The 122503-nt window shown below is 40.3% G+C and overlaps 2 protein-coding genes across 2 annotated transcripts; one reads left to right on the top strand and one right to left on the bottom strand.

Moving 5' to 3' along the window:
* Positions 1 to 26770: 26770 nt before the first annotated feature.
* On the top strand, positions 26771 to 76514 carry LOC306968189 (ly6/PLAUR domain-containing protein 1-like). Its single transcript, XM_079563512.1, has 3 exons — positions 26771 to 26909; positions 32458 to 32586; positions 76229 to 76514. The coding sequence occupies exons 1-3, from the start codon at positions 26861 to 26863 to the stop codon at positions 76468 to 76470; spliced, it is 420 nt and encodes a 139-aa protein (XP_079419638.1). The 5' UTR covers positions 26771 to 26860; the 3' UTR covers positions 76471 to 76514.
* Positions 76515 to 85877: 9363 nt separating this feature from the next.
* Positions 85878 to 114476, bottom strand: gpr39 (G protein-coupled receptor 39; the record flags this gene model as incomplete). Its single annotated transcript, XM_079562687.1, has 2 exons — positions 85878 to 86380; positions 113678 to 114476. 2 exons carry the CDS (start codon positions 114474 to 114476, stop codon positions 85878 to 85880), a joined length of 1302 nt encoding a protein of 433 aa, XP_079418813.1.
* Between the last annotated feature and the right edge of the window lie 8027 nt (positions 114477 to 122503).

The raw sequence follows: 122503 nt of genomic DNA, 5'->3' as shown, positions 1-122503 counted from the left end.
CTCTTCAACTCTCGCCTCCTCTCTCCTCTCTGGACGGACGCGAACGTTATGGGAAGAGGCAAATGCCTAACTATATTTGTTTCAAATCAGTTTTCAAGGACAAGATTGTTGACACGTTTTGAAACACCGCGTGTGGCCGATTTAAACTGCCTGGTTCTCGGATTGAAGACTTTAACAGGATGTTTCTCAGTCGTCCTTGGACCGATTTACCAAACTGTTTCGATCTTTCCATGGGAAGCCGCTCTGCTTTGTCAAACATGCTCCAGAGAGCGAGAGAGAAGTGTCGGGTTTACAGCTGTTTGCTACGCAACACCACGCCCCCAAAGCAATAATATGTCTGTAATGTCCGGATCTTGACTTTTTACAAGATTTGATCGTCATTTATTTAACTTCTGTTCATCACAGAGCTACCAAAATCACACATAAGGTGTATTAGAGTGTCTAGTTTTGTAATAAAAAATGAGTTTTTCTGTTTTTGGCACTCAATGTGTTAACATGCTGTTAACTTTGAAATTTCTATAGATTTCTCAAGTTTACTTATTATAAACATATTGTGTGATTAACCTGATACGTTTAGCAACACAGTTACTGCAAGAGAAGTACATTCTATCTATAAACAATAAAGGACAACTTCAGACAACATTCCTAAATTGTAGTTGTTAAAATGGGAAGAATTGATTGGACTCATGAATTCGGCTCATACCCATTAGCCTCTAAGCAAAACAGCAGCCGGACTCATTCCACTCTATAGTTTTCAGATTATTTCGCGAATCCCGCAGCGTCTTAGGTTTGCATTTTCACCGGTGCCATAAAGTTGTGGTTGTAGCAGGCCTCCATCAAGTCGCCATGTTCTCAAATGCAAGAAACCCATAACGATGAATCAATATTGTGTGGCCACTTCCTCCTATCTAACCGATGTCTCTGCACTAGTTTGTGTAATTAATGCTATATTTTGAATAGAAAATGAAAAGGTCTAAAGTCAACGGCCCGACCCTCACCTCGATGATATCTTTGTACAGCACTTACTACTGATTGCCATTCAAGATCTCTATACCTGACTGAGTAATGTGAATTTTTAAATTGTGCACTATTTTTTTTTTTTTTTTTTTAAATGACTTTTCACAACATGTGTTTAATAACCTGCATGCATCCATCTTCCACTGTGCAGCGATCAGCCGCGATAATGTGACCACGTGAGGATGATTTTCTCCTCATCATGGCACCTGTTGCTGGGTGATGTGATAGATGGTGTGATTAGGAGCGGGAGAAATTGGCGAAGATTTGAGCGAGTTTGACTAATTGCAAAGGCGAGGCGATAAAGGTCAGGGCAGCTCCGAAGTTGTAGCTCTTTTGGGGGGTTTCTGTAATCGGTATCTACGTTTAGACAGGGTTTAGATCTAGTTTGGGCCAAGTTTAATAAATCTCTTGTAGGATGATGTCAGTCTGGTTAGGTCTGGGATAGCTTTTTTAATTAACTTTTGCTGTGTGATGTTACCAGTGGGCAAATATCACACTTCTTTTTGGATCTTGGGTGCTAACTTTGCGTTGCCACACCCTCGTGCGGGGCCCTGAATTACAATTCATTAAAGGGATATTTCAGGATTTTTTTTGCCTCATTTCCTAGTTATCCAGAGTGTTGTTGATTTCTGGAGATATAGATATATTTTTTAAATTCTTGCAGTCCTTATATTTGAATAGTTTAGTGGTGCTAGGCTAGTGCTAGGCTAGTGCATGTCTATGGTAACTTGTAGCCTCCATTAAAAACCTCTTCAAAATCGTGGCGTCGTCCTCCAAACCAGTGTTAATTTTGACAACATATTTTATTTTAGTTTTAGTGTTTGTCTTTTGACTAAAATGTAATTTAATTTTAGTCGAGATTTAGTCAAAAAAATCTTTTCAATTTCAGTCTAGTCGACTAAAATTGTATGTCAATTTAGTCGACTAAATTTAAGACTAATTTAGTCGACTTTGCATTTATAATATTCATTATAATCATATTTAATCGTGGTCCTCGACTTCATGGAGCTGCTCCACATGAACAAAGCTCAGAGCTGATCCTTTGGCAGTGAATTTAAATGATATGAAGCTCTTTCAGACGGTCAATAGAAGTTTGGATGATTTTAGTCTCTCCTTTTCATTTTCATTTAGTCTTATTTTAGTCGACTAAAATATCTGGACATTTTAGTCTTGTTTTAGTCTCATGAGAAACTTTTAATTTAGTTTTAGTCCAATTTTAGTCTTCAGAAATATCACTTTGACTAAAATTAAGACTAAATATTTTAGTCGACGAAATTAACACTGCTCCAAACGTTGCCATATCTGATTTGTAAAAAGCTCCTTTGTGAATTCCACGTGTTGTAATCCCGGCCGCTGGAAAACAAACTACTGTAGATCCGGTAACCAAGCAGATCACTCCGCCGCTGCGTAGCTTTCAACCCGGAAGCTGGTGCTGCTCAAACATAAGTTATTTTAAATGCAAAATGGTTATATTCAGTCAACACAGACATGTATATGGTTAGTCTGGTGTTGTAAGTGATTTCCTCAAGTGCACTGTGCTTGGGTCAGACTGTTTTTAATGCAGGCTACTAGTTACCATAGACATGCGCTAGCCTAGCACTAGCCTAGCACCACGAAACTCTTCAAATATAAGGACTGCATGAATTAAAAAAAAAAAAACATCTCCATAACACATCAACAACACTCTGGATAACTAGGAAATGAGGCCCTATGTCAAAAAAAATATCCCTTTATGGTCCAATTTCATGAAGAAAGACCAGGTGACTCTCTAGTATGGAATCCTATGGGGAATTTGCAGCTCCCAAAAAGCTTCCTGGCTCCAAAGAATGTTATTGTTTCTTAAGATAGAGTTTCCTACTGTGACACCACTGAGGAGAGTATTATATTTTCAACCACGCTGTTTTTTTGTGCTGTGGCCCGTGATGGACAAGTCCTTGCGAACTGTGGAGGCTTTTAGTAGCTAATGGCTATTCCCGGTCCATCTTTGTTCTATATCTCAGGGCGTTACCAGTCTGCAGTTGTGAGTAGCCTCTCTCTGTCTGAGATGCTTTAGTTCTGGTTTTATCCTGATTACATGCAGCTTTCGTGGGCTGCTCCTGGCTGCAGTGGTCAGCATCTCTGCCAGAGCCGCATTAGACCTGGTTCTGTCCCGGTTTATCCCTGCTTCGATTCCCATTGTTCGCACTGATTTAATCCTGGTTTAGTGCAAAAATGGAACAGTGTAGAATCAGCGACAGTAAATACAGGCTTAACAACTCGCTCAAACTCTACTAAAAGTTATGCCGGGCCTAAATCACAAGTGGTCATAATGTTCCGCCTGATTGCTGTACTCTATCCATACAAATAATGTTGAATACTTCCCATATACTCCAATGAATGAGTTTGATAAAGAAGGGGTTTGCGATTTCTTTCTAGATGCATGTTTTAGAGAAGCCTCCTTGTATCCAGCTCTTCATTGGCGCGTCCACAGTAATGACATCAAGACAAGAGGAGAGTTTTGCATGTGTTTTAGTGATCTGCACCTATAGTAGGCACATGTAGGTGGTTCTGTCGTGCTATAGCTCAGGGATATTTAACGTTACATTGTCTGATAGAAGCTGTGGATCTCACTACTTTCTATGACCATTATCTTTGTAACAGTGGAGGCTTTTAGGGCTGTCCCGATGGCATCCGCAGCGCCAGTGCTGACCTTTGTCTGACGATACTGCTGTACAAACACTTACCGTACCGTATATTTTCTGAATATTACCCTAAAAACAAAATAGTGCTGGGTACCATCAAATAAGAATAGTACTGAAAACTGTCGCAGAAATATATGTATCAATCCATAGATATTATGTTTTGATGCCTGGTTGTAAAAGCTCAAATAAAATGATGAAAACTATAGGTTTTGCTCAACAATAGTTATTACATTATCTTACATTATTCTGTTGTACTGCTTTAGTGATGTTGAATAACGCAGCAGAAGGTCGATGCAGAAAAAAGTAGTGTTTAGGTATCGATACGCCTCTCAGAAATCGCCCATATATGGTCATGTTTGAAGCAGTTCAGGAGGAAAACAAAGAGAAGAAAAATCTAAACTTCCTACACTGCAAAAAGTAAATATCAAGCATTGGCTTAAATGACTTGAATTGAGGAAATGTTTCTTGTTTTGAGTCATTTAGACACTTTTCCTGATTGGACCCAGTTTGCTTTGCTTGTTTGAGGACATTTCAGACCAGTTCAAAGGTAAATCTCACTTGAAATAAGAAAGCAAAATTGCCAATGAGATAAGACCAATTTTCTTACCCCATTGGCAAAGAAAATGACCGGAAATAAGGACGAAATGTATCGAAACGAGTCAGAAACATCTCAGAACAAGTGAAATAATCGAGGACAAATGCCCAAGAACTTCTTAACTAGTCAAAACAACTAAAATTTGGATTATTATGCTCAAATTGAGATGTTTATACTGATCTAGTTAACTACTTTTTGCAGTGTATAACCTACTCTAAAACTACTTTAACAAATGCTGAATTATGAATAAAGTTTTCAGATAAAGATACAAATGGAGAGGAGCAAAACAGTTCAACAGCCTATAAGTACATAAATATACGTTTAGATTACTACTGTAGTGGGATTTTCATGCACAGTATGAAAACTATATTTTTGGAAACCTTATGGTATAAGCAATGAGAAAAACTAGGTTTCCATTTGACCTCGTCATTTTGTAAAATTGTGCAATTACAAGATAGCCAAGAAAAGATACAAGAAAAGATAGCCTTTATTGATCTCAGAATGGAGAAATTAACATTCAGCTTTTAGAAAAACTCAGGGTGTGCACTTCTATAGGCAGAAAATGTGAGAAAAAAAAAACATTAAATAGTAAAATAGTGGTATCTTATGCACACTATTATGTATACCATTTTTCCATTAGAGTAAATGGGGAGTTCTGGTTATCGCTACGGCAACACAGTGAAAAATAGAGAAGAGAAGAAGAATTTCATTTACTTTTTTGATCGGAACTACCAAATAGATTTAATTTTTTTTGTATAGTTCTGATACTCTCCACAAAAATCCGGCAAAATTACATAGTGAGCCGGAAGCAACGGAGAATACGTTAGCATCATGCTACATGCTAGCGCTAGCTACGACTGCTGTTTTTTCGCTTCTAGTGAACAATCTGCTATAAAAAATTTAAAGAAAAATCCATGTGGACCTGATTTAAACTTGACTTTATTTCTGTGTGATAAATCAGTTCATATTCCGCCAGAAAATGGCTAAAAACAGTTAAAAAAAAAAGAAGGTGTTCCCCAAAACATACTTCCTTCTCTCTGGACGAGGCCACACCCCCTTGTATGGTGCAATACCAACTGTATCTATGGTATAATGTTAAGTATTTGCGCTGAAAAATACATCGAAGTACCCAGCCTTATTGTGACAGAAACATAAACGCACTACTTTAATCTTAATTTAAGGGACAATATGTTGTGACATTAAGTTCATAGAGATAAACATGAACTGCACCAGATTTCCACCCACAGTCCATGACTTAAAAGCAAAGTGAAAGTTAGTGTTCCCATTTTTGAATCATTTCCTAATCATTAAACAGACGTCTCGGTGAGTCTCAGTGTGATAACATTTTCCGACTCGAAAATGTATAATTAACCCGGCGCAACATGATTTATAGCCGTAAATGTATATAACTAATTCATGCGTGCGGCTCGTTCGTCTCACATGGTACTGGTAAGGACTGAAATTCTGTTTTCCGGGACAGCCCTAAACGCATCCAGCTCCAACGGTTTCTAAGTATTTCTTGTCTCTCTCGTCTCTTGTACATTTCTCTGTAAAATACTGCACTGTTTCTCTACGTGTATATCTTTTATTACTGATGTTTTGGTGTTTTTGATGCATCTCGTTGAGCGGTTTTAGCTGCGTTTGCGGTGTTTCCCTCCCTCCCTTTTATCAGCTTTTGGGCTTTCATGTTTTGTTTTGTTTTTTTTTTGCCAAACGTACTGTACATCGCCAAAATCTAAGCTTGTTAACGTATACAGGAAGTGAATGCAACGAGCTACATATCAGACATGCAACCCAGTCTCCCACTATTGAAAATGTGACTCTGTACTAAATCCATTTGCCTGTCTTTTCTATATTACTTTAGTCAAGACTAACTTTGAAAACAGCAAACAATGTAATTTTAAGGGGACGCCATGTGTGAATATTTTGGCCAAAACACACCTTTTGAATCTTGAAATTATCATCGATGTTATTCCTCGACAGAAAACAAAACCTTCTATTTCAACTATTTCAAAGTGAATCCCACGCGGGGCCCCCAGGGGGGTACGCGAGCACTCAGCAGGGTGTACTTAGCAATATTTCAGATCAAAAAAGAATGTGAAACTGAGCAGTATTTCAATATTATGTTCAAAGAAAACATCTTTTTAGGATAATTTGCAGTAAAAGGTAAATTAGGAGGAGGAGGAGTGTTTTTGCTTCATTTGTTAACCACCTGAACGGAGCACATTTTCTTCAGTTTGGCTCTACCCGAATCTAAAGGTGTCAAAATAGCGAAAAAACGAGGATGAACATGCGACAAAAGAGCGTCAGAAAAGCCATGATACAGTGACAAAAATGTGATGAAACGTGACAGAAGCTTGACAAAACTGTGACCAAAACGTGACAAAAATGAGATGGAAAAGTGAACAAAAAAAGGCAAAAAGAGCAACAGAAAAATGACAAAAAGACATGGAAAAGGGGACAAAAATGTGATGAAAAAGTGACGGAAAAAAGCCAAAAAGAACAACAGAGAAGTCTCAAAAGTGTGATGAAAAGTGTCAAAAATGCCCAAAAAGAGCAACAGGAAAATGAGATGGAAAAGGAGGCATAAATGTGATGGAAAAGCGACACAAACTTGACAAAAATCTGACAAAAATCTGACAAAAATCTGACAAAAAAGTGACAAAAATGCCCAAAAAAGAGCAACAGAAAAATTCCAAATAGAGATGGAAGAGTGACAGAAAAAAAGCCAAAAAGAGCAACAGAAAAGTCTCAAAAATGTGATGAAAAGTGGCACAAACTTGACAAAACTGTGACAAAAAAGTGATAAAATTGCCCAAAAAAGAGCAACAAATAGAGAAGGAAAAGGGGACAAAAACATGACAAAAAAGTGACAAAATTGCCCAAAAAAGAGCAACAAAAATGTGATGAAAACCCAACAAAAAAGGCAATGGGAATAAATGTAAAAAAAGGCCAGTGTAACACCTCATTTGAAAGACCTACAAAACTAAATGGATCTTTTTCCTCACATCATCAGATTTTTTTTCATCACTTTTTGTTGTCAAATTTTCGTGACTTTTTTGTCACGTTTTCGTCAAATTTTTTGATTTTTTTTGGTCAAATTCTTATCACTTTTTTGTTAATTTTTCGTCACTTTTTCGTCCATTTTTTCTCAATTTTTTGTCAATTTTCTCTCACTTTTTTGTCAAATTTTTGTCAATGTTTTTTCTCACTTTTTTCACATTTTCATCCTTGTTTTCGTCTCAGTTTTGTTGCTATATTCACACCTTTTTTCCAGAAGCTTTTGGATAGGGGCAAAGCTGGAGAAAATGTGCTCGGTTCAGGTGGGAGTTAAGGGGTTAAAGTAGCACTTTTGAGTCGACATTAAGGACTCAAAAGGTTGGGAACCACTGTACTAACTCACCAAACAAGAGAATCATTACAACGGGCACTTATCCATGGACTTTTGACTACGCAGTATTTCTAACAATGAACCTCATCAAAATGAATCTTGAACTGTGGGCACACTTCCACATTGAACATTGGGGAGATTGGGTTGCGGTGCCATCGTGCTATATATACTGTATATCTATAGCCATACTCTCTGTGGTAACGCCTCATACACTTTTGCCCATAAACCTGTGATACTTTTACACATGTACAACTGACAAGATATTTGGATTTGTGAACACCAGTTGTGGATAAAACCGGATCAAATGTAGGATTTTACAACAACTAAGTGGGTTTAAGTACAACAGCTTTATGGGCAACTTAAAGCCACACTGCGTGACATTACACACGATATAAAAGACAAGGGTTAATTTCACTCTCTGTGGTTTTATTGGAGAAACTTTAAATCTTTACCGTGAGCAGCTGGCCTCTCCTCAGACGTGATATCGCCGCTTTGATTCGACAACAGGTAGCCAAACTTGAGGTTTAAGTACAACAAGTCCTTTATTTTGACACCAAACCAGATATGTGAGCATTAGGAGCACGTTCTGTCTCTTCTTCTGCTTTTTTTGTCGCGCAGTGTGGCTTTAAAACTACTAACCACTGTCATGTTGCACAATATCATCCGTATGTAATGTTTATCTCTTTATACCTCTGTTGAAATCTCGCTTGTACAGCATCTTGAACACTATAGTAGCGACACACGGCTATATTCACTTTAGCAGCTCGAGCAAAGGTGGTGTTCAGGGATCTGATTGGCTGAAAATAATACGGGTAGGCGGAGCACCGGCTGGCGTCGTACACAGAGCACCTCTCACAAGAGTATTGTATTTTTCTAACGCTCACCCATGTCTTTGAAAGCAGCAGCACCACGTCGTGTACCGAAACACTTACTTATTGCACACATTCACGATAATAACAACTCCTCCTTTAACATGTTTCTGAAGCCAATTCTTTCAGTGATGTTCTTGTGTGAGAGTCACTTTACAGTAGCGGTTATTAGGCTGTATATGATTTGTTTTATGTAAAAGATGAATGGAAAATAAACTATTTCAGTACCTATACATGCCGTCTTGGTTTGGTTTCTGATGGGTCTGGGAAAGGAGATGGAGTTTGGGATCACGCTGTATGACGTATCTTAAGGGGAACTAGCAAACATTGTTCATAGACTAATATTCGCTCAAATTAAAGGGACTATAGGAGTTTAAAAATGTTAAAATTATGTATTTTCCTCCCCCTACATGATCCAGCAATGTCCTAATGTGTAGAATGAGCTCAGACCTGTTCACCACAACTGCCTCTAAAATCCTGCACTGTCACTCAAAAGGTGTTTAATATAGAAGGTGCAGTTACGCATAAGACCTGAGGTGGCAGTAGTGAGTGTAAAAATGACTTGCATCTAGCCCCTTTAAATAAGAAGTACAGAAAAGAGCTGTGGAAGAACTCCTCTAGCTGCCAGCCAGTGCAGGTCATTAATGGTAAAGACATCCAGCACATAGTAGAAGGCGGCCACTTAGGACGCCATCTGCTGGAGGGGTGGTGAATTGCGATTACATTTTTATCCTTTTGACGTCCATGTTTCCGCCATCTACAACATCGCCGACTTTTGGACATAACTTTGGAACAAAAAGTGCTGTCCTTTGTGATGAAAACTAGAGATTTCAATATTTCAAAAAAGTCCTCCCTGGTCCTTTCACGTCTCCGGAGAGCTGTGTAACATCCATCCATCCATCCATCCATCCATCCATCCATCCATCCATCCATCCATCCATCCATCCATCCATCCATCCATCTCAAATCACATTGCACCAGCCCCTTATGGCTCCTCCTGCAGGTTGTGGGTCCACACAAGGACGGCCTCACGGTGCTAACCGGGCCTGTTGGTCTCTCATGAGGGGCTTCTGAACCGCTCTTTGTCTGACCTGTCAACTAGGACCAGTTTTCCATGGAAGACCCGACCAGGGGCACGAAGCCCCCGACAACAGAGCTCCCAGGATCATTCAGGCACTCAAACCTCTTCACCACGTTCCAGGCCGTTCCAGGAGGAGCTGTGCAACATTGCAATGAAAATGTGTACATTTACATCAGAAGTGGAGACTCCTCTGATAAAACTGGTGCGCCCAATTCATGATTGCACATGTACCAATCATAAGAAAAACAAAATGGACAGATGACAGTTGAATAAAACTAGGCTTATCCAAAGTGTGTCTAAAAGGACTGGTATAGCAACAACTGACATCTGTGAAAAAACATGGACTGCCATTTGGTTCAAGAGATTTCAGAAAAGGCTTTGTCCTTGTCTGTATAAATGCTGCCAGTTCTATGATGACTACTAGTTTTAATGAATGATGTTTTTTTTTTTTTATGCCCAATCTTGCATAGAGCACCACATTGGCTTGGGCCAGCCCTGCCTGTAATTATCCCAGAACTCTTAACGGCTTTTCTTAATGGTTGACAACACAACATCCATCTAGTAGAAGCAGTTTGTATTGTTGTTCATGGACATAATAAATCAAAGTCTCTCTGATTCATTATATGCTTTGGCTTTATGATGTACAAGTGTGTTGTCCATAAGTGAGGGATTCTAACCACCAACCTGCCAACTCCACCTGAGCCACTGTTACTTCATGCAGTACAGTTGCATCTTGTGTAATAATGTTGTCACATGATTACCTCACGTAATGTCCCCCTGATTGTCTCTTTTACAAACCCGGACCCTGATGCCCTCACCCTCAGCCTGTTTTGTATAACATTTTGAGTGTCGACAACCTTTTTCAATTTAATCAAATGTCTGTCCTGTTTAAAATAATCCACAACATTGCTGCTCCCCCTTTGGGAAAATTTGTCACACTGAATTTTGAGAAAATCTCGAGCCCCGTGATCGACGTCAGAGGAGAGTGCAGTGTTCCAAGAAGCAGAACCACGTTTGGTCAACAATGTTTTTCTCACAAAGCAGCGAGCCTTTGGAACTAAGGGTGGTTATTATCAAAGCCAGGGGTCACCAACGTGGTGCCCGCGGGCGCCCAGGGGCCCTTTGGGGCATGTCCAGTAGCCCTTGGGACTTTTTCTAAAGTGTAAAAGACTTCATTTTCTTGAATCTAATTCTTAAAATTACAGTTATTTTGGTTCTTGTGACTCGGTATGAGTTTAAAATAAAGCTATTTTAATGTAAAATGGGGTCAATATCCTATCAGTGAACAGTGTACGTTTAAGTCTTTAGGATTTGTTTTTAACTGGTAGCCCTCGAACAACTTAATGCTCTTAAAGTAGCCCTCAGCTGAAATAAGGTTGGTGACCCCTGATCAAAGCAAACCAGTATGAATGACTGTCATATTAATGGTATAAACGGTGAGTGAGTGATACTGTCCTGAGGTGGGACTGTTTTTAAGATGTGAGTGAAATAATGATGCTTCTCCATGTGTTATTCTGCATATACATTTTATGAACTTTTGTAAGTATAACATCAACCTGCCCAGGGACTGCAGCTGGAAATTCGCATTTTTTGCTCAACTAATGTGTTTTGTGCATTGTCCCTGATCAAATAAATACATTCAAATTCCAAAAACCACCATATACGTAGAAGTGTATACAATAAAAAGCAGAGATGCACCGCTCCAGCTTTTTAGCTTCCGATACCGATACTGGGGGTTTGAGTATCTGCCGATATCCAATTTTACCCGATACCAAGAGACTTTCTTAAAGAGGGAGTATTATGCTTTTTTCAATCACATAGCACCAGTCTATATCACACTACAATGATGACCAAACCTTCTGTTGGTCTGTAAATGCAGTAAATTAGAATAACTGCCTTGTATAAAATTGCTCTCTCAAAATGGCTGTAGTGAATGTCTTGAAATAGGCCTCTGTCTCTTTAAGAACCTCTGACCCTTTCCGACACGCCCCCTCCACACGCTGTCTGTGGCATCAGTGGGGAGGGGGCTCTGCTGAGAAGCAGTGGTTGGTTACTCGGCTGGTGACGAAAGCTCGGAGGCGTCTCCAGGAGGTGGGGGCGTTCCTAGGAGGACTCAGGCAAACCTATCCCTAAAATGGCCGCCATCAGAGTTTTTACAGATTACTCAAAAATACGTGAATGTGCCAAGGCAACACTTCAGGCTTGTTTTTAATGAGGGAATGACATAATAACATGATGTAAAGCTTGAAAAAGTCGATTTTGCATAATACCCCCCCTTTAAAAGTGGCTTTCTCTGAGTGTAAAAGTGAATGGTCCTCTTATCTCCAGAGTGAGATCAGTAAAGTCCTAGATTTTGTGGACTCATGATGCTACAGATCAATTATCAATTATACTTATTAATAAACTAATGGAAAAACATTTCACAAGGATCACTGGGTTATTGACAGGACCCATGGAACAGGCCATTTTATATTAATGTAAACAACTCACATAAAGTGATCATTACAACTTGTGCATTACAAATATCTTCAGTCATTCTTTAAAGGGACTATACGGAGTTTAAAAATGTTAAAATGATGTATTTTCCTCCCCATACATGTTCCAGCCATGTCCTAATGTGTAGAATGAGCCCAGACCTGTTCACCACAACTGCCTCTAAAATCCTACCAATCAAAAAGGTGTTATATCGGGTCCGAAGTGCCGTCATGCATGAGCTCAATGTAGAGACTGCAGTTACGCCTACGACCTGAGGTGGCAGTAGTGAGTATAAAATGTCCAACATGCATCCAGCCCCTTTAACAGCATTTTCAAAAACTAAAATACAAACACAGTGTCCGATTTTATTTTCTTAGGCTACTTTAGGTATTTCTTTCATAGTTTCTGACCCAGCCTTGATTAGTTTTCGCTAGCATTAGCATCATTTTGCATGGCGATCAAAAAAACGCTTGCAGAGTTTAAAACCAGCTCAAGTTAAAACTGAATTCTCCAGGCTCTTAGCTTCAAAATGACATACAGCATGTCCATATTCACTGAGATACAGTCGGTGAAAGTTGTGTTTTTAAAGCGGTGAGAGACAAAACAGCTAGTTCAGTATTGGATATTTGTAGCCGATACCCGGTATTGTATTCTTTCTAGTATCAGCGTGGGATCTGTGCATACCTAATAAAAAGGTCCACCTGCTTCACCTCAGTATATCTGGACGTGCCACGGCTAATTCCAAAGATCAAAACCTAATGGGGGCTTGCACTGGCACTCATTGGGACGTGATCGAAGAAATGTGCGAGGACTTTAGATCAGAGAGAGTCCTTTATGTTTTAGTGATGTGGTTCTCAAACTTTTTACCAAGCACCACGTCAGAAAATACACTTGACCTTCCAACGAGTACAATCCAAAGCACCGCCAGGCCAAGATTAAGATCAAATCTGCACTAAAACAAGTCAACAAACTAAACTGTGTAACCCCCAAAAAACACACAATTCATAAATAAAATGATCTTTAAATAAATGAATAAGATTTTAAATTGCAGGTGGCCCGAGTTACCTCACATCCTCAGCCCTAGCACTTTTATTTAGCCCCATTCCTTCTTTCTACTCCATACCGTTTGGCAGTAACAGCGCACAGAATGAGTATTTGCTCCCGCTCAGTCTTGTTGTAGACCTGATGTCGACAGTTTGGACAGTTTCATTGCGAGGGCCTGCTCCTGGAGAAAGAGACGCCGGAGTAAAAAATGTTTTCCACCGCGCAGACATCCATCATCACAACTTTATACACCTGCAATAGCCAGAAATAGGGGCAGAACTTTACAATATTACGTGCAATCGAATCAAGTCCATTTTGTGAAGGAATCCCACACAGACGGCGCATGAATCTTCAATTCAACATGTCCTTGTCTAGTAAGGAAGATATTAGCAAAAACTAACAAACAGATTGACTTTTGATTTTTTGATTGTTGCATTTCATCTCTATCATCAGCGGGACGGCCTGGAGGTGAAGAACGACCGTCTCAGTCTGTTTATGACCTCCTTTGTCTTTGGGATTTGAAACACAGCTTCTGATGGAAAGGCACCGCCCCCTCCAGTGGACTACAAGGAGCTGTTATGCATAGAGCATTTAGTTGTAGAGTTGTGTGCTAACTAGGGATGCACCGATACCGAGTACCAGTATCGGGTATCGGGCTGATACCACATGCTTGTACTCATACTCATACTCATTCATGAGGTCCCGATACCAGAAACCGATACCATTTGACGTGCGACCAGCGCACCTACGAGGCGCAGCTCTCAGCTGAGGAGAGACGATAGTAACAAACTGGAGAATTCTTTAGTGTAAATACAATAATCCACATAGAGCTGACTTTATTACAGACTGCGCTCTCTAAATCAGAGTCTGTGCTGGATTTAACCAGAGCTAAATGTTGTTAGTGCTGCAGCGTCTGCAGTGTTTACAACATACAGGCTAACGTTGCTAACTCGCGGCTAACAGTTTTGGCCATTCTGACGCCGTTTTATGCCCAGGGGTTTATTCATCTGAAAAACTAACCCAGCGACTAAAAAGTCCTCAGAAAATCCAAAATAAAGACATACAGCATGTTTATATTGAGCCAAAATGAGCTGCTGCAAAACAATGAAAACGCTGTAGCTACTTGCTAAGTCGCTACAAACACACGAGAAAATCTACAGGAGCTGAAGTAAAGACGAAAAGAGACCATTTAAGTAACATCTCAATACTATTGTTTAATAAAAAATACATAAATGAATAAAGCACAGGCATTGGGAGCTTTTGGACATGGGCTTTTCTGTCTGTGTAATAAAGTGCAATAAAAAATAAAAATTATATTGAATGAAAATAAAATAAATAAATAAATGGCATCAGCACAATTCTAATATAACTGCTCTTAAATGTGTCGCCGACTTTACTTAAGGAAATGTACATGAGTAAATGAACTAATTACAAACCAATCTGCTGTGCAAAAAGTAAGAATGTTGAAGAAAATGCCTTATGCCGTATTCGGTATCGGCGAGTACTTAAATCAAAGCACTCGTATCGGTTTTAGAAAAAGTGGTATCGGTGCATCCCTAGTTCTAACTGCTTATCATTATTATTATTCGATTTGAAATTAAAGAGGGGAGATTATGGAACAAAAATATCCAGTAGTTTCACTTCCTGGTGATCATGTGACCTCCCTGTAAGCCCCTCCCACCCGCACCCCTCCTCTTGCTCCTGTTGCAACTGTTTCAGTAAAGATACAACTCTGAGCAGCTCATGTGGCTGTAATGAACAGCGGAAAGTGTTTTTGATCCACTATGAAAAGATTAGGTTTAGCAAGAGACTGCAGGAAAGCATTCATAGGACCTCAGGAGGAACTTTTTGGGAGCTGGTAAATTTCCCACTAGGAAAACTGTCTCGAACTGGTAATTACAACTTGTAAACTCAGTCACCTCAAGACTGCTACGAGTTATTATTAATAGACCGTCATTATGCTAACAGTCCGACCCTCATTAGTACAAGATTTCTAAAAAAAACCTCTTCTATCTGGCGGTAGAAAAGTTTAATAAAATTAGAAACCAGGCTCTGAAGTTGTTTTTAACGTGTCTAAAGTCCAATGCTTTCCAATGGGAGACTAGTGGCTATATGGAGGTACTACAGCAATGGCGGCCTCTAGTGTCGTCTCACAAAGCCAAGCAGCCAGTGGCCATTGGTTCAAATGCGAGAGGAAGACAGTAATGGCGGCCCCCAGTGGAGGAGCAGCTAATGATAAAACTGCAACAAAACCACTGCATCAGTGAAGTGAACGTTACTTTAGTTCACAGCTTTCAACATAGCGTTATGTTGCATGTTTTTAATTATATCTGGTTTGGAGAAACGTTCATCTAAAGTTAACATCGTATGAGCTAACAGTTGTAGCATTAGCCATTTTGTTGACCTCTTAACTCCCACCTAAGCCATCCCGCCTTTGCTCTGCCTGATCCCGTCAGACCTTGGACGCTAAACAGGGAAGGGCCTGGTCTGTACTTGTATGTAGTGAGTGAGTGAGTGGTTGGTGGTGGTCCGAGGGGCTGATGGCACAGACTGGTTGCCTCGCTTCCATCAGTCTACCCCAGGGCAGCTTAGCTTACCACCACCAAGTATGGAGTGAATGAATAATGCAATGTAAAGCATCTTTGAGTGTCCAGAAAAGCGCTGTATAAAACCGATGCATTATTAATATGATTAAACAGAGTGCATTTTCTTTACCCAAATCTAAAAACTTCTTGAACAAGGCGTCAAAACAGCAACAAAATAGAATAAAAACACAGCAAAAACCAACAAAACATAACAAAAGAGAGGAAAACAATCCGTTTACTTTAGTTTTGCGGGTCTTAGCTTTCAAATGAGGAGTTTGAGTTTAAAAAAAATTAAAACTAAGTGTTTTCATTCCCCTACATGTTCCAGCCATGTCCGAATGTGTAGAATGAGCCCAAACCTGTTCACCACAACTGCCTCTAAAATCCTGCACTGTCACTCAGAAAGGTGTTACTTTGAGTCCGAAGTGCCGTCATGCACGAGCTTGATATAGAAGCTGCAGTTACACGTATGGCCTGAGGTGGCAGTAGTGAGTATAAAATGGTCAACTTGCATCTAGCCCCTTTAACATATGAGTTACAAAATCGTATGGGATAAATAGGGGGAAAGATACCAGTTACCTGTGGCTTGGAGCGCACCATAAGAACCTCCACTGGAGACGATTCCAAGATTACTCAAAGCTGCGCGAGTGGGTCAAAACACAGCTCCAGGTATGTTTATGCTGAGAGAACAACATTGTAAAAATATTTATTAAAAAAGTAGAATTTGTATGCACTTTGACTGCAAAATGCTACGTCCAAAGTATCTGCCAAAGTTGCAGTATTTGTATACACACGTTACTCCACTGAATAGAGGCGTGTGATGCTGAAAGCCTTCGTATTGAGCTTCATTAAGTGGACGCCTTGGTTTGATTCCTGGTTTGTTTATAGCTCCAAATGCATAAAGGGTATCATCAACTGCAGACACGGACTTGAGTGAATCTGTATCAGGCCCAACAAAAACACCTGACGCTCATAACTGCAACAGAGGGTTTAAAAGTCAGATTGGGAGCTGAGTCTCCTCATTCAATCACACTGAAACCAATCCCTGAGTCCTTAAAGGGAATTCAAACTGGAACTTCAGTCTGGAACAAATGTGCAATATATACAAAAAATATTAAAGGGGGGGTATTATGCAAAATCGACTTTTTCAAGCTTCACATCATGTTATTAGGTCATTCCCTCATTAAAAACATGCCTGAAGTGTTGCCTTGGCACATTCACGTATTTTTGAGTAATCTGTAAAAACTCTGATGGCGGCCATTTTAGGGATAGGTTTGCCTGAGTCCTCCTAGGAACGCCCCCACCTCCTGGAGACGCCTCCGAGCTTTCGTCACCAGCCGAGTAACCAACCACTGCTCCTCAGCAGAACCCCCTCCCCACTGATGCCACAGATAGCGTGTGGAGGGGGCGTGTCGGAAAGGCTCAGAGGTTCTTAACCTCTTAACTCCCGCCTGAACCGAGAGGATCTTTTTCCTCACGTCATCAGATTTTTTTTCCATCATTTTTTTGTTGGGTATTCAACTATTTTTTGTTACTTTTTTTGTCACATTTTTTTCATTTTTTCATCAATTTTTTGTCACATTTTTGTCATTTTTTGTCACATTTTTTCTCATTTTTGTTATTTCTTCATCAATTTTTTGTCAATTTCTTGTGACATTTTTTGCCACTTTTTCATAAATTTTCCGTCACTTTTTTGTCACATTTCCATCATTGTTTTCGTCTCAGTTTTTGCTGCAATTTTCACAGCTTTTTTTCCAGAAGCTTTTGGACTGGGGTAGAGCCAAACTGGAGAAAATGTGCTCGGTTCAGGTGGGAGTTAAGGGCTTAAAGAGACAGAGGCCTATTTCAAGACATTCACTACAGCCATTTTGAGAGAGCAATTTTATACAAGGCAGTTATTCTAATTTACTGCATTTACAGACCAACAGAAGGTTTGGTCATCATTGTAGTGTGATATAGACTGGTGCTATGTGATTGAAAAAAGCACAACACCCCCTCTTTAAAGGGAATTCAAACTGGAACTTCAGTCTGGAGCAAATGTGCAATATATACAAAAAAAAAAGAAATACAGGTATCTCTATAAAACTATAATACTGCATCACAACTGTGTTGAATATGAACAACAAAATGATCAAATATGAAGTAATGTGTTTGGTAAGACTGTCCACGACTTGTATGAGCAGCATATTGTTAAGCCTCACAGAGTAATTTCAAAACAGTAATGGGTTGCTCTGAGCATCACTCACTGCCTGACAGACTGTGACAAACTACTGCAGCCTCATCTAAATACACTTTACCGAAAAATGCACCGTCACAGTCTCTGGCCTTGACTAATGCCCCGTGACGCCAGGAAAAGGGCGGAATTAACTAAAACAAACATTTATTTCACTGAACTAGTCAAAATAATGATGAATTATCTCAAGGTACTTACAACTGATATCAAAATGACTATTACATTACATTGTGGTTACTATTCGTGTAAAACTGAGGGTAAGTTATGGGGATGAGGTTTGTACTGGGCAAAATTGCGGCTTCAACTTGCTCCCTTACAGTTTTCTTGCTCCGTACAGAAATTATTGTATCCAGTGGAGCCGCTCTGAAAAGGCTAATCCATCTTGTGAATGTGTGAGAGTCTGTGGCCTCCTCCAAACTCTCCCTGACAGAGTTATTAGTTTTTGGAAAGGGCTCTGCTCCTCGCTGCACGATGGTCTTATCAGCCGAACTCTGAGCCAAACGGGGAACTTTGGAGCATGTGGATCCTCTACTCACGCACAAGGTAGGATGCGTTTATTTACTTCGCTCATTTGATTCGAGGAGGAGAAACGAAGAGGAGAATGAAGCGGAGGTGTGGACTTTGGAATATGTACTCAAATACATGTGGGTGATAAACTGAACCGGCCTCAGAAGATTTTAAGCACATTTTTTGATGTTCTGCAAAAAATATCCCTTGTCTCAGGTGCGGTTTGCAGCCGAGTGTGAAGCCACTGGGAGGAAAATCAGCACAAATCCGAGGTCATGATTCTCAACCGGAAAAAGATGGTGCCCTCTCCGGGTCGGTGGAGAGTCCTTGCCTCAAGTGGAGGAGCGTGGGACAGATGGAGAGCGAGATTGACAGACGGATCAGCCGTGATGAGGTCACTGTATCAGACTGTTGTGGTTGAAGAGGAAGCTGAGTCTGGGGGCAAAGGTCACGATTTACTCTCGATTTACCGGTCCACCTATGGTCTATGGTCATGAGGACATGATCGCAGATACAAGCGGCCGAATGAGTTTCCTTCACAGGGTGGCTGGGTGCACCCTTAGACATAGGGTGAGGAGCTCAGTCACCCGGGAGGAGCTCGGAGTAGAGCTGCTGCTCCTTCACGCGGAGGGGGGACAGCTGAGGGGGCTCGGGCATCAGTGTTAATTTCGTCGACTAGAATATTTAGTCTTAATTTTAGTCAAAGTGTTATTTTTGACGACTAAAATTGGACTAAAACTAAATTAAAAGTTTTTCATGAGACTAAAACTATGACTAAAATGTCCAGATATTTTAGTCGACTAAAATAAGACTAAATAAAAATGAAAAGGAGAGACTAAAATGATCCAAACTTGTATTGAGCGTCTGAAAGAGCCTTATATCATGTAAATCCACTGCCAAAGGAGCAGCTCTGAGCTTTGTTCATGTGGAAGCAGCTCCATTAAGCAGAGGAACAAGATTAAATATGATTATAATGAATATTATAAAGGCAAAGTTGACTAAATTAGTCTTAAATTTAGTCGACTAGAACTAGACTAAAATTGAAAAGATTTATTCGACTAAATCTCGACGAATGTCTAAAATTACATTACATTTTAGTCAAAAGACTAAGACTAAAACTAAATAAAAATATGTTGTCAAAATGAACACTGTTTGGGATGCCTCCTGGTCGCCTGCCTCAGGAGGTGTTCCATGTGTGGGAGGAGGCCCCAGACCTAGGACATGCTGGAGGGACTATGGGCTGATCGTGTTTTCCAAGTTGACGAGGGGCGAACTGTGAAACCTTCAGCTCCAGATTAAACGCAGTAAATGGGCTGAACTGGGGCTAGACAGACACACAAGGCCAATGCCGAAGTTATGTACGACAGTGGACCCTCCCCGAGCTTTTTCCTATAGACCAATGTTTTCCGAGGAGTGGGGGGTGTCTGTGGGTGAGGGGGTGTGTGGGGGATGTGTGTGGTGCTGGTGTTTTCATCCTGTTTCTGCGATGTCACTGTAAAGATGAGGAGAGAAACAACTTGTTGCAGTCACACTACGCCTTAGTCGGCACCATCTTTTTAAGCCACGCCCCCATGCCCTGGCACAAAATGCCTCTCTTTAGCGCTCGTAGTCCCGCACCTGTTCCCTGTCCCAGCACAGCTGACGCGGGGAAACTCTTCTCCTGTCCGGGGAGCCAAGCATCTGTGTCCCGCAGCCGTTCTGCTTTGGTATCGAAGCTCTTCATCAGGCCAAACATCCGTGATTAATACATTTTGTCTCGTTCTTTTCAGAAAAGGACATTTGTTTATCCGGTTTAGTTGAGCCTGCACTTCTGATTGGAACATCTCGCCCAAGCGCAGTTAGATTAGCGGTTTTCCCAGACGAGGAAAATGTAGGTGTTGCTACTGAGACACATCAGGGCTTGGGGGATGCGCTGACATTGCACGTCTAATTCTGATTGGCTGATAATTCTGTCAGTCACGCTGAGTGTCAATCATGAGTGCGGCCTGACAACACGGGGCAGCTGAATCTGCACAAGACGCCCTGAGGCTGGACAGTTCGCCTGAGGTGGAAACTACAGTCACACCTCAACAATACCAACACAAGCCACTCATCTGTACATTGCATAAATACATTACAATTCAATTCTTCTCTGAAATCATTCCAAGGATCTACGACAGGGGTAGGCAACATCAGGCCCGGGGGACAAAACCGGCCCTCCATCATCAAACTCTGGCCCTTGAGATGATTTTGAGGAATATTATGACCCAAATCAAAGATCAAACGCCTGTTAAAAAACATAGAAATGTAAAAAATACTGTCAATTTACTGTCAATTGGCGGCACGGTAGCGCAGCGGTTAGCGCCTCCGCTTCACAGCTAGAAGGTCCCGGGTTCGACTCCCACCAGGACGGGGCCTTTCTGTGTGGAGTTTGCATGTTCTCCCCGTGTCTGCGTAGGTTTCCTCCGGGTACTCCGGTTTCCCCTACCACTAAAAACATGTGCAATAGGTGAATCCTCCAGCCAGGTGATTCTGACCATCAGCCTGGCTCCACATCATGGAGACGGGTCCCCGGGCGCGGCACTGCCGTCGACCACTGCTCCTTACGGGTTGTCCCAGCGGCATCGAAGGGTGGGTTAAATGCAGAGGACGAATTTCCCTACGGGGACAATAAAGTATACAAACAAACAATTCCTTCAAATGTCTTAGCAGAGCACCCTTTAAGGTCATAATCTTAAAAGAATAATCATTGCAAAGAAAGAAATGACTTAAATCTACTTGAATTAAGAGATTAAATCTAAAGTTTGAGGAGATTTGGTCTGGGCTTAAAGCAGTTAAAACCTATTCTGGCCAATGGAACAAGTACAGGTTTTTTCTTTTTTTTCTTTTGTATAATTTCTAGTGAAAAATAAATATCTTTTAAAGTAAAAGTTAATTTGTCTGATTTCCAGTGGGATTTTTATTTGTTCCATTGGCATTAGCGTTTTTTTTTAGTTAAAAAAATAGTTCAAACCAACTCCTTAGTTCAAACCGACTCTCATTTATCATTAAAAGAAAACTTTATTCAAGCAATTTTAAGTAATTTATCTAATTTCAAATGGACATTTTTCCAGTATATATGATGTACAACACTGGCATATGTAGAAAGTGATGCTTTACTTGGAGGGTCCGGCCCTTGGTCTTTTAACGATGAAGAAAACCGGCCCTCAACCTAGCAAACTTGCCTTCCCCCTGATCTACGATGTTTTCACCCTTAATCCTGATTATGAAATACTGATCTCGAAAGCCAAAATCGAGATATCCGTTTAATTCGATATCGCCCAAGATTAATTTCTGCCGTGCACGCCTGGATACTCCGAGCAGCATAAAAAGGTTTTAAGCTTTAAACAAACTGCCGATGATGAGTCGGAGCTGCTGACCTGAGGAAAGGACGCTGTTTACGGTCGCGAGACAATCCTCGTCTGACAACAGGCGTGTTCAGTCAGAGGAACAAGTGGGTTTTAATTAATAGGTGAAGCTCCAGCTCTAAGCCGCTTCATGTGAGCTGCGTAATTGAAATCAAGACGTGCCAAACAATACACTGTTCAATTTGTATTAGGGTAATGTTCTTGTTGCTCATTACGGAATTACGAAGCCGGTTTCACCCGTCGGCTTTGACCTTTGAGCGGTGAAAATGCCCAAAACGTATCGAGTAAAGTTTTGACCCAAATGGGATTGGAAAAGTAGAAAACAATTAACCCAAATAAAGATTTAATCATCAGAGTATCTGATATTTGTCTTGTGCTCTGCAAACTTCACAAGCTTCTCAAAACACACACTATGACTCTGACTTTGTGAAGTGAGTGGTTGATGGTATAAGAAAGTATAACGAACATTAAGAAGAACATCACATTTGAATAAACATTTCTGTGTGGAATAGATTAGGCCACACATGAACATATTGTGCTTAAGCTTGTGATGCAGGAGAAACGTGTAAAGATTTCAAAGACTTCAACAAAGGGTCGGGGCCACAACCATGTCAGAGCTTTTGTAAAACAGCAGCTCCAAGAAAAGATTGTATAAGAAACCTGAAGATTTTCAGATAGCAACCGGATCGATGGAGTGGATTTGGTTGATTTGAGGACGTTTCGCTTCTAAACTATTCTAAATAATGAAACTGTATACAAGTGCAGTAGGCAAGGCAAGGCAAGTTTATTTGTAGAGCACAATTCATACACAAGGCAATTCAAAGTGCTTCACAGTTGCATAAATACAAGAAAACAAGTAGAATCAATAAAAACATCAACATAAAATGAATCAATTACAGTAAAAGGCAAGAGTGCAGATAAAATACTTTCAGTCATATGCATCGGTAAAAAGAACTGTTTTCAGCCAGGATTTGAATATTGTCAGAGTTGAGGTCTGTCTAACATCCTCATGAAGACTGTTCCAGATTTTAGCTGCATGAAACTGAAACGCAGCCTCACCGTGTTTTGTCCTGACTCTGGAACCACCAGGAGACCCCTCCCTGAAGTTCTCAGGGCCCGAGATGGTTCTTACGGCTCTAACATGTCAGAGATGTACTTTGGTGCTAAACCATGAAAAGACTTGTAGATAAGCAGAGCTGTTTTAAAGTCTATCTGAGTGACAGGAAGCCAGTGCAGAGACCGGAGCACTGGACTAATATGCTCGTATTTCCTGGTTCTTGTCAGGACTCGAGCAGCAGCGTTCTGGATGTACTGTAGCTGTCTGATAGCTCAATTAGAGAGGCCAGTGAGCAGCCGTTACAGTCGTCTAACCTGCTGGAGACAAATGCATGGATAAGTCTCTCTAAGTCTGGTTTTGACACTATTCCTCTGATCTTAGCAATGTTTTTCAGGTGTTTTTCATGTTTTTAGGTGGAATTGTCTTATACTCTGCTCATAATTGCTGGAAGACCAGAAGCCAACACAAGCTTTGTAAGTAAAAGTGAGTAAAAGCTGTTTTTGGGAGCCCTATTAATGGGCTAGGGCACTATATAATGGGGTGCGAATGTTTAGGCACCTGGATCAAAATGTCTAATAATATAAATAACTAGAAATGCAATGGCTGCGCCATTGCGATTGACTGCGGAATTGCGGGAAGCGAATGCAGAAATTGCATAAACTGTTCAAATTGCATAAATTGCTTAATTTGCATAATCTAATTTGCATTAACTGGTAAAATGCATAAAATGTTCAAATTGCATGAATTGATTATATGCCAAAATCCCTATTAAATTGCATTATAGTGCTTTAAAATGCATAAACTGTTTAAATTCCATAAAGTGGTTAATTTGCATAATCTATTTTGCATAAACTGGTAAAATGCATAAAATGTCATGTTGCATAAACTGTATAAACTGCATAAAGTGGTAAAATGCATGAATGGATTAATTTGCATAAATTATGTAAATTGCATAAACTCTTTAAAATTCATAAATCCTAAATGGCATAAACTCTTAAGTTGCATAAACGGTTCAAAATGCATAAAGTGGTTAATTTGCATAAATTGTTAATATTGCATAAACTTTTATATTCCATAAACTGGTCAAACTGTTGAAATGGCCTCAGTGCTTGATTGGCAGAAGCTGCACAAATGGCTGAAAGGCCTGGAGTCTCCCTATTGGCTGGATTCCCCCCATACACACCAATGCAAAAATTTCAAACTCTCGTATAAAAAAACTGGAAAACTGCAGAAGGACCATTTTTTCTCAAAACCCACAAGTTGCAGAAGCTGAACATGCACAAAGTGCAGAAATTGCATAAAATGCAGAAAAAAGTGCAGAAAAGCATGGATTTGCGGCAGCCCCATTATAAGTCAATGGGAAAAATCTCCGACATTTTGGCCGATTGCGGAAAAAACGTAAGTTGCAGAAGTCCCAAAAGTAATAGCACCCTTCTCCTCAACATGCGGAACGTTTTGATGCATAACTTGCATAAATTGCACAAAGCATGAAGGTGCTGAAAGCTCTAGAAAATCGGGAAAAAGATGGAAGAGGAATAATAATAAAGAACATGAAAACCAATAATTGACTGCGGAAGAATTCCGCAGTCAATCAATGAAGCAAGGGGAAGATGAAATAATCTCCAAAAGGCATGACATTGTACAACAGACATTCCCATAAAATTCTCTCCCCCAAAAAATCTAATGTGTCCTAATGTGTAGAATGAGCTCAGACCTGTTCACCACAACTGCCTCTAAAATCCTGCACTGTCACTCAAAAAGGTGTTGCAGTTACACGTATGACCTGAGGAGGCAGTAGTCAGCATAAAATGATCAACTTGCATCTAATGTGAAAAAAATAAATAAAAAAAGGCCACAGCAAAAGCAGAATTGATATCTTTCATACAGCAAGTATCACAGCTTTAAATGATTTTAGCCCTTTCTTCCTTACACAAGTTTTCCAGAGGTTTCAGTGCTGTCGTGTGCACACAGTTCTTTGGAGGTTTACCCACAAATCTTCATGGTGTTTTGGTCTGGACGGCAAACCCTTCAGACTGCACCTGTTGACGTCGTCCATCATGGATTGTGAGCTGTGTTTAGGATCATTACCGATTTGTGGAAGCCCCTTGCTTTTTAAAGGAATAGGCCATCGTTTTTACATACTGAGATATATTCTCACCTAACCTTAGACGAGTTAATATACACCCGTCTGGTCTTTGTCCGTGCGCTCTGTCACGCAAACGGAGCACATACGCAGCCTCTCCCACATGTCATATAGCTCCAAAAAAGCTCACGATAGAAGCTACCAAGCTCTTCCACGTGTTCCCTATTTAAATAAAGTTACGTGAAGTGTTTTCATGCGAAGTATATTTACACAGAAATGTAACATGTCGATTTTATAAGCAGATGAAAAGGGGGACTATATTGTGAGGCGTAATGATACGAGGAGCGCAACGTCCGCGCAGTAACTCCTAAAGGTTATTGACGGAAGTGAGCGGGGGAAGTCGGGGGAACACGTGGAAGAGCTTGGTAGCTTCTATCGTGAGCTTTTTTGGAGCTATGTGACATGTGGGAGAGGCTGCGTATGTGCTCCGTTTGCGTGACAGAGCGCACGGACAAAGACCAGACGGGGATATATTAAGGGGAGACACTACAGGCAAAACTCATTTTTTTTCAGTTTTCAGGTTTTGGGCCAAATTGGTCTCTGAACATATAAGCTTTCACCCGGAAACAGAAAATATGCCTAATCTTCACAATAACATGTTTAAATATCGCACTGATTCAATGTTCACCCATAGACTTACATGGGACAATGCAATTTCAAGGGCCTTTTTCTCAAAACACATTTTTCAGTCATTGTGGCGACACTATGTCCACGTCAGTCGGACCTAAAGACTTCAAATTTTCCCTATCCCCATTTATTGAGTTTTGAATGTCAAAAAATTAGGCAAGAATTTAATTTTTACAAATTTTTCCACTAAAAAAACGCTTATTTTAAAACTAAACAAGAAATCCAAAATCCCCTCTGAAAACGTCTTGGTAACTCATTTATCAATAAAATGAAACCATAAATTTGAATGTAGCTCTATCCATTATTCAGATTTCCGAAAAGATGGGAAATTTGGGGCATTTTTTGGCATAAAACACCTTGTTCTTATATGAAAAGATAAAATGACAGAAAACTTGCAATGTATTTTTTTCCTCACATTTATGCCAGTGATCTACAGCAAAAGTTTCAAACTGATATCTGTAAATATACATTTTTTCCCTATTCACCTGCAGTGTCTCGCCTTAACTTGTCTAAGGTTAGGTAAGAACATATCTCAGTATGTAAAAACGGTGGCCTATTCCTTTAACTTCAGCTTTTTCACTGATTGAAGTACGAATTCCTTCAGAATTGGTTGGAAATTAATTGTATCCATTCATCGCTTTACCTAAAATTGTTCCCTGTGCTACTGGCTGCAATACAACCTCAAAGGAAGATCGATCCACCCCCAGATCACTGTTGTCTCCATGAAACCCGGTGCCCCTTCTCCAAGCTGACCTTTGAGTCTGGGCAATTCATCAACATTTGATCAAAATCGCTACTTTCTCTCTCGACTTTGGTCAAGCTCAATAATCGTCATAGGCTTTTTAATGACAGGTTTACAGTCATGCCTGCGGCCAAAACAGCACCTAGTTAATGTTAAATGTTAAATGAAACTGGATCAAAGCAGCACCAAGTATCGAAATGGATCCAAATGTTTTCGCCTAAACCTGTATCATGAACTCTCTGTGGCATCTTGTCTCTTCGGTCACGTGGCTCTTCAGCGGGAGAGAGTGCGCTCGGGGTTTAAAAGAGGAGAGGTGCATCGCGCGAGGAGGAGTGGGCTCACCATGGCGCGCGGATCCCCTCATCTCCACGGTGCGCGCGCCCCGGAGTCTCTGCCGCGCGGCGCATGCTGGAGCTGAAGGCGCACGATGTGGCTGCTCGCGCTCTCCGCTCTGCTCCTGCTCTGCTCCAGGACAGGTACGGGCTCTTTGAAAACACTTCACTCACGAGAGGGGGGAACGTCTGAGGGGCGAACGCGAGGAGACCGAGTTGTAGAGGCTGGATGTTTTTTTTTTTTAACAATGAAAAACTCGCGCCTGAAACGAGGTGTATTTGGATATTTATTTTTTGTATCGGGACGTATTGTGGCACATCGCTCACGTGCGTTGCAGATAAGTTTGGATGAGTGGCCGTGGCGATTTCTTGCTGTTACGTGTTGTTTATGGAATTTCAGCCAAGATTAGACGCGTGCCAGTATTTACGTTTACGCACAAGGGATACGTCATTTTCTTCTGATGCAACAGACAGGCGCTCGCATAATGGAAAATTGGACATAAGTTCCGTTAAGTGAGTGAAACTTGCCTTGACATTTGAAAGCTAAGACCTACAAAACGAGCCTCCTCCTCGTTATGATTGTCACGGTTTTTTGTTTGTGTTTTGGAGACGTTTTTGTGGCTTGAGCACTGTTACGTTGCACACGAAATGCAGCCAAAACGCTACAAAAAAAAAGTGATGAAAACAAAAAAATGTCAAAAAAGCAATTAAAACGTGACAGTTGTGTGCACATGAATGTTTAGTTGTTCCTGAGTCACCTGCAGGGACTGCAGATGGAAATGAGCATGTTTGCTTTAATCTGGCATATCTACACTGTAACTACAGATGTTCATTCACCTCTTAACTCCTGAACCAAGAGATCTTTTCCCTCACGTCATCAGATTTATTTTCCATCATTTTTTTGTTGGGTATTCAACTCATTTTTGTCATTTTTTGTCATTTTTTTAATCAATTTTTTGTCATTTTCTTGTCAAATTTTTATCACATTTTTGTCACATTTTTGTCAATTTCTTGTGACATTTTTGTGACATCTTCATCATTGTTTTCGTCTCAGTTTTGTTGCCATTTTCCCAGCTTTTTTCCAGAAGCTTTTGGACTGGGGTAAAACCAAACTGGAGAAAATGTGCTCGGTTCAGGTGGGAGTTAAGGGGTTAATATGCGCTGTCCCTATTAAATAAATAAATAAAACAATTTGACGAAAATGTGATAAAACCATTTTTTTTTAAAAGCGTGATATTTACGCAACAAAGACGACTAAAACATGAAAACAAAAACAAGGAAGAAACTTTCAAATGAGGCTGAACGGATCCCATTTTCTCCAGTTTGGCTTTACCCTAATCAAAAAGCTTCTTAGGAAAAAACACCAAAATAGCCACAAAAAATTTAAAGAAAACAAGGATGTAAACGCAACAAAAATGTGACAAAAATTCAACAAAAATGTGACAAAAATGTGACAAAAGCTCAACCAAAGAGTGACAAAAACTCAACAAAAATGTGACAAAAATTCAACAAAATGTGACAAAAACTCAACAAAATGTGACAAAAACTCAACAAAAATGTGACAAAAACTCAACCAAAAAGTGACAAAAATTAAACAAAAATGTCACAAAAAAAACATACAAAAGGTGACACAACACAGCAACAATGCGAGGGGAAAAAAAATCAGTTTTGTGGGTCTTAGCTTTCAAATGAGGTGTTACACAGGCCTATATAATAGCCAAAGAGGACAGAATGCATTTGGTTTAGGCGGGTGGTAAGAGGTTAAACTGGCCTATAGGCTGTGAGCTCCATTCTGTTAGAGAATTAACAATGGTGTTCGAGAGAATAGATGAAAAACAGGCAGCAGTCTGGATGTCTTATACAGGAGAAGTTTATTTACCATCGGACCCGGAGACATGAACTCGAGACATTGTGCTAGTCCGACCATTCAAGGCTGTCCATGCTTCCACAGAAAAGGGATAAATACCCTCTCGAGCGTCACACTAATACACAAAGTGGCTGAGAGTCTGAGCACCACAGTCAAGGCTATGACAGAGATAGTATGACTTGACAGCTTAGTATGATAAATGGCGATTTAATGTTATCCTCTAACACAGTCGAGAAGCTTTTAGATTTGGGTAAAACTTGAGAAAATGTGCTCGGTTAAGGTGGGGGTTAACCTCTTAACTCCCACCTGAACAGATCCCATTTTCTCCAGTTTGGCTTTACCTTAATCAAAAAGCTTCTTGGAAAAAAAGCACCAAAACAGCCACAAAAATGAGAAGAAAACAAGGATGTAAACGTAACAAAAATGTGTCAAAAATTCAACTAAAGAGTGACAAAAGCTCAACAAAAAAGTGACAAAAAACTCAACAAAAAAAATGACAAAAATTCGACAAAAAGTGACAAAAAACTCAACAAAAAAGTGGCAAAAATTCAACAAAAAAAAGACAAAATTCAACCAAAAAAGTGACAAAAATTCAACATAAATGTGAAAAAAATTCAACAAAAATGTGAAAAGAATTCAACAAAAAAGTGACAAAAATTCAACAAAAATGTGACAAAAATTCAACAAAAATGTGACAAAAATTCAACCCAAAAAAAAATCAACAAAAATGTGACAAAAATGTGACAAAAATTCAACCAAAAAGTGTCAAAAATTCAACAAAAATGTCACAAAAATTCAACCAAAAGTGACAAAAAACTCAACCAAAAAGTGACAAAAATTCAACAAAAATGTGACATAAATTCAACAAAAATGTGACAAAAATTCAACCCAAAAAAAAAATTCAACAAAAATGTGACAAAAATGTGACAAAAATTCAACAAAAAATCAACAAAAATTCAACAAAAATTCAACCAAAAAGTGACAAAAATTCAACAAAAAAATGAAAAAAATTCAACAAAAATGTGACAAAAATGAAAAAGAAAGAAAGAAAAAAAAAAAAATTATGTGAAGTGGACTATATTTCAAACATCTTGTATTACTTTGATGAATCGGTGATGATGCCGCAGGATCTTGTACAAACTGCTCAAAACATGAAGCAATAAACAATTCTGGAGTTTACACATTTTCCATAAGAAAACATTAGTCTATCCAACAACAGCCTGAATGATACTGGATGGGCCTATTCTGTTGTAATTATTGTAAAGGTGCATAGATTTTAAGACAATGCTTCATCATGCTCCTTTTTCCACCCATGTGATTGTCAGACTATTGCCAGACTCTCCACAGTTTGATGAACAAGAAACAGATTTGTGATGATTTCCTTTTCCAGGCTTTTAGAGACAGAGTTGTGCTGTGTTTGAGTATGTGAGTGAAAGAGCGGTGTTATTACAAAGCAGCAGGCAGAGCAGTGATGAGAAAACCCCTTGGCCACATTATGGATGAGGCTCTTCCTCCAAGGTGCAACAATGCCCAAATCACCTATAAGTGGAGTAATTAGCTCTCTGTGGCATCGAGTTACCCTCAGGCAACAAACCGTTTCCTTTAGCTCCCACGTGGCCCTTTTTAGATTATGCAAAGTAAAACACGACGTTAAGTATTGTGATGGATCTGTGACTGAGGAACTTGGAGGAGCGTGAGGAGCGGGAGTGGGCTCCTCCTTTTAACACCCACTGGACACTCGTTGGGGAGAGAGACACATAAATTTGACATTTTGGACATTTTTGACATGGTTTAATGGAATAGTCTTTGTGCTAAATATCTGTGATGCTCGAAGCGGCTATATTTTATTGAGGAAAGACCACTTGTACTCATTTTTTGTTAATTGATTTCCATTAGTTTCCTCAGGGCAATGTGGGACAGTCAACAAAACAAAACTGCTTTTGTTTCAGTTGATTCAAAACAATGTGCTTTAGTCAACATACACTGTGATGCATTCTCTTCTCTATTAATAATACCAATAATAATAATGCATTGGTTTTATATAGCGCTTTTTCTGGACACTCAAGTGGAAAAAAACGCCATGGAACAACTCCGTTAGCTGCTGAGTTACTGCTGGTAAATACATCTAACTCACTGTGGTGTCCAAGTATTTTAATGTGAACAATATCTCTCCATTAGTTTACAATTGCTGCTAATCCCATAATGCTTAGCGATATGACATCACATTCCCGAACTCTATAGCAAAGGCGGTCTGGCCAAAAAGCCTCATGCTGTGTATAATTTTAACCTTATTAGCCAAAACATAACCAACATTTTTTTTATTTATACTGGCAGTCTTCCTTCCAAAATCTGACAATTGAGGCGCGGGAATGCCCTTTTTCCTTGCCCCTACCACTATTACTACCACCATCACTATGACAATATTAGTCTATGGGGCAAAAAGGATTTTACTCAACACAAAGTCTGGGTCTATAACAACACAGAATGGATGCTTGAACAGTTAATTCGTGGATCTTCTTCTAAAGAAACACACTGAGGACGGTCACAGTCGGGGAGAGAGCTGCCCAGTAACACTGCGTGAAGCGTATTGTGCAATATTATCAAATGAAACCATATGGAGGGAGCTTCTTCGTCTCGCTCTTTGTGTTTCACCAAAGTGGATGTTTAGATCGGGGGGGTGCAAACCTTTTTCCTCGCAGCCTGCGTGTTAAAGTGTATATGGTCTGGAGGGCCACAGATCGTAGGTCAAACATTCAACTGGGTGCATTTAAGAGCTGTTAAAAACGTTCCGCACAGCTTTATTTAGACTTGGAACCTTGAAGGAACAGGCCACTGTTTTTCCATACTGAGATATGTTCTTACCTGAGCTTAGACGAGTTCATACGTACCTGTCTGGTCTTTGGAAGAGCTTGGTTGCTTCTAACTTCACCCCGTTTGGAGCTATAGGAGTATGCTGGGAGAGGCCAAATGCTAACAACATCTTTGGTCTTTGGTCTGAGTGCACGTGCAAAGACAAGACAGGTACATATCAACTCGTCTAAGCTCAGGTAAGAACATATCTCAGCATGGAAAAACTGTGATCTGTTCCTTTAAAGCTGGTTCTGTCTCACAATGTAGTTTTTGAGGTTTTATTGATTAAAATTACCATCTCTGGGGATATGTGAGCAAGAAGCCCTTCGACCATCAAAAATTGGTCCGAGGGCCACATTTGGCCCGCGGCCGCACTTTGGACTGGTTTAGATTCAGTAGTTTGCTCAGAATGGTGAATCACTGAAATTATCCTTGGAGCTGCTGGTCCGAAATCCACCAACCCTTCTGGAAAATGCCTTTTATGTTCTAAGCGGAGGTGTTGTTTCTAAAGACGGAGAAAAGGCATTTTGAGAAAGCAGACATTGAATTTCCAATGGAAATCTATGAAGGAAAGTACATTCAAAGATAGAATGATTCAGGTTATTGTGAAAAGTGGATTATTTATAGTTTTCCAGTGAACGTTTACAGGTTAAAAAAAAGGGATGGAACCCACAGTGTCCCTTTTTTCGCTGTAAAATGTGTATTATTTAAGGCGTATAGCAATCCTTCTCTGGTTCTCATGGGTAGAAATACAAGTGAGAGAGTTTTTCTATAGTTTATGATGCATGAGTGTGCAGTACATTTAGGACAGAGCTCATTTACTACGACCTAGCATCCAGCTCAAGTAGTCCTTTTTGGACAATGCATCTGCGCTACATCCCGAGGTCTGTCTTTATTCACAGCAGCAGAAACGAACATGGTGTGCTCTCCATATTAGAAATAAATCTGCTGACTGTAAATGGTACCTTTCTGCAGGGCGGGCGTTGCAGATCCAGTGTTACCAGTGTGAGATGACCGAGGACTGCGCTGCCCCGGAGTTCATCGTGAACTGCACCGTCAACGTTCAGGACATGTGCCAGAAAGAGGTGCTGGTCAAAGAGGACGGTGAGTTACGGCTTTGTGCTGGCGATTGTGTTCGGATTCATGAACGGGATGGTGTTCTCTCTCTCTCTCTCTCTCTCTCTCTCTCTCTCTCTCTCTCTCTCTCTCTCTCTCTCTCTCTCTCTCTCTCTCTCTCTCTCTCTCTCTCTCTCTCTCTCTCTCTCTCTGAGCAGGAGCCAGTGTTCCTGCATCAAATTATTTTCTCAATACAAATGTTGAATCTGAATCATTTGTGATTCAAGAGCTTGCAAGGATAGACTTTGAAAGATGGCGGGCCCGAACAAAGGCATTGATAGAAAATATCTTTTTGTCTGGTGTCTTTGTACTGGTAGTGATGTTGGAGATGAAGCCCATTTAATGTTTCAATGTTTGGATCCTGAAGTTGTTTTGTATAGGAAAATATATCTGTCCAATTTCCCTCATCGATGTTTAAAGTGCATATGACACGCGAGACATACTTTACAATACAATATACAATTATACTTATTTTCCCAGTTTTTGTTAGTTTGATATGACTTTTATTGTTTCACTTCCTTTTTGGACTCTGACAGGAAGTGACAAACTTTGAGGCAGAGTTTTTTTTAATTTTTGGTTTCAATAGTGGCTAGTCCAGGAGGCTTTTCAGAGTCTGTTAGCCTGCTCAATGTATTTTCCTTTATATGCCTTTCAGTCGTGTGACCCTTCTTGTTATGGCCATTTTGAATACCGAAGTAGAATTATGCAGTACTACAGTACTACAACATGTAGCAATGTCTCTACTCAGGATGAAAATGTAAGACAACTGATTGACAGTGGAGTTTTTATTTACTCGTAATCATTGCTCAAGAAGGTAGCAGTGAAGACACGGACTCAGAGATGCAGACAGGTTAGCATTTAGCTTCAACATGATAAACACACATGAACTAATAATAACAGCTCAGCTCTGTTACTGTAGTATTTCCTCAGTCTTCATAGATGTGAGCCACACATGTGTTTATCGTGTTGAAGCCATTAACAGTTGATTGAATCAACTGTCAATGACAGTTGACAGCTGCTAACCGGCAGCATGCTAACGTCTTGAGCAGCTTAAACACTGACTAAGACTCTGTTGACATGACAAACTGTAAAAATTAAAGAAAGGTTTTCCGTTTCCTCTTTGATGTGTTAATTCAGTCTGAGGAGTGAAGCAGATCTTCAGTAAATCCTGCTGTAGCTCGACAGACAGAACTGCTACGTCTGTGCCACATTTAGGCTACTGGTTTCTTCACATAAATGTGCGTTTCTGGGTGTTTTTTTTACTGCTATCTTGATGATTAGAAGTACATAAAAACTCCACTGTCAATCTTCATCCAGAGTAGAGATATTGCTACATGTTGTAGTACTGCATAATGCTACTTCGGTATTCAAAATGGCTGCCGCAACTATGCGTGATGTCATTGGAAACCCATGTGTAGCCATTAGCATTAGCCATGAATCATCGCTATGAACAATCCAGATGTTTTCAGCTGTTGTCAACCTGTCGACCACATAAAAGTGAGGTCAAAGCCTCATTATTGAATGTAAAGACCTTTTGAGATTTTACTTTAGATACAAATTAGCGTCTAAAAGTGTCCTCTGAGCTAAACAAGTCAAGTTTCTGCTTTTTTTGGGTTGGATACACATTCAGTGGCCACTAAACGCTATCTTATAACATGTCAATGATAAACAAACCACAGAAATGACATGAAAGGACAAATATTGTGCTTGTCTTCCTCATTGATATGTATGGGGGATAGAGCTTTCAATCAAAAATCAGGCCCGGGATTCAATGGCTAACAAATTGTGTGCATTTGTTGGAGTGATCAGATAGCTCAAGGCATTTCTGTGATTTCTATGCGTAGGTGCAAACATTTTTAAACTGTTGCCGTGCCAACCATGTTTATCAATGAGAAACGAGTGGGTCACAAATATATGGAACCTTCCCTCAATCTATTATGTCAATATTAGCTCAAAACTGTCAATTTCCTGACCATATGCACTTTAAATTAATATCATCGCCTCACCTCTGTGTAAATACTGTAGTTGCTTTGTCCGGTTTTGTACATGTTTGTGTTAGCGCTCCATAGAATGACGTGAATCCGCCTGCACCCCGGCGTTTCCGAGAAGTCGTTTGTGGCAAATGCGGTTCCGGTGTCATTGGCGACGGAGCTACAACTTTGTTTTAGAGACATTCGAGCACCTGTTTAGTGCCTCTTGCTGGAGATTAAATTTGTTTACACCGAGCCTCATAATCCAGCGAGGAAAAGGCTGCTCCGTCCAGGGACCGTGGATTAAACAGGTGGTTGTTGCTTTGTTGATTGTGGGCACTTCGGGGACGTCGGTCTGGTTTGTTTATAGGTGTACATCATTAACTACATTTTTATCGTGGCTTCATCTGGCGGCTTGAGTGGCCTTTTACCTGCCGTACCCCCCGGAACAGGGAGTTAGGGTTAGGGACAGCAATTTGTGTTTCACTCATGCAGATCATACACATATTTTTAGAAGCTAGAAGGTCTTGGCTTTCAAATGAGGTATCACACTGGCATACAGGCTGTAAGGCAAGGCAAGGCAAGTTTATTTGTAGAGCACAATTCATACACAAGGCAATTCAAAGTGCTTCACAGTTAAAGCAGCATAAAATATAAGAGTGTAGACAAAATACTTTCAGTTATATGCATTTTTAAGTTTGGATTCACTCTGTCTTGAGAACTATTTTAAGTCTTGTTTTGACTCGCTCTGTCTTGAGCACTATTTCACTCAGCTCTCCTGTCAATATGCTTTGAGATTTGGATATGCCTTAAAGGGATATTTCAGGATTTTTGACATAGGGCCTCATTTCCTAGTTATCCAGAGTGTTGCTGATTTCTGGAGATATTTTTTTGTAATTCATGCAGTTCTTATATTTGAGGAGTTACGTAGCGCTTGGCTAGTGCAAGGCTAGCGCATTTCTACGGTATCAGCTAGCCTGCATTCAAAACAGTGTGACCCGCTCCACAGTGCACCTGAGGCAAATCACTTATAACGCCAGACTAACCATATAAATGTCTGTGCCGATAGATTTTAACCATTTTGAGCAGCATCCGCTTCATGGTTGTATAAGCTACGCAGCGGCGGAGTGATCTGCTAGAAAATAGTCCCTCAAAATGCGATCATTCATGTGATGTAAGGTCTGTTATATTCCAAGTAATATTCTATGGACACAGACATTTATATGTTTAGTCTGGCGTTATAAGTGATTTGACTCAGGTGCTCTGTGGAGCGGGTCACACTGTTTTTAATGCAGGCTAGCTGATACCATAGACATGCACTAGCCTAGCACTAGCCTAGCGCTACGAAACTCTTCAAATATAAGAACTGCAAGAATTACAAAAAAAATATCTCCAGAAATCAGCAACACCCTGGATAACTAGGAAATGAGGCCCTAAGTAAAAAATCCTGAAATATCCCTTTAACCCTAGTCCTAAAGTGTCAGTTAACCCATTAACTCCCACCTGAACCGAGCACATTTTCTCCAGTTTGGCTTTACCCCAGTCCAAAAGCTTCAGGAAAAAAGCTGTGAAAATAGCAACAAAACTGAGACGAAAACAATGATGGAAATGTGACATAAAAGTAAGAAAACATTGACAAAAAAGTGACAAAAAATTGATTAAAAAATGACTAAAAAATGACAAAAATGTGACAAAAAATGACACACAAAAAATACAAAAATGTGATAAAAAAAATTACGAAAAAATGACAAAAATGTGACAAAAAATGACAAAAAAAATGACAAAAAAGTTTTTAAAAAATGAGCTGAATACCCAACAAAAAAATTATGGAAAAAAAATCTAATGACGTGAGGAAAAAGATCCTCTCGGTTCAGGCGGGAGTTAAGAGGTTAACAGGCTGGAGCACTTATTCCACACTGCGAGAAGGTCCTTGGTCTCGATTTCTGGACGACGTGAGGTCTTTAATGCGTTGAGTTTTGCACATTCTCCCCAAGCCTCGTCGGACTATCAGCCAAAAACATGCACAGTAGGTTATAACCTTCAGCTATCTTGCTTATCTGCTCAACATCCCCAGGCGCTGCAACCACAGCTCCTGACAGATCACCCTGAGGCACTGGTCGAAGCATGGGGCAATTTTTTATTTTGTTTTGTATTTTACAATGCAAAATATAATTTAGTCACCTGCAAAGAATTGTAATGTTTTATCATGTGGTTTTTTCAAAAGTACATGCAAAGCAACATCTGTAGCTATATGATGGAAGGATAAATACTGGTCTTTTCACAAAACACTCCAAGCTGGCGTTCATTAATATTTTTTAAAAGCCTCCACTCAGTCAATTTATAGGAAGTGAGCGATGATGTGCTGGTTCAGCTCGGTCCCGTCCTAAGAAAAGCGGTTCTCAACTGGTGGGTCAGGACCCAAAAGTGGGAACCATTTGCAGTGGGCCTTTTCCAGGGTACATTTCTTTCAATATAGATAAGTAGGCTATACTAGAAACATCTAAATCCATACAAATGACAGTTGTTTTGGTCATAATTTCAGCTTTGTAGGTTTATTTAAAGTTTATTCAACATACTTTTTACATTATTTTACATTAAGAAGTACAATTCTTGTTGTAGTCTATTCTTGTGATCTCAGGATTATGGCGGGTCAGCATCACCTGAGAGGCACTGCTTCGGACCACACTCAGTAGATCACTGGTTCCCAAAGTGGTGTCCGGGGCCCCCTGGTGGGCCTCAGAGGCAGAACAGGGAGGCACTTGAAAGCTTGTCTATAAAACAAGTACATCGGGGGACATTTATTTGCAAAAATTAACTACTCTAGCTAGTATTTAGTGTACTGTCATAGCTATATATGTTGATTTGTATGTATTTTTGGCTCTATAATAATAACACATTCCTTTGAACTGAGTAAAAGAGAGAGATTTTGGATCGATAAGGCGGCCACGATGTCCTGCACTTTGGGAATGGTTGCAGTAGATCACTAAATGAGAACTTTCCCACGTCTAACCCAAGACTAAACCACGTAGGACCTATGGTTTGGCGATGTCCGCTTAATTGACGATGTTTATAGTGAATCATTGTGATGGACAATGATAATAGGGGGTTGTTCAGACTGGAGGCTGAAACGACCAAATGCCTAAAATTACCAAATTTAAATTGCTCGTCAAAAGTCCGTAGTCCAAAAAACTGTCTCTCTTCCTTCTTAAAATTATTTGGTTATTCATGTTTTCGCTCCGTTAGCTTACTAAAACTTTTAACCTCTTAACTCCCGCCTGAACAGAGAGCATTTTCTCCAGTTTAGCTTTACCCAAATCCTGTAGGCCAGTGTAATGCCTCATTTGAAAGCTAAGATCTACAAAACTCATCTAAATGGATCTTTTTCCTCCCGTCATCAGATATTTTTCCATCTTTTTTTGGGGGGGTATTCAACTAATTTTGTAACTTTTTTGTCATTTTTTCATCACTTTTTTGTCAAAGTTTTCTCACTTTTTTGTCACATCTTCATCATTGTTTTCATCTCAGTTCTGTCGCTATTTTCACACCTTTTTTCCAGAAGCTTTTGGACTGGGGTAAAGCCAAAACTGGAGAAAATGTGCTCAGTTCAGGTGGGAGTTAAGGGGTTAAATTGCCCATACTGCACATCGCCTTTAGACGGAGAGATCACGGGCAGGTCGCATTTGAGAGGAATATACAAAAAAAGTGAGATTTTTTCTAAAAATCGGAATTGAGTGTTAAAGGAACAGGCCACCATTTTTCCATACTGTGATATGTTCTTACCTGACCTTAGACGAGTTGCTTCGTACCTCTCTGGTCTTTGTGCCCGTGGAAGAGCTTGGTCGCTTCTACCTTCACCCCCGTTTGGAGCCATAGGAATATACTGGGAGAGGCCAAAGGCTAACAACATCTCCGGTCTTTTTTGCGTGACTGAGGGCACACAGTTCTTCCATACTGTGATGTGTTCTTACCTGAGCTGAGACGAGTGGATTCATACCTGTCTCATCTTTGTGCCCGTGGAAGAGCATGGTAGCTTCCAACTTCACCCCCGTTTGGAGCCATAGGAATACATTGAGAGAGGCTAAATGCTAACAACATCATCGTCGTCTAAGCTCAGGTAAGAACATATCTCAGTATGTAAAAACGGTGGCTTGTCTGCAGTGCAACCCCTGCAAAGTTATTATGTTTATTAGGCCTTTTGACAAGAGGTGGCGGGGCATCACAATCGTGGCTCTCCATCGTGATGTTCGTCATCTATCACACAGCACAACCCTACTAGCACCTCTACTAAACACTGCCCACAGCAAGACCAGGAACACCCCACGAGAAGTGCAGTGTTGAAACCACTTCCATCTATTTGTCCAGCTGTCATTGGTCAAACTCGCACAAATCCTTTTTTCCTGCTTCGAACACGCTCACGAACAGATGCCACGACGAAGACTTTTGTCATTTTCTTCACCTGCGACACCGTAACTCTCCGCACGCCAGAGAACGACCTGAAAAACAGCGCGCGGACTCGTGCTGTGAAAACAAATGAACTGCCTGGTCATTACAGGATCAGTCTTATCAGCCCGACGTTGGACGTAATAGTGGATATAAAGTGTCCCGCCTCCATCTGTGCAGCGCGGGGAGCAGCTGTGGTGTTTATGAGTGTCCAAGCCCAAAAAGCTATTACTAATATTGGCAAACAGCAGGGAATAGTGTGCGGAAGACAAAGGCTCATGAGGAGAGTAACACTGTCCTTTTTCACCGAAGTTTCAAAGGTGTTGAAGGAGGATACGTCATCTTATCATTTCATTACTTTAGAGCGCTGTACATGGAAATAGCAGGATACCTAAAATAGGAATGATATTACTATTATTATTTTTATTCCAAAGGTAAAGATTATTCATCTCAACACAGTCCAGCATATGCAATTTCTCCATCTGTGAGATCAATAAAGTACCATCTTATCTTATCTCTTATCTTATCTTAAGATAGTAAACATGGTTATTTTTTCTTGGTAATAATATGAAAACGGAGCTCCTAATCCACCTGTATGTCTGGGTCGGCTCTCAGTCCTACAGGAGTTGTCCATCTTCAATGAATGTTCTTGAATCGTCTTCTGTACTCTGTAGTTGAAGTGTGGAACGTTTCGCCTCTCATCCAAAAGGCTTCGTCAGCGGTCTAAGGTTTCAGCTCAGCCCACAGACTAGATAAAGACCACAGGGAGGAGTTAAGCTTGGATCAGTCCCTCTCCTCTATTAACAGCTACTCTCCCCTGAAGGGAAACATCTTTGTAGTTAACCTCTTAACTCCTGCCTGAACCGAAAGGATCTTTTTCCTCATGTCAACAGATTTTTTTTCCAGCATTTTTTTTTGTTGGGTATTCAACTCATTTTTTTGTCAAATTTTTGTCATTTTTTTGTAATTTTTTTTGTAATTTTTTGTCAAATTTTCGTTATTTTTTGGTCAATTTTTTATCACATTTTTGTCATTTTTTTAAGCATTTTGTCACATTTTTGTCAGTTTTTCGTCAGTTTTTTATCATATTTTTGTCATTTTTTGGGGACATTTTTGTAATTTGTTTGTCACATTTTGTCACATTTTTGTCATTTTTTGGGTCATTTTTTCGTCAATTTTTTCTTCAATTTTTTTCATCAATTTTTTGACATTTCTTTGTCAAATATTTGTCATATTTTTTGTAATTTTTTTGTCACATTTTCTCACATTTTTGTCATTTTTTCGTCAATTTTTTGTCACTTTCTTGTGACATTTTTGTGACATTTTTGCCACTTTTTCATAAATTTTTTCTCACTTTTTTGTCAATGTTTTCTCACTTTTTTGTCACATTTCCATCATTGTTTTCGTCTCAGTTTTGTTGCTATTTTCACACCTTTTTTCCAGAAGTTTTTGGATTGGGGTAAAGCCAAACTGGAGAAAATGTGCTCTGTTCAGGTTAAAGGTCTTTGTAATTCTAAGTCCTAACGACCTAACTCACACCTGAGTTTCAGTCTGAACGGCCCTAATCTCAACTCATCGCTGCTAATTACCTGCCTATTGATTTGTCCTGGGCTGAGTTTCAGCCTCATTAGCGTGACAGAGAGATTGTTGTACAGAGACAGCTGAAATGTAAGTCTGCCATTCTTGTTCATGGAGGTATTTTGCAGGTACGTATCAACTCGTCTAAGCTCAGGTAAGAACATATCACAGTGTGGAAAAACAGTGGCCTGTTCCTTTAAAGAGGGGGTATTATGCTTTTTTCAATCACATAGCACCAGTCTATATCACACTACAATGTTGACGAAACCTTCTGTTGGTCTTTAAATGCAGTAAATTAGAACAACTGCCTTGTATAAAATTGCTCTCTCAAAATGGCTGTAGTGAATGTCTTGAAATAGGCCTCTGTCTCTTTAAGAACCTCTGACCCTTTCCGACACGCCCCCTCCACACGCTGTCTGTGGCATCAGTGGGGAGGGGGTTCTGCTGAGGAGCAGTGGTTGGTTACTCGGCTGGTGATGAAAGGTCGGAGGCGTCTCCAGGAGGTGGGGGCGTTCCTAGGAGGACTCAGGCAAACCTATCCCTAAAATGGCCGCCATCAGAGTTTTTACAGATTACTCAAAAATACGTGAATGTGCCAAGGCAACACTTCAGGCATGTTTTTAATGAGGGAATGTCATAATAACATGATGTAAAGCTTGAAAAAGTCGATTTTGCATAATACCCCCCCTTTAAAAAATGGACAATATACGTTTTGGCACCCTCAAATGCAGTAATACATGCAATATTAAATGGTGAATAAGTGCATCGGGTGCTTTCTAAAAGATTATGAAGTTATGAAATCTGGCCTTAGTTGAAAAAATCTGTGGCGATAAATTAGCCACAGATTTAATAAAGGGCCTTGAGTGTCTATCTTTATCTAAGTCAATCAATGGATTTCACTTTTTTTTTATTTGATTATTGAGCACCCATTTTTGCTAAATTTGTGAATAGTCTGATGATATTGCGCAGCTCAAAGAGGCAACAACTATAAATCCAAACTAAAACAGCACAGACGGTGGTTGACAAAAATTAAATCACTTTGACAGCATAGCATTATAGTTTCCGTAGTAGTTGTAGTCAGCATTATCTCGAGGCCATAAAATGTGTCATAGCTCGTTTTACATTGTGACCGTGTGAGTAAATACCAGCTCCTTCTGAATCCGTCTTGTGTGTCTGCAGGCTGTGAGTTTACCCTTATGAGAATGAGCCGCTTCACTGATCTTCCATGAGGGCTGCCTGTGTTGATACAAAGCAATAAGGCTTCACCTATTTCCCCCAAATAAAGACGTCATCGGGCTGGTTCATCGGCGATATAGAAACATCTTTATCACATTCAGACAATCCTTTGTGCTACACTCATGCGTCCCCGTTAGTTTGATTAGAAAGCTCGCAGATTTCATAACATTACTGGAAATTGCTTTATTCGTCAACTCCACCAATGTTAATGGACTTCATTTTGTCGCTGTTGGCAAGTCAAACAGTGACAGTAATATAGATATGAAGTCTTTTGCCTGGGTATTGTCGTATTGTCTTTTAATGTACTGTATCTCTCATTTCCACAGAAAAGCTCAAGCTCGTCTCTGTGTAGGCGATGATAACAGTAGAAAAAGCTGAAAGGTCCGATTAAGACAAAAATCTCTTTGAATGCCATTCCATTTTATTTAAAAGCCTCTACCTGAGATTTATATTGAGCTTCAGTATACTGTAAAAGCAGACATTGAAGGTAAAAGAGTGTGCTATTCATTGAATCATAAAGACTTTTTATCGATTGTGAACTCTAGCCATTAGTGTCATTGTCGTTTACATTATTGTGACAGTATTTGTCTCTGAAAGTTGTGAGACTTGTTTTCAGACTCGTCCCTGTGCAGAAATGCAGTTTGGAAAAGTACAACAATGACATCTGTAATTTTTGCTCTGGCAAATTTTGTTGAAAAAGCATCGACACTGAGACAAAGAACTTTACCTCCTGAGAAAGAGTAATCTGTCTATACTGTATGTTTGTGTTTGCTGCTGTTGGCTGTGTTCCGTGTTGTTAATAGTGTCATATAAGTGCATGGGAGCTGGGCACATATTGTTTGTGTATGACACTTAAAGGGACTATACTAGGGGTGTCAAACATACGGCCCGCGGGCCTGATCCGGCCCACGAGATGATTTAATCCGGCCCCTGCCCTGTGTAGCATAAATTACAGAGTATGTAGGGAAAAAAGTAAGTCTCTAGCCCATTTCTGTGTGGAGTTATGATTTTTTAAAGAATAACCAGAATGCTCATTCTAGCCACCAGGGGCCATTGAATAAAAAAAAAAAAAGCAAGAGTTCCACACGTGTCCAGCAGAGGGCACTGTCATAACAAGAGCTCAGGATATGAACAATGCATTATAAAGCCACGTGGTAAATATACAGTCGGCCCCAGGGCGGCTGTGGCTTCAATAACAGCTTACCACCACCGAGTGTGGAGTGAGTGAATAATGACTGTGTAGTACTTTGAGGAACTTGTAATACAGGCTGGTAAAGTGCAATACAAGTGTAAGCCATAGTTATTAATGAAGCTGCAGCCAAGGTGGGGCCTTGACCAAATCACAGTTTATTATTATTCGTTTATTTGAACATTTTTCTTTATTATATGTGGCCCCCGACCCGCCGCGGGAGCTGAATTTCAACACATACTGAGTCACAGATTTATGAACTTTAGAGCAAATAAAGCATGATGAGGAACAAAGTAATTGTATGTAATTGTAAAAATACACTCAAAAAAGTCATTCAAATGTGAAAAAAGCTCTTTACAATTATGTACATTTTGTCCTTTCATTCAATGTTTAAAATATAACTAAAATAAACCTCCCCTGATGAGTCCTGGCCCCAGATCGAACCCTATTATACATGCTTTTAGTACAATAGGAGAAACCTGAATACCCAAAGAAAACTTGTACAGACACAAGGAGATACTTGACTGATCTAAGTGGCGAGGAAGTATTCATCTGAAGCTTAAAATCTGAAAGATAAAACACAAACTCTGTTTTGTATTTGCTCATGGGTCGTCTCTGTCCACCGGCTAAGTGGCAGAGCATTAACAAAGATTTGCTCATGGAGTGACACTGTAAACAACTTGAATAGATTGGCTGCTTTGGTTCCCTCTTCCTGGGAGGGGCCTGAGTCTTATACAACACCGCTCTGGCTCCAGTGTCACATTCTGACCACAAGAGCGAAGAAGAAGCTTCTGTGAATCGAGGTGCAACGTCCTCAGCTCAACCAAACCACTCGCTTCCCAAATCCCTATGTGTCATCTTGGGGTTAATTTTAAGTCCATTCACCGAACTCTGATCTGGATTTCAAGCGCTTGAATGAGTGATTGCACCGGACAACACCACTCTTGCTTCACACAGTCCAATTACATGCCTGTAACACTCTCGCGCCACACTCGCTTTTTCCATACATCTCGCCTCTGGAGGGTGAACTTTTGATGCTTTTGTGGCGTTGCCCGCCAAAGGTCAGTCCTCTCAATCAAAATTCTGCTTCGTTTTCACACGCCGACTAAATTAGCCTTCCGTTTTTCTTTTTTTTTTCACCTCCTCCTCCAATCTACAAAAGCAATAAGCAGCGGCCTTTTGTGAAGCACTTCCTGATCCAAAGGGCAGCCGACACTTGTGAAATGGGAAAGTTTCTGCTTGGATGGACAAGTATACAGGCCAGGACTGTGTCTCTGTACATTGGGTGTTGGTGCAGCTGATGTAAAGGAAGCTATGGAAGGTCAGCTTTTCACGGTTTATGAGAAAATTTGCAGGCACATTTGAAATTATGTTGCTAGATAGAAGTGGTTCAGTCCTGCTCTAGCATTTCTTTATATTCCGGTTCAGAATTCAGAAGTTAAAGGGGGGGTATTATAAAAAATCGACTTTTTCAAGCTTTACATCATGTTATTATGTCATTCCCTCATTAAAAACATGCCTGAAGTGTTGCCTTGGCACATTCACGTATTTTTGAGTAATCTGTAAAAACTCTGATGGCGGCCATTTTAGGGATTGGTTTGCCTGAGTCCTCTTAGGAACGCCCCCACCTCCTGGAGACGCCTCCGAGCTTTCGTCGCCAGCCGAGTAACCAACCACTGCTCCTCAGCAGAACCCCCTCCCCACTGATGCCACAGACAGCGTGTGGAGGGGGCGTGTCGGAAAGGGTCAGAGGTTCTTAAAGAGACAGAGGCCTATTTCAAGACATTCACTACAGCCATTTTGAGAGAGCAATTTTATACAAGGCAGTTATTCTAATTTACTGCATTTACAGACCAACAGAAGGTTTGGTCATCATTGTAGTGTGATATAGACTGGTGCTATGTGATTGAAAAAAGCAGAATACCCCCTCTTTAAAGGAACAGGCCACTGTTTTCCCATACTGTGATCTGTTCTTACCTGAGCTTAGACGAGTTGATACGTACCTGTCTTGTCTTTGTGCGTGGAAGAGCTTGGTGGCTTCCAACTTCACCCCCGTTTGGAGCTATAGGAATATAAATTAAGGTTAAAGCAGTACTAAGTAACTCTTGTCCCTAGAAGCGCAACTGCAGGTGTTGTAGCAAGTTACGATTTTTTAACTTATTAATTGTCTTGGAGAGTAAATACTACGCTGACAGGAAAGACAAAGGGAGAGAGGGATGTTGTACATTCAATTATACAATAGAAATATTTTTTTTCCACTCAAACCTTGCTGTAAATACTGTTTAAAGTGAGGATATACCCGCAGTTAGCTTTGCCCGTTAGCCTGTTAGCTTCTTCTTCGTGATTCCATTAGTGTGTATTGGTGGCTCCGGTCCGGTGGCAGCCAAGTTGCAAACATGGTTTTCTGTCCAGAGACACCAGGGGGAGATGAAAGACCCTCCAATCATCCCATAAACACTTGTATTACCCCCACAGGGACTACGGAAAGGATTTATTAAGGTAAACACGTTACTTAGTACTGCTTTAAGGTATACTTTATTAATCCCCGTAGGGAATGTCATTCTCTGCATTTGACCCACCCTCAATGCCACTGGGGCGACCTGTAGGAGCAGTGAGCTGCCAGCAAGGGCTCAGGGGCTCGGGGACCCATCTCCATGATGTGCAGCCAGGCTGGTGGTCAGACACACCTGGCTGGAGGATTCACCTATTGTACATGTTGTTAGTGGTAGCGAAAACTGGAGTACCTGGAGGAAACCTACGCAGACACAGGGAGAACATGCAAACTCCACACAGAAAGGCCCCGTCCTGGTGGGAACCTCAGTTTTGCGTGACTGAGGGCACACACAAAGACCAGACAGGTACGTATCAACTCGTCTAAGCCCAGGTAAGAACATATCTCAGTGTGGAAAAAGTGTCTTCAAGCAGATTAGCGCTTGTGCTTCACAGCAAGAAGGTCCCGGGTTCGATTCCCACCTGGATGGGGCCTTTCTGTGTGGAGTTTGCATGTTCTCCAGTTTCCCCTACCAATAAAAAACATGTACAGTAGGTGAACCTTCCAGCCAGGTGATTCTGACCCTCAGCCTGGCTCCACATCCGGAGGTGGGTCGCCCTCCCGCTCCTTACGGGTCGCTACAGCCACATCGAAATGTATTTAAGCGTGAGATGATTTTTCATTTGGAGAGTTTGCAGTGATACTAGGAAACTGAAGAAAGCCATGTGTAACTTACGAGGATGAACTGTAATTCAGGAGCAGAGGTTCATAACTTTATACGAGGGATCTTCATGATAAATTAATGATAAAGACAAAAAAAAATCTGCCTATAATCTAAACATTTGTATTCATTCCAGAAAATTGGACACAACGAGAAACTTTTGAGCAGATATTTTTGTGAAACTCTACAAACAACTGCAAATTATTATTATTATTTTTTTTAGTATTTTCAATCCTTGTGAGGAAAAAAGCTGAGCATTTTCACTTAGTTTTAGCTCATTCAGTCACTCTTTTTGTTCATTCCCTGCTGAAACCCTGAAACACTGCCTTGTCTTCTCTATTGAGAGTGGTGAGACATGAGTCGAGACATTTATTAATTCAAAGCAAATCTCAGACCTCCTTTACATGTGATAAATGTCAAAACTACTCTCCCTCCTTGTCCATTAAATCCAAGGTCTGTCGGAAAATCTCCCTTTTTATCGTCTGACGGAGAGCGTTAGGTCATTTCAAACCCATGGCGACGGATGGTAATGATAACAGGGAAATAGATGAGGTCATGAAGCCCTTTCTCAGTGAAGCACAAAAATGTATCCAGACCCTGACCCACCAAACTCATGCAAAGACTTTAGAGAGATTGTTGTGTGGGTAGTTTATGACAGTGAGCAAAAATAGCCTTAGCTTGTCATCGCGTCTCCATGGAAGTAATTACGGAACATTTACCTTATGTTAATTGGAAAATTAAGAGCTTTGTATAATGTATAGTATAGAGGTTATAAGATAAGATAAGATAAGATAATCCTTTATTGATCTCACAAAGGAGAAATTCACTTGTTACAGTCGGCGTTCAAGAAGATCACTCAGAGTTAATAAAGTGCAGCTGATACAGAGATTATTGCACATGTTACTTCACAGTCTTATTGTACAGTCTGACAGCAGTGGGGATGAAGGCTTTGCGGTAGCGCTCCGTCCTGCACTGAGGGTGTCTCAGTCTGCCACTGAGAGAGCTGCTCAGCTCTTCTACAGTCCCGTGCGGTGGGCGGGAGGTGTTGTCCATGATGGAGGTGAGCTTGGCTAACACCCTCCTGTCCCTCACCTCCTCCACAGAGTCCAGGGGGCAGCCCAGGACGGAGCTGGCCCTCCTGACCAGCTTGTTCAGTCTGTTCTGGTCCCGCTCTGTGCTGCCCGGGGCCCAGCACACGGCAGCGTAGTGGAGAGCAGAGGCCACCACAGAGTCATAAAAAGTCCTGAGCAGAGGCCTGCTCACTCCGAACGACCTCAGTCTCCTCAGAAGGTGGAGGCGACTTTGGCCCTTCTTGTACAGGGCGTTGGTGTTGTGGGACCAGTTCAGTTTATTGTTGAGGTGAACACCCAGGTACTTGAAACTGTCCACCTCCTCAATGTCCTCCCCCTGGATGTTCAGCGGTGTGTGCGGTAGTGGCTTCCGTCGATCACCATCTCCTTCGTCTTACTGATGTTATACGTTCAAACATGAATAATGTGAGATATTTGATTTGAACAAACGTGAATGTAATGTTTTTTGTATTTGTATATTGTAAATACTGAACATAAAATACACACAAATATCTGTAGGACTTCAAATATTTAGTGCAGGGGTAGGCAAGTTTGCTTGGCGGAGGGTGATTTTCTTCATTGAAAAAAGACCAAGGGCCAGACCTGCCAATTTATTTCAAGTAAAGCACCATTTTCTACAAATGCCAGCATTGTCTGTACATGACTGTGGCCATACCATTAAATGACACCAGTCTGGTATGGGGAAAAAAAGTTTAGGTTCTACTGATATCTAATGCCGGCATGAAAAAAAAAAATGATGTTGTTACTCCAGGGACAACATTAAAGGAACAGGCCCTATGGACCTATGGGCCCGATTTACACTTGACTTTATTTGTAAGTGATAAATAAGTTCATATTCCACCAAAAAATGGCTAAAAAGAGTGAAAAATTGTGTTCCCAAAACATTCTATTTTCCCCCTTGGCGAGGCCACGCCCCCTCTTCTATGACGAGATGCCGTCTGTATCTATCAATGAATGCATCGGTACGGAACACGACGCCAAACAAACGTAAACAAATTCTATAAATCAAAACAAAACATGTATTCGTAAAGTGTGTCATTTGAAAATCACTCAAACAGACGGACTCGAGACAGGCAGACAGTAAACACGAGAGGGATTAAAGATTCGAGAGATGTCAGACCAGATCCCACCACAGGCCCAGACCTTCTCAGAGGAGACGATGCAGGACCCAATGAACATGTTCCAGCGCCACAAGGAGAGATCACTGGCTGAACTCCGGACGATCGTCTGCCTCATCTCAAAGTCTCAGGCCACGAGAGACCGTCACAATGTCATGGAGCAGCTTGGTAAGACCTTAGCTACACAGGGCCACGACTGTGTGATGCGAGTCTTGGATACGAGGCGGCAGGAAGAGGTCGACCTCAACGAGCTACGTGCCTTCGGTCAACTCAGACAACCCCTGGAGGACATGAAGCACCTCCTCATCAGCCGGCTTGAGAACATCAACAGGACTTTTGATAGGGCCGGGCCGCTGGAGAGGTTTGCTGAGAAGACGGATAACTTTCTTAAGAACCAGGACTTCGGCAGGGATGTAGATCAAGCGCTGGGATCCCACATCGCACGTCTCCAGGACAAACGAGACGACGTCAAAGGCAAGCTGCTCACCACACTCAGAAAACTGCAGGGCATGTCCTTACAGACCCGAGAGGAAGAGTGTGGAGAGAGCGGCGCCCGATCTCCAGGAGAAGGTCCACAGGAGGAAGGAGGAACCAACTGACCTGCTCCTCAAAATGGCTAAGCTTTGACTATACAGCCAATAAATGTTTAATTCCTTCATCATTTTGTTGCAGCATTCTGTTTTACACATATGGTACTTACTTCTAGGGGTAGAAAACCAAAACCATTTGGAGAAAGAAACCAAAAGTTTCCCAGAGAAGACCACCTGACAGGGCAAGACTGGCAGAAATAATCGTCCCGGGACTTTTGGGTCAAGACCGGCCCTCCAAAAAAAAATAAACAGTCATATTCAATGCAATAGTCGAGGTGAGGAGCAAAACAATAAACCCTTGGCTTGAATTAAAACAGTATAAGCTACAAATCGAGGACAATAGTTGCATTTTGTTTCTGCCGAATTCAAGCTAACACCTCAGAGACTCAACACTTTAATCTTGTCATTTATAACTTGAAGGAACTTTTGTAAAATTACTTAACAATCTTAAAATGTGCGTGTCCGTTAAGTCCGTTAATGAAGTTCCACTCGCGACTGCACCACAAATAAACTTCTCAAAACCAACCAAATTATCGCACTGTAGATTCAAGATGAAATGGTAAAACTCACCACAGAGTTATGGAGGTGTGGAGTGAAGATAGAAGTCCCAAAAAGGCCAAACATTGTAAATCCTTTCAATGGAAACTAGAAGATTTACAAACTGCAGCACTGACAACGAGGGGCAAGACAGAGTCACCTGACAACTCCCAGCATGCACTTCTTTGCAAACATTTGTCTAAAATGTATATAAAAATAGAGGTCTAAGGTTCTGTGGGTCCTGGAGGGAGTTACAATAAACTATTTCCTCTTATATTCGCAGTGTGAGGGGCATGAGTGTTATGTCCGAGAGGCCCATAGCTCATTATACGAGATTATCTGGGAACCATGACTCAAGAAAGCGCCACCAGAGCGGTATAAAAGGCGCCACATCCCTCTAGTGGAGTTGTGCAATTGCATGAATGTAATGATGGAGCTTCTGATGGCTTTTCCCGTTAATTGTGGGCCGGTGTAAGGTATCATGGGCCTTTTTTCGGGGTGATTGGCCCATCCGGCCCGAAAGTGCGTCGGCCCACCGGGAAAACTCCCGAATCTCCCGATGGCCAGTCCAGCCTTGCCACCTGATAATTACATACCTAAAGATGGAGCCCACCTACTCATTATATGCACCTACAGGACTTTTTCCCTGATATGGACAGCATTTTTGAGGAGTACATCGTTCAATAGACGGGCGGCACCCGAGCCCAGCAGGACGGGGCCTTTCTGTGTGGAGTTTGTATGTTCTCCCCGTGTCCGCGTAGGTACTCTGGTTTCCCCCTGCCACTAAAAACATGTACAATAGACCAGGATGGATGAGAGTGTGGGATAACGGATGCAAATTTGCCCAAGCGTGGTGTATTTACATGCATGAGTCCCATGTATGTTCACTATCAGGCACTCTCTCAACCAACCAAACAAATAAATACATAAAAATAAATAAAGATACATTTTATTTTGAATTGTTTATTGCTATGGAAACGATGCTCTGCAAAGCCCACGTTTTCATCAACAGAAAATAACATGATATAATGATATAAAAGTTACTAGGTGTTCAAAGTAAACAAAGTCAGTAAATAAGTTTGTTAAGTGATGATGTCATCGCTCAACGTCCAAATCCAATGGTGATAGTGGTGCATTCATGTGGACTCGTTTTCCCGAGATGTGACGTCATTGTCCCCAGTTGGTTTGTGTTCATGTGGTTTTTATGTGGAAAGTGGGGATTTTGATGTCATCAAATAAAAACGATCTTTTATCATTGATTAGCTGAGCTTATCATTTAAATGCGTTAGCATCTCAAAAGCTAAACATTAGTTTGATAGTTTTTAAAAAATATCACGTAAATTTACTTTTTGCCAGCGTTGGTGACAGGCATTTCACAGATTCTAACACTAAACTGAAAAAAAAGTAGCAGTGTTTAAAGGTGGGGTAATATGCAAAATCGACTTTTTCAAGCTTTACATCATGTTATTATGTCATTCCCTCATTAAAAACATGCCTGAAGTGTTGCCTTGGCACATTCACGTATTTTTGAGTAATCTGTAAAAACTCTGATGGCGGCCATTTTTGGGACAGGTTTGCCTGAGTCCTCCTTGGAACGCCCCCACCTCCTGGAGACGCCTCCGAGCTTTCGTCACCAGCCGAGTAACCAACCACTGCTCCTCAGCAGAACCCCCTCCCCACTGATGCCACAGACAGCGTGTGGAGGGGGCGTGTCGGAAAGGCTCAGAGGTTCTTAAAGAGACAGAGGCCTATTTCAAGACATTCGCTACAGCCATTTTGAGAGAGCAATTTTATACAAGGCAGTTATTCTAATTTACTGCATTTACAGACCAGCAGAAGGTTTGGTCATCATTGTAGTGTGATATAGACTGGTGCTATGTGAGTGAAAAAAGCATAATACCCCCTCTTTAACTAAAAAGCTCACATTGTCTGATTGAGCAGAAATATTACTTTTACTCTGGATTTCCTCTAGTGATGCTTTTCTGACATTCCCCTTACACAATGAAGGCTGATTTTAAAATTGAAATATAAAAATGTCTTCGTTTCGCCTGGTGAAATGGTGAGCTAATCAGGTGCACAACAGTTTTGGGGCTTTTGTAGCTGTTATTTCAACGTGTTATGTTTTTATGTTTTTTGCTGTGTTAAGCTATTGTAGCGTGTGAAGGTTCGCCTATTGCCTTTCGCCATTGTTAACGCATTCCAGAGAGCAGCTCAACCCCCACTCCAAAACTCCTAGGCCATTTTATGACCTTTGGAATGTCGTCACTTCCTGTCTTGTGAATGGCTGATAAGATCGAATACAGTTCAGGAAATTAAGACTGTGACGATCTATCCTTTAACCTTCAAAACCAGAGAGGAGAACTCTCTATTGACCTTCGAATTGGACTAAAGACTGAATCTCAAACTTCTGATTTGAGTAATAATCCAATTCTTTAATTCACGGACAGTGAGAATGAACTCAACCAATCTGTTCTAATGATGAATTCTTCCCCAGGTCAACAAAGACGCAATGTACAAACATACTGTCGAAATGTTGTTTGGAAAGTTGTGAAGTTGTTAATGTGTTTATCGCAATAGAAATGTATTTCTTGAATTCTCTCCCAAAGACATTCCCACTTGGGATCGTCATATCGAGTTACGGACTGAATGTCGATTGGTCGAATCCACGGAGAAAAAGGGGCCGCCCCCTTGGTATAAAGGAAGGAGAAATAGCCAGAAACTCCCCTTACCCTTGCTCTTCTTTTCTGAAACCGCTTCTGAGTTGAGTTGGACCGGAGAGAGAGAGACGGACGGGAGCACATGGCATGACATCCCCCGCTGAACTCTGACCTCTCCTTTGTCTCAGATGGACCACAAGAACTTTAAGTTTGAGCCTGTCAGTTGACGTGATTTTGTAACTACCAGTTACTTCTTTTAAGAACATTTGCATTTTTCCTACAAGACAACAACATTTTTGATCGCTGAGCTTTCAGCGAAACCAATTTGAGTCTTGCTTGACGCCCAAGGCCAGAGGAGCTGCAGACAAGGCCGCGCCTGCGTCAGCTGGAGAATCACCACCCAGAACGCCGGACGCCTGACCACAGTTGGCGTGGAAAACCTTTCTCACGGTCGTAAGCGTATCTCACAGACCTAGCTCAATAAGACTCACATAACCACCTTACTGACTCTCAGATACAATTTTAGAACATTTTATCTGATTATTCATCCTGTTAGCCTTCTAGGTTATTCTGTTAATTCATTAATCTGATGCCGCCCGTGCGAGCATTATATAATCTATTTGGCGCCCCCGTGTGAGCCGTCATAAACTCTATCTGTTATTAATGATCACTGATCATTCCAAAGCAAACTTTGAGGTTCAATCTTATCAAAAAGTTGTTGAAAAAGAATGAAAAATGCATTTTAAAGGTGTCCATTGAAAACAAAACTCTCTGCGCAACTCTCTCTCAATGCTACCGTTTACAGGTCGCAGCACATTACTTTAAATGTGATTTTTAAACATGCATGTTCTCTTTGTGCTATCAAAAGCACAATTCTCAAAGGCCTTAAGGTAATCAAATTTTAATAGCTGCGAATTTTCCAGTATTAAAAATTACCTGTATTTTGCAGTAAGTAATATAATTTGTCTGCGAGTTTTCCAGAAATTGTAACTTGAAACTGCACTGGTGTTAAACTGTTCTCCCCTCCTGATACAGATAACACCCTAGACCCCCTCCCTACAGCTCTGGTCAAGGAGATGTTTCACCCCTGGCCCTTGGCGCCAGAATGAGTCAATCATCCCCCAGAGTGGGCCGGTCTTAATGACATCACTTCCTTAGAGCCCGCCTACCGAAGGCTGTGCCACTATCTCTGCCCCCTACCGTGAAGGAGGAGACAGAGGCAGAAGTGATTTTAAGTGAGCTTTGATCACAACGCTCTCTTCCAAGTAAGTAAGCTTTACTTGAGTAACTTAGACAATAAAACTTAAACTATAAAACATTCAGTTGTACCTTAGTTTACTGTTGTTTTATTGGAAATAAAGCCAAAACATTGTCCTTTTCCATCTTTAACAGTTACTGCACTGTTCTTCCTTCTCAAGACTAACACTTGTCTTCGGCTTTAACTGGTCTTCTCTGATTGGGTCTAACTTAATGACTTGTTTTGTGGCCACACTACAAGCTCTTATTTGCCTTTATCTAGACCAATGCTCAGCCTTGCAATTTAAATTGCAATTTCAAATTGCAACGCATAAAATTTTACAATTTTTAAGCTAAAGGGCTCAATTCATATTTACCCTCTCTAAGTAAAACTTAGTGAATTTTCATCCACCTCTTGAAATCATTTTTAACTGACTGACTGCTGGACAGTCACCTATCAGTTAAGTCAAATTTTGATATTGAATTTAATTAATTAATTTGATTTTAATTCAATAATCACTCTCCAAAATGTCCATGCCCTTTCTTCTCATTCATTTTGTCCCATTCTCCTTTCATGTCTTGCTTCATTCCATCTATCAACCCTGGTTTTAGTTAAGCACAATTAAAACTGGTTTGTTTCATTGTGACCCACAGAAGGTCAAGTCAGACTTTAAAGTTGTCTGAGTTTTGATAAAGCAACATGCCTCCAGGAAACCTAGCCGCTGTCTACAGACCAGGCCAGGGAGACGTCCTTGACTGTGTAGACAAAATGCAGGGAACAGATCCCTCTGAACTTGAATCCATAATTACATCTTTAGTAAGTATAACATCACTTACAGGAAAACAAGAGGAGAACCTGACATTGTTAGCTAAAATGGCAGTTGCAATGCATTTACAACTTAAACAAACACAAGAAGCATTGACTGACACAAGGAGACAAAATGATGAACTTGCATCACAAAATGCCTCTCTCCAAGAAGAGAATGCAAAGCTTATGAATGACAAAGAAACTAAACATCTAGAAAACCAACAGCAAGAGGTAGGACAAAAACTCTTCGAGCAAGAGCAAGAACTGAAATTTGCAGATTCAGAACTTGACAAAACTAGCAGAAACCTCTCGGAACGAGAGGAGGAGCTAGTGACAGCCCATGCTGAGCTAGACAGGACGACTCAAAACCTTAACAGGTCTGAGTGCCTGCTCAATAAAGCCACCCTAGAGGTAAGAGATTTAAAATCGGAAATTTTGATTCTCCAAGAAAACCAAGAAAAGGACAAAACAAAACAAACTCACATTCAGAGCCAGCTTACAGCAGCTCAGATTAAAACAGATCACACGACGCTACGGCGCACGATCAGTGAGGAAGAAAAGAGCTTTAAAAGAGAGCAAGAAGATCCTCCTGAAAAAGGAGTAAGATCTCAAGTGTATCCCCCGGGAACACTTCAGGAGAAAACAAATAAGTTCTTCAGGGACTTTTCTCCTCCACCTGCTTTAACATTGAACCCCAAGCCACCGCGCCTGCAGCGGTTGGACAGGCTCATCTCTGAGCCACCTTATCAATGTTATGCTTCACAGGAAACAAACGATCCCGTCAAGATCTCCACTGGTGAGTTTGAGCGTGGATATCGTGTTCCAATCAAAGATCTTGACAGAATTGCACAACATGTCATTCGCTTTGATCCCAAGTCTGATGGTGCTAACGACACAAGCACCTACTTAAATGACATTGACTTTTACCTGCGTAGATTTCCAGACTCTACGGCAGAAGATAGAATTTACCTAATCAGGTTTACTTCAAGTAGAAATGTGGGAAGTTTCATTGATAGACAGGCGCGTCACACAAAGGCAGACTATGGTCGCCTTTGCCAAGCTCTCACAAAAGAGTTCTCAAACTGCCTGACTACTGGCCTAACTGCAGCCTTAAATGTGAAGCAGACTCGACAAGAGTCTCCACAGGCTTATTACTGCAGACTGCGCGATGCCTACTTTAGTTCAAATGAACTTGAGATGGAGGAAGATCTCCACTTTAAAACACTTTTTGTTCTAAATCTTCATCCCACAACAAAGTACCACCTTGGCATCACCGCAGATCCCGCTACTCAAACGAGCTACCAGCTTCGTGAACTAGCGATGCGTGCTTTCATGAAACACAAACAATCGATGATAAAACATCCAGAACCTTCCCTAGTTCTTAATCTCGAGTTAAAGAACTCACAACAGATAAGAACTCAAAACTGCAAGTCAAGCAGTTCAAACATGCGTTCTTCTCCAGCAGAGAAACGCAAAAGTGAAGTAAAACCGGCCCAATGTCAACAGACAAATGAGAAGCATAAGCAAACGCTGCTCTCCAGCCCTGAACTTGAGTGTAGGCAAAACCCCGCCTATGGCAAACAGTGCCAAACAAAGCAGCATCTCCAACAGGGGGGTCACTACACTCATCACAGAAAGAACAGAGGAAATCGGGATAGCACAAAGCATCTCCGAATACACAAAAATTCTCAATTCTTCTCGTCAGGAGAACATGAAAGAAATCAGAATCATGGCTTTCAAAACCAAGTCAGTGAACTTGACAGCTCAACTGATCTGACTCACTTCAGTGTTGAAAATGACACTTTTATTGAACAAACTCCAGACAATGATGGTAAAGCTGAGCTATCCTCATTAGCCTCTTTAATCCATCAGAGCTGTGATAAAATGTCAATTAAACAACCTTTCAAACGTTTTCTGTGTAATCTCACTGAAAAAGGTTTGGCTGGAAAATTTTACATGCCAACCAATATTGAGAATGCTCTCCAAGAGGAAGCAATGCTTGACACAGGTGCTGACGTCAGCATAATGTCAACCTCTCTTTTTAGTGAAATTCAGGAAGCACTACAACATAAAAGAAGAAAAATAAATCTTCACTCTTGCTTCCTTGAAATCCAGCCATATGCAGACATTCAAACTGCATTCACAGAAATGGCGTACATTCGCTTGACAATTGGACCGATGACAGTGGTCCATCCATTCTTTGTGTCTCCACTTGATATGATGCCTCTCCTTATCGGAAAGGATCTCCTCAATCGATTTGAGCCTCTTATTGATTTCAAAGAATCAATACTCTATGCACAGGTGCTGAAACCTTGGCCTTTCTCACATCCAGGAAACTATGGTGAGATCTTTCAGTGTGCCACTCTAACACATACACCTGTCCCAAAACATAAGGACTACAAACACAAGAAGTCAGGTTCTGACCCAACTCAGTCTCAGAATAACGTCTGGAGACCCCAAACCAACTTCTTGTACAAGGACACAGTTCTACCTGAGCTGAACTGTCCACAAATGCACCCAGAGAAGACTCAAGGTCACCCTTGTGACCCCAGACAAAACAATGAACTTCAAAGTTCATTGAAGATCTTATCCAAGCAGGCAGTCATTGATGACAACGCTGTAAAGGCTAGCCTAGAACCCCAGCACACCCGGCCAGGTTCTGTTCAGCCTTTTCCCACCCTTCCCACCCTATCTTCCATTGTGGCCCCTCACGCTGCCTCATTGGCCGCCTCAACCCCCTCCTCCACCCTTTCTGAGCTTCCCTGCTCATTCTTATCAGACCTTGCCTCACCTCGGTCTGATGCTTTCTCCAATGTCGTCCCTAACACAGACGCTGCTTGTGAACGATCCTTACCTCATGTTTTCGGCCTTTGGTCCCGCCAACGGGTCCAGCCTGGCCCGGACACACTCACTTCTCTTATGCTCATGGTGCACCCGAACCACAGGGGGGTAGCGCTGGCTCAAGCACATAAATCCTCTCTGTCGGCCCACAAAGGCACTCAGACAATGCGAGAAATAAGGCAAAAGGAATCCTGCTGCCCACATGCATATACAAATGCATATGATAAAGGCACGATTAACAGGTCAACCTGCAGCCAATGTCAGACATCAGGTCTGAAGAAATGGGTAAAGCCCACAAACCAAAGGTTTGGAGATAAACAGAACGATCTCCAAAAACAGAGACACTTAACACCTGCCATTACCAAACCAGTATGGCATGGTAAGTTATCAGGGAACAAGGTAAGTTATCGCAACTGCCTCCAAGCTCTGAAACAAAACATCTAGTCCACTGGACAGATGAACTTGGTGCTCCAGATGCACACTTGTAAATAAACAGGAAACACAGCTCCTGTTTGTAAATAGACACTAGCCAGTCTATTCAGTGTCAATAGCAATCACTAAAGTTTTTCAATAGCAATTCCTTCTCTAACCAAAGGGGGGAGCTACTTTAAACTTTTTACTAACCTCTGCTATCCTCTATGCATGCTGTCATAACCATTGAGGCTTTGTTTTCAGTTTGACTGCAGTTAAACTCTGGACAACAGAATACCATTCAATCAGCAGTCAGTTGTCAATGCTCAAGTATTGCTTAAGACTTTTCAATCCATTGTGCAAAATCTTTTGTTGTAAAGGAAATCTTGGTGAACTCGCAGCCTTAGATATCAGCAACTCTAGAGACTTTGTTTTCCAATGGACCGCCTCAGTACATTTAGCGCTTCTACCGCTTTTCCATATTTAGGTGTCAAACCTGAACCCTTAGGACTTAAGTCGTGCATAGTTGCACACAATGCAACACATGTAGCTTCTAGCTAAGATTGTAGCCACAGCAACAAACACGTAAGACTAAACCTAGTCTGTAAACACACTTGCCTATTGCTACACACATTTAGCCTAATATTGCCACAGTTAGCAAACACCTGAGCCGACTCTGTGTCAATGAACATCGGGCATCGTCTTCAGTCAACGGCCATCCCATCACATCACGGAAATGGCGTGCCAACCTCCGCCGTAGGGTGGAGCCTGCCACGAAGAGGGGACTGTAGCGTGTGAAGGTTCGCCTATTGCCTTTCGCCATTGTTAACGCATTCCAGAGAGCAGCTCAACCCCCACTCCAAAACTCCTAGGCCATTTTATGACCTTTGGAATGTCGTCACTTCCTGTCTTGTGAATGGCTGATAAGATCGAATACAGTTCAGGAAATTAAGACTGTGACGATCTATCCTTTAACCTTCAAAACCAGAGAGGAGAACTCTCTATTGACCTTCGAATTGGACTAAAGACTGAATCTCAAACTTCTGATTTGAGTAATAATCCAATTCTTTAATTCACGGACAGTGAGAATGAACTCAACCAATCTGTTCTAATGATGAATTCTTCCCCAGGTCAACAAAGACGCAATGTACAAACATACTGTCGAAATGTTGTTTGGAAAGTTGTGAAGTTGTTAATGTGTTTATCGCAATAGAAATGTATTTCTTGAATTCTCTCCCAAAGACATTCCCACTTGGGATCGTCATATCGAGTTACGGACTGAATGTCGATTGGTCGAATCCACGGAGAAAAAGGGGCCGCCCCCTTGGTATAAAGGAAGGAGAAATAGCCAGAAACTCCCCTTACCCTTGCTCTTCTTTTCTGAAACCGCTTCTGAGTTGAGTTGGACCGGAGAGAGAGAGACGGACGGGAGCACATGGCATGACATCCCCCGCTGAACTCTGACCTCTCCTTTGTCTCAGATGGACCACAAGAACTTTAAGTTTGAGCCCGTCAGTTGACGTGATTTTGTAACTACCAGTTACTTCTTTTAAGAACATTTGCATTTTTCCTACAAGACAACAACATTTTTGATCGCTGAGCTTTCAGCGAAACCAATTTGAGTCTTGCTTGACGCCCAAGGCCAGAGGAGCTGCAGACAAGGCCGCGCCTGCGTCAGCTGGAGAATCACCACCCAGAACGCCGGACGCCTGACCACAGTTGGCGTGGAAAACCTTTCTCACGGTCGTAAGCGTATCTCACAGACCTAGCTCAATAAGACTCACATAACCACCTTACTGACTCTCAGATACAATTTTAGAACATTTTATCTGATTATTCATCCTGTTAGCCTTCTAGGTTATTCTGTTTGCACTTTAATATTTAATGCCGTCTGTTAATTGATTTTGATCATTAAACCTCCATAAACCACAGTTTGCTTTGGTAATGTCTATGTTTATTATTCCAGAATAAGGGTCCATGTGTACGTCCAAGACCTCATTTCCTTCAGATAAATCTGTAGTTTAGCCTCCTATTCTTACTTTATTTTGTTCGCTTTTAGAACTGGTGCCCCGTTAAATTTTAAGGCTAATCTACAACCTATTAATTAATTAATATACAAATTAATTGATTAATAAACCCTCATACCCTACACTATGGAACTGTGAACGGTTTGGACCTGGAGTAGTTTATAAATGTGTGTGTCATGTCACGCTTTCCAAAAAAAAAAAAAAAAAGTAGATCCATACGTGTGTATTTTAAACCAAAGCCCACAGACACACTCACAAATGTGAACTTTTAGACTAGTTTAGTCTATAGATAGTTAGTGCAACACTGGCTCCAGGTGAAAGGTTGTCAGTTTTAACCTTCTGACTTTCTAGTAACCACTGTGCCCTTGAGCAAGACACTTCACATACCTCCCCGCGTGAGTGCATTACAGATTGTTGATGCACAATAGCAGCTGCGTTACTATCAGGTGCGTGTCTGTCTTACAGTCACTTAAAAAGCATTGAGAGTCTGGGTGAGCAATGCCAGACTAATGCATTATATTGTTTCCACCTCCATTTACTTCCGTGGCATTTATATTCAATCCAAACTTTGCTTTTATTTGATCTGTGAGTGATTTAGAGTTCACAGCTGGGTTCACAGAGTCCAGTCTAATGGAGGTAATTACAGGTGTAAAAGTCTGCTAATAGAAAACAAAATACAGAGATAAATGCTTTAAAAACATCCATATGCTGCGCTTAAGGTTGATTTTTAACATCATTAGACTTCTCTCTGGGCTCATTATGCCCCTTTTGTCACCCATTGTACAATCAACATAACTTATAACTTTATATTCAGGTGCTTTTTTCAGACAGAAGTCACAGAAAATGCTCCACAAGGGACAATTATAATCTTAAGAAATCCACTGAGCGGAAAAACTGTCTCACATTATACAAATGTAAAAGAATTTGTGTTAATTTTGAGAAAATGTGGACCATGTGAACCTCTTAAACCCCACTTTAACCCCTTGACTCCCACCTGAACCGAGCACATTTTCTCCAGCTTTACCCCAATCCAAAAGCTTCTGGAAAAAAGGTGTGAAAATAGCAACAAAACTGAGACGAAAACAATGAGGAAAATGTGAAAAAAGGGACAAAAAATTGAGAAAAAATTGACAAAAGTGAGAAAAATTTGACGAAAAATTGAGGAAAAAATGGATGAAAAAGTGATCAGAATTTGACAAAAAAAATGTGAATAATTTGACGAAAAGGTGACAAAAAAAGTCACGAACATTTGACAAAAATGAGATGACTGCCCAACAAAACTGACCAAAATCCAGCAAAAAAGTAACAAGAGTGCCATAAAAAAGTGACAAAAACACATAAGGGAAATAAAAAATGACGACAATGGCAAAGAGGAGTGAATGCATTTGGTTTTGGCGGGTGGTAAGAGGTTAGTTAATGTGTCATATGCACTTTAAATAGACTAGATGCAAGTTGGCCATTTTACGCTCACTACTGCCACCTCAGGTCATACGTGTAACTGCAGCTTCTATATTAAGCTCATGCATGACGGCACTTCGGACCCGCTGTAACAACTTTCTGAGTGACAGTGCAGGATTTTAGAGGCAGTTGTGGGGAACAGGTTTGGGTCATTCTACACATTAGGCCATGGCTGGAACGTGTAGGGGGAGGAAAATACTGAATTTTAACATTTTTAAACTATGTATAGCCCATTTAAGCAATATTTGTTTTATTTTAAGTTTAAGTACATGCATCTTATAAGCAAAACAATGCGAATTACATGGAGGCATTTGAAGATGATCCAATCCTGCTAAAAATCAGCATAACGTCTCTTAGTACAAGCACTTTATCTGGTTCAAAAGGAAGGCGTTTAACTCTGAAGTCGTGAGTTACAGTAAACATTATATGTAGCCACAGCTGCCCCTGGGGTGAACTGACAGAAGCTCACATAAGAAAACTAGTACTATTTGCTCAGATCTCCTTTGCAATCAGCTGCTCCCCTTGTCTACACGCACCATTGTCCCGAAATTGTGGTTGTTGCACAAAAGCAGGACAATATGCGGGTAGCCAAACAAGCTAGATGTGGAAATGGGAGATTTTGAGATTGGAGATTTAAAATTTGAGTGAACAGGGAGCTCTGCAGAGAACAAAAGATAACAGAACCTGTCAGAAAGTACTATCTTAATGTTTATCGTAAAAGAATTGACCAGCTTTAATCGACAAATCTTCATTGCAGCGTTTATATCGTCCATATTAAGCATCGTGGGTCCTTCTTATGTGATGTGAAGGTCACTGTGTCCCGTTCCCGGCGTCTCTCGACTCGATAAAGACCTGATGACTGCAGAGCTGCTGCCTCCTGTTTCCACGCCTTATCTAAATTAGCTCTCGCAATTCACAGAAGTTAATTTACTGTATCGGGCCAAAGGAAATGAGAAAGTGCTCCGTGGCGACGCTGACATCCATTTGAGTCTCTGAATGTCGAACGAAGGTGCGATTACCAAAGCAGTGTTTCTTTTCATGTTTTAAATTACCTTTGAAAGGGTGTTAAAGGAGGCGTATGACGTGTAATAAAGACATAGGTCAAGTGTGAAGCTTAACCTCTTAACTCCCGCCTGAACCGAGAGGATCTTTTTCCTCACGTCATCAGAGTTTTTTTTCCATCATTTCTTTGTTGGGTATACAACTCATTTTTCTAACTCTTTTTTTTGGTCATTTTTTGTCACATTTTTGTCCTTTTTTTTGGTCATTTTTTGGTCACTTTTTTGTCATTTTTTTGTCCTTTTTTTTTGGTCATTTTTTGGTCACTTTTTAGTCATTTTTTTGGTCAATTTTTTTGTCCTTTTTGTGACATTTTTGCAACTTTTTCATTAATTTTTCGTCACTTTTTTGTCAAACTTGTCTCACTTTTTTGTCACATTTTCATCATTTTTTTTTGTCATTTTTTCGTCTAGTGTTTGTATTTTTTTGGGTCAAATTTTTGTCACATTTTTATCACATTTTTGTTATTTTTTTTTCCCTTTTTTGTAATTTTTTTGTCACTTTTTTGTCCTTTTTGTGACATTTTTGCCACTTTTTCATAAATTTTTCGTCACTTTTTTGTCAAACTTTTCTCACTTTTTTGTCAAATCTTCATCATTGTTTTCTCGTCTCAGTTCTGTCGCTATTTTCACACCTTTTTTCCAGAAGCTTTTGGACTGGGGTAAAGCCAAACTGGAGAAAATTTGCTCGGTTCAGGTGGGAGGTAAGGGGTTAAAGGAGGCGTGTGACGTGTAACAAAGACAAGGTCAAGTGTGAAGCTTAAAGGCGCTGGATATGGTGACATCTGGTGGTGATCATACCCGTCAAGTTTTGGATTTGAAAATATGGGACATTTTCTATAGCGCCCGAGCCGTCCCACCAGCCCAACCAAGCTCCAAAATACGGTAGTTTCCCGGCCGAAACGGGAGATTTGACAGCTACGCGACCTCGTGACAGCTGCCACTCAGGCTTCTGCAGGTGGCAGTTCTCGCGAGGCCAATGACAGAATCTTTATTTTTCTATTTTATAACAATACGGAAAACTTACGGGAGAAAATGAACACAGGGATATGGGCAAAATAGGGTAGTTTCCCGGCCAAAACGGGACAACTTAAGGCTGTGACAATAGATACAGACGGCATCTCATCATAGAAGGGGGCGTGGCCTCTCCAAGGGGGAAAATAGAATCTTTTGGGAAACACAATTTTTTGTTCATTTTAGCCATTTTCTGGTGGAATATGAACTTATTTATCACATACAAATAAAGTCAAGTGTAAATCAGGTCCATATGGATATTTATTCACAGCAGATTGTTCTGTAGAAGTGAAAAAACAGCAGTCATAGCAAGCGTTAGCTAGCGTTAGCATTAGCACGATGCTAAACGTGTAGCGTCATGTTAGCATTCTCCGCTTTTTTAATGTATTTATGGGCTGTTGAACCACTTTGCTCTTCTCCATGTCTTTGTATGTTTATTTAGTAGAAAACTAAAGTCGTTTTTGAATAACTAGAGAAAGTTTCGATTTTTCTCCAAATTGTTTTCCCCCTTAACTGTTTTCAAACATGACCATATATGGGCGATTCCAGAGATGCCGTCTGTATCTATGTTCATGTGGCCCAAAAGTGTCTAGAATCCTGCCAGGATGGAAGAGGGCAGTGCTGTTGGTCGACTTCAAGACACTTTTTTTTTCTTATTTCACCAAATGTCAGGTTATATTTTTAGGAAACCCATCTTGTACTTATATATACATAGCATTTCAGTTGTTTTTAGAATGGAAAAAAAAGCATTAATTAGTTTATGGTTGTTTTTATTGATGAAAAAACTTACAAAAATAAAAAAAAATTGGAGCAGGATATCATTAAATCGTTGACTGCAAGTAGCCAAAAAGGTGTGTTGTTTGTGTGGCAATGTTGTTCATGTCTTGAGTTGTTTGTTGCGCTTGCGATGTAGCCTGGAATGTCCCGCAGTGTGGCTTTAAAGCAGTGCTATAAGTAACTCATGCCCCTAGAGCAGGGGTGTCCAAAGTGCGGCCCGGGGGCCAAATGCGGCCCTCAGACTAATTTATGGTGGCCCTCGGCCTCTTGCTGTATCGGTACACATCACCAGAGATGGACCTTTTTATCTGAAATGTAATGATTCTATACATTTCTAACCTAACAACTAACTTTTTATTGTGAGACTGAGCTGGCATGAAGGTTTTAAGCTTAAATAGAGGTATGGGGCACAAATTAAACCTCTGCTAGTCGAAGGTTTTGCAGCACTAACTACCAATCTACGGCCCTTCACCCCGTGTACGCTTCAATATGCGGCCCCACATGAAAAATGTTTGGACACCCCTGCCCTAGAGGTTGCTATGATTTTTTACTCATTAAATACCAATGAGTAAATACTACGCTGACAGAAAAGACAAAGGGAGAGAGGGATATTGTTCATCCAATTACACAATGGAGATAATTCTGTTCACTCAAACGTAGCTGTAAGTGGTGTTTAAGTGGTGCTAGCCCACAGTTAGCTTTTCCCGTTAGCCTGCTAGCTTCTTCTTCGCGATTCCATTCGTGTGTATTGCGCCTTCAACCCGGTACAGGGAAGTTGCAATTGTGGTTTTCTGGACAGAGACACCGGGGGGAGATGAAAGACCCTCCAATCATCCCATTAACACTTGTATTACCCCCAGAGGGACTAGGGAAAGGATTTATTAAGTTAAACAAGTTAGTACTGCTTTAATCTTATCAAAGTTACAATACACATTGGTCCTGTGTAAAAGTATCTCTTCCAAGCCCTAATAAATATCATATACTTTAGGTGGTTTTCTATATGTTATAGTCCCAATTTCATGGTTTATCCATTCAGTCCCTACACTTGGTCATGGACACATGTTTGAATCCACAGTTGCCCTGGGTAAACTGATTAAAGCGACTGATGACCTTCAACCACAAGGCGGGTGAAGCGTCTTACCCAATTAAAGGCCCTATAACTGATGAAAGAGGAAACCACCAAAATTAAATGTTAGTGATGGTCCAAACTCACTCCTAACTCTCCTAACATAATTGCAGCATCTCAGTTCTTCACATTTCAGAACTCGCAGGGTCACTTTCACAGAAATGCGAACACACCAGCCGGTAATTTCATCAAGTTGATACAAATGCTTTATAATGGATGGACCTTTATTTACTAAAGGAGGACAAACATGCTTTCATTCCACAACTCGTTTCTCTGTATCCAGTTCATCGCAAAGAGATTTCTGTGAAACACTTTATTGAACTGAACATCTCCCTTTTGAGCATGAGCTGTTAGTGAAGAAGAAGAAGAAGAAGAAGAAGAGGAGGAGGAGAAGGACAAGAAGAAGGAGAAGAAAGAGAAGGAGGAGAAGAAGCAGAAGAAGGAGGAGGAGAAGGAGGAGAAGAAGAAAGAGATGAAGGAGAAGAAAGAGAAGGAGGAGGAATAAGAGGAGGAGGAGAAGGACAAGAAGAAGGAGAAGAAAGAGAAGGAGGAGGAGAAAATGAAGAAGAAGCAGAAGAAGAAGAAGGAGGAGGAGGAGAAGGGGGAGAAGAAGAAAGAGATGAAGGAGGAGGAGGAGACGAAGAAGAAGGAGACGAAGAAGAAGAAGAAGAAGGAGAAGGAGGAGAAGAAGAAGAAAGAGAAGAAGAAGGAGAAATAAGAGGAGGAGAAGAAGAAGAAGAAGAAGGAGGAGGAGGAGGAGAGGAAGAAAAAGAAGGAGGAGGAAGAGTAGAAGAAGAAGAAAGAGATGAAGGAGGAGGAGGAGAAGTAGAAGAAGAAGAGGAGAAGGACAAGAAGAAGGAGAAGAAAGAGAAGGAGGAGGAGAAAAAGAAGAAGAAGCAGAAGAAGGAGGAGGAGGAGGAGAAGAAGAAAGAGATGAAGAAGGAGACGAAGAAGAAGAAGAAGAAGAAGAAGAAGAAGAAGAAGAAGAAGAAGAAGAAGAAGAAGAAGAAGAAGAAGAAGAAGAAGAAGAAAATGCTGCTGTGGTGGAGTCAGGGTCTATATTAGGGCTGAATGATGTTGAAGTAACTTGTGATGTGCGACACGGCTGTGTAATATTGCGCATATTTCACTCAAGCATTTCAACACAATATGTTCCATTCTAATTAAACACAAATCCTAAGTAACTAGTTTTTCAACAAATTGTGCCAAAAAACAAGACTCAAATTTAATTTACTAGAACTAAACAACCTTTTATACACATTTGTAAATTCAGCGCATTTTTTGGGCAGAAAATGTGTGGATCTCAGTCAGATGAAGGCTTTAGTGATGATGTGATATATATTGCATCACCTAATATCACGATCCGATGTTATTTGCGATATATTGTGCAGCCCTAGTTATATACACTACCAAAAAAAGGTTGCCACCTGCCTGTGGGGGGGTGTAAGGTTCTGGGGTCGCTGCAGTTGGTCAGGTCTAGGTTCAGCTACACTATGGGTCCAAAGAACATCCTGACCAGGTTATTCCATCAATGGATTTCTTCTTTCTTCCCTGATGGCATGGGCTTATTCCAAGATGACAATACCAGAGGAAAGGAGATGGACTTCCTTTACACGAACTGCTTGAGCTTGAACAGGTATCAGGTTGTGTTTGACTCACAGATGACTGGAAGTACAAGTCCACCCACCGCGGGTTAAATTCATGCGGCGACGCTGACACTGTGTACCATAAAAAGAGCTAGAACTTAAATCTGTCAAACTTCAGTAATTACAAAACATCATAACAACTTTATTTCCTTCCACAATCCCTCTCTCTCTCTCATTAATCTCGGTGTCATCTTTATGTCGGCCATATACCAACTGTCAAGACCTCAACGCTCAGTCACATTAGATTTACTTTGATAATAAAACTCTGCACAGACTGAGGCGCCAAACCAGCAGTGGGTTCTCGCCAAGTGTTAGAAAGGAAAAGTGTAGTAGTAGTATAGTAGTAGAGGCACAGTAGAAATACCAGTTGTACTAATCAATCAAGTGGCTGCATAATGGCACGTTATATTGTTACAAAACCACAACAGAGCTTTATTTTTCTGTCGTTTTTAAGGCGGGACACTGCAGGTGAATAGGGTGACTTTTTAAATTCAGAAATATCCATTTGAAGCTTTTGCTGTAAATTACTGTCCTAAATATGAGAAGAAAATGTATTGCAGGTTTTCTGTCATTTTATTTCGGCGACGGAATCTGAATAATGGATCGAGCCAGGTTTGAATTCATGGTTTTATTTTGTGACATATTAGTTACAAGCTTTTTCAGAGGCGATTATGGATTTCTGGTTTTGTTTTAACCTCTTAACTCCCGCCTGAACCGAGAGGATCTTTTTCCTCACGTCATCAGATTTTTTTTCCATCATTTTTTTGTTGGGTATTCAGCTCATTTTTGTCAATTTTTTGTCATTTTTTTATCACATTTTTGTCATTTTTTTTGTCAAATTTTTATCACATTTTTGTCACATTTCGGTAATTTTTTCGTCAATTTTTTTGTCAATTTTTTGTCATTTTTTGTCACATTTTTGTCAATTTTTTGGTCAAATTTTTGTCATTTTTTGGTTAATTTCTTGTCAATTTTTTCGTCAATTTTTTGTCCATTTCTTGTGACATTTTTGTGACATTTCTGTCATTTTTTCATCAATTTTTTGTAACTTTTTTGTCAATGTTTTCTCACCTTTTTTGTCACATTTCTATCATTGTTTTCGTCTCAGTTTTGTTTCTTTTTTCAGCTTTTGGACAGGGGTAAAGCCAAACTTTTTTGAAATCCAAAAGTCAATAAATCCCTCTGGAAAAACCTTTGAAAAATATTGTTCAGTTCAATTTTGAATTCTGTAGGTGCTACTTACATGGAGATATTGTTGCACCAATGCATTTTTCATTCATCTTTCTTTTTTATTAATTTCATTTATTCACTTATTTTAGGCAGCGGCACAAAGAATATAAAGCAGACGGCAGAAGAAGATAACATGTTTAGTCCCGTTCCCAATTTAGAGAAAATGGCCCTTGAAATTACAATAAATCTATGGAAAAACATGAAAAACGTGTGATAAGTGAGTGAATAAGTGCTTTATTTGTCATTGTACAATCGTACAACAACATAGTGTTGTAAGTCACAGCGGCTTAGTCCTGAGCCGCTGTGACTGAGCCGCACCACCACTGTGGGTCAACCTGACCAGCATGTTTAGAGGAAACTGTAGCACCCAGAGGAAACCTGCCTTAAATCCTCCTCTGATCCTCTGAAACGGTGCAGCGCCTCCTGGGTTTGTCCCTGTTTCAGAGCGTGGTGTCCTGCACTGGTCAGCTCCTCCTCCATCCTCTTCCTCCTGCGCAGCTCCCTCCGCTCCACAACAGTCTTTCACCATCTTCTGGAAAGAGCGCAAAGTCCATTAGCCAGAACACTTGTACGGACAGAAGGCATGTGTGGCTTATTTGTAGGTCTCAAATGTCTTTAGCTCATACACTAGCTGTTTGTTTACTTTTGTGTTTACATGTTATTGTGAAGATTCGTTTTTTCTTTTGTTTACAGGTGCATGTGTTAAGTCTTAACAGTTAAGAATTTGGCCCAAAACCTGAAACAAAATCACAAAAGAGCAAAAAAGGATTCAATTAATTGCAAAGGTATTCATGTTCATAAGATAAGATAAGATAAGATAAGATAAGATAAGATAAGATAAGATAAGATAAGATAAGATAAGATAAGATAAGATAAGATAGCCTTTATTGATCTCACAATGGAGAAATTTAATTAGAAACACATAGGCAGAAAATGTGAGAAATAAACAAAAAAACATCCATCCATCCATTTTCTTCCGCTTTATCCGGGGCCGGGTCGCGGGGGCATCAGTCTCAGCAGAGATGCCCAAACTTCCCGGTCCACACACACCTCCTCCAGCTGTTCTGACCCCGAGGCGACACCAGGCCAGCTCGGAGACATAGTCCCACCACCGTGTCCTGGGTCTTCCATGAGGCCTTGTCCCACTAGGACATGCCTGGAACACCTCCCGCGGGAGGCGACCAGGAGGCATCTGAAACAGATGCCCTAGCCACCTCAGCTGGCTCCTTTCGACGTGAAGGAGCAGCGACTCTACTCCGAGCTCCTCCCGGGTAACTGAGCTCCTCACCCGATCTCGGAGGGTGTGCCCAGCCACCCTGCGAAGGAAACTCATTTCGGCCGCTTGTATTCGTGATCTTGTCCTTTCGGTCATGACCCAAATCTCATGACCATAGGTGAGGGTGGGAACGTAGATCGATCGGTAAATCGAGAGCTTTGCCCCGACTCAGCTCCCTCTTCACCACGACAGACCGATACAGCGACCGCATCACTGCTGACGCCGCACCGATCCGTCTGTCGATCTCACGCTCCATCCGTCCCTCACTCGTGAACATGACCCCGAGATACTTGAACTCCTCCACTTGAGGTAAGGACTCCCCACCGACCTGGAGAGGGGAAACCACCTTTTTCCGGTGGAGAACCATGGCCTCAGATTTGGAGGTGCTGATCCTCATCCCGGCTGCCACACACTCGGCTGCAAACCGCCCCAGAGCAGCTGAAGGTCCCGGTTTGTTGAAGCCAACAGAACAACATCGTCTGCAAACAGCAGAGACGAGATCCTGAGGCTCGATTACGATTAAATAGTAAAATAGTGGTATCTTATGTATAAAGTCATTTATATAAAGATACAAAATCAAAACAAATCATGTAATTGCAGCTTTTCGTGCATAGCAAAAGTTGATGAAGCTTTTTACCACTACAGTGTTTAAAAGTTTAATATAAGACAAGAGGAGTACTCCAATTATAATAGTAGTCGATTGAATAAATCAAGTGGCTGTGTAGTAGCACTCTAAACTGTTACACAACCCCATCCCACTGTCGAGTCCCGGCCCCGGAGTCGAGAGCTCGCAGCACACAGCGTTATTTTTCTGTCACTTTAAAACTCCTCCGACTTTGCCGTTTTCTGATGGTTTGATTTATTGGGTGGATTTCTCATTAGGAGCAGCTATCCATTTTGTTTTTACTACTTGCAGTCATCGCTTCGCCCTGTGCGCTCAGCTGTGTACATCTCATTAAATCTCGCTAAAAAGTTTCCCCACAAATTAACGCGGGCTCATAACGCGGAGACGAGCGGAGGACGTAAAAGACCCCTGAGCCCCGAGTGTGATGAGAAGTTTAGAGACGGCCACATTAATTATGCTCGTAACAAATGACAGATTATTGCATATGGAAATCCTCCTGTTTGTGAAATACTGTACGAGCCGTGTAGATCAGGCCGGGCTGGTTTCAGGCATTTTCAGTCTCTCACTGTATACTCAGGGCGGATTCATTAAGAGATACAATTATTTTAACATATTAACAAGGCAATGAATCAGTTACAACCGAGCCAGAGGCGATGCAATGCAAACTGGAGAATATCTGAAAACTCTAAGTGGGAAATACGATCAATTTTGGAGTTTCAAGATACAAAAACAAAATATTCTGTAGTGTATTCATTATAATTGTTAATTTGATGTGATGGATCGAGGTCAAATAACAAAGTAAACTATGTAAATCTAATCTAAGTGCAGGTTACTAAACCAGATTTAGTTTTTTACCGCACATTTAGCTTCTATAACTTACATTAGAGCTGCTTTAATCTGCCAGTTTAACCTCTTAACTCCCGCCTGAACCGTGAGGACCTTTTTCCTTACGTCATCGGATTTTTTTTTTTCATCATTATTTTGTTGGGTATTCAACTCATTTTTGTAATTTTTTTGTCAATTTTTTGTAATATTTTTTTGTCAAATTTTTGTCCTTTTTTTCGTTATTTTTTAAATCAAATTTCTGTCATTTTTTGTCAAATTTTTGTCAAATATTTGTCACATTTTTGTAATGTTTTTGTCACATTTTTTGTCTTTTTTTGTCACATATTTGTCATTTTTTGTCATTTTTTTTGTCACATTTTTGTCATTTAAAAAAAAAAATTTTTTGTCATTTTTTCGTCAATTTTTTGTCAATTTCTTGTGACATTTTTGCCATTTTTTTATCATTTTTTTGTCACTTTTTTGTCACATTTCCATCATTGTTTTGTCTCAGTTTTGTTGCTATTTTCACAGCTTTTTTCCAGAAGCTTTTGGACTGGGGTAAAGCCAAACTGGAGGAAATGTGCTCGGTTCAGGTGGGAGTTAAGGGGTTAAGGTTAAGTTTAGGGTTAGCAATCATGCATATCCAAATCTTAAAGTGTATTAACTGGGGAGTTTACAGCATATACTCCAGTGTGATAGCTCACTTCAAAGCTAAGACCTTCTAGTTTCTAACAATATGTGGGAGATCTGTGTGAGTGAAACACGACTTAGACCACATTTGCCGTTCATGTCCCTAATCAGAACCCTAACCCTTGATTCAAGTTCATTTGTAGAGCACAATTCATACACAAGGCATTTCAAAGTGCTTCACAGTTGCATAAAATTACAAGAAAACAGATCAAATCAATAAAACATCAATATAAAAATGTATCAATTACAGTAAAATGCAAGAGTGCAGATAAAATACTTTCAGTTGTCATATGCATGGGTAAAAAGAACTGTTTTCAGCCTGGATTTGAACATTGTCAGAGTTGAGGCCTGAATCACATCCTCTGACTCTGGGAACCACCAGGAGACCCCTCCCTGAAGTTCTCAGCGTCCGAGATGGTTCATACGGCTGTAACATGTCAGAGATGTACTGAAAAAACACACACAAGCAGAGATGTTTTAAATTCTATTCTCTGAGCGAGAGGAAGCCAGTGCAGAGACCGGAGCACTGGACTAATATGGTTGTATTTCCTGGTTCTGGATGTACTGCAGCTCTAACAGTGAGTAGGCCGTTACAGTCGTCTAACCTGTTGGAGACAAACACATGGATAAGTCTCTCTTAAGTCTGGACACTATTCCTCTGATCTCAGCCATGTTTTTCAGATGGTAAAAAGCTGCTGATGTTATTGCTTCGATGTGGCTGTTTAACCTCTTAACTCCCGCCTGAACCGAGAGGATCTTTTTCCTCACGTTATCAGATTTTTTTCCATAATTTTTTTGTTGGATATTCAACTCATTTTTGTAACCTTTTTGTCATTTTTTTGTCATTTTTTTCTCACATTTTTATCTTTTTTTTAAATCTTTTTTTTGTCATATTTTTGTCATTTTTTTGTCACATTTTATCACATTTTTGTCTTTTTTTTTCACATTTTTGTCACATTTTTGTCCATTTTTTGTCAATTTCTTGTGACATTTTTGTGACATTTTTGCCACTTTTTCATCCATTTTTCGTCACTTTTTTGTCAACGTTTTCTCACTTTTTTGTCACATTTCCATCATTGTTTTCGTCTCAGTTCTGTTGCCATTTTCACACCTTTTTTCCAGAAGCTTTTTGACTGGGGTAAAGCCAATCTGGAGAAAATGTGCTCGGTTCAGGTGGGAGTTAAGGGGTTAAGTTCAGGTCTGAGTCCACGATTACTCCTAGATTTCAAACCTGATTTTTTTTATTTTAGAGAGAGAGATTATGGTTCCAGGCCTAAATAAAGGTGTGGCTGCATTTTTAAAACCTCTACTCAGTGCACCCGGTTGAATGTTTCACTAGTGAGAGGAAACAAAACAATCCAAGGCACACTTTCTGCATCAGAATTATCTAAAACTCCTTGTTTTTTTTGTTTTTTTTACTTTTCAAGGGGCTTGTTGGATTACAATCTTGAAAAAATTCCATTAAGAAGGCGGTTTGTTGGCTCCTACACTTGGGAAAAAGAAACATGTACTTGTTCTTAAAGAGAGGGAGTTACACTTTTTGCCATTACAGTATTTGTTAATCATCACAAACACCTTTTTATCACTAAAGGACACTTTCTCACTGTCTTGTGTGTTTGTGCCTCCTGCTCCTATGGGACACTGAGGTTTACCTTCATCCAGGGAGACACAGCAGGTATAATGGACAGGAAATTGGCACCAGGTATTGGAAAGGTGCAGAGGCGACAGGATTTTTGTGTGTATTGGCCCCGTACTCAGTTACCCTTACAAGTTACAAAAGCTTTATGTCGCCCTAATATACAGTAAATGTACTTTGTCTTTGACCTTTTCTTCTGAACTATATGTTTTCAATACATTTTCTCTGGAAACATTATAGCATGTTTTGTGTCATAATTGAAACATAAATCAGACTTTTACTCTCAAACAGTTACTCTGGGCAGTACGGCGGCGCAGTGGTTAGTGCTACATACTATGGACCATAAACAAATATCCATCCATCCATTTTCTTCCACTTTTCCGTTGCCGGGTCGTGGCTCGGACAGCTGCCCACATCACATTCCACCAGCCCCGTATGGCTCCTCCTGCAGGTGGTGGGTCCACAGAAGGACGGCCTCACGATTCTCAGGCCTGTTGGTCTCATAAGGGGCTTCTGAACCGCTCTTTGTCTGACCCGTCACCTTTAGGACCTGTTTGCCCTGGGAGACCCTACCAGGGCCACGAACACCCCGACAACAGAGCTCCCAGGATCATTCGGGGGCTCAAACCCCTCCACCACGTCAAGGTGGCGGTTCCAGGAGGGGCCATAAACAAATATATTAATTGAAACCATCAGGCAATTTCTGAAGGCAATTGGTTGCACTAAAAGGAAACCGGGCCTGTGCTCACATTTTTCATTTTTTTATTCATAAATTTCATTTCACTTCACGATTGTGTGTCACTTAGTGTGTGTCTTTCACCTAAAATTTCGACTAACCTCTTACCACCCGCCTGAACCAAATGCATTCTGTCCTCTTTGGCCATTATATAGGCCTGTGTAACACCTCATTTGAAAGCTAAGACCCACAAAACTGATTCCTCGCGTTGTTGCTGTGTTGTGGCACCTTTGTTATGTTTTTTTTTTATTTTCTTATTTTTGTCACATTTTTGTTGAGTTTTTGTCACTTTTTGGCTGAGTTTTTGTGACATTTTTGTTGAATTTTTGTCACTTTTTGGTTGAGTTTTTGTCAAATTTTTGTTGAATTTTTGTCACATTTCTGTTGAATTTTTTTTTTTTTGTGATCAATTTTTTATTAATTTTCCATTAAAGTGTAGGGGTGAGAATCCACATATTCAGCATGTGTATAGTACAGCGAGAGATGCACACACACACAAAAAAAGCGCAGATACATACTGCAAACTCAAAGGTATGCTACCCCATCCCAACCATTGGGACCCAACACCCACCCCCCCTCCCCCACCACCCCTGGACCCTGACCCCATGGTATTTTCTATTTACAAAATTCATCATTAACATTCGATGGTTATTTGTACTGTCCATTTCATACCCATAATTGAATGAACCAAGATTAAACAGACACGTAGATGCGGAGATACAATAGTAAAATTACAGTGGTGAGATCAAAGATATAGATGTTCAATGGAACATCCCAGGATTTATAGCAGTAAATACTTTGTCCCAGAAAATTATATTTTTTGAGCTTGCATTATGCATTTGTGAGGCCCATTGTTCCAGTTTTGCCAAATCTAAGAAATCACTAAGCCATTTTTGCATGGTGACCAAGTGTGGTGTCTTCCATCTACAAGCAAGTATTCGTTTGGCTGCTGTAAGACCAGCTAACCATACACGCTTCTCCATTACATTGAGGTCTAGAGTGGAGCTATCATTGAGGAGTAAAACTTCAGGAGTGCAGGGAATATTCTTCAGCAACAGGTCTGTTAGTGTTTTCGAAACACCCATCCAGAAAGTTTTAATGTTTTGACAGTCCCAAACCATATGCATAAATGTGCCTTGGGTTTTGAGATTGCAAAATGTACAATTGGGGGAAGGTAGCACTTTCATTTTGAGTAGAATGTAGGGAGTTAAAATTTGTTCTATGGATAAAATTGAAATGAATAACCTGATGATTAGGATTTCTTGACGATAACTGCATATTTTGCCAAATCATATTCCAATTTAGATTTGTAGGATGAGGAAGTTCTTCTTTCCACAGTTGGAGAACACGCATAGGCTCATCAAGTGCTGATTGCAATATAGGATACAGTTGAGAAACTGTTCTGTGAGAGGTAAGTAGAGTTGAGTACAATGGGTGAGTAAGTGGACAACTGTTCCATGGGACCCCATAAGTGCGCATTGCAGTCCGCAATTGGAGATAGAAGAAAAAACTTGATCCTGGCAGATCGTACCGTTGTTGTAAGTCTTGAAATGTCAGGAGACCTGAAGAGTTGCAAATATGACTCAAATTATGGACACCTTTACGAGACCATTGAGGAAAGGAAATAGGGATCTCTCCTATTTTGAGTAAAAGATTATGAAAGATTGGCGAGTGAGAGAACCATTTGGCTTGGATGTTACAATGTTTCCTTATATTATTCCAAACTTTAATAATTTCACTGATAACTAAGCCATATTTGGTGCAATCATTTGAAGGAATATTTGCAAACAGAAAATCTTGGAGTCTGTGAGGGAACACAAGGTTCTCCTCTAAGTGTCTCCAAGAAACAGTTGATGATGGGTTCAACCAGTGACTCAAGGGGCGGAGAACAAATGACCAGTGATACCATTTAAAATTAGGTACATTAACTCCCCCCTTCTTTTTTTGCTTTTTGTAATATTGATAATTTAACTCTGTGCTTTTTATTGCACCAAATAAAATTAGCAGCTAATAACTGCAACTTTTCCCAGTATCCTTTAGTAGGGGAAATAGGGATCATTGAGCTTATAAAATTAATGCGGGGAAGAATGTTCATTTTTACTACAGAGATGCGTCCATGAAAAGACATTTCTGTTGAATTTTTGTCACTTTTTGGCTGAGTTTTTGTCACATTTTTGTTGAATTTTTGTCACTTTTTTGTTGTGTTCACATCCTTGTTTTCTTCTCATTTTTTATGTCCGTTTTGGTGCTTTTTTGCCAAGAAGCTTTTTGATTAGGGTAAAGCCAAACTGAAGAAAATGGGATCCGTCCAGGTGGGAGTTAAGAGGTTAAATATATTTATGTTTATGGTCCATAGTATGGCAAAATGTCGAAAAGTTAAAGGGGGCCCATACTATACTACTGAATTTGGGTAACTACATTTTATTTGTGTAAAATTATTTCAAAGTAGCGTTAATTGAGTAAATATTTTGGTTACTCTACCCACCTTTACATCGCTACATCTCCACTGCACCACGGCCCTGTCCGTCCAATGCTTCTCTCACCAGCTATAGCTTGTATTGAACGCCTCCTCCTCTGTTCTCCTCTTTGCAGGGACCCACTACCGTAAGTCGTGCGCGTCGTCCGGAGCCTGCCTCATCGCCTCGGCGGGATACCAGCAGTTCTGCACGGGCAAACTCAACTCTGTGTGCATCTCCTGCTGCAACACCCCGCTGTGCAACGGGCCCAAACAGAAGAAACGCTCACACAACTCCTCCACCGCTCCCACGGCCCACTCCAGCACACTGGGGCTCTCGCTCATCCTGGTGCTCATACTGCGAGCAACTCTGTGCTGACGAAGATGTGACGGAAAGAGACTGTGGACGAAGAGAGAAGGTCGTACTGTACACGGCATCCATTTTCTTCTGTTAGCCAGACTTTGACATGCTTGGAGCGGGTTTTGTTTTGTCGCAAATTGGAAATATTAGCTTTCATTGTGACGTGTCTTTTTTTTTTCTATATGGACATCTGTGGTCAGTTCAACTAAATAACTCAGCTTTTTACTTGATGTGTGATTGCAGCCTGGCCAGTCATAACAGAAGTAAAGGAATAACAATGAAGAAAGAGATTTACAACCACAATTCTTAAAGCCTGATGTTGTTTGGTCTGCAGGGTTTGGTTTGGGTAGTGCCGGGATGGAAGACCTTTGGGTGAGCGGTTGGTTGTAGTCGGAGGGGCTGATGGCGTAGACTGGCAGCCTGGCTTCAGTTTTGCCCAAGGCAGCTTTTGGCCACACACCACCAAAGAGTCAATGGATGATGCATGAAATCGTAAAGAAACTTTGAGCATCTGGAAAAGGATTACTATTATTTAATCTGGACATTTGGCAACATAAGTGGTATTACTGTAATATGGTGTTTTTTTTCCCACCCTTAATTTTACACCGTCAGAGTACAGTCCATACAGGCCATACTAGGAGCTTTCTTTAATATACAGCTTTATGTGTCGATTGAAAATAAAATAACAGTGTCCTTCACAAATATAAAATGTGAGAGTCTGACTTGTCTAGACACTGGCATGACTGTCTTTTAAAATGCCATTATAATTGTCTCGTCCTTTAATTTTATTTTTAATGGACTACAAGTGAATTATGACCGTTTTACGCAGGTTTTTGGCATTCACGAAATCAGTTCTGAGCTGAAAATGTTTTTTTTCTGGAAGGACAAACCCTAAGAACAGTCATGAGGACTCTTGGCCACAAACATTCTTCAGAATATTATCACAGTCAAACTGAACTGAAAATGTTCAATTCCTTTCTCGTGGTCAAAAACATATTCATACATGCTTAAAAAATTTAATATTCCAGCTGGACTTTTTTTGTTTTGATTTGTTGTTATATCAACTAAAACAATTCAACAGTCACTATCAGTCAGGACTTTGAGACTGAGCCCTGGTCTTATATATACAGCTGTAGGTGATGACCCAATAGGCCACGCCTTTGTCAGTCTGTGTTGCCAGATTAGATGCAAAACCTCCCTTTGAGGCAATCCCCTTTAGTCTAAGGGGGAAAGATGTTCGCTCTCAAACTTGTGAGGTATTGTCTTTAGAACAGCACTATAAGTAATAGACAAATTGTGCCTTAGCCCCCCCCCCCCCCTGTTCAGAGAGGACTTCTCCACTTTAACATGGCCTCCTTTACGCCCCTCTCAATCAATCAATCAATCAATCAATCAATCAATCAATCAATCAATCAATCAATCAATCAATCAATCAATCAATCAATCAATCAATCAATCAATCAATCAATCAAACTTTATTTATAAAGCGCTTTTCATACCGAAAGGTATCACAAAGTGCTTTACAGATTACAACATTTAAAACAATACGTCTGGCACAACCTCCCATATATATACATTTTATATATTAGGATTAAATAAATAGATTAGTCAGTTAAAGGCTAAGCTAAAAAGGTGGGTCTTGAGCTGCTCTTAAAAACATGAACGTTCTCCGCAGCCCTGAGCTCCTCCTCAGGTGGTTCCAGAGGCGAGGGCCGTAATATTGAGTCTTTTTGTTGACTTTAGGAATAACTAGGAGACCTCTGCCGGAGGAGCGAAGGGGCCGTGAAGGTTCGTAAGGTAAAAGCAGTTCTGAGAGATAAGAAGGACCAAGACCATTAAGACATTTAAATCAAGAACTTTAAAATCGATCCTGAAACACACGGGGAGCCAATGCAGTGATTCTATAACCGGTGTAATGTGGTCCCGCCTCCTGGTCTTTGTCAGGACACGAGCTGCTGAATTTTGTAAAAGTTGTAAACCTGAGATCCTCTTTTTGGGAAGACCACAAAGCAGGGCATTACAGTAGTGGATACGTGATAAAAGCATGCATGAGCGTCTCCGTGTTGGCCCGTGTTGGCCCTCTCAAACCACCTCTCCCCCCTGTCCAGTATATGGACATCCTGAGTCCTGTCCAGAGGAGCTTGGGCGTCGATGTTGACACATGCGCTTGCGTAGAGGCTGCTTGGTCTCACCTGTACACGTCTCTACACTCCTCACTGCACTGGACTGCATACACAACATCACTGCGGAGGCGTTTTGGAGCGCTGTGTTTAGGATGAACTGCTGTCGGAGCGTGGACATAGGCTTAAAATATACAGGGATTCAATGCTTCGATCTGGCAACACAGACTGACACAGGCGTGGCCTATTGGGTCATCACTACAGCTGTGTATATAAGACCAGGGCTCAGTCTAGAGACCGAACTGATGATGACTGGTGAAAAGTTTTAGTTGATAGAACAAATCAAAACAAAAAAAAGTCCAGGTGAAATATTTAATTTTTGAAGCATTTATGTCACCTCGATGAAAAATAAAAATGAGCTTACACCGACTTATATCTATACATATTATTTCAGATCAGAATCAGAGTGATCAGTTTATGTTTTTTACTACTAGAATGTAATAGCATTAAAAAAAATAATAATAATAATTTGAAGAGAGTTGTTTTTTAAGAACGCTTCATGAATCAAAGCTAAAATTCTCCCGAAACGTCTGAAAGTATTTACAGACCCAATGTCCGTCAGCTCATTCACAATCACAGGCTCTAGTCTAGAAATTCATATAAAGTTGATGTCAAATTCATAACTTGCTCACACCTTCAGCTCCTGTTGCCATCCTGTGACGTCATCTGCATACCCTCTAAATGCAAATGAACAGGGAAAAGCACTGTTACAAACTCACATGGTCAAAAGGCTCAAAGACGGAGCTGGAGGGAAGTCCCTGAATGGAAATCCTTCTGCCCTGGGAGACATTTCCTGGTTTTGAGCGCTGGGGGCCTTGTCTGGATTTCTTCGCTGGACTGTTATCTTAAATCTGCCAGCTTTACGATACGTGGAAGAAGATAAATGAATCATCCATGACATAACTACTACTCTATATCGACTTAGGGGTTCATGGCTCTGACTGGCCAGGTTGATTATTATAAGACAATCTTGATTCTGTGGTGCAACTTTTCCTTTGTGATTTGGATCATGTATAATCTTATCGCTGTCACTGACATGATTGATAATAAAATACTACTGAAACTGTGTGACCTCTCTTCATTTCTTAGAGGGATATTTCAGGATTTTAGACATAGGGCCTCATTTCCTAGTTATCCAGAGTGTTGCTGATTTCTGGAGATATTTTTTTTTGTAATTCAAGCAGTTCTTATATTTGAAGAGTTTCGTGGCGCTAGGCTAGTGCAAGGCTAGCGCATTTCTATGGTATCAGCTAGCCTGCATTAAAAACAGTCTGACCCGCTCCACAGAGCACCTGAGGGAAATCACTTATAACACCAGACTAACCATATAAATGTCTGACCTTGCATCACATGAATAATCGCATTTTGAGGGACTATTTTCTAGCAGATCACTCCGCCGCTGCGTAGCTTGTACAACCACGAAGCTGATGCTGCTCAAATATAAGGTATTTTTAATGCAAAATGGTTAAAATTACACAGACATTTATATGGTTAGTCTGGCGTTATAAGTGTGGGCCCGTTAAACATTTTTTGTTGTATAAGTTGATTGGCCCTGGACCAGGCCCCGGACCAGAGCGCGGACCAGGCCCTGGACCAGAGCGCGGACCAGGCCCCGGACCAGGCCCTGGACCAGGCCCCGGACCAGAGCGCGGACCAGGCCCTGGACCAGGCCCCGGACCAGAGCGCGGACCAGGCCCCGGACCAGAGCGCGGACCAGGCCCGGGACCAGGCCCCGGACCAGAGCGCGGACCAGGCCCTGGACCAGAGCACGGACCTCGCCCAACTACCCAGGCTCAGTTTTATTATAGACTTTTAGCATTTAGGCCTTGGCTATTTTTAGACTCGTTACAACTTTTTTACTGTTTTTTAAATACTGTTAATAAATTTACTGAACTTTCGGACCTCTGTTGTCTCACTGCTCACCCCTGTGCAAGAACCTGTGGCCTATTGGGTCCCAGAAACTAGGTGGCGTTGTCGGCACCCTAAAAATAATATAACTTACCACCGGCTACATAAGTGATTTGCCTCAGGTGCTCTGTGGAGCGGGTCAGACTGTTTTTAATGCAGGCTAGCTGATACCATAGTAATGCACTAGCCTTGCATTAGCCTAGCGCCACGAAACTCTTCAAATATAAGAACTGCATGAATTACAAAAAAATATCTCCAGAAATCAACAATACTCTGGATAACTAGGAAATGGGGCCCTATGTCAAAAATCCTGAAATATCCCTTTAACCTAATATTTGTCCAGGGAAGAAATAAGTCACTAAGGCCAGAAGATGTTTTACAGTTTTCCACTTATTCCAACTTTTTTCGCAGCTATACTTTTTCCAAAACCCTGTCAACAGAAAGATAATGCTACACAACAACTACCACTTCATTTTTAAATATAACTGCACAATCACACAGAAAAAAAACCAACAACTTTATGTTAGAAAGGTAAAGCTGGGGGCCGCCGAGTCGAAACTGCCTGTTGCTGCAAACTTGATGTGCTTCTGTTTATAAATAATGAATGGGGCCGAGTATCAAAGACCGGGCTGAGGCTGGACAAGGCAGAGTGTGAGAAAATGTCTGGGCAACAGAAATGATGCAACGCGAGCCATGAATTTATGAAGTTACTAAAGCCGAGGCCGAGCTTTGGAAACAGTGGTGATGTGAGATTTAAGACAGCTTGAGTTTTTGCTTGTAAAAGATGATTTGGAGTCTTGTTCTGAGCTTGTACGACGCCGCGGCCTCGTCTCCTGCGGGTGAGTGAAGTAGTTTAGCTAAAGTGTTGTTTTCGCTCTGGCCTTGGTCTTCGCCAGTCTGGGTGTCCTTTATACTTCAGTACATCTTGCTTTATAATACATTGTGCAGGATTTATGTACTGATCTAAAAGAAGGTGTAACTGAATACTATTTTAAAAGCAACCTCTTAAGCTTTTCGTTCAGCTTTATCCAAATCCATAATGTCACAGCCTGTAGGCCAGTGAAACGCCTCAATTGAAAGCTAAGCCCTACAAAACTCATTCTAAATGCATCTTTTTCCTCGCGTCGTCACTTGTTCGGGTTTTTATCAAATCTTTACCAAATTTTCAGCGCCTTTCGTCACTTTCCTGTTGCTCTTTTTTGTTTTATGTTTTCGTCACACATTCTTGTCACTTTTTCATCACGTGTTTGTCGCTCTTTTGGTAACACTTTATTTTACACTACCCTTGATACATTGTACCAGTGTTAATATTGACAACATATTTTAATTTAGTTTTAGTTTTAGTCTTTTGACGAAAATGTAATTCGATTTTAGTCTAGCTTTAGTCAAAAAAATATTTTAAATTTTAGTCTAGTTTTAGTCGACTAAAATTGCAAGTAAATCTAGTCGACTAAATTTAAGTCGAATTTAGTCGACTTTGCATTGATGATATTCATTATAATCATATTTAATCTTGTTCCTCTGCTTCATGGAGCTGCTCCTTTGGCAGTTATTGTAAATGATCTGAGGCTCTTTCAGACAGTCAATAGAAGTTTGGATGATTTTAGTCTCTCCTTTTCATTTTTATTTAGTCTTATTTTAGTCGACTAAAATATCTGGACATTTTAGTCACAGTTTTAGTCTCATGAAAAACTTTTAATTTAGTTTTAGTCCAATTTTAGTCGTCAAAAATATCACTTTGACTAAAATTAAGACTAATTATTTTAGTCGACGAAATTAACACTGCATTGTACCTAACTATATTTAGTACAATGTAATGTGCTCTGTAAGAATGTGTAATAAGTTGTACCTATGGGTTAGATACACAATGAAATAATATGTATTTGTAGTTTGTAGGTACATAATGTAATTAGACATAACTCCAACTCTAAACCTAAGCTTAAACCCTAACCCTAAGGGTCCCGTGCCCTATTACATTATGTACCAACAAAGTACTAATACAAGTTATTAGTATTGTGTGCGCACTACATAGGTACAAGTTACTACAGATTGTTACAGAGCTCATTACATTGTACTAAATTTGGTTAGGTACAATGTATCATTTTTATCCTTCTTTTCGTCTAATTTTTGTTGCAATTTTGTCTCTTTTTTTCTTTCAAGAAGCTTTTAGATTTGGGTAAAGTCAAACTGGAGCTTGGTTCAGGAGGGGGTTAAAAGAACAGGCCACTATTTTTACATACTGAGACATGTTCTTGCCTGAGCTTAGACGAGTTGATACGTACCTGTCTGGTCTTTGTGCGTGCACTCAGTCACAAAAAAAGACCAAAGATGTTGTTAGCATTTGGCTTCTCCCAGCATATTCCTATAGCTCCAAACGGGAGAAAAGTTGGAAGCGACCAAGCTCTTCCACGGGCACAAAGACCAGACAGGTACGTATCAGCTCGTCTTAAGCTCAGGTAAGAACATATCTCAGTGTGGAAGAACTGTGGCCTGTTCCTTTAAAGACCTGTTGAATTGGATGGTCATATAAAAAAAGATCATTATTCTCATTAAATATGTGCACAAAACATGCCTCTCGAGACCTCAAACAGTAACATACAACCTCCACAAACAATAGTGTTGCTTTTACGGCGTCTTATCAGCCTTATCTGCCTTGTTAAAGACATTGGACTGTGCTATCGATGTGTGGGTTTGTCAGAAGATTATCACTCAAGACTGACATGTAAAATAAAACATAAGCACTTACAGCTTTGTGCCTATTTGTTGCGTTATTTCCGGCTAAGAAAGAGAAGGTTTAGTGGGGTAAAGACCAGTAAAAGTGCAACAAAAATGTATTGATGGGTGTATGGATAGAGTTTGTGTATGACATATGTACAGTATCCCTTCCTCAATTGATTTGTCTGCTCCAGTTTCTAAAGAGAATGAGCCGTCCATAAGAGGTGCGATTTCAGGAGCCCCCCCTCTCCGCTTCTGTCAAATCCTCACAAATATTGGCGTTTGCTGTGGATTCCTCCTCCGCAAACAAAACAAAGACAAGAGAACACGGCGCTGTTTACCCCGAGTCACGGCCCAGTTCACACCGCGCTTTACAGTTCATCTACTGTCGACCGGCTACATCCTCTCATTATGAAGTGATTGTGAGCCAATGGGGCAGCGTAGCAGGGTTTTTCACTGGCTTTTACACCGGAATATAATACAAAAGATATGTAGAAGATGATGCTATGGACATGTATCGCGAAAAACAGACACAAACACATAAAGTAGTTGAAGTAAATATTGTTTGATTTGTAAATTATGTTAAAACAAAATGCCACACAGATAATACACAACAAAACGATCATCAAAACAGACTAACATTGGGATTAAAACCAGAAGTTTGGCAGTTTGATCCAGGTGCAGACTGTCCTTGGGCAAGGCACTTAAATCTGAGGCAACGTCAAAGTCCATGGGCCAAATACGACCCCCCAAAATATGTTCCTTGGGCCTCCAGATGATTGTGTGATATATGACTGTACAGCAAAAGTACTCTAAAAATACTGCAAAATATTGTCAATTCCAAAAACACCCAACACACACACACAGACTGAGTTCGGGTAACTTTTGGGAAATATTTTTTATGTGAAGTGAAGACAGTAAGGAGTGAGAGACACGGCTGGTCATTCTTTCCAATTGGCTTGAAGCGCCCTCTGCAGGCAGAAGTGGGAATGATATGTTGTGAAACAGTGAAAACACAGTCTGACTTTTAGCTAAAGCAGGAGTGTCAAACTCAGGGTTAGGGTTAACAATAATTTACATCCAAATCTCAAAGCGTATTGACTGGAGAGCTTACAGCCTATGTGCCAGTGTGATACCTCATTTGAAAGCCAAGACCTTCTAGTTTCTATAAATATGTGTGAGATCTGTGTGAGTGAAACACAACTTACCGTAAATGCTCTAATATAGGCCGGGGCCATTATTTACTCAAGGCCACAATTAGAGACAGGCCTTCATTTCTATTTGAGCAAAACGGACCTAAAATGCACCTAAAATAAAAGGGTTCATTTATTAATTAACATTTCAAACCGTCTCCCAGCAGCTGGAACATTGACGCCTTTTATTTTGTCGGGACAACAGGAAGTGTTTCGTTGCTGTTAGCGGAGCTTTGACATCAGTGTCACTGCAGGTTTCTGTTTCGTTTTTACCGCGGACCGGATTATTTGTTGCTATCTTGTGTAAAAGGCGAGTTTAGACGGAGCGTTTGTGTTTGTGATCGATCAGGAGACTGACCCGAGAGAAGACGAGACGCTCGCGCTGATCAGAGGAGTTATTTTGAGGCGTGGGACTGACCTGCACACGGAGCAGCTGGACGTGCTTTGAAGACGCGATGGTGACTTTATTAAAACCCTGGAGGGTCACACAACATTTGTTGCTTGTCCTGTTTCCAAATATCGTCACAGGAGGTTTGAAAAGTGGCTAAATCTGTGTCAAAGTTAAGCTCAGATCAGCTCCTCCGCAGCGTCCCCATTGCCCGGGTTCCCGTTTGTTTACTTCCTGCACGTGAGTTTTCATTTACACGAGTGTGAGACAAATTCCTAACATGGGAAATATTTCTACCGTTATAGTTTCTAATAAAAGCTCCGGCCTGTTTTAAAGACCGGCTTTAATTTGCCTCCGCCAGCCGTGAACCAGCCCACTGTTAGAGACCCGGCCGCTAATGGAATACAGGCCAGTATTAGAGATTTAACAGTACATTACATTTGCCATTCTCAACCCTAACCCTAAACCTAACCCCCTGATCAGGCGGTTTAACCTTTCAACCCTCACCTGAACTGAGCACAGTTTGTTAAAGCTCCTTGAAAAAAGCGTCAAAATAGCGTCAAAAAGGAGAAGAAAACGAGGAGGAGACAAAAGAGCGTCAAAATTAACTGATGAAAATGCAACAATAAGTGATTCAAAAAGCCACAAAAGAGCAACAAAAATGCAAAAGCAATAAAAGCGCAAAGAGAGTGGCAAAAATTACATGGAATAAGATCAGTTTAGACTAGTTTTGTAGGTCTTAGCTTTCAAATGAGGCGTCACACTGGCTTATAGGCTGTAAGCTCCAGTCCAGAAACTTTTAGATTTGGATGAAGCTGAACTGGAGAAAATGTGTTAAGGCGGGTGGTAGGAGATTAAAGCTATAGGTCTTCATAGGCATTATTATCATTATCTTATCTGTTACAAGAAAAACAACATTTCAAAACATATTCTCAAACATGCAAAATTCAGTAGGTATTTACAGATAATGTCCATCATAGACTAAAAAAGCAGGTAGTTTCCCCCATCGTGCCATCTCAAATACACTCTTGAGTCTGTTTCTCAAATCTCAGACTCCGGAAGGGCTTTTGTGCCACTTTGCTCACTCGGATCCGTCTCTTCTGTGAGATATAGCGTTTGCTGCGTCTCCGACCCAATCCCTGAATCACTCTGTGGTTGAATTGTGGGGGAAATCGGAGGCGGCCTGTCCTTCTCCACAGTGGATTTGTTCCCTCTACTTCGACGCAGAGACTTCAACAGGAGCGGCTGTATCGACCGCGCCGACCCTTTGTGGGAGCTCGGGATGGTCCTTCTGTTGACGTGCTCGATGGTTAAGCGACACCTCAGCACTTGGAGAAACACCTCCCTGAACTGTCTGGAGGAGAGGTTGTAGAGGAAAGGGTTGATGACGGAGCTGAGGTAGAAGAAGGTGTCGGCGATGGGGTGCAGCGTGATGTAGCTGTGGAAGTACGGCACGGTCCAGCGCGATTTGGGCATGGCGGCCATCATGAGGCGACGGATCTGATTGGGGAGCCAGCACACCATCAGCGAGCCAACGATCAGACCTGGAAGAGCAGGAAATCGCAAAGTAACTATACTGTTGATTCACTTTGAAAGAGCATGTCACAAAATCATGCTCAAGAAAAGAAAATCAGTACATTGTTGTCATTATGGAAGAGTTATTTACTTTTCACATTTCGCAAAGTACCTCAGGGTAATCAGGTACAATAGGCCAGAATGAATGATGTGCATGCGTGAATGAATGGTGGTGGTCAGAGTAGGGCTGGGAAAAAAATCGATTTGATTTAAAAATCGAGTTGGTAGGTCAAATCGATTCATATTTTCAAAAAATATTTTTTAAATTTATTTCTTTTTTAGATTTTATTAAATTATTGTGTATTATGTATTAATCTATTTATTTTTAGCTCTCTGGTCTGTGCTTAGGGCAGGGGTGCTCAAAGTGGGGCCGCGGGCCAAATTTGGCCCACCAGAACAATTTCATTGACTTTTGCATCTGGTTAATACTAACTCTCTCTCACAATCATTCTCAATGGTAGATATGGATGCAGTACACTTTTTGGCCACCAGAGTCAAATTGGGGGTGCTGTTTCACTCCTTTTGCAAAGTTAAAGGAATAGGCCACCGTTTTTACATACTGAGATATGTTCTTACCTCACTTTAGTCGAGTTAATATATACCCGTCTGGTCTTTGTCCGTGCGCTCTGCCAGGCAAACATCAGGAGCACATACGCAGCCTCTCCCACATGTCACATAGCTCCAAAAAAGCTCAAGATAGAAGCTACCAAGCTCTTCCACGTGTTCCCTATTTAAATAAAGTTACGTGAAGTGTTTTCATGCGAAGTATATTTACACAGAAATGTAACATGTCGATTTTATAAGCAGATAAAAAGGGGCACTATATCATGAGGCGTAATGATAGCTTCTATCGTGAGCTTTTTTGGAGCTATATGACATGTGGGAGAAGCTGCGTATGTGCTCCGTTTGCGTGACAGAGCGCAGGGACAAAGACCAGACGAGGATATATTAAATCGACTAAAGTGAGGTAAGAACATATCTCAGTATGTAAAAACGGTGGCCTATTCCTTTAAGGAAACACTGTTGTAGTGTCTTGGTATTTATCAATCACAGAGCTTTGTACCACCAGCTTTCCCATTTTTCCAACTTGTATTACAAAGGTCGTTGACATCAACAAAGGTTCATGTTAAAAATCGACTTATAAAATAATTTATGATGAACTGACACTTTAAAAATGATCTAATATCACATTTTCTTTGAGTTGACAAATGAATGAGGTAAAGTCACTGTAGGCACTGCAGATACAGGTGTTGTTTATATTTTGCACTGTATTGCTACAATAAGTGATTTTGTTCAGATGTGTGCAGTCGCGCTTCTGTCAGCTTACCACAACCATGTTTGGAGTGAATGAAGTACAAATCCCCTACTGTGTGAAGTGCTTTATAGGGACTGTTGTCAGGTGAAAAGTGCTGTACACATAAGCTTCTATTCCCCTCCTACTTTCTATACAAGGAATGTTCTGCCATTTTGAAATGTAGGTAGGCTACCATTAAAATGTGTTTGAAAAGTGTGTTTGAAGTGTACAATTTGGGTTTCTTTTTGGAAGTATCTAGTGTATAATCTTAGGGAAAGAGTTTTATTGAAAGACTTTACATAAAAGGTGTCTATAGGCGTGTCTAAAGCCTAGACAATGGAAAAACATTGTCTGGCTTCTGTCAGCTTACCACCACCATGTTTGGAGTGAATGAAGTACAAATCCCCTACTGTGTGAAGTGCTTTGGGGACTCTTGTCAGGTGAAAAGTGCTGTACAAATAAGCTTCTATTCCCCTCCCACTTTCTGTTCAAAAGGAGCACCTCAGATCCTGTAAGCAGGAGCAGGTATACGGTACAATGGTCTCAACTTATACAGCTCTTTTCCACCTACATTCGTCACTCGAACCAGCAAGGATCCACTCACCCATTTACACTCTCATTCATAAACCAATGTACAAGCACTGGAGGCGAGGTGGGTGAAGTGTCGTGCCCAAGGACACAGCGACAGTGTGCACCTTCAGGAGGCAGGATTCGAACCCCCGACCTTCCAATCTTGAGACGCTCTACCAACTGTGCCATCCATCCATCCATCCATCCATCCAATCATCCATCTATCCATCTATCCATCTATCCATCTATCCATCTATACATCCACCCATCCATCCATCCATCCATCCATCTATACATCCACCCATCCATCCATCCATCCATCCATCCATCCATCCACCCATCCATCCATCCATCCATCCATCCATCCATCCATCCATCCATCCATCCATCCATCCATCCATCCATCCATCTATACATCCATCCATCTATCCATCCATCCATCCATCCATCCATCCATCCATCCATCCACCCATCCATCCATCCATCCATCCATCCATCTATCCATCATAAGACACTCTACCAACTGTGCCTGCCATCCATCCGTCCGTCCGTCCGTCCGTCCATCCATCCATCCATCCATCCATCCATCCATCCATCCATCCATCATGAGACACTCTACCAACTGTGCCTGCCATCCATCCATCCATCCATCCATCCATCCATCCATCCATCCATCCATCCATCCATCCATCCATCCATCCATCCATCTATCTATCTATCTATCTATCTATCTATCTATCTATCTATCTATCTATCTATCTATCTATCTATCTATCTATCTATCTATCTATCTATCTAATAGATTAATCAAAATGGTGAAGATTCTTTGTAGACTCCATATCATTCAAAGGCAAGGCAACTTTATTTATACAGCTCATTTCGTACACAAGGCAACTGAAATGTGCCAAAGCCAACTTTATAACTTATCTCACTCTAACGTGCAGCATTTCGTTTTTCACTTATTCTGCAGAACTTTGCGTTGCTAAGTATGTGATTTGTATATTTCTTCGTACTTGCACAAACCGCCATGTTTGCTCTGATACAGATGAACCACAGATGTATGAAAGAAACTGAAAGAGTGTCTCCTCTTCACGACCGGTATCTTTTTTTTTAAATCTCTGACAAGTTTACCTGGACGTCTATACCTTGACAGCGATGCACAAAGTAAATGCCAACACAATTCATTCTGCTGTGACCATCAGCAGAAGAACAGTAATTATGTTTTCCGACTGTGTTGCTATGTCATTGTGCTTCTACCACTCAGTTTCCATGCACTTTACCTCACACAAATTGCTGTAAGAAAAGAAAAGAAATTATACATCAGGCATCGGACCTGTTCTTCTGCATTGAGTCACAGCTCTGTGGTGGCGCCTCTTTCTTTAGAAACAACCCACAGAGTCTCAGCTTTTTGCAAATCAAAGAAAGTATTTAGAAAAGTAAGTATTATGATAAAAGGATTGCATTGTATAATTTTGGACAAATTGACATCAGTATAATTGAATCAGAAGGAATGTTCAGCCATTTTGAAATGTAGGTAGACTACCATTAAAAAGAGTTTGACGTGTACAGGTTGGGCTTCTTTTTGGAAGTATCTAGTACAGGGGTGTCACTCATTTTGGGTCGCGGGCCGAGATTCGGCTCCCACGGTGGGTTGCGGGCCGCATATAATAGAGAACATTTTCCCAATAAATGAATAATAATAAACTGTGATTCGGTCAAAGCCCCAACTTAACTGTAGCTTCATTAATACACTTGTACACTTACACTTGTATTGCACTTTACAAGCCTGTGTCACAAGTTCCTCAAAGTGCTACATAGTCATTATTCATTCACTCCACACTTGGTGGTGGTAAGCTGTTATTGAAGCCACAGCCGCCCTGGGGCAGACTGTCCATTTACCACGTGGCTATATAATGTGTTGTTCATATCCTGAGCTCTTATTATGTCAGTGCCCTCTGCTGGACACGTGTGGAACTCTTTCCTTTTTTAAAATTTAATGCCCCCTAGTGGCTAGAATGAGCATTCTGGTTATTCTGTAAAAAATCATAACTCTGCACAGGAATAGATACAGACGGCATCTCTGGAATCGCCCATATGGTCATTTTTGAAAACTGTTAACTGGGAAAACAATTTTGAAAAAATGTAAATTTGCTCTAATTATTCAAAAACTACTGTAACAAACGCTGAAATATGAATATAGTTTTCTACTAAATAATGATACAAAGACATGGGGAGGAACAAAGTGGTTCAACAGCCCATAAATACATAAATAACGGAGAATGCTAACTTGATGCTACATGTTAGCATCGGGCTAATGCTAACGGCTAGCTAGCGCTTGCTACAAGTGCCATTTTTTCACTTCTACTGAACAATCTGTTGCGACAAAATATCCATATGGGCCCGATTTACACTTGACTTTATTTATGTGTGATAAATAAGTTGATATTCCTCCAGAAAATGGCTAAAAAGAGTGGAAAATTGTGTTTCTCTAAAGATTAGATTTCCCCCCTCGGGGAAGCCACGCCCCCTTCTATGACGAGATGCCGTCTGTATCTATGGGCTAGAGACTTACTTTTTTACATACTCTGGAATTTATGCTCTACAGGGCAGGGGCCGGATTAAATGGGCGTATGTTTGACACCCCTGATCTAATATATAATCTTAGGGAAAGAGTGGTATTGAGAGACTTTAGATAAAAGGTGTCTGTAGGAACAGCTGTTGGTGTTTTTCCATAGCCTAAAGCCAAATGGACCACACTGTTTGGACAAGCACAGCTCTGTCACATGGTCAACGCTCATCGATGAAGGAGTGAAGAACAGACGACGAGTTTGTGTTTGGAAAGTTACATTAACACACATTTCTGTCTGGATATCACCGCCTTGTCTAAAACGCCTTCAAGTTGCCTTTTTCTGTAATTACTCTAAACGGTTTTCCCTTATCTATGTTGTTTCTCAATGAGACACTTGACTCTTGTGGATGACGGAGATTATTAAAGGTTAGTGCTCCTGACATTCAGATCTGAAAATGCCACAATCAGGGTAAATTTGTACAGATGATCAACTGCAAGAGAGATGAGCACAAGAGGTGGAACGAGTTAAGTTATGCACGAGTCAAAGTGAAAGGAGTCAAATGTTTCTGTTCTAGTGCGTGCTATTCTGTTGTCTCCGGCTAATTCTCCTCAGACACTCTTCATCGGATGAAGAAGACGGATTAACGTGTCAGTCACTTCTTAACACAAGGAGCAGTTCATGGTTTTGCATCACATTTAGTTTCTTCTACAACATGACAAGGTTTGTGAACTTTAGTATCATGGTTCTTCCTCAATTTTCTCAAGCTTAACAGTGATTAAACCGAGGTCCCCCTCATTGGCAAAAAGTCCATCTTATCCAAAACTGACAGCTTCTCCATCAACATTGACAACTCAACAGCTCTCCCCTCCCCTCAGGTTAAGAGTCTGGGTGTCATCCTGGACAGCGCACTCTACTTCCAGGCCCATATCAGCAATATCACCCGCCTCCGCCCCCCCTCACCCCCAATACAGCAGCCATTCTGGGCCACAGTCTTGTCACGCCCTGGTTAGATTACTGTGACTCACTCCTCTTCGGTCTCCCCCAAAAATCCCTCCACAGACTCGTCCAAAACTCCGCCGCCTGAATAATCACCAGAACTCCGTCCACTGCAGCAGCTCCACTGGCTCCCCATCACACATCGCATTCAATACAAGATCCTTCTCCTCACCTTCAAATCTCTGAATAACCTGGCCCCTCCTTATCTCACTGAGCTCCTTCATGTGCCTCCTCCCTCCTCTGCCCCTCAGCTGTCTGTACCTACTCCCCACTTAGCCACTGTGGGTGCTCAAGCTTTTATCCGCTCAGCCCCAAACCTCTGGAACTCACTCCCCGTTGAACTCCATCGAATGACTTCTCTGCCCCTCTTTAAATCTCACCTCAAAACCCACTTATTTAAACTTAGTTACTCACTTGGATGTGTTTTATCTTGTCCTGTTTTGATTTTATCATTATATCTCATGTAAGGTGATGTGTTTTGAAAGGCGCCGACAAATAAAATGTATTATTATTATTATTATTATTCTCGTATTGCACTTGTGTGAAGTTAGCCCCACCATAGTGTCGGATTTGCTTCAAAATGGTGTCATTCGTTTGTGCTTCGTTTGTGCACATAAAATTAGCGTTTGTGCGCACTTCGTTTTTGAGATATTGATTGACTGTGGAATCCTTCCGCAGTCAATAATTGGTTTTCATGTTCTTTATCTTTTATTAAACTTCTGTCTTTTTCCTGATTTTCAGCAGTTTTCAACTTTTCCAAGACCCAAACCAAGACCCGAACCATGACCCAGACTAAAACCAAGACCCAGACTAAAACCAAGACCCAGACTAAAACCAAGACCCAGACCCAACGAATGACACCATTTTTAAGCAAATCGGACACTATGGGGGGGTTGATCAATTACCAATCAACGATCAATACCTCAAAAACGAAGTGCCGCACAAAGCTAATTTTATGTGCTCAAACGAAGCACAAATGAATGACACCATTTTGAAACAAATCGGACACTATGGGGGGGCTAACTTCACACGAGTTCCAATTGCTGCCAACAACTAAAGACACAACAGGGTTACACTCCCTCTCAATGAACACGGTCCTTTAGCTCAATCAGAAAGGGATTGTTCGGTACTCACTCCCCAGACCCGAAAGGACATCCCGGGGGATTTACAATCAGTCAAATGCAGAAAAAAAAAAATCCCTACAGTGACAATAATCTGCAGTAACCGATTTCATTTGTTGTAGTGAAGAAATTTTCTTTTGGATAGACCTATGTTGTGAATACAGCAATTAAATAAAGCGTTTTCATGGTGGCCGTAATTGCCCCGGACGAAAAGCCAAACACAGTAGGGTTGCAAAAGGGCGATAAAATCCTGATAAAATTCCAGATTTCCTTTCAATGGGAACATTAGTCTGGTCATTTTGGTATTTTAAAGACTTACAAACTGCCAAAACGCTTAAATAATCAGTATGTTTGTGAGCAATTTGTTACCCATTAATTATTGAAACTGCGTGGAGTGCTGGAACACAGACACACACATGCCAAAGCATAACACAACTTTCCTAAACCTAAATTCTGCCTTTTAATGCCTTTTCTAATAAGCACTGGGACAAACAGCAGAGTTTTAAACATGATTCTGCTTTATCACAGGGATTGGTTAAATTTGGCTGTCTCTAACTCACAAAACAGTGACCAGTAGTGAACGAGGAGTGGGCGGGGCCTCAGCAGCCGCATTAAATTACAGTCTCTAGTGTAATATTGTAACAGTGAATACGCTTGGTGAATATACAGCAGATGGATATGAACAAGGTCTATTTCATTTCCAAAACACCCCCAAAAAAAGGTCCTTTCGGTCAGCTCAAACACGATGACAGTGATTTCTTTGACACTTTTCCTCTCTGCTGTGATTTCACTTTATAACTGTCAGGTCTGATTCTTATGCTGTAGTGTGTATCTGTTTGTAAAGAAGCAGCCGACAGTTCATTCCCTGTATATTCCCGTTCATTCCAATGCATTCCCGGTAATTCTCAAAAATTCCTGTTAATTCCCATGAAAAATGTCCGAAGAAAAAATTCCCAGAATGTGTCTTAGAACAGCAAAGGTAACACTTTACATTACGGGCCGGTAAGTCTTTGGTACTTACAGTGGTAAATACTAGTAATAATAGTGGTACTTCTAGGTAATTATTGTGGTACATACAGTGGTGCTTATGGTGGTACTTACAGTGGTAATTCTAGGTACTTATTGTGGTACTTACAGTGGTAAATACTAGTGATAATAGTGGTACTTCTAGGTACTTATTGTGGTGCTTATGGTGGTACTTACAGTGGTAATTCTAGGTACTTATTGTGGTACTTAAAGGATACTATAGTGAGAATTACAAGGTATGTACTTCTAGAAACAGTGGTAACTCTTAGTAATGAAGGTGGTACTTCTTGTTTTCCCTAATGCTGTTTTATGTTGTTTTGTAGTCACACAATCTTAGAAATGACTTCTGTTTGTAGAAGTACCACATTTACTAACTATGAATTGCTGCTGTAGTGTCCTTGAATTACCAGTAAGTACCAAAGAAAAGAGAAGTACAACCTTCATTACTAAGAGATACCCCTAACCCTATCCCTAACCCCAATTACTAGTAATTACCACTTTTAGTGCCACAATAAGTACCACTGTCATTACTAGTATTTACCACTGTAAGTACCATGGACTTACCGGCCCGTAATGTAAAGTGCTAATCATATCACGTGAACAATAGTGATGTGCAGGAGGTATTCTGAGAGCTAGAAACGACAGCTACACCCCCCACTTACATGGCTTGAAAACGGAAAGAATTGAGAAATGCAGCTTTAACTTAGCACTACAGGGAAAGATGTTTTTAACTATTCTAAACTCCATTTTATGTGCAGAAATAGAGAGAATACTGAAACAAATCTATAACTTTTCCATGCACTGATTCCATTTTGCTCAGCTGAATGTTTTCCTATGGTTCCACACGAAAGTCAATTTAGCTTTTCGTAATCGCCTCTCTTTCTCCAAACCCCATTGAACTAAATTTCCCCCCTTTCAAAGTCAGTCCTGGTGGGAAAACTCAAGCACAAATCGGGTAATTTCCCTCCCGCGGCAGACGGAGAAAGAGGATGAGTAATTTATGCTCAAATCCTCCGAATGTGAGCCTGAATTGATTTTCGAGCTCACGGAGGAAGCTGATTGGTCATTACGGCGCTTTAAGACATGATCCGGACACACAGGGATTACACGAGTCAATGATGAGGCAATAGAGAGGTTTATGGAGCATTTGCAACGGAAACATGCAGAATTACTGATATTAGACAATCTTAATGAGGAGTTTATTCAGGGCGACGAAGCTCAATGGTTGGAGCATTAGCCGGTTTGAATGAAATTGTCCAGTTATTTTGAATTATTGGACAGTTTATGTTTATTGTAGCTCAACATTAGCGAATACAAACGCCGATCGTCAAAACAAGTAAACGCTTGGTTAAATATGACAGTTCGGGTGTTAAGATGCCTAATGCCTCAGACTATAACACAGGGCACCACCAGATGTGAAGAAGGAATGAATACAGTTTAGGGCAGGCCACTTCAATCGGCGGCCAAACAACCAAACAATCTGGTCTGGCCCAATTTTCCAAAACAAATATTTAATAGTCTCTTAGGCAAATCACGACGCATTGGTTAATTCTATTGCAGCATTAAAGAAGAAGAAGAAAAGGGAAGAAAAGGTAGAAGACAAAGAAGAAAAAGAAAAGAAGAAAAAGTAGAAAAAGAAAAGAAAAAGAAGAGGAAAAAGAAGAAAAGAAGAAGAAAAACAACAAAGAGAAAAAGAAGGAGGAGGAGAAGAAGAAGAAAAAGAAAAGGAAGAACAATTTTCAAAAGATAGAAACAGAAAATGTAAAATGCGGGGGATGAAAAAAAGAAGAAAAAGTAGGAGACAAAGAAGAAAAAGAAAGAAGGAAAAGAAGTGAGAAAGAAGAAGAAAAAAAAGAAAAAAGAAGAGGAAGTAGAAGAAAAGAAGAACAAAAAGGAAGAAAAATGTTCAAAAGACAGAAACAGAAAAAGATGAAAAAAGAAGAAAAAGTAGGAGACAAAGAAGACAAAGAAAGAAGAAGAAAAAAAGAAGAAGAAAAAGGAAGAAAATGTTTTAAAAGACAGAAACAGAAAATCATGAAAAAAGAAGAAATGGGAAGATGCCTAATGCCTCAGTCTATAACACAAGGCACCACCAGATGTGAAGAAGGAATGAAGACAGTTTAGGGCAGGCCACTTCAATTGGCGGCGTGTGGGCCAGATTCGGCCCACCAAACAATCTGGTCTGACCCAATTTTCCAAAACAAATATTTAATAGTCTCTTAGGCAAATCACGACGCATTAGTTAATTCTATTGTGGCTACCGTAGCTACCGCTAACGTCCACTGAGGAGGCTCTGCACCTGCTACAAACTAAAATTATCTCTACCTTTGCAGTACTAAGCGCTAAGTAGCCATGCGCTTGTGGTGTGTGCTTCAAAATAATACAATAGAGCGAATAGAGAGAATAATAATAATAATACATTTTATTTAAAAGCGCCTTTCAGAGCACCAAAATAAAACAGAATACAGACGATTGAGAAGGTGGGCGCGCAGCTAGGTGGTGTAGGACTGTCTGAACAGGTGAGTTTTGAGTTTGGATTTGAAGAGTGGCAGAGAGTCTACGGTACGGAGGTCAGAGGGGAGAGAGTTCCAGAGCTGGGGAGCAGAGCGGCTGAATGCTCTGTGCCCCATGGTGACGAGTTTGGCCGGTGGGACGGAGAGTTTGAGAGTGGAGGAGGAGCGGAGAGTGCCGGCAGGAGTTTGCGATGTGGAGGAGGTCAGATATGTACGGAGGGGCCAGGTTATGAAGTGCTTTGATTCAAAGAGATTCTTGATTGTGGAGCAGAGACATATTATTAATAGACCGTCATTCCTCACTCCTCACCGTTCCCTACAATGACCAGGTTTGAGGGGGAAATCATGGCAGGTTTACAGATTCCCCCTCCCCAGCTCTGACGAAGCATGTTCCTAAAAAGGGCATAAGGGCGGGATCTTCACTGTAGACTCGGCCCTTGCGTGACGTGTAGCTCGCGCAGCTCCAATGCAAACAGTCCAACCCTCATTAGTACGAGATTTCAAACGTTTTTCTAACGAAAACCAGCCTGGTTTCTTTAATAACCCAGCGTTTTCACTAGAGGAATATCTAGCTTCCAGGCCCGCCTTAATGCATCCATAGGCCCCGGGGCTTGCACAGAATTGTAGGCTCCCACCTCAGCGCAAACCCTAACCCTAATGCTAAACTATAACCCTAACACTAAATCCCACAGAAACCCTAAACCCTGCTACTCCCACATGTATCCCTCTGGGCCAGGTAGGGCGGGCCGACTCCAAGTGCACATATAGGAGCTTAGCGCAATCATCGCATATGGTTAGTCCTGCCGCAAAGTGATTGACATGAAAATCAACGAATCACCTTTTATTTTTTTCCCCCTTAATTCTGATAGGCCCTTGACTATGGTAGGCCCCTGGGCTCCAGCCCCTGCTAGCCCATTGGTTAAGGTAGCTTCAAATATTTAGAACTTACTACTAGAAATACTAGAACCCGGGCTTTAAAGTTATTTTCAACGTGTCTAAATGGGGACTAGTGGCTATATAGAGGTACTACAGCAATGGCGGCCCCTAGTGTGGTCGTCACAAAGCAGAGCAGCCAGTGGCCATTGGTGGGTAGTGAGGGTTGGGAGTGCAGGGAAGGGAGGGAGTTCAGCTTCCTGATGGCCTGGTTTATGAAACTGTTCTTCAGTCGACTGGACCTGGCGCGTGGATTCCGCAGTCTCCTCCCTGAAGGCCTTTAGACGCCAAGGCCAAGGCAAGTGTTAGTCACAGTGAGAGTTTTAATGCTATATCTTCTGCTGCTCGCTGTGGTTTTAAAAGTAGAAGAAAAAGAAAAGAAGAAAAAGAAAAGAAAAAGAAAAATAAGAGGATGAAGAAGAAGAAAATGTTAGAAAAGAGAAGAAAAAGAAGAAAAGAAGAAAAAGGAGAGGACGAAGGAGAAGAAGGGAAAAAGAAGAAAAAAGTAGAAAAGAGAAGAAGGAAAAGAAGAAGGAAAGAGAAGAAAAAGGACAAAAGGAAGACAAAGAAAAAGAAGCAGAAAGAACAGGAAGAAAAAATCGCAAAGACAGAAGAAGAAAAAAGAAGAAGAAAAAAAAGAAGAAAAAGGAAATAGAAGATGTCATAGACCGGCCCAGTGGAAAATGACCTACGAATAATCTGACAGTTCGATGAATTGTCAGCTTTAAGCACAGACTAAAATGTAACTTTCAAGGGGGGGTATTATGCAAAATCGACTTTTTCAAGCTTTACATCATGTTATTATGTCATTCCCTCGTTAAAAACATGCCTGAAGTGTTGCCTTGGCACATTCATGTATTTTTGAGTAATCTGTAAAAACTCTGATGGCGGCCATTTTAGGGATAGGTTTGCCTGAGTCCTCCTAGGAACGCCCCCACCTCCTGGAGACGCCTCCGAGCTTTCGTCACCAGCCGAGTAACCAGGGTCAGAAAGAGGCAGAGGTTCTTAAAGAGACAGAGGCCTATTTCAAGACATTCACTGCAGCCATTTTGAGAGAGCAATTTTATACAAGGCAGTTATTCTAATTTACTGCATTTACAGTCCAGCAGAAGGTTTGGTCATCATTGTAGTGTGCTATAGACTGGTGCTATGTGATTGAAAAAAGCATAATACCCCCTCTTTAATAATGTGTTATTGTTTATTGTTAGAAGAAGAACGATAGAAGAAACCCGCCATATTCCTCCGTGAACTTTAGCTGCAGACCAACGCCGCACCTCAACTTGAGTGCACAGTTTCCTCTGAGTGGGGACAGTAAATCCAAGTCTTTGAGGACTTCAACCGCACAAACAAAAGCTCAGCCACGGGAGCAGCTTTATTTACAGCCCAAAGCAAAACAAGTAGAAAAGATGAAGAAATGAAGACTCCAAAGGGATTGTTCTGGACGAGATTTACATCTTCTCCAGTGGAGAAAATGAGGCTTTAAAGGTGAAATGTAAAACAGTGTCAATCTTTTACAACGACCATCCAAACAAGGGCTAAACCAGAGCTATAGGATTAAAGCAGAAAAGCGGCGCAGAAGAAGCATTAAAGAAGAAGAAGAAAAGGGAAGAAAAGGTAGAAGACAAAGAAGAAAAAGAAAAGAAAAAGAAGAGGAAAAAGAAGAAGAAAAGAAGAAGAAAAACAACAAAGAGAAAAAGAAGGAGGAGAAGAAGAAGAAGAAGAAGAAAAGGAAGAAGAAGAAGAAGAAGAAGAAGAAGAAGAAGAAGAAGAAGAAGAAGAAGAAGAAAAGGAAGAAGAAAAGGAAGAAGAAGAAGAAGAAGAAGAAGAAAAGGAAGAAGAAGAAGAAGAAGAAAAGGAAGAAGAAGACAAGGAAAAACATTTTTCAAAAGATAGAAACAGAAAATGACAAAAGCGGGGGTTGAAAAAAGAAGAAAAAGTAGGAGACAAAGAAGAAAAAGAAAGAAGGAAAAGAAGAGAGAAAGGAAGAAAAATGTTCAAAAGACAGAAACAGAAAAAGATGAAAAAAGAAGAAAAAGTAGGAGGCAAAGAAAAGAAGAAGAAGAAAAGAAGAAGAAAAAGGAAGAAAACGTTATAAAAGACAAAAACAGAAAATCATGAAAAAAGAAGAAAAAGTAAAAGATAAAGAAGAAAAAGAAAAGAAGAAGAAAAAGAAGAAGAAAAACAACAAAGAGAAAAAGAAGGAGAAGAAGAAGAAGAAAAAGAAAAGGAAGAACATTCTTCAAAAGATAGAAACAGAAAATGACAAAAGCGGGGGATGAAAAAAGAAGAAAAAGTAGGAGATAAAGAAAAAAAAGAAAGAAGAAGGAAAAGAAGAGAGGAAGAAGAAGAAAAAGAAAAAAGAAGAGGAAGTAGAAGAAGAGAAGAAGAAAAAGGAAGAAAAATGTTCAAAAGACAGAAACAGAAAAAGATGAAAAAAGAAGAAAAAGTAGGAGACAAAGAAAAGAAGAAGAAAAGAAGAAGAAAAAGGAAGAAAACGTTATAAAAGACAAAAACAGAAAATCATGAAAAAAGAAGAAAAAGTAGAAGATAAAGAAGAAAAAGAAAAGAAGAAGAAAAAGAAGAAGAAAAACAACAAAGAGAAAAAGAAGGAGGAGAAGAAGAAAATGAAAAGGAAGAACATTTTTCAAAAGATAGAAACAGAAAATGAAAAAAGCGGGGGATGAAAAAAGAAGAAAAAGTAGGAGACAAAGAAGAAAAAGAAAGAAGAAGGAAAAGAAGAGAGGAAGTAGAAGAAAAGAAGAAGAAAAAGGAAGAAAAATGTTCAAAAGACCGAAACAGAAAAAGATGAAAAAAGAAGAAAAAGTAGGAGACAAAGAAAAGAAGAAGAAAAGAAGAAGAAGAAGAAGAAGAAGAAGAAAAAAGAAGAAAAAAGAAGAAAAAGGAAGACAATGTTTTAAAAGACAGAAACAGAAAATCATGAAAAAAGAAGAAAAAAGTAGAAGATAAAGAAGAAAAAGAAGAAGAAGGAAATAGACGGTGTCATAGGAGGAAACTCTTTGGAGCAGGGCTTTTAAGTCGTTTCTGACACGTGTAAAGTCCCCATAAGATTCCATATTACAGCGATCCTTCTGCGCCTTCATAGGGAGTGTTACCGTAGCAACGTCAGGACCTGCCATGAGGACCAAAGAGAAGTGCCATCCCATTGTTCAGAACAGGAATCCGACCGTTAACCCCAGTTCGCACCAGCTTCAGAGTCTCCAACCAATGTTCAGCTTTTCGCCAAATTAGGAGTGACATTTTACATTGTCCTGTCAAGCAATCACGACTTCCGTATTACGTTTTTTGCGGTTTCACTTCACTATATCGTCGTTTTTGTTTCTACACTGCGCTGAAAGCTTTGACCCTCATCCATCCGCAGAACGATTGGTTTCTTATTGCAACGGTAAATGGGTCTGACATAAGAAAACAGTGGCCCCAAAACACACAAAATACAATGTTTTTTAAGAGTTTCCCATCTCCCAGGAGGACTGCACTGTTTGGTTTCGACCGCAGAGGCAGAAAACAAGCCTTTTTTTTTTTAAACTTCATTTCGCCTAATCTCTCATTATATAAGCAGAAACTGGCGTGTTAACATTCACACGGGGCGCAAGCTTTAATCGGACGCGACGTGTTGTGATTGCAAATACCACAGGATGCAGAACACTCAGTAATCATGAAGCTAGGGTTATTTTGTAAGTGTAGTTTAGCAGGAATATGGCATTAAGGTGGTCTGTAAAAAAGTACTGTACATTTAATTACAGATTTTGAGGAGCTGTACTTTACATGTGCTGTGTTTTTGTTGAGAACTTATTACATTTACTCCTCTAGATTTGTAGATGTATAATTTCTACTCCACTACATTTCTCCAAAGGGGAATTCAAGTGCATGTTTAGCGTTTTTAAATCAGTTTCCCCAATACAAAGGGATTTGCAGTTTCTACTTTGAATACTACTATGTTCCACAACAATTACTTCCACTTAAGTAATAATATATTGAGCGACTTTTACTTTTGTTGAAGTAATATTTAACCCCTTAACTCCCACCTGCACCGAGCACATTTTCTCCAGTTTGGCTTTACCCCAATCCAAAAGCTTCTGTGAAAAAAGCTGTGAAAATAGCAACAAAACTGAGACGAAAACGACGATGGAAATGTGACAAAAAAGTGAGAAAATGTGATAAAAATGTGACAAAAAATTGACCAAAAAAATGACAAAAATGTGACAAAAAAATGACAAAAATGTGACAAAAAAATGACAAAAATGTGATAAAAGTTTGACAAAAAAATTACAAAAAATTGACCAAAAATGACATAAATGTGATTAAAAAAATGGACGAAAAAATTACAAAAATGTGACAATAAATGACAGCTACAAAAATGAGTTGAATACCCAACAAAAAAATGATGGATTTTTATTTTTTTTTTGACATAGGGCCTCATTTCCTAGTTATCCAAAGTGTTGCTGATTTCTGAAGATATTTTATTTTGTAATTCATGCAGTTCTTATATTTGAAGAGTTTCGTGGCGCTAGGCTAGTGCAAGGCTAGAGCATTTCTATGGTATCAGCTAGCCTGCATTAAAAACCGTCTGACCTGCTCCACAGAGCACCTGAGGCCAATCACTTATAACGCCAGACTAACCATATAAATGTTTGTGTCTGTTGAATATTTTTTGGAATATAACTGACCTTGCATCACATGAATAATCGCATTTTGAGGGACTATTTTCGAGCAGATCCCTCCGCCGATACGTAGCTTATACAAACACGAAGCTGATGCTGCTCAAATAGAAGTTATTTTAAATATTTTTTTTTACTTGCTTAGAATCCACTTTTTGCAGTGTACACTCCACTGTGGTGTTTGTACACGCCCCTCATGTGTGTTCATAACATGCACGGCTCTAACAAAGAGACAAATGAGAAACGAATGGACACTCCAAAGAAGAATTAGCGCAGGGAGCCAAATCCAGACACGTCTTGCTCAGAATGGTGCATGAAAAAGCTTTTGTAGAGAAATGTCGTTTAAATCCTCTTACGTACTGGTTGTTAAGACCAGTGGATGTTCTGCTTTTTAGCACAAAGGCTTTGTCAAAACTGGAATTGAAAGTAGCAGGTTTGGAAGGAAGGGGTTTCGCCTTGTTGTACGTTGGCGATGCATTGTGTACTCGGAAAACTATTCTCACTTTCATTGTTTTGTAGGTGGCTGAGACCCCCTTGTAAACAAAGACCAGCAGACCTGACGGGGCAAAGGCTCAGCATCATTACCTCATCGTGACCTTGTTGTGGTCGCGTGGATTTGGTTCACAGAGTTCAACTGTAGGGGGTGGATTGTTATGTAGTCCAGCTTCTCACTGAGGTTTTCTAATTTCCTCCACCAACACTAATTATGGAAGACTTTTGAATCCCAGCTCTTACAGTACCTCACAGTCTCCCCAGAGCTGAGCGCGGCTGTGAATTGCACCTGTTGTGCCTTGAAGAGTTCACACTTGCACATCTGGCTTTTTTTTTTTCGAGCATCAGTCTCATATGGTCCAGCGCTGAAGGGAAAGCTACAGGCTCATTCAGCAGCAGCTTTTGTGTGCGCGTCCAGAGAGACCAAACAAAAGAGGAGAAAGAAAATGCAAATACTTCCACAAAATCATGTAAAACAGCCTGGAGATAAGGCTCTGATGAACTGAGAGGCTAACAGGGAGCTGTTCTTGTAGAAACTTTGAACAAAGCAACCTTGCAGTAAACAAAAGATCCTTCACGACAGGGGTCTGCGACCTTCAGCGTCAAAAAAGCCACTTAGGCTCCTTTGAAACTGTTTTCCATGACAGGTTTTTATTTTGCTATTATGATGAAATTTCCTTTTAAATTAAGAAAATATAAAGGATAGTAGGGGGTCCTTTCCAGAGAAAGCTGTAATAAATAATGGACCTTTTTGGTGTTTTGCTCCTTAGAAGCCTTTCTTTCAGCAACTCATCTTTTAAATACCCTTCATGAATTTTGTGTGACTTTTTCCCATGAAAACTCAAAAGACCCTCATTGGCTTTTTGAATATTTATTTGCAAAAACAACATATGTTTGCAAGTTTCTCTCTGCATACACTGCATAAGAAATAAGTTCTTTTTTCTTCCCTAAAAAATAATATCACAAAGATAGGCTTTTAAAGAACATAGCCAGAGTCCGCCCCATTCTCTCTCGGGCCAACACGGAGACGCTCATGCATGCTTTTATCACCAGTCGTATCCACTACTGTAATGCCCTGCTTTGTGGTCTTCCCAAAAAGAGTATCTCAGGTTTACAACTTTTACAACATTCAGCAGCTCGTGTCCTGACGAAGACCAGGAGGCGGGACCACATTACACCGGTTTTAGAATCGCTGCATTGGCTCCCGTGTGTTTCAGGATCGATTTTAAAGTTCTTTTCATGGTTTTTAAATGTCTTAATGGTCTTGGTCCTTCTTATCTTTCAGAACTGCTTTTACCTCACAAACCTTCGCGGCCCCTTCGCTCCTCTGGCAAGGTCTCCTAGTTATTCCTGAAGTCAACAAAAAGACTCATGGTGAGGCGTCTTTCCAATATTACGGCCCTCGTCTCTGGAACCACCTGAGGAGGAGCTCAGACCTGAGGAGGAGCTCAGGGCTACAGAGAACGTTCATGTTTTTAAGAGCAGCTCAAGACCCACATTTTTAGCTTAGCTTTAATCCTATTTAACCCTAATATATAAAATATATATATGGGAGGTTGTGCCAGGCGCATTGTTTTAAATGTTGTAATCTGTAAAGCGCTTTATAAATAACGTTTGATTGATTGATTCGTTCATTCATTCATTCTATCATTCATTCATTCATTTTTGCTTATATTTGCTTAAAAACATGCTATTTTTTCTTGTAACAAGAAAGAAAGACTTTTTGAATCTTCTTCAGCACTAGACAGAAAAAATAAGATCACAACGACTTAATTTAAAGCCACACCGTGTAGAAATTTACCCAATAAACAAAATTGAGCTACAAGCGCCTATTTTATGACAGATTTTTTCATCATTGAAAAAATACCTCATAAATGTACAAACAAACATTAGATATGACTTTAAAATGTACCAGGAGTGGGTACGTCTCCAGCTCGTCTCCATGGAGATGTGACTAAAGGCAGTAGAATTTGAGATCAAAACAGGCTAGTTTCTCATCCAAATCTATTTGTTTCTTAACCACTGCAGTAGCATTTTCTGTGTTGTGCTGGTCATTTGTTTTGCCAGCAAGTCCAAAATGTTACGCAGTGTACCTTTAAGAACTGATTCTCACAGATAGATAATACTCTCCATTCTTTATTTTTACGTGCATCAAATCCATAACTATATCTATTAACATTGTTCTGACATTACAATAATTGCAACAACATAAAAGAAGTTGGTGTTGCTCAAAATAAACATTTAGTCCACAGTTACATTTATGTTGCATTGAAAGAAGATCTAAACTAACACAAGGTACAAGTTACTACAGATTGTTACAGAGCTCATTACATTGTAATTTAGTTTGGTACAACGTATCAAGGTACTGTAAAATAAAGTGATACCAGATTTTCTTTCCCCAAATGGGAATATTTTCCTTAAAGGGGGGGTATTATGCAAAACTTTTTCGACTTTTTCAAGCTTTACATCATGTTATTATGTCATTCCCTCATTAAAAACATGCCTGAAGTGTTGCCTTGGCACATTCACGTATTTTTGAGTAATCTGTAAAAACTCTGATGGCGGCCATTTTAGGGATAGGTTTGCCTGAGTCCTCCTAGGAACGCCCCCACCTCCTGGAGACGCCTCCGAGCTTTCGTCACCAGCCGAGTAACCAACCACTGCTCCTCAGCAGAACCCCCTCCCCACTGATGCCACAGACAGCGTGTGGAGGGGGCGTGTCGGAAAGAGTCAGAGGTTTTTAAAGAGACAGAGGCCTATTTCAAGACATTCGCTACAGCCATTTTGAGAGAGCAATTTTATACAAGGCAGTTATTCTAATTTACTGCATTTACAGACCAACAGAAGGTTTGGTCATCATTGTAGTGTGATATAGACTGGTGCTATGTGATTGAAAAAAGCATAATATCCCCTCTTTAAATATTAATATTTACTGAGAACATTTTGCTCAAAAAGATGCTTACCTCATTGGCAGATTTTTCTTCCATAAAACAAGATAAAATGTCATATTTTAAGATTTTTTTCCTTGTTTTTAGTAGGATACTTTTTGCAGTGTAGCACAACTTAAGTTTATCTGCATTGCCTGTTGTTTTTTTTTGTTTTTTTGTGCAAATGTCTAAAACTTTCATGCAAAAGTGTAGATCAAATGATGAAACATTACAGCCGATATTCCTCTCGCATGAAATAAACACCGACACTGAAGCCAATGTTGTCTCTCCTCCCGACTTTCTCCCACTCACGCGCTCCAGGCCTGCTCCCCTGAGCCGCAGTCGGGCTCAGCTCTCCGCCTTCAGCTGCTGCTTTGGGCCAAAACATTGCTCTATCACCTGCCACTCAGCAAACTAACGCCGCAAGACACGGCAGGCAGGGACAGGACCAAAACCGAGTCCCCGAAAAAACGCTCCCACGGGTCTCCTCTAAACCTGATAGTCGTCTCGGAGAAAAGCCTGTGGTGTAAAAGTGACGATGTCAGACATTACGGGGAAAGGTGCACTGGTTTAGAGTGGAGAGGTGATAAGGTGGCACTGCTCGGTACATTGCTTTGGGGCTGCCCTGAGAGAGAGAAAGGAGGAGGGAGAAAGAGCAGAAGTTATGCTTACAGCTGAAGGGGGAAGACTGGAGAGTGTGGGGAAGGTGATGCGAAAAAGTCCAGGTTTAAAAATTCCTTATAACTAATAGTGAGGCTCAGAAATTGATGACTTATAATGAAATCTGCTGCTTCTGCTTTCTAAGTTTGTTACAGTTTAACAATTCAATACACTTCTTTGTGTTATTCTGCTCGTGAGATCATCATTATAGCCACATCCATAACATTTACTGTTCTCACACTGTGGTACTTAGTATGTGTTGCTTGGCCTTCACTGCATGACATTCATCGCATTTAGGTGATTTTCAGGATTAGATGTGGTTTATACAGTTGAAGTCTATAGACCCTTTGAGGCCCATTAACCTCTTAACTCCCGCCTGAACCGCATTTTCTCCAGTTCAGCTTTGCCCAAATCCTGTAGGCCAGTGTAACACCTCATTTGAAAGCTAAGATCTACAAAACTCATCTAAATGGATCTTTTTCCTCACGTCATCAACATTTTTTCCATCTTTTTTTTTTTGGGGGGGGGGGCATTCAACTCATTTTGTAACTTTTTTGTCATTTTTTTTAAATAAATTTTTTGTCATTTTTTGTCACATTTTTGTCACATTATTTGTCACATTTTTGACACATTTTTTGTCACATTTTTTGTCACATTTTTGTCTTTATAGTCACATTTTTGTCATTTTTAGTCACATTTTTGTCATTTTTTGTCATTTTTTTGTCATTTTTTGTCATTTTTAGTCACATTTTTGTCATTTTTTGTCATTTTTTTGTCACATTTTTGTCACATTTTTTGTCACATTTTTTGTCACATTTTTTGTCACATTTTTGTCTTTTTAGTCACATTTTTGTCATTTTTAGTCACATTTTTGTCATTTTTTGTCATTTTTAGTCACATTTTTGTCATTTTTTGTCATTTTTTTGTCACATTTTTGTCACATTTTTTGTCACATTTTTTGTCATTTTTTCAGTTATTTTTTTGTCATTTTTTGTCACATTTTTGTCAAATTTTTTGTCATTTTTTGTCACATTTTTTGTCACATTTTTGTCACATTTTTTGTCATTTTTTGTCAAATTTTTTGTCATTTTTTGTCACATTTTTTGTCACATTTTTGTCACATTTTTGTCACATTTTTGTCACATTTTTTGTCACATGTTTTGTCATTTTTTGTCACATGTTTTGTCATTTTTTGTAACATGTTTTGTCATTTTTTGTCACACAATATTTTCACACCTTTTTTCCAGAAGCTTTTGGATTGGGGTAAAGCCAAACTGGAGAAAATGTGCTCGGTTCAGGTGGGAGTTAAGGGGTTAAGGCCACGCTGTGTGACATTTCGATGTTTAGTTTATTTCGAGTGGTGCCAAGAACAAAACAAACAGAAAAAGATTGGCTACACAATAATAATCACTATTACACTGATGCTTGAAATGGAGTGGGGGAAAGTAGAACTTGTTTAACCCAAAAAATACAAGCATTTCTCCTAACTTTACAGGGAACGCTTGTCTCCAAGAAGATGTAGCCCAATGTGAGATTTAAATAGGTTAGGCCCTCATTCAAATCCCTTTGATTATCCCTCTGCAAAAATAGCATTATCTGTGTCGAGCTGCTCATTAGGAGCATGTTCTGTTTTGCTGGCAGCAGTATGGTCAATGGTAAATGGTCTCAACTTATATAGCGCTTTTCCACCTACATTAGGCACTCAAAGCGCTTTACAGCAAGGATCCACTCACCCATTCACACTCTCATTCATACACCAATGCACACAGACACTGGGGGCAATGTGGGTGAAGTGTCTTGCCCAAGGACACAACAACAGCGTGCACTTCCAGGAGGTGGGATTCGAACCCTCGACCTTCCATTCATGAGACGACCCACTCTACCATCTGTGCCACTGTCGCCCGCTATAGTATAGTACAGTAGCCCTTGGGACTTTTTCTAAAGTGTAAAACACATTTTCTTGAATCTAATTCTTAAAATTACAGTTATTTCGGTTCTTGTGACTTGGTATGAGTTTAAAATAAATCTATTTTAATATAATATGGGGTCAATATCCTATAAGTGAACAGTGTACATCTTTAGGATTTGTTTTTAACTGGTAGCCCTCCAACAACTTAATGCTCTTAAAGTAGCCCTCAGCTGAAATAAGGTTGGTGAACCCTGGTATAGTATATATATAGTATAGTATGATCCAATATAATGCGTAGTGTGCCTTTTGAAGGAATAGTTTGTGGGTAAAAACACACACATGCACAGGTCTGAGTCTGTGCAGGATAGAGAAAAGCAGGAATAATAAAGAAATGAAAGATCCGCACAACTGTGTAGCCCCAAGCTTTTTTAAAGGGGCTAGATGCAAGTTCGCCATTTTATACTCACTACCGCCACCTCAGGTCATACATGTAACTGCAGGTTCTATATTAAGCTCGTGCGTGACGGCAATTCGGACCTGACGTAACACGTTTCTGAGTGACAGTGCAGGATTTTAGAGGCAGTCGTGGTGAACAGGTCTGGGCTCATTCTAAACATTAGGATATTGTTGGAACATGTAGGGGGAGAAAAATACTTAATTTTAACATTTTTAAACTCTGTGTAGTCCCTTTAATGCTCATCGAGTGACGTTTTGGTCATAGTTTCGGTCATGCGTTCTTCAGGCAAAGAAGGTGGCCTATATTCCTTCTTTAGAGGAACAGGCCAGCGTTTTTAAATACTGAGATATGTTCTTACCTGAGCTTAGAAGAGTTGATGAGTAGCTGTTTGGTCTTTACGCGTGCGCTCAGTCACGTAAACAAAGCACGAGACAAAAACATTCACAATTTTAATATCGAACAAGCAACGATATATCGTTATCGCATCGATATCTAGATATGAACATTCAAGATATCGAACAAGCAACGATAAATCATCTATAAAACTGAACTCTTTATTATTATGTTTTTATTTTTCGGAAAAATGCTTGGTTTTTCCCTAACCCATAGTTATATCGTATCGTATCGATATATCGAGATATCTGACATGAATATCGAGATGTGTCTTTGTCCATATCGTTCAGCCCTAGTATTTTACTTATTTGCAGATTCCACTTTAGTATGGTAGCCCAAAAAGGACATTTACTGTGAATTCAAAACATTTTTGGGGTCATATCGCCTTTGCTCTGCCCAATCTCGTCAGACCTTGGAAGCTAAGCAGGGAAGGGCCTGGTCGGTACTTGGATGGGAGACCGTTTGGTAACACCAGGAAGCCTAGCGAATGTGAGTAAGTGAGTGAGTGGTCGGTGGTGGTCGGAGGGCCGATGGCGCAGACTGGTTGCCTCGATTCCGTCAGTCTACCCCAGGTCAGCTGTGGCTACAATAGTAGTTTACCACCACCAAGTATGGAGTGAATGAATAATGCAATGTAAAGCGTCTGAGTGTCCAGAAAAGCGCTGTATAAAACCGATGCATCATTATTATTATTATTATTTTCAGACAGGAGGACACTGACTCTTAAACTGTTGAAGCAAAGCAAAAGAAGCGTAAAGATCTCGTCAATATCACACTGGTATTTCCATAACGGCGTCCGTCACTCAAAACAGAACGTCTCATTTCTCTACTTCAAACACATGTTCGTTGCCACACTTGAAACCTGGCAGCACAAGTGGTTCTGCCGAGGGTAAAGGTTACGAAGCAAAGAAATCCGAAGCACCAAAACATTGTTAATATTCCCTCCACAAACCCCCGGCTCTCGGTGACTGCGAAAGAAAGAGAAAAACTACAAGGTAATTAACCCTGTGTCCTGTTCGTGTGCGGCCAGCGAACAATGTCCTCTGCTTTTAATTACTCCGCAAAGTCACACGGAACGGGATTAAGAGCCGACATAGAAAATCGCCACAAAATTTGGAAAGGGGAAATGTCATTTTTGGGGAGAATATCATTGAAGCGTTGGTGTCACGGCAGAGCATTAAAAGGAACTCTGTGCTTACCTCATGATGAATGTTCTCTTGGTGATAAGAGAAATGTGGAACTGGTCATTTAAACGCTGTTATTTCAGGTTTAGGTCATTGTGTAAATAAATGCAACCCACCATGCAAATAAAGCAGATGTTCCACGAGCGTCTTGATAATGAGGTTTACTCCTGGACTCGTCAGCTTTTGAGACTATACAAAGAAGCCTATTCACTGAAAACGAATCGTGAATCATGAACTTCCTTGTTTAAAATTCTTATCACAAAACATTCTGAACAGATGACTCGCTATTAATGGTCCCACAAAGATTTCAGTTTTCAACTTGCCCCGTAATCTGTCTCAGTAAAAATCACTTTATTCTGTCATTGTTGCTTTTGACAACACGAAAATTATTCCTTGGATCAAGAAATCAGACTTCAAACTTTAATGGTTTTTTGGTTTTGCTTTTTATTGCCTTTTTCCATCAAGTATCTTGTAACCTCTGTATATTGAAACTTATCAATATAGCAGCAATAAGTACCACATTAATCTAAGGGCTGGGCGATATATTGATATTTAACCTCTTAACTCCCGCCTGAACCGAGAGGATCTTTTTCCTCACGTTATCAGATTTTTTTCCATCATTTTTTTGTTGGGTATTCAACTCATTTTTGTAATTTCTTTGTCATTTTTTTTGTCATTTTTTTGGTCATTTTTTTGGTCATTTTTTTCTTTTTTTGTCAAATTTTAATCACATTTTTGTCATTTTTTGGTTGAATTTTTGTCAATTTTTTGTTGAATTTTTGTCACTTTTTGGTTGAATTTTTGTCACATTTCTTGTTGAATTTTTGTCACTTTTTGTTGAATTTTTGTCACTTTTTGGTTGAATTTTTGTCACATTTTTGTTGATTTTTTGTCACTTTTTGTTGAATTTTTGTTGAATTTTTGTCACTTTTTGTTGAATTTTTGTCACTTTTTGGTTGAATTTTTGTTGAATTTTTGTTGAATTTTTGTTGAATTTTTGTTGAATTTTTGTCACTTTTTGGTTGAATTTTTGTCACATTTTTGTTGAATTTCTGTCACTTTTTGGTTGAATTTTTGTCACATTTTTGTTGAATTTTTGTCACTTTTTGGTTGAATTTTTGTCACATTTTTGTTGAATTTCTGTCACTTTTTGTTGAATTTTTGTCACTTTTTGGTTGAATTTTTGTCAATTTTTTGTTGAATTTTTGTCACTTTTTGTTGAATTTTTGTTGAATTTTTGTCACTTTTTGTTGAATTTTTGTCACTTTTTGGTTGAATTTTTGTCACATTTTTGTTGAATTTTTGTCACATTTTTGTTGAATTTCTGTCACTTTTTGTTGAATTTTTGTCACTTTTTGGTTGAATTTTTGTCAATTTTTTGTTGAATTTTTGTCACTTTTTGTTGAATTTTTGTTGAATTTTTGTCACTTTTTGTTGAATTTTTGTCACTTTTTGGTTGAATTTTGTCACATTTTTGTTGATTTTTTGTCATTTTTGGTTGAATTTTTGTCACTTTTTGGTTGAATTTTTGTCACATTTTTGTCACATTTTTGTCACTTTTTTTTGCGTTTACATCCCTGTTTTCTTTTCATATTTTGTAGCTGTTTTGGTGCTTTTCTCCGAGGAAGCTTTTTGATTAGGGTAAAGCCAAACTGGATATAATAGGTTCCGTTCAGGTGGGAGTTAAGAGGTTAAACTAAAATATTATCAATCTGACTTTTGCCAGGTTAGTACATAATCCAGGCATCAAAACTAAGAAATATTGTGTGAGGAGAGTTTAACTACCACACCTTCCTTTGTTGTTTATCAGAGGCCCAAACAACTGCTTTGGCTACTTCCTAAATAAAGGATAAAGGATTATTAAGCCTTCATTATCTTTATAAACTGATTAATATTTTATCCTATCACCCTCCTGTTGGCCATTATGTTCAATTAAACAATTACTGTGTACTCCTGCTGACAACAAGTGGAACGAATGGCTCTGGCTTTCCGATGCGTTACAATACAGAAACGACTTGAGCTTGTTTGGTTTAAGGTCAAGAGGACACCCTAAAGCTGAGCAAAGTGGGAAACATGTCTAAAATCAATCACTGAAACTGTCCAAACACAGGAACCTTGCGTAACAAGGATTCTACACTGTACAAGCTACACACATTCAGGTAACACCAAACATAGACATGGAGTTGAATATCCAAATGCTCTGGTTTCGTTTCCCATTTACTTCTTTTTTCACTGTGGACTTTTGACAGTAGAACCAGTCAGAGATAATTATTCCCACCCCAGTGCAACCGGTAAAGTGGAAAGTCACCTGCGGATGACTGGATGATGGGAAAGAACATGATCTTTCAGTTGCTTTTAATAGCAGACTGAATCATCTCTAGCCAGAAGGTTGCTTTATCTTTGTCAAATGTCAAGATGTCTCATTAAAACTCCTTGCCCCAAAAGCAATACTTCCCAGTCTAAAATGGAGAGTGATTAAATGCCTTGTTGTCAACTGTGTGGGCTTGTCTTGATAATTTATTATGCATGTGGGAATTAGACAGCAACGAAAAATACAAAGAATATGTGTATTTATTCTAACAACCAAAAAAACTAAAAGACAAGAATTATTATTGTATTACCAGCATCCTAATCGGGGTCAAACCACCAACCTTTGCCAGTCGATAGTCATTTCTAACCCTTTGCTTTAGTCATAGAATTTTTTTATGCTCACTACTGCCACCTCAGGTCGTACACGTAACCGCAGTCTCTATATTAAACTCGTGCATGACGGCACAACAATTGTAGCAATTTTTTGAGTGACAGTGCAGGATTTTAGAGGCAGTTGTGGTGAACAGGTCTGAGCTCATTCGACACATTTGTAAGGGGATGAAAATACTAAGTTTTAACATGTTTAACCTCTTAACTCCCGCCTGAACCAAAAGGATCTTTTTCCTCACGTCATCAGATTTTTTTTCCATCATTTTTTTTGTTGGGTATTCAACTCATTTTTGTCACATTTTTGTCATTTTTTCGTCCATTTTTTTTTCATAAATTTTTTGTCATTTTTTTGTAAATGTTTTGTAAAACTTTTATTAAATTTTTGTCATATTTTTGTAATTTTTTTGTCACATTTTGGTCATTTTTCGTCAATCTTTTGTCAATTTCTTGTGACATTTTTGCCACTTTTTCATACATTTTTTGTCACTTTTTTGTCAATGTTTTCTCACTTTTATGTCACATTTCCATCGTTGTTTTCGTCTAAGTTTTGTTGCTATTTTCACAGCTTTTTTCCAGAAGCTTTTGGACTGGGGTAAAGCCAAACTGGAGGAAATGTGCTCGGTTCAGGTAGGAGTTAAGGGGTTAAACTCTGTATAGTCCCTTTAAGGATAGTGGGCTGGTGCCTAATCTTCCATATGTTCCACCATTTCTACATTGACGGGGGAACATAGGAACCTGGCTGACCTCGAATGGAGCTAGTTGTTATTAGCATCTTGGCGTTTACAATTGCTCATAGTGGCTTTCTCTCAAGTATGGATAAAAAACTGTAATAAACAGTAACTCACCTAGAAAAATGATGGTCTGCTTCCGGGCCATCTTAACTTTGGGACTCTCATGTTTCGGCACGACGTAGCTCCCGTTAGCTTCTCTAGCCTCCGCAGATTTCAGCGGTCCTCTCAAAACCAGGATCATGGCTCGACACATGAACGCCACGCAGATGAGCACGATCATGTAGACCAAAAAAGCTATGAAGATGCTAACTCGATACATCATCCATCTCTCTCTCAAATTCGTGCAAAAAGTCAGATTTTGAGCCGGCGTGTCCTGGCGAATCGGGATGTGACCTTGCGTCCCGGTGGCGACCAACAGCGGCAAAGCTACCAGCACCGACACCACCCACGCAAACGCTATAAGCCCCAATGTCCTGCGCCCTCCTAGCAGGGATTTGAACTTGAACGGGTGACATATAGCGACGTAGCGCTCGAAGCTAAGCGTAGCCACGTTCAAGATGGTGGCGTAGCTGCACGCTTCGAACAGGAAGTTGTAGATTTTGCACGAAGTGTTTCCGGACGACGACGTGAAGGGGAACCAAATGGCGCTGTACAACTCGACCGGCATGCCTATTAGCAGCACTAGCAAGTCCGAGCATGCTAGGCTAACCATGTGGTCGGTGACGTTTTTCTGCAAATACCCGTTTTGCTTCAAAATTTGGGTAACGCGGATGGTTATGGAGTTGCCCACGATTCCAGTCACCAAAATGAGGCTGTACAAAATCGTCAGGAAAACTTTCAGCGGGTAATTAGGCTCCAATTGTGTCCAGTCTTTCTCTTCGCCGGTTTCGTAGTCCTCCATATCTTCGCTCATTGTGGACTTTTGGTAAGCACAGATTTGACCAGCTATTGACTGAGTTGTTATCAGCAAGCGTTTCAGATAAGTCCGTAAGTCTCAACTTAAGGCAACAGACAGCTTCCTGTTCAAAAATACAATATTGCCTCCTGAAAGATTAGTTCAAAGTTTCGCTAAATCCATGCGTTTCCATTCATTCTTGGCCGTGGTGTCTCCTGTTTCGTGTGAGGTCTTGTAGTTTCACCTCCGTCTGACCGAAGTATGAGCTAACAGAGTTTCCCTCCTCCCACAAAGGCAGGGCAGTTAAACATTAAACAGAAGTCCAGCACGTCCCATTACTTTTCTCTTATCTACATTAATTACTGTGTGTGCGTCCTGTTCATCAATAATGCTGTTTGTATAAAGACCAAATTAGGCCTTACTTTTGATCAACTATTATTAAAAATAATATTAGCAAGTCTTTTACAACCAAATAAACTTTGTGAGCTTGGATACAGCATGTTATTTTCCTACACAGTGGTTTAACAAGAGCAGTAGATGAAGAAGTAATTGGTGAACACAGCTCTGGAAGTGGTGCTCAGCAGGCATAATTCATTTTAATGATGGGCAAAAAATTGCATAACAATATAAGCAGTGCTTGATTTGATGCCGTTTGGAGGAACAAATTCCCCCATCTTTCAGGATAAAAGGATCCGTGAACTATTTTGGTGGATCTGGCGAAGATTCGAGACGATATAATGGGTGTTAAATGACAGCGTTCCAGTAACGTTTTGTCCTGTTCCACAAAGATCACATAGATCCAAAAGTGTTCCTGAAATTACTCATTTATAATGATGTGCTGGAGCAGTTCTATGTTTTACTCTGATTTTTATTCCCCAATAAGGCAGGCGACCTCAAATGAAGTAAAAAAATCAAGTAAATCAATACTAACTGTTCTTATAACCATTTTACTACCACTGAACCACCCCCAGCTAAAAAGCAAAAAGAGCATTGTGCTTAATTGTTTACTGAATTGTATTGAATATAGCCTACTTAAAGGGACTATACTGAGTTTAAAAATGTTAAAACTAAGGATTTTCCTCCCCTTACATGTTTCAACAATGTCCTAATGTGTAGAATGAGCCCAGACCCGTTCACCACAACTGCCTCTAAAATCCTGCACTGCCACTCAAAAAGGTGTTAATTCGGGTCCGAAGTGCCGTCATGCACGAGCTTAACATAGAAGGTGCAGTTACAAGTATGACCTGAGGTGGCAGTGGTGAGTATAAAATGGCAAACTTGCATCTAGCCCCTTTAAAGGAATAGGCCACCGTTTTTACATACTGAGATATGTTCTTACCTTAGCTTTGACGAGTTCTTTAGGACCTGTCTGATCTTCTCCCGTGCCTTCAGCCACGTAAACACAACGCAGACGGCGTTAGCATTTAGCCTCTCCCTCTCTCCTCTATAGCTCCAAAACAGGTCAAGATAGAAGCTACCAAGCTCTTCCACGTTTTCCCTATTTAAATATGGTTACGTGAAGCGTTCCACTACAAAGTATAATTACACAAAATTAAACAATGTGGATTTTCTAAGTGGATAAAAGGGGGAACTATATTGTAAGGCGTAATAATACCAGGAGTAATTTGGCATCCGCACAGTAAAGTGAAGATTACTGCGCAGATTTCGAACTACTCCTGGTATTATTACGCCTTCCCCCTTTTATCCGCTTAGAAAATCCACATTGTTTAATTTTGTGTAATTACACTTTGTAGTGTAACACTTCACGTAACCATATTTAAATAGGGAAAACATCTGCGCTGTGTTTACGTGATTGAAGGCACGGGTGAAGATCAGACAGGTCCTAAAGAACTCGTCAAAGCTAAGGTAAGAACATATCTCAGTATGTAAAAACGGTGGGCTATTGCTTTAAAGAGACTAGATGCAAGTTGGTCATTTTATGCTCACTACTGCCACCTCAAGTCTTATGTGTAACTGCAGCTTCTATATTAAGTGTTATATTGAGTGACAGTGCAGGATTTTAGAGATAAAATACTTAGTTTTAATATTTTTAAACTCTGTATGGTCCCTTTAAGTATTTACATTATTCTCCAACAACTGCTCCACCACATTTGGATAATGTCAGATTGATCTACGGTTTGCTCTGATGATAATGACACAGATAAGCTGCGGAAAAGGACCTTAAATGGTAGAGACATCTTCAAACGGAAAGAGTGCTTAAAATCTAAAGCCAATGGTAAATGTCAAAGTACTTAGTAGCTGTTGTGAGGGTAACACTGTAGAAAGAGAAGTTCAAACAGGAACCGATTGCACTGACATAAACCAGACATGTGCAGGATGCAAGTCGAACTAGAGCCAGAGATTAAATTATAAATTCATTTCTCCTCTCCGTTAAGCCCTATTTGTTTCCTGCTACTGTAAATTTAATGTTCAGCTACTTTGAAGCGCTTTTATAGAAATGTTGCAGGGAAGAAAGTTTTAAATTGTTGAGGAGTAAAAGTAATAAGTTCTGTACAAAAAAGCTGCTCAAGGAAAGTACAGACCAAGTGAATTTAATTTTCTGACCAGCACTGCCAGGAAGTGCTCCTTTGTGTCGTTAAAGTCGATTCACCTTCATTTCAGCACTCAAACCGCCCTCACAAGCATGAATAGTGTTCCACATGTTTCTAGCCTCGTTTAACCCACTGTCACACAGCGTGGCTTTAACCCCATAACTCCCACCTGAACCGAGCACATTTTCTCCAGTTTGGCTTTACCCCAATCCAAAAGCTTGTGGAAAAAAGGTGTGAAAATAGCAACAAAACTGAGACGAAAACAACGATGGAAATGTGACAAAAAAGTGACGAAAAATGGATGAAAAAGTGGCAAAAATGTCACAAAAATGTCACAAGAAATTGACAAAAAATGTGACAAAAAAATGACAAAAAAATGACAAAAAATGACAAAAAATGACAAAAAAATGACAAAAATGTGACAAAACAAATTACAAAAATTTGCCAAAAAAAGAAAAAAAAATGTAAGAAAAAAATGACAAAAATGGGACAAAAAATGAAAAAAAAATAAGACAAAAAATGACAAAAATTTGACAAAAAAAAGAAACAAAAAAAAAAAAATGTGAGAAAAAAATATCTGATAACGTGAGGAAAAATATCCTCTCGGTTCAGACGGGAGTTAAGAGGTTAAACTTCTTCGAATAGTCTAGCACTTTCAACGTGTTAAAACTTGAGACATAATCACAGAACATGTTTGAAAGGTACATTTTAATAGTGCACTGTAAATAAACAAAGTAATAAACAATGAGAACTTAAACTGATAATAATTACAGTGAATCACAGCCTTTGAAACTTCATTTAAGACACTTAAAATGTATGAACTCCATGGAACCCAACAGAAATCAAAAGCACCATTGATAAAAAAAAAAGAAAAAAAGAAAAAATCATAATAAACTAAAAGAGACTGCGACTTTGACAGATGATTGGCAAATAGACAGAGCGCAAGTGCAACAGTTAAAGTCAACACGGTAATAACAACAGACCTGTCACATAAAGTGCGGTTTGTGGATCCATAAAAGGCGAGTTACTGACTTCTCCGCTGTGTCCGGTCAATGCAATGAAAACACACCGTTTGCACAACATGACTCGCACAACATTGAAAAAATATTCTTCAGAATCAGTGTTATAGACACTTTGGGTGACAGAAACAAATGCACATAAGAAACAGAACATGTTTTTTTTTTTTTTTTTTACATTTTATGATAAGGAAATGCTCTTGACCAAAGGCATGAAACAACTTGGAGTTTACGGATTGACAAAAAGCTTTAGTTCTTTCAATCTTGGACGGTGAATACAACCCACTTTTTGCCTTTTCCTTTCTTTAATTTCTCTAAATATAATATCAAAATACCCCGTATATTTTATAACATTTTCAAGAAGTAATGATCCAAACCGTTTTGTGACTGCTTCCCAGAAATGTAAGATTTTAAAGGTGCATTATGTTACTTTTCATGCGTAAAAGAAACTTGATATTTCCTTATTTTATTATATTTCCCAATGGCAGTATGGGTGGTTACCATGGCGCCATTACTTTCGATCACAGTAGCCTCTACAATGCTCCAGAATCAATTATTTTGAAGATTTTCGAGAGAGAGGGTCCATCAGGAGAGGAAAACCTACCAGAAACTCAGAATACAATTGATTGTGAGGCATTAAGTCCACTGTGATGGAAAGTAAAGGCACCATGCTAACTATCTACATATACAGACGGCATCTCGTCATAGAAGGGGGCGTGGCTTCGCCGAGGGGGAAAATAGAATCTTTAGATAAAACACAATTTTCCACTTTTTTTAATCATTTTCTGGTGGAATATCAACTTATGTATCACACATTAATGAATCAAGTGTAAATCGGGTCCATATGGATGTTATCACACAGCAGATTGTTCAGTAGAAGTGAAAAAACTGCAGTTGTAGCTAGCCCTAGCTAACCGTTAGCATTAGCCCGATGCTAACATGTAGCATCATGTTAGCATTCTCCGTTATTTATGTATCTATGGGCTGTTGAACCTCTTAGCTCCTCTCCATGTCTTTGTATTTTTATTTAGTAGAAAACAATATAATTCAGAATTTGTTAAAGCAGTTTTTGAATAATTAGAGAAAGTTTAGATTTTTCTCCAAATTGTTTTTCATACATGACCATATATAGCCGATTCCAGAGATGCTGTCTGTATCTATATAACCGCTGGGTCACCGAAAGGTCAAATCCACATGAATAAAAAGGTTTTTCGTCACTTGAAAAGTTCCATAATGCACCTTTAAATAATGTGTGCCATTATGGAAAATCAAATGATTCATTTCAGTGAATTTCTACCATTGTGGCGCATAAATGCTTTGTCTGTTAAAGGATGAAGTCAGTTCTAATCTACAGAAAATGACATGACGCAAACAAACAGCTTCATATATGCTGGAACTGGAAGAAGAGGTTGAAATTAGTTTTGTGTGCATTGCTTTTGCCTTCGATGTAGAAGAGAAGCTCAATGAAGAAGAGAAGCAGAAAGGCAGGGGAGGGCGATATTGCAATATGTTTCAAAGTTAAACAACAAATCAACATGACTCCTCAGGGCCTTTACAAACATATTCTGAAACGCTGATTTGGCAGGTCAGTCTTCCCTCGCATGTTAACGCTCCTGGACCTCCTGACAGTTTGTACTGTGAGCAATAAAATGTATATTGCTAATCTAATCCAAAATTCGCTATTCGCTATTTTCCCATAATCTCGCAGCCTTATAACTAAATCTATCTTCTTCTGAGAGTCTATACATGCCTTTCAGTCATGTGACCTTTGTTGTTATGGCGGCCATTTTGAATTCCGAAGTAGCATTATGTAGCACTACCACGTGTAACATTATCTCTACTCAGGATGAAAATGAAAGACAACTGATTGACAGTGGCATTCTTATGTACTCATAATCATTGCTCAAGAAGGTAGCAGTAAAAACACGGCCCCAGAGACGCACATGTGAAGAAACCAGGGAGTCAGTGTTTAAGATGCTAGCATGCTACCAGTTAGCATTTAGCTTCAACAGCTCAGCTCTGACCTCTCCAGGAGAAAGCCCTGACCCACAGGATAAGACATGTGACAGAGGTCAGAGCTGTTACTGTATTTCCTCAGTGTTCATAGATGTGAGCCACACATGTGTTTATTCAATCAACTGCCAATGGCTTCAACACAATAAACTGTTGACAGTTGCTAACCACTAGCATGCTAACGTCTTGTGCAGCTTAAACACCAACTCAGACTGACACTCTGTTGACATGACGAACTGTAAAAATCACAGAGAAAGGTTTTCTGTTTCCTCTGCAGTGAGTTCGTTTAGCCTGCATAATGCTACTTCGGTATTCAAAATGGCCGCCGGAACTATGCGTGATGTCATTGGAAACGCATGTATACTTCATTCACGTGACTTTAGATTGTCATATCACCCACCCCGACAGTAAAGGCAATTGAAAAGCTACAAGATAAAAAATTGTACATGGGATAATTAGTGCTATCAATTTCAACTCTTCACAAAAACCACAGCATTTTGGCCTCTGTTCCAGCCATATTCAAGTTGAACCGTTTTGTTTTGGTCACATCACAATGACTGTCCAGCACCTTGAGTACCATGTAGTAAAAGTAGCAGGAAGAAGGAGTCGACAGATGTCCACAGTATAGGCTTTGTAGTGTAGCTCGAGTCCTCGCCGCAATGTTGTAAAAATAAATAGTTCAGATGAGGAGCAGGCACTGGTGAATGTCTCTCAGAGATTGTCAGTTCATTTCATCTCAGATTTTCCCACTGGAAATCTGGAAGAGACACGACACAGTAAAGCAGGACAGACAAAAGGAGTCAACAAATGAGACAAATGTTGTGGTTTGATTTAAATAGACTTTAGATGTTTTTTATTTGTTTGTTTTTTTAGGCACCAAGACTTCTTTTCCTCACAGTCAATTTTTGTCTAAGTAGGAACCACAGACCAAATTTTCGAGTCATAGACATTTCTTTTTCTTTTTTCTCTCCTCCTCTGTTCTTTCTGGACGGACACTAACGTTATGTGAAGAGGCAAATGCCTAAATATCTCTGTTTCAAGTCAATGTTCAACGACAACATTGTTTTGAAACACAGCGCATTATCGATGGCTTTTTATCGCTTGTGCATTTAAACAGCCTGGTTCCCGGATTAAGAAGGCTTAACCCAGATGTCTCTGAGCCGTTCTTAGACCGATTTTGACCATTTAAAAACTCAGAGAAACTTTTTTTGAGTCAAAATCTCAACTGTTTCGATCTGACCATGGGAAGCTGCTCTGCTTTGTTTCTGCGCGAAAGAAGGTGGGTCTGGCCACACACGGTAAACAAGTTGCTGATTGGCGGTTGAGGCTGAACCAATCACGACCGTCACAGAGAAATAACAAGGTTACGTCACTCGCTGCACCACTATGTTGTTAGTTCAATTAGCCAAAACTAATCAATCATGGATGAAGTAGTCGAGGATTTTGCCTCGCGTTCGGCGCGTGAGTTTATATTCACTTCATAATTTTTGAATTGGACAACAGCCGTCACGTCCGCTAATTGGTTTATTTCCCTGACAATCTGTGCGCGTTAGGCCCACCCTTTCAAACTGCTGCAATTGCTCCGTGACCAGACTAATTCCCTGCGTGGAATGGACAGGGATGAGTAAGGCAGAGCCAGGCAAATTAGGGATCAGTGCAATAGGGGTCATGTGTTTCTCAAATTCAATTAAAAGAGGCTCTGTAATGGAAGGATGTGCAATTTAGTTCTTTTCCACTGTCTGTGTTCAGTTGTCTCTGTTCATGTCTTTATCCTGTGCTGTATGTAAATGTCTGTGCTGCTTTTGCACTCAATGTGTTAAAAAAATCGTTGTATCATCTGTCACCAGGGCTGGACTGGCCATCGGGAGATTCGGGAGTTTTCCCGGTGGGCCGACGTACTTTTACACAACTAGCGGAAAAAGCCAGTAGATTATCTGTCTTTATGTAGATGCAATTACACAGCTCCTCCATAAGAGGGATGTGACGCCTTTTATACCCCTCTGGAGGCGCTTTCTTGAGTTATGGTTCCCAGATAATCTCACATAATGAGCAATTGGCCTCTCGGACATAACACTCATGCCCCTCACACTGCGAATATAAGAGGAAATAGTTTATTGTAACTCCCTCCAGGACCCACAGAACCTTAGACCTCTATTTTTTGTACATTTTAGACAAATGTTTGCAAAGAAGTGCATGCTGGGAGTTGTCAGGTGACTCCGTCTTGCCCCTCGTCATCAGTGCTGCAGTTTGTAAATCTTCTAGTTTCCATTGAAAGGATTTACAATGTTTGGCCTTTTTGGGACTTCTATTCTCACTCCACACCTCTCTAACTCCGTGGTGAGTTTTACCATTTCATCTTCAGTCTACAGTGGGATCATTTGGTTGGCTTTGAGAAGTTTATTTGTGTTGCAGTCGCGAGAGGAACTTCATTAACATTTTAAGATTGTTAAGTAATTTTACAAAA

The sequence above is a fragment of the Gobius niger genome, assembly GCF_951799975.1.
Source record: "Gobius niger genome assembly, chromosome: 9".
NCBI classification, from domain to species: Eukaryota; Metazoa; Chordata; class Actinopteri; order Gobiiformes; family Gobiidae; genus Gobius; species Gobius niger.
Note: the sequence above shows the minus strand (reverse complement) of the source record. Positions and strands in the feature narration are given on the sequence as shown.

Excerpts from the sequence above, each read along its gene's own strand:
- LOC306968189 (XM_079563512.1), top strand. The coding sequence starts at position 26,861 with ATGTGGCTGCTCGCGCTCTCCGCTCTGCTCCTGCTCTGCTCCAGGACA. Across the intron at positions 26,910-32,457 it reads CCTGCTCTGCTCCAGGACAG|GGCGGGCGTTGCAGATCCAG; the intron begins GTACGGGCTCTT and ends ACCTTTCTGCAG. Across the intron at positions 32,587-76,228 it reads GGTGCTGGTCAAAGAGGACG|GGACCCACTACCGTAAGTCG; the intron begins GTGAGTTACGGC and ends TCCTCTTTGCAG.